Genomic DNA, 143,532 nt, shown 5'->3' with positions numbered 1-143,532 from the left:
ACCTAGAGCTTAATAACGCCAGACTGAGCAATTTTCTAACCATCGGAGGGTGAAAGCCACCCCTCCCCTGGCGGATCGTTTATAGAAACCGAAAGTAAAGTTTTTTAAAAATGTGTGTTTTTCTTTTTCAGCTCTAAAGCTCACCACACTTCATTGCGTTTTCCAAATGTGGTGAAACTGCAGCCTTTCAGCTACGAGGCAAGCTCTGAACGAACTTTTTTCTGTTGCTTATGAGGCACTTGTGTGATTGATCTGAAAGTGAGATGTGTTTACCTGCAGGATGTGCAGTTTTGGAGATGCTTTGAATGAAGCTGAAGCAGAAAGAGGGTGGCATGGAGGGCAGAGGAGGAGCTTTGTCTCTATACAGGAGAGTATAAAGCTCAAACCAAGCAATAACAAAAGACTGGCTACAAATTGTATGGTAGAATGAGAAATGATCACATTTCAAGGGGTAGTGTAACATAGCAACCTATAGTTTTTACACGTAATTGGTCACATTTAATCTCATGTCAGTGGGACAATGTGAACATATCATTAATACAGTACAAAGTCATATTATTGTGGAATCTAAGCTCTTTGATCACTTCCTATGAGCGCGTGCCTGTTGTGCCAGCTAGTGATGTCAACAGTATTTTTACCATCTAACCACCAACGGTGCCATGCCATTGGTCCAACTTATTATTCGGATTTCATTCTAAAATCCGAATAATAAGAAAAATGTCCTATTGGACCCATCAGCCTGACAGCCGGTGAAGTTGTTGGAGTTGTTAGTGTCTGCCGGTGTCATGCCAAGTTTTGCATCCCTTCTGAGAAAAGCATCCACCACTGTTTGTCCTAACCTTAACCTGAGGAAACCCCTGCCGAAACTTAACCAAATTAATGGAGTGGACCTTTTTTTGGACAATTGGGGTTTAAGAATAACGAACGTTTGTTTGCGGGATAACAGACCATTGGACTAATGGGCTTTGGTCCAATCGCACAGCAGGCACATGCTCACAGGACGTAATCAAATAAGAGCCTAGATGCCACAATAATATTATTTCAGTGTAATGTATTAATAACATGTTCACGAGTTGTCAGACTGAAATGAGATTATAAATTTGACCAGTTACATGTTAAAGCTATGTTAAGCCATGCAACATTTTTTAATATTCATTTATTTTATTTAAAAAAAAATGATCTTGGTGCAATTTGGCATGAAGAAAAAGACAGTGACAGATGAGGGGAAAACCTCATGTATGATCACAGCCTTAAGATGTGAGGAGTGTTTGTCGTGCTGTGAACAAGGAACGGTCATATCTTTACTGATCAACATTTGCCAGCTGTATCTCTATCACCTTCACATCGTCTACAGACTGAAATATCCACTACAAGATACAATCAAGGGCATTTTATCATTAAGCAGAGTGCATACCTGTGTATATGTGTGTCCCCAGTACCATCAGAAACGTTGATTATTATGTTACATTCAAAATACCGTTCGGAAATGCCATCCATTACTGCCATTTCCTGTTGGTGCCAGGCCCCATGCCAAGTCCTGCCTTGGCACACCGGCACGCTGGCAGCGTAGCGTGTTGACAAGACGCCTCGCTGAGTCACTCTTTCCCAATCACTGGCCACCAATCTACCTCAGAGCAACAGTGTTTCCTCAGTCATTACAGCGAAGGGTTTGGCCGTCCCGCCCCTGTTGGTCTGGATGTCAATATTGGTAAATGTTTCAATAGAGAGCTTTAATTCATGGCCTCAATGGTGTTCCTGATGATTCCCTGCAACTGGTTTCAGTGGAGAGTTTTAGTTTCACATGCTCAAAAATACAGCCTCAAAAACTCTCTGCTGTTGGTTTCAATGGAGAATTTTAGTGCTACATGAATGCTGTTTCAAGGATTTCTCTATCATTGGTTTCAGTGGATCTTGTTTTTCCATCACATGCTGTAAATACTTTTTTTCAGAGAATATACATGCATGCATACATATTCTCTATGTTGTTTCTTCTGTGGCTTTCAGTAAAGTGTTTTGTAGACCTTTTCACCTTTTGCAAAAGGAAGAAAATCAGGGAGATACACTGGCCACACATTTATCTGGCTGTTTACTCATATTTATATTACAAAGGGAATATGAGAAGTATTAATATGAGAGAAAAATCCCCTCTTTCTTTTTCTGTTATTCTGTTTTTCTGTTCTTAGCACTCTGCTCTTGCGTCATTCTATGGTCACGGAAATATTTAAAGATCTCTAAGGCCCTGATGTTTGCACTTCTGATTTTTGGTTGCGTCTATTTTTGGTGGTTTGGGAAGTGAAGATTTTCCTAGTGTTGCAGGCGTGGTGATAGTTTAGTGTCAGCAAAATGCCTGGAATATAAAAACTCTCAATGTAAAATCACCACTTAATGGAGTTCATAAAGCATGAATTTCAGACCCCAGTCGATCTCAGATGTAAAAAGTCATCTCTCTCACCTTGAAATGACATGTACTTTCTTTGTAGACAAAAAAAAAACTCGCCTCTGGTGAGTATAATTACACAAGAGAAAGTGCATGATATCAGCACAATAATTACAGTTCTGCTGCTATTCAGAATAACATCACAAACTCGAGTGTGATGTTGCTTTCATACAACAGTTTTACAAACAACGCCATTTATACAGGTAACAGGAATGTTGATTCATTTATTTAATCATTTATTCAGCTTTGCCAACATCCGTCAGAATGCAGGCAACTGAACTAAATATACCCAGTTTCCTATTATAACGACTTTCCTGGAGGTTTGCACTGCAGTAACAAAGCTTCCTTCATCGCCCTCGTCCTCTTCTGACCGCCATTCATAATTTAACTCCGATGTTATTTTGGAAATGTGTCCGTCTTGGTGCTTTCCAGTGCAAAGTTTGTTACACAATACTTACAGAAGGCACGGTTACACAACATTTGAGGAAGATGTGCTGTTGTGTTGTGTATCAGCACTCATGTAATGCCTCGTGTCCAATCAAATCACTTCTCTAGAACAAACTGTTGGATAAAATGTTTTTGAGATTCTGATGAAATGTTTGTTATTTATTTATTTATTTATTTATTTATTTATTTTTTGGATGTAATCCCAGCTTGTAAGCAGTGTGCTTTTGAGCTGCCTGCCTTTTTTTTCCTTTCCTTTCCTTTCACTGCCGTCATCCTCATCCCTTCAGATGGGTTTGCAGTCCTGACAGGAGCGTTCCCTTCCTCTTCCCCTCCCTCCTCTTCCCACTCCTCTCTTCTCTGTACTCGATCTGTTCAAGGTTGAACGGGACGACAACCCACTGGCGCTGTCAGCCTGAAGGTCTTTTCCTTGTGTAAGGGTTGTTTACCACAGCGAGCTCTCAGTAAGTATCGAGTTAGCACAATAACAACACAACCTTCATGATTTATGTTCCTCCACTTGTTCCTTGTTTTGCGCAGCTAAACCTCTAATCAGCTGATTCAACGCATTGAGCCACAACACAAAAGCTACGGATGAGCCAATAACAGCCGAGCGACGTGTGTCAAGGTCCATGCTGATAAAAATGATGCTTTATTATGTAGCATTTAGATTCATGCATTTGTAAAGAGGGAAAAAAAAGATGCCATTATTTCACTGTGTAGCTATGTGTATGCTTATTTTTGGACCTATGAGTCCATAGAGGCCCATCATGATGAAAACATACATCAAACAATATTTCAAAATGTCTCAGTTCAAAACATCATTGTAGCAATTTACCACACAAAGTCTTAGATGTAAAGCTGAAAAATGTGAGTTGGTTTTGGACGTTAAAGCATGGAACTCTGTAGTGAATACCGGGGAGGAAATTGATGATTTTGGTGTGTATGACTGTGTTCACTTATTTTTTCCAGTTGATTTCAAGTCATATCCGCATGTGATTTCAAATCCCTTTCAAATCACGTGTCTTGACATGCGGCTTGACATGTGATTGTTATTCTTGCACAGCACTTTGGCAAGCCACAAACTCTTTATCAAAAGTCTCAAGGACCACACAGCCCCGCCAGCGCTTGATCCTCCTCCCTCGGCGACAGTAACGACAAACATAGCAGATGATGCCCTTCTTCCTTCGTCGATATTGAGCTCTGTTACAAATAACTTGACCCGGCATTGCCTGCATATGAAAGTAGCAGAATGATCCACGATGAAACCTCCACGAGAGCATTTCAAACAACACTGTCACTCACTAATCAGCGGGAAAAGTTAAACAGATATGCACTGTGTACGGTGCTTTCTTTCTCCAGCCCCATCCCCTCCTCTTCACCGTCCACCTCCTCTTCCTCTCCCCCTCATTCCATCCACTCCACTTCTCCCCTTTCCCTCCCTTCAGCTCTCCTCCTCCAATCCTCCCCTCTTATGAATCTGTGCATACATGTAAGCGCGCGCGTGTGTGTGTGTGTCGGTGTGTGTTTGTGATCAGCGAGGAGAGAAGAGTAAACAGCGCAGTGTTTGGGCCACTCCTCATTCCTGCAGCCTCGGCCTCGGGGCCTCTTGGGTAAGGAGGCAAATCTCTCGCACCGATCTGTCTGCTCAGGTGGCATGAAATCAAAGTTCCGGTCTCTGACTCACATTCTCCGCATCGTTTCTGTGGAACATGAACATCAACCGGCCGACCGTAAGGACTCTGCCACCAGCTATCTTAGTTATTGTAATTAACAACACAACTGTGCAGAATTTGACATCACTCTTGTGCCAGGGCGGCTTCCACGGTATGTGGGATGTATCCGAGAAACGTGTATCTGCAAAGGGTTGCAACACAGAGGAGTCGAGGATGATTTCAATAAAATAAATACTGACGGGAAAGAGAGAAATGACTGGTTGCTCTTACAGTACCTGTCAAACTTAGATGACAAATGTGCAATACAGGAATTTTAAGGTTATCATTTTTTTTCCCTACTGATTTTTCTTTCTTTCTTTCTTTCTTTCTTTCTTTATCCACTTACTTGGAGGGCCTGGAATGCCTGCCTTTGTGTAAATAGCAAAATGACTTTTAAAAAATGTACTGATTCCAAATGTATGTTTACATTTTTATGTATATCTTAATATACATTGGTGCCCATTGGCATACTGTAACCTATATATGTTAAATGTGCATCTGCAGTCATTGGCATTATCTAAATCTCTGACTTTCAGATTCAAGGTGCTAAATTTCTTATTTCTGGTGTGTGTCCCAATGACAGGAGCGGACTTACCATTAGGCAAAACTAGGCGGTTGCCTAGGGCCCCAAGTTCCTGAGGGCCCCATAAAACTCCTCATACACTTATGGTTAGTACAGTTATTACTTATTTGCGCACATTAATTATGTTTTTGATTAAAATCCTTTCGCTAAAATGCCAGCAGAATGCTTATCATATTATGTGTGTCTCGGGGCCCCTGTTTTGTGTGTTGTCTTCTCATTTCAGAGGGCCCCATGCCTGCCTTTGCCTTGGGCCCCAAATTTCTTAAATCCGCCACTGCCCAATGAATAAGTGAAATCTGATTACTGCATTGAGTCAATTTTCCTTTGAATTGTGGCTACCCCACTCTTGTATGAGTCAATTTTAATAGATTTTATACATAACAAAAGCATAAACATTTTACATTCTTTAAATTAAAAAAAATGACTATCAACAATAAATATATGCCCACAAGCTGGCATCACAGTTACATGGGAAAGAAACTCTCTCCATGTGAAAAGTAGAGGAAGACAGTGGGGAAAAAAGTGGAAAAAACTCAAAAATAATGATGATAGTAATTAAATAACAAAAACTAGCGCTCACAGTGTTGCAGCTTTGATTCTTGGCATTGCTTTGGGTTTGCTCGTATCTTGGATCTGTCTTGTGCCCTGAACTGGATCTTCCCTGCCGTGACGCTCAAGAGATATCTGCACAACGCTGATATGACACAGTTGGTGTTCAGTGTTTGACATACAAGGACAGAGGGGGATGTTGATAGTACACTTAGTATTAACTCTGGGTCATGTTAGATTAGCCCAGCAGCAACACAACACAGATTATCCTGGACAGTCTGTACTCCTCGCTGGAGAGAAAAAAAAAACACAGATTCTGCATGACGTAAAGCTACAGGACTCAAATATTTGACTTCTGTATGTGAAGTAGACGTTAATAGACCTTTTTCACAACAGCCAGGTAAAAGCACAGGTGTGATTAATTAGGGTTCAGCTCCATTTAGGTGTACCAGAGCCATTCCATAAAGCCAGCATCCAGCTCTGTTAAACCTAAAGGGAACTGAACCTTAATTAATGTCATTAATAACCTGCGTTTACCCTACTAGCTTGTGTCAAAACAATTGCTGTGATAGAGGCTTATCCTATGTCTGTACCTTTACAAGACGGCCAAAAAGTAGTAAAATAATCTCTTTTCATGAATACGGAGAGCTGATCTAGATAATTTGTCGCTGAGAAGTTAAAAATTAATCTGAAGTTGCAGCTCTGCATGTAAACCTACATTATTTGATGTGTATTTGAGGGTCTCTGAGTATCATTCCCACCTATCACACACCTGCTTGAGAATATCGACTTTGCATGACGGGCATGTGAGGTCGCACGCTCTGATGGGTTGATGGCAGCGAGAAATTTGTGTTTGGAAATTCAGCAACACACACACACAGCAGTTCAAAGTATCTTGTGGTGCTGTTTTGTTACATGTGTCCCAACAATAAAGTCAAATATGTGTGTGAACGCTGCCGCATTCTTTACAGTCGCACTCTGTAACCCGCTCATGTTACGTTTGACTATAAAATGAGCTCACCTGCTCGCTAAAATGTGCTCACTTTCAGATTTTTCACATCTATACAGCGTTTGTCCAAAAAGCTGCGTTACACCTTTTGCCTTCTTGGAAAAAGTCAATATTGTGATTTTGAGTTCTGAGTTTTTTGATTAATTTTGCCTTTAACGGGACGTCCCAGTGGCTCATCACCATGGCACGCTGGCTTTGATTTCTGCGTGGGCCCCTTTGCTGCACGTCATCCCGTCTCTCCGTGCTGTCTTTCCTGTCTTTTCCTGTCTCTCTCCACCGTATAAAAGCAGAAATTCCCTTGAAAATAAATAAATAAAAGCCCTTAATGTAACTGCCGTGTCCATGCGTTCCTCGCCAGCCCATCCTCGGACAGCGACTCAAACGTCAAATCGAAGTTCGTTTTTCTCCACAGCTATTCATCAGGAAAACACAGCTGATCTCTGGACACTTTCAGCTCGTGAGGAATGTGGTGTGTGTCGCCTCGGCGGGCGTTAACAAAACAGATCTGTAACAGTTGGCGGTGACTGAACGCGCGGCATCATGAGCACATGGCATGATAATCCAGCAGGATGCCACACATGGCCTCTGGGAAGACTGAGAGCAGTTAGGCTTGTATGTAAGTGTACACGGGTTACTATCGAACAAACACATAATACAATATGAACGAATGTGTGTAACTGTGTGCATATGAAGCAAGGCGTTACTGGGAAATAGTCTAAACGACATGGTCACCTTTCTCTGGATAAATAAAAGTAACCGAATAGAATAAAATGATAATGAATGGCTAACAACGTAGTGCTATTTCACCTTCTAAAAATAATAATAATGTCATAGCTTATTGGAATAGAATGAAAAAGGACACACACACACACACACACACACACACACACACACACACACACACACACATCCGTTTGAGCTCTATCTTTGGCCCACGGTCCCATCTGACCACTGCAAGTGTTCAGTCACCATGGCAACATTGTTGTCCACCAGAGACACAAACAAGCAAACAACACTTCTGCATGAACACCTGCTTGACATCCCCAAACACACACACACACACACACACACACACACACACACACATTCATGCACACACAGGGAGAGGGAAACTCATAACATGTGTGTGTGTGTGTGTCTTTTATTTACATCCCTTTGTCAGCTGTTTATTTTCCTTTGTTTTTGTCCCAAAGAGCCACATGAGGAGACAGTTTTATGCAGTTTTCAGTTGTTTAGGCAGGGAGATAATAAATGTTACTGGAACAATCTGTCACTTTCTAACTGGGATGAGCACTGGTGGATTAAATTATAGGAGATTTAGTGTTTGTTATTTTGCCGGGGCCTCCATCCATGAAGGACCCGAGGAGAAATCTGTAACCGTGTCGCTAACAGGCCAAAATTACCATCACTTTTATTTTAATTTAATTAAATTTCATAGTTTTGTTTCACTTAAGAGGCGCATTGCCATCAGAGAAAGACATTTACCTCTAATGTTACAAAATGTGACAATCAAAGTGGCAGGTTTCAGCCCCATTTCCACCTAAATTTTTTTTTTTTTCATAAAACGTATACAAAGGAATGTGTGTGTGTGTGTGTGTGCATCTGTTACTGATTGCCCCTATCTCACTTCTCTGCCTGCTCTAAACGGAGCATCTCTCTCTTTGCTGTATTTTAATTCCCAGGGAGGAAAGTACCTGGCACACACACACACACACACACACACACACACACACACACACACACACACACATGAACATATGGAATCTTCAAAAAATGCCAACTCAACATTTGACCCAGATAAGAGCATTCCAGTGACAAAGCACCTTGAGGAAGGCACACACACACACACACACACACACAAACATGCACTCACATATTAATTTCATCATATTACTGTTTGTTGGCTAAGGAATGTGATTACATGGCTAGAATAGGAATCTGAGTGTGTGTGTGTGTGTGTGTGTGTGTGTGTGTGTGTGTGTGTGTGAAAGATACCATTAGCTGAACAAATCTGGCCTCTGTAGTAATGATAGGGCTGGCAGGTTGCCAGACAGACAGATAATACCACAGGAGTTGATGGTTGGTGATTTCAGCCAGTGGGTGTGACGGTTCTCAACCTGCAGATCGCGGCCCCACAGGCGGCCACAGCGTGAAAATATATATATATTGATGCCTTCAGGTGGTAAAGTGTGACATCCTGTGTCTTTGGATTTTCTGACGTGAAGTTTTAAATCTAACCCCTGAGCCGAAATATGTCTCATGTCTTTTTTTTTGTTGTTGTTGTTTCCAGCTGCGATTCTTTAATAGTTTCATTTTTATGAACTGCATCTTGCATATGGCTGTTTGTGAAGAACACAGGTATTAAATCATGTAATTCTTTAATTTAGTTTCAACAGCTGTCCTGTAAATAAGGGATAATCAACTAGTTGGAAGTGCGTTTACCAACATTTACATTTACCAACAATATAAAGAAAAAACTCCATTGGTGTGTTTTCCTTCCCGCTCGTTAAGTTTATCAAGTCGATTAACAGCTGTGCTTTTCAACGTTGCTACGGTTACAAGTGGGGTACGTGGTGTTAATGCACACCTGCTGGCCAATAAGAAAAGAGTATTTACCCAGACCACAGTATAAAACAATGTTAGCAAAAACACAGTGTTGTAATGTTAGAGCAAAACAGTGTTATTTTCCTGTTATTGTAAACTAGGCTTTTTTTTCCGTGTCTTTGAGAATCAGTTCAGTGAATGGGCCGATAGGTTAGGGCTGTTAAAATGGACCGCCTTTAGTTTCCGTAGGTGGCGCTCTTCTCTTTGTCTGTTCAGCTCCTCTTTGATTTATCCTGAACAAATTGTTGTTGCTGATGCAGGAAATGTAAACTGCAGCGCCTCCTGAGCGGCAGAGGAAAGACCTACCTGGCACACAGCACAGGCACAAAGACTGTGTTTTTAATAGTTTTGTGGCCATGGTGCAACTGCGGCCCAGTTGAAAACAGTGTGGGATTAGAATGGAAAACACTGTCAGTAGGTATGGTGTGGGCCTGGCATCAGCCGTGGCCGGTCAAATCAAGCAATTTCCTTCCTTGCAAAAGCAGTTGAGCTCTGGGGGAGGAAAAAAGTTTGGAGCAAATCTGCCACAAAAAGCTTCTACCGAGAGGAAACGGACGTCCTTGAGCTGGAGGTGCACAATCACCGAGAGCGAACACACAGCACCTTAAAATTAAATTAAATCAGCTCATCAGGAAACACATTTGCCTAAGCTGTTCCTCTGGTCCGAGGACGTCGCCCCGTTTAGGAAGAGGATACTAGTGATATTAGACGAAAAGCCAAACAGAGCCGGAGACAGCGGCAGAGACGCGGTGACGGCCCCCGATAATATAAACAGACATAATGAAGCCTAATGGAAGAAAAAAAAAAAAACGCTCTCCCTCGTCTGTGCCAGATTTTTCCTCAGCAAGCCAGTGAATCTGCAAACACGTCTTATAATTAGTTAATTAATTGAAACTGGGCAGCTGACATTTCTGTTTTAGAGCGAGACGTTATTAAATTAAGTGTTCAGGGTGCCGTAGTCTTTTGCTCTGTTTCAGATTGTTGAATTTGTTTCTGTTTTCCCACTAAACGTCCTCGGAGCGGTGCTGAGAATACCAGTGGGTTCACTTTGGCCTAGTTTGCCACGGAATAACAAAAATACAACATCAAACATGAAAACGGCACGAGAACCGCAGTGCCCTGTGAATGGCCAGTCCGAGGTTTTATACTGTGTTAATATATTTTAGGCTGGTATTTTTCCCTTAAGGAAAGTGGTCAGTTGTATGTTAAGGACTTTGCACGGGGTTCAGAGGGAAAATCTATTTCCTGTGTGGTCGTTTCAGGCAGTGCAGAATAACAAACATCATGAAACTGAAAACAAACTCTGCAATCACGAGGAAGAGAAACAGAGCGGAGGATGAAAAGCAGTTTATAGATTACTGTCCGGGTGGGACTTAACTCACCTGCTGTCCTTTAAAAAGCACTGTGACGGCTCATATATATAACTCATATGAGCTGTTAATCTCTAATCTTAAAAATGTCACTTAGGGTTCAGTTTGGAGCAGAACTTTTTCCAAGAGCAGATTTAGGAGGAGGGGATCCTTCCTAACTAATATAATTATGTTATTTTCAGTTACTTGTGGGTTCAAGAGTAAATTCAGTGCAAATTCTGATGCAGTGTTTAGAGGACGATTAGTAATGGTTACATGGTGCATCCAACCATGTTGCAGGAATGAAAACAGAAAGCAGAGCCAACCCCATTCCCTCCACCCCAAACTGCAGTCACAGATTCTTCCAACAAACAGAAACGAGGGATTTTCTTTGATTTGTCTAAAGAGGTGAAGAGGAATAACTGTGATAATGTACAGTTGTCCCTCGCTATAACGCAGTTCACCTTTCGCGGCCTTGCAATTTCGCTTTTTTTTTTTTTTTTTTTTACAGCGCATTGTGTTCTGCGTCCTGATTGGCTAAGGGACTGTAGACCATTGTCAATCAATCTCCTCAGTGCCGGGAGGTTTTGATCTTGGGTTTCATTCTGTAATACTGGACTTATTTTTCTAGGAAGGTTTGAACTTTGAGAGTTTAAACAAGAGAGAAAAGTGAGAAAATGTTAATGCCTGTCTGAGAAAAGTGTATAAAGTGTGTAGTGAGGGGTTTTACAGCCTTAAAACATCTAGAATAATTGTAAAAAAATAAAGCTGACTACTTCGCGGATTTCGCCTATTGCGGGTTATTTTTAGAACGTAACTCCCGCGATTAACGAGGGACCACTGTAGATGATTTTGATAACAATTCTAAGATTACTGCATGACACACCTGTACTTAGACACCACGTGTTAATATTGGTATGTATTGTATTGCTGTTGTTGTTGTTTGTTGTTAAAAGAACTGATTACACCTCCAGTTCATGTAAGCCATGACTCGACACGCTGCACAGAGCAAAAGAACTTCAGCCTCAATAAAACTGACTTCTGCACTTGAGATGAGTTCATGCACAGCTCTGTAACCACGGCAACAACTGAAGTCTCATTATAATGCATGGGAAACTGACTGCAGTCTACCACACACACACACACACACACACACACACACACACACACACACACACACACTTCTCGAAGTGATTAAACCCAGCGGGATTGCGGGTGTCAAGCCTCCACTTCTCACTTACTGACAGCTGTGTGTGTGTGTGTGTGTGTGTGTGTGTGTGTGGGGTGGTGGTTCAGGGGCGGTGTCGATTTGCTTGGGACACATCACTGTCCTGCAGTTGACCCTCCCACATACACACACACACACACACACCTCCCAGGCGTCAGCATGTCAATACATGACACTAATGCTGTCTGTCCCTGTCGTTTTGTCCACGGTCTCCAGCGTTTTTAAAATCAGTCAATATTACAAAATCATCTATTGTACACCAGTCTTTACAAAATGAGTGATGGAGGGAAAAAAAAACAACAGATGTACTGAAACCCCACCAAACAAACAATGAACATTTACTGTAGAGAGGGTGAGACGAAGAGCACAGAGGAGAAAAGAGAAGTGGGAAAGACGAAGACTCAAACTGATTCCCACTGTGGCCACAGTCAACAGTCTGATGGGACAGATAAGGACAGACAGTGTTTGGTCTACTGTGTGTGTGTGTGTGTGTGTGTGTGTGTGTGTGTGTGTGTGTGTGAGTGTGTGTGTGTGTGTGTGTGTGTGTGTGTGTGTGTGTGTGTGTGTGTGTGTGAGTACCTCTCCTCCTCTCTCTCTCCTGCAGGAGGCGTAGCGAGGTGAGGAGGTGCAGACGGTGGAGGTGATCATAAACTCCGAGCTCCAACAGGTCGCTCTCGGACAGGTGGAGCAAGTCCTGGAGAGAGAGACAGACAGACAGAGACAGAGAGAGAGAGACAGAGAGAGAGAGAGACAGACAGACACAGAGAGACACAGAGAGATCACCTGTTTATTTCGTGTTTTTGTTCTTTGTTGTTATTGCTACTGTCGCTATTGTTGTCACTACTGGTTTGTTGCTGTATATAGTAGCATATATGCACTAAATGGTGAATAAAAAAAGACAGAGAGAGAGACAGACAGACAGATTGGTAGCATCAGAGCAATCCAGGAAATCTGACTAAGATCACATCTACACAAATATGAATGGATATTTGTGTGAAAACACAGCTTTATTTCTCCATTTTTAGAGAAGAAATCTGTCCACTTTGGAGAGTTTTCTAATGTATTCATGCACACAAGAACTCAAAAACACACAAAGAAGGTGAGGAGTGAGAGGAGGTTTGCTGACGTCACTGAGCTACAAATGCAAGAACAAATACAGTAAAAAAAAAAAAAAAAAACCTAATAATGTTCAAAGCTGTGGAAAACAAAGCTGAATGAGTCATTTATATGGACAGATGACGAGGCAGAGCTCAAATTTACAGATGAATACAAATTGTCGAAAACTGAAGAGAACGCCAAAGAGAGCTGTGTGAGGTCAGCGTCCGCGCTGTGAGAGCGTGCAGACAAGCAAAGAGGTGGCGATAACGTCAGCGTTATGAATCACACTGTGTTTACTGTCCACACGGCAAAATGAAAACACCATTTAACAAAAAAAAAAAAAAAACGTTTTCAGTGAGCAAAAACACAATTTTCATGGGAAGAGAAAAATTACATTTTAGGTGGAATCTGGAATTGATCTTGAAAATGGATCATGACTCATTACACTGGGTTTGCAAATTAAAATCATGCTCACTTACAAAATAATAGCAATAAACAATAGAAGGAAGTGCTGTATGACTGTAGTGGCTCTTCAGTGGAGCAGCTGAAAGTCAAAGAGACAAAATACTGGAAGTCTTGCTTGATATTAACCATGACAACCAGGGGAAAAAAAACTGAGGCTTATGAGGCAATATAATTCATGCTTTGAGCGAGGCGCTTAACACACCATCTCGTATAAATATGGCCGTATAAATATACATCACCTAAAGATTCATTTTAAGCAAGCCTTCCAGATATTTTGTCTCTCTTACAAAATAAGAGGTTGTACAGTATTATATCTATATCTATCTAAAATAGATAGATAGATTACTTTATTAATCGCCAAGGGGAAATTTAAAATGTCACAAGCAGCAGCAAAGGGAAGAAATACATGACAATGGACACAGAAGTAAAATACATAAAAACACACAGTGATAATAGATAATAAATATGTTGATAAAAGGTGCATCTAAAAAGGTTAAAAGTGAAAAAAAAAAAAAAAAAGCCGGCTAAAAAGTGTGTTTTTAACGTTAGCTAGCACGTTAGCGTTAGCCTGGTAGTGTTGGCCGTGTTGCTAGGGACGCCTGCTTTCTGTTGACATCACATCGCGACATGAGTAAACCCAGGAGTTTTTTCGGGGCGGCTCAGAGTCCCTACCCCGAGGCAGGGCCGTTTTTTAGCCCCTGTAAAGGTTCCTGAACTCTCTCCTTCGGGGTAGTTCCTGCGGTGGAAACGGGCCCAGAGAATCTCTAATATGGGGAGAAGTGGCACTCTCGTCTAACTTCCGGGTCTCGGAAACTCGTCTCTGTCCATGTGAGGGCGCTCGCGGGCGAGTGCAGAATGAATGGGAGTCTATGGGGCTACACCCCTAAAAATCCACTTTTCTCTGGAAATAATTTTTTGTCAAGTAATTTGAATGCTGTTTTCAAAAGTTGGGGCTAAAAAAATACACTCAGCTGAATATTGGATTTTTTAAGTTCACCTATCTGTTCTAAAAAGCCGTTCAAAAAGTGTGATGACGTCATACATTGAGAGGTGCTGCTTTACGGCGATTTCCAGAGCCCGTCTCCGGAGAGCAGACGGAGACACTCGAGAGAGCCTGTCTGTGCTATATTAGAAATTCTCTGTATGCACAAATATCAACTTTGATGGAAAAGTCCTCCTTAAGAGTGGTGTTTCCCGTTTCTCTTGGTCTTCAGGTGCCATCAAGTGGGATCCCTCGTCGTAAACAGCCGCAAGTCCGTCACTGACCAATCAGCATTCATTAGCAAATGCTAGCGTGTTATGGCCAACAACAGCCCAAACTGTAGGAAACTGAAAGGATATAAGTCCTCGCTAATTTCACCTTTAACCTATAATCCATACTGGACTTTCAGAAACTACAACAGTATTTGCGATTTTTCAAGCATAAACAGGAGTAAGAGACAAATTTAGCCGTTTAGCTCCATAGAGCCCCATTCATTCTGCACTCGCCCGCGATCACCCCCCAGTGGAATTACGGTGGAACTGCAACCAAGTTTGATACAATGGGAGTGGCAAGGCTCGTCGTAGACGGGCTCTGACGGGCCTACTGATGTCCAGCAATTCACTTCCTGTTTGATAGAATATTATTTTTAGATTCTCAGACACAAGACTTCTATTTTCCAAACACCCTCCTTGTGTAGTTTGCCTTCTACGTCACACTCGTGCCGGAAAAATGAACCGAGGAGGTCTGGCCTCGTGACCCGGGTTAAACCGAACTTTGACACCGAGCGGAGCGACGTCTCAGCCCCCAACATGGACCGGCATCACCGACTCGGCAGCACTGATATCTTTCTTCGAGTGCTACAGTCTGGTGTGTGAAACGTGTGTGTGTGTGTGAGACGCGCAGACAGACAGGCAAGCTCGTCTGTCTCCTCGCCCCTGTCCTCTCCTGCGCCTCCTTCACCTCCTGCCCTGCCGTCCTGATCCGAGCCGACAGCTCCGGCCAAAGGTCAAGTATTCCTGTAGCTCTTACGTCATCGTGCATTTTTCAAAAGGTTAGTTAAATTTCAGACCTTTTACGCTCATTTAATGTTGATTTCAATAACATAAAATTCATCTTGTACAGAAAGCATTAATAACTAGCTATTAAATGGATTTTTCCTCATATAAAAAAAAATATCTGAGCAGCATCAGACAATAATCAAGTAAGCTTGTTCACAACAGCTTGGCTAATTTAGGATTTAAATAAAAGAAGCGAGCGAGATTGCTTGGATTTTGAGTTCTTGGATTGGATGATGGCCACGTTGTGACAGGTAATGTGAAAAAATATATATATATATTTGTGTTTTTTCTTTTCCCGTCCACACTGACTCACTCAACAAGACACAAAACTTGGGCATAAATACGCCCCCGACCCACAACCTGCATGACATTTCTGCCTTTTAGAGGAGCGTTTTAAAAAAAGGCCGTGTATTCTTGGATCCCGGCGGTAACTTATACCAAGTTCACGCGACGCGGCCGTCAAAGTCAGATCTCACAGGATCACGCGTCACAGGATCTTTCACCAGGAGGAATCCCCCGACCGTGTGATTCACCTCTGATCTGGGGGCTTTTGTCGGCGCCTGCAGACGGAGAAACGTGAACTAGGCCGCCGCTGAACACAGGAAGCAGCAGCAAGACGCCAAAATCAAGAGACAAAATGGACAAAAACAGTCCGCTCTGACTGTTACAGCTCCGCTGTCGAAGGGACAGATACAGGAAATCATTCCTGCCACAAGACATCACACTGTACAACAAATCACATCTGTCAGACAGAGACTTGCATCTGTCTGCTGTATAGTTCTGTTTTTAGCACTCCACTATTCAGCACCTTAACTGTTTATTTATTATTTATTATCTATATATTACATCCTAGGTTAATATACATTCACACTGTTTTTCAGACTGGAGGGGAAGTGGTGATTCCTTAAGAGGCCGAATCAAGTCGGTTAGGTCCTGAATCCCAGTACCGGGCGTCGGGTTCTGCCACTTGGTTCTTGGTTTCATGGTTTCATGCTTACTCTCCTTATCTATACAATCATGTATATACTTCAGTTCCATCTGTATATTGTCATATTCATTACCATCTGTATATTTCACATCTCATATCTCTTTTCCTTAGGTTAGCCCTTATTGTACATTTTAGTTTTTAGTCTTTATAGTCTTTATTGTATATATTTAGCCTTTATTCTTTTTTATTTAACTTTATTGTATGTTTCTACTGTTGCTGCTGGAACACCAGAATTCCCCTGGTTGGGATCAATAAAGTATATCTATCTATCTATCTATCTATCTTTAGAAAATGAAGGTCAACTTTTAAAAGTCACTAATGAATTTTGTCCTTTTGGATGTTGACGACCACCTGAGTGTTATCATGACTGTCATATATAAGAGTTTCTTCTTCTTCTTCTCCAAATTCCTCCTCCATACTACGATGATAGACCAGCATATTAAAGTTTGGACAAAAGTTTGGAAATATGACAGCGTTTTTGACTTGTTTTTTGGTGTTAGTGTACACCAAGAAACAAACTGTTGTCCCCAAACTTGTTTTCAAATTTAGTGAAGCAAAAGTCTCAGTCAGTGATTCAGTGTCAGGTACAGAAATGCTCTGATTGGCCGAGGCGGCTGGCGGCTCCGGCTCATCCCGAAAACGCCGCTGACTCGACAAAATCCGGATGTGCAGCCCTTCCTCCCTCTTCTTCACCTTGTCTCCTCCCAAAGTGTGCCGTCTCCTCCCCTCGTCCTACCTGCCTGTCATTACAGCATTGTCTTAAACACACACACACACACACACACACACACACACACACACACCCATCCTTTAACCTCCTCACTCTACTATTAGTCCTATTTAGCCCCTCTACTAATAAGCCTGTCTCAAAGTGAAGAAGAGCCAAACTGTCTTTGAACCCGAACTCAAACTTGGTTCGTTTGAGCAAAACTAGGTGCACATGCGAGCGCACACACACACACACACACACACACACACACACACACAAGCAGACGTAAATGACACACTCAGAGCCATCACAGGACTCTCTAAAGGGCGTTCAAACCAAGGCCCTGTTGTTTTGGTTTCTCAACAATATGGCCATTCTCTTAGTCACTCGCAAACACTGCTCTATTTAGACTAGACAAACACGCACACACACACGCACATACACGCACACACACACACAAGACACAACACACAGTCAAGTCAAAAATAGTCACACACTCAGTTACAAAATAGTTACACAAAATGCTCTGTCTCTCTCTCTCACACACACACACACACACACACACACACACCGAGGAATGCATACCAAAGTACCCACTTGCATACATGCATGCACACACTCAGTTACCCACACACACACACACACACACACACACACACACACACAGAGAGACATACAAAGTCAGCAGAGCTGACACTAACAATAGTTGCACACATTCACATGTAAATGCACATAGAGCAAACACACACACAGATCTGTAGACACACACACATACACACACACACACACACACACACACACACACACACCAGTCATTATTGTCAGCGTGTCCAGACAGCCCAGTAATAACATGTTGGTTGGTTAGAGAGAAGACACATTAGTTCTGCTGATGTTAACATGAGTAACACATCCACCTAAGTGTGTGTGTGTGTGTGTGTGTGTGTGTGTGTGTGTGTGTGTGTGTGAAGTGAGGGAGAGTAATGCTTCATAATTAATAAGCTTCACTCTCTTTGGTCATATAATGTGAGTTTGATCTGTCTCTCCTCCCCCTGCCTCTCTCTCTCTCTCTCTCGCCCGGTGAGTCAAATCACAGCTGACATGTTGTTTTTGTTCAGTTCATCCAGATGTGAACAACAACATGATCCTTCATACCAGGCCTGTGGGGAGTTGATACAGCGAGGGCGCCTGTTGGTTTTGTCAGTGTGAAAGTTGTTGGAAGGACGAGGGTTTCGGTGAACAGCGGCGACTTTGGGAGGCAAACACTCCTCGGCTGATAGTCCTTGTTTAGTCTCCATCCTGTTAAACGCTCCGCACCGTTCTTCCCTGAAATCACCTGTCAATCAAACACCTGGCAATGGAGTTTGAGTTTCTGTAGGTGGCGCTCTTTTCTTTATCTATTCAGCCATTATCTATTTTGTTAATTCCAAACAAACCAGAAATGTGGAGAGCGTCACTTCCTGTGCGTCATGAATGAAGAAAATATTAAATCTTTCAGTGACGAGATGGAGGTTGAATCAGTACTACAATGGTGGAAAAAAGTTTTCGGACACCCCATGCATTTGTGAAATATTGCATTAAGAATCCCTCTTAGGTCTTCAAGTGCAATTTCCTTTAGTGCAGTCACAGCCAAAATACTAAACAAATCCCAAAAAAGCCATTAAAAACTTAAAATTGATTGGTTCCATTAAAATACATAAGAAATTTTGAGTATTGAGTCATTTTGGTACCAGTGATGAAGGTCGTTCTTTTTATTAAAAGACACAATTTTTGTTGCCAAGCTTGGTGTCTATATAAAGCCAGCACATTTGAAAGTTCTTCAGACATAAAAATGGCTAAAACAAGGAACCTAACGCAGGAAACACGCCTGAAGATAAAGATTAAACTGTCAAGAATTTAGTTTGGTTCGTTTTTCTTGTAAACAATAAACAAAAAAATATAATTTGTATTTGTTTGTATCTGACCAATGCAGCCACACCTTTTGAAACACAAAAAAGATTTTTCCACAAATATTTCATGATAATATTTGAGATTGTGTAAAATTTTAAGGGTGTCCGAAAAAATTTTTCCACCACTGTATATTACATAACTCAGCCATACAGAGTGGAGGAATGGACATTTATTTATAAGAAAATGTTGCAAAGGGTTACCTAGTTTTGCTGTAACCCGTGGAAATAATAAATCTTACTACTGCTTTTTTAAAATAGTTGTATTTGCTACAGATGGTGCTCCAATATCAAGTCAAGAGTCTTTCCTCACTCAAATGTTAGATGAATATCGTCTGACCTCTGACCTCTCTCTGAATTTGAACTGTTTCTGTTATTGTGCTCATTTCCGAAACAAGATGTTCATTTAAGTCCAAGATGTGTATTTAAAATTCACATGATGTGTATTTAAAATTCACATGATGTGTAAATAAAACAGCTTCAGAGTTTATTTTTTCACTTTGATGGAACGAGGCTAACGACTCCCATAGACTTCAAGTCTTTATGCTAAGCTACCACAAAATGCTACTCAGAGAAACCAGACCACTGGACGTACAGAGGTGAAAACGGTATCAAACATCTCGTCTCGGTCTGGGGAAGTCGTTAAAGGGGTATTTTGCCCAAAACAAGCTTCCTCCTACACATCCTCCATGCATTATCCTCCTTGTAAATAGCAGGAAAAAATGCTCTTTGGGCCTGATTTATGCAGCTCATGTGTTGATATGCAGCCGGGTGAGTTATCTGAGCCACGTTGGTTTTAGCGGTGTGAGTGTTGTGTTAACAAGCAGCTTGGACGGCTAACGGGGCGCTGAGCTGGATACTGTTGTGATAATAACCAGCGAGAGGTTAGCCACACAGCGCTGACCTCTTCACGCACGCAGGAGTTTCACAGAGGAAAAACAGCAAACGTGTTGAGGATATGATACTTAGTTCTTTTGCTCTCATCTAGCCTTTATTATTATTGACATTTCTATTTCTTTAACTCAACTTAACTTCACAATTGGACATTTTGCTGACTTGATCAATCAAATGCTGCTTTTTCTTTGTCCAAGTGTACAATATGTGTACTTTTATAAGTTTATATGTAAAATGTGCATTCAGTGCTCGTTTTTCTTTCTCTCTCTCTCTCATTCATCATGACACCGCTCCAACAAAAGCCTCTTGTCCGCAACAACTGTCTGGTAGCGCCGGCGTCGTAATTCAGCGGCACAGCGGTGAAGTCGTGCGGTTTTTACCTGGAAAACATCTCCACCAGGCCGTCACACTCACTCGCTCGTGTAATATCGGTGTCATATTTCTGCACGGTGCAGTCGAAGCGTGGTTAGTGTGTCAGGTGTCTGAATGTATAATGTGTGGTTCATCTGTTATCTGCTGTAATTAGTGTTTCTGCGTGTTTCTGCAAAGAGAGACAGGACTGAGACACACAAATGGAGACAGACAGTAAACAGCAGCCCAAACATTCAGTGCACAAGCAGGGAGAAAAGCTTAAAATCATGAAGGCGCTGCGTGTTAAATTGTCTTATTAATCTTATGAATCAATCAGATGCTACCAAAACAACACGAGGAGCAACTTTCAACCAAAATGAAGAAATACTTTTGAGCGAAATTTGTTCACAGTTAGCAGGTCGCAGCTCAAGAATGTATCTGACTGTGGTGTTTACAGAAAATCACCATTTAGTAGCACCATTAGCGCACGACTCCATTAAACTTAAATGAGATTTAAACAGCACTCTCTCCTCATGGCTCTCTTTCTACTCTGTCCTCTTCCCTCTGACCCTCAGTTTCTGTTTCATAAGCTCTGCCCCCAAGACTTTTTCTAGTAAAACCAGTGCATTCTGGGTAACCATTAGCAGGAGCTAATGGGTGGAATAACTCAAGTCCAATTGGCTAATCAATCTCATCTCCCGGCCAATAGTTGTGTAAGGTTCATGAAGCTGCTTAATGTTTGGCTCTTCCAGTCAGCCTAATGGGATCATAATAAAGCTTTATTAGCAGCTGTGGGAAACAGCAGCGACTCCTCATATCAGCCGGCTGGTCACGGCCAATACAAAAACCTCTTTTTAAACCAGGCAATATAAAGGTGTTATAGTTTGGTTTTTTTTTAATAGTATTTTTAACACCAACAGGCCATGTCATTCTCACCTTAAATGCATTGTTATCTCTAAATTAAGACCAGATTCCTCATGAACCCTGATACTTTTTGTTACAAAGAGGATGCTATTACTTTCCAAAAAATGCAGAATAAGTGTGGAAAAGAGTTGACCTGATGATGAGAACCATGTAGACTGTAGCTTAAAACTATCGGGTCCTCACTTCAATCAAACCTGAGAAATTTTGCAGAATGCACCTTTAAAAGGACTTTGAAGCGTGTCCTCTCCTCCTTTTCTAACCGCATGGAAAAGATCACAGCTAAAAACACAGTTACTCTTCGGAAAAATGTACTCAGGCACTTTTATTCTGAGCAAATTGTAAACGAGCGACTTTTTACTTTTACTGCAGTAGATTTTTACAGCAGCACGTCGTCTTCTTCCTCTTCCACTAGTGAGATCAGGAGCTCCGAAACCACAAAATGTTATCCAGATTGCTATCAGCAAGGTGTTTAAAGCTGACTCTTCCTCAGGCAGCATCCAGCAGGTAAATGTATACATGTAAATATTAAAAAGGTTTACCTCTTTGATGCTGCTTGAAGAAGAGTTCGAAACCTGTCACTTGTGTGGACTGCATACCAGCCACGTTTTATGTTTCCTGCCTCAAAATGTGCCTATTCTACTGCATGCAAACTTTGAGAGAATTCATCTTATCATATGTTTGCATTCAAGTGGTCTCCCCTCTCTCATTTTTGATTCAGCTCAACCATATATCGTGCCCTACTCAGAGGGAGAAGTGCCTTGCTCAAGAGCATTTTGAAGACAGACGAGGATAAAGGAGAATGTTTCTTCTTGTTCACTCTCCCCATGCAGATTTTCCCAGCCATTCTTGGGAATTTTTGTGTTTCTGTCAGCCCTCTAGGTGAGGTTAGGCTCCTGCTGCCTCAGAGGATCATTTTCTCAGGGACAGGAAAGCCACAGTATTCAGGCACCAGATGTAAAACAGCCTCAGAGCTTGAATTTTTGTGGCGAACTAGTTGAAGAATCTCTCAGCAACACCCAAGAGACCAGAAACACCCCCGAGCTTGAATTCCCTTGAAACACAGGTGTAAAAGTTATGTAAATGTGTGAAATAATATATGTGTATGTTATATGTATGTGTGTGTGTGTGTGTGTGTGTGTGTGTTACCTCAACACCGTCGTATTCCTGTTCAAACACTGTGCAGTACTGCGGCAGTCCCAGCTGGCTCAGCCATCGGGAAATAGACTGGTGCTTCATGGTCACACACACATTCACACACAGACATGTACACGGACACACACACACACACACACACACACAGACACTCACACTAAAACCACATACACACAGTCAGTCAGACGATTCTTCTTCTCTCTTCAGCTGGAACCTGAAAACATGGAGAGAATCAGGGATGAGTGTTAAGTTTGATGACTTTGATTAAATTTAATTTAGACAACAGAGTAAAACCATGAACAAAGACTGAAACACATCAAATATCCTGTTCGATTATGTCCGTCATTCCATCCGTCTGTCCGTCTGTCCACTCAACACTTCACACCAAGCCAACATATGTCTAAATCTTTAGGGTGGCTTACTGTAAAAGTAAATGAGCACCTTCCTGCTCCCCAGAGGATGAACCTTCGTCGTCTGTGGTGACCTCATGACCTTTCCACAAGGTCAAGCACATGACCTTTCCACTGAGCCCACCCTCAAACACTGTGGCTCCATGGTGACTAAATGGTAAACAGACTGCATTTCTGTAGCACCTCCCTAGTCTGCTAACCACTCAAAGCACTTTACAATGTCTGACTCGCATTCGCCCAGTCACACATGTTTTTTTGTTTGAGGTTTATTTGAGATGGGACAATTTATTTTAATCAACATTCAAAAAATGTAAATATACCCAAGTTAGCCAAAAATCTAGTTTCCATCGGCAGTCCCTTTGCCAGATGTTGTTGGGGATCTCTAACCGTGCACACTGACGGCAGAGGCTGCCATGCAAGGTGACAAGCTGCCCATGAGGAGCAGCTAGAGGTTCAGCAGAGATCCAACCAGGAACCCTCTGATTACAAGATGAACACTCTACTTCCTGGGTCACACCACCCCAAAATTTAAACCTATATCATATATATCTGCACACTTACATCAGAGATGAGGAGCATCTCATGTCTACCACAGTGAAAATGTCACCAACACACCAGGTGAGACCAGGTTACTAATGTTGAAATTTCAAAGTAAAGTAGCGAGGGATGATGTAAACATGCTGCTGTGACTCAAAGATTATTTTCCATGTAGCCCCAGCTAATCCCTCTGTATCTCTGTGTACTGTGGATGATTCATTTGGTTTATAGTGTAACGGCTCTGTTTTGAACATACTTTATTGGCACTGTCAACCAGGACAGGTGCAACCTGACAAGCTGATTTATACTTTGACATTTCTCACTAACAGAGTATGGAGAAAGACTGCAGCCACGGCAAATGTGCTATTAGAGTTTAACCACACTGCACCAAACACAGATGTCATGACTCTATATTAACTACTTTAAAAAAAACAGCATATTTTTGCAAATTTAAGTAAAATTCATAACCTAGAAACATCATACTGTGGCTTACACATCCTCCACTCATGGTTTTCTGTGTGTGCCTGTGTGTGTTTGTGTGTCTGCACATGTGCTGAACAGAAGATTTATTATCCGAAGCGAGGCAGCGCCTGTAGCCAAGTCTTGTTCTTCTGTTTATCAGTGTAATGAGCAGTGAGCAGCAACGCTACAGACACTGTAAACACCCCTGGGTGTTGATGTCTCAGACTCATAATGTGAATGAAACAGGGACTGAGAGTCAAACTCATTTAACTCCAGGGACACACACATGAATATTGTGTTCATGATATCTGATTGTTTATGGGAAGGTGTGTGTTTGTCTGCGCCTCAATCCACTGATATATCTTTGCTGCCGTTCAAGATAGTGTGAAAAAACCAAAACTAAAATGCTGATACTGGGAATAAGAAAGGATATCACCCATTCAACCCTGCTCCTGAACACCACAAAATATTTTACAGTTTTTCCCAATTGCTAAAACACATTTCTTGAAACCTCCACCCATTTTCTCAAAACCTTAAACACAAATCCAAAAACTCAAACTACATTCACAAAACCTCAGACTTTTCTATCAAAATCAAACTATCACCTCAAAAACAGTTCTCCTGTGTTCAAAGCCAAACAATGTGTTCAGATGCATTTAGCAAAATAATATCATCAAAGCAATATCTAGACTACATTCAGCACTTTCATAACAAAAATAAATAAATAAATAAAACTAAATGAAAAGCACATTACTGCACAATCAAAGTCACTGAGATTCATTCTCCAACATCATGTCTTTGTTGGGAGGCCGGCCAGAGGATTTGATCCATGTCACAGACAATATTTACTCAAATTGGGTTGGACTCTTTGTCCTGCTTCCCTCCTTGTCATCCCATGAACAAGGACATGGTGAACAATAGTTGCCCAAATTCATCAGTAATGACAGTTCTTGGTCTTCCTCATCCCCTTCCTCCTCGTCCACCACCTCTCATACGTACTCTTCCTCCTCTGCCTCTCTGTGTGTTTCTGTCCATTGTAGATGGATGCACATGTGCCACCTGTGCACTCTGAACTGACTTTTATCCCGCCCAGTTGGTCTGATCACATCATTCGAATGATGTGTGTGCATTTTTGAGTTGTTGTGTGTAAAAGGTGACAGCTGTGTTGGAGTTGTGTTCACATTTAGCTGTCAGTGTTGACAATTTTTTTTTTTTATATATTTTTACAAACACAAGTGTATGACAGTGTGAAATGTGTTTAGTGACTGAGAATGTGTTTAAGGTTTAGCAAAAAGAGCGTTTGATTGGAAAAATGAGTTTAGGCCACTGAGAATTTGGTTCAGAGAATGGAGTTTAGTGTTTCAGCAACTGAGAAAAACTGTAACGAGAACCACTGGGCTTTCATATCAGCAACACACACGCAGGGTGATAAAACGGTAAGTTATGATGAAACTGTATCATGGTATGTCTCTGTAAGCATATATGTGGATGAAATGTGCTGAGTTAAAACTTGGCTCCTGTTAGAAAAGGCCTGTTAGCGTCTTAAGTTGGCAGGGAAAATGACTTTATCTGTAGGTTAAAGACAAGAGGAGAGGAGAGGAGAGAAGAAGAGAAGAGAAGAGAAGAGAAGGGAAGAGAAGAGAAGAGAAGAGAAGAGAAGAGAGGAAAAGCCATTAGAGATATTACTGCAGAGCATACCTGGGGCAGCGCCAGCAAAACAGACCATGGCTGAGCTGGGGAAGCCAAATTTATAAGCCTAGTGGTTCGCTGTGCACAGAATTAAAATACAAAGATCGAGTTATTTCTGGTTTGGGAGGTCAGTAAGTTACCGACTCACAGGCTGGTCTCATTTTTACTGTAACACTGAATATGAAACTAAGTGCCTTGTTAAAGATGGAGATTTGGCTGAGCCCTCCTACTGGGAGCCACTCAGCTGGGCTGATTTATCGCGACCAGGATGGTATAACCTTGATTTAAATATAAATATATAATATAAATAATATAATAATATAAATATATTTAAATATTTAAATATAAATTAGTTTGAATTTTATTTATTTATTTAAGTGACTGTTCCATTTTGAAACCCACAGCTACTTCAAACTTCAGAGGAGTACATTTTTTATGAATGAAAATGAGAAACATATAATTGATGTTTTAATTATTTTACAGAGAAGTTGTCGTCATTTAGTTATAAACTTAGTAAATGAAATCTATATGTTATTGTGAATTATAATGTATACGCACTACATGCTCTTGTAAATGTCATCATGTCACATCTCACAAGCTTGTCATATTTATCGTTTTGTTGAGTTGTGTACTTGTAATTGTGATATTTCCATCAGCACGTGAAGGCAGCATGACAGTGCACAGTGTCAGTGTGACCCTCAAACACAGCAGCAAGGTCACTGCCTCCTCCTTCCCTCTCCACTCCTCTTCTTTTAATTTCTTTTCATTTAACGGGGATGAAACCGAGGCAAGGAGCAGACGCCTTATTTTACACAATACTGCTCCAATAATCCCATAGTGCATCTCATCACATGACACCACAGTTTGCTCTGCGCTGTGAGCAGCCACATGAGGCGAGGCAAGGTGAGATTATTTGTAGAGCGCCTTTCAAGAACATAACTCAAAGTTCTTCACATACAAGAAGATATAAAGACAAGATTTAAAAGACATAATTAAATAGAAAAAAAAAATGAAGTTAGTTAGATAAAATAAGGACCAATGCAACTATAATGCATTACAATTACAGTGCATGATTTAACAAAATGCCGTCCAGAACAGTTCATACCACAGCAGCAGGTCAGAAATGTATTTTGGCCCCTGAACATTACACTAATGTAAGACGTCCATTTCCATGATGTAGACTGCTGTTCAGCATGCAGTTTATTCAATTGTGTTTTTAAACTAAAGCTTGGTGGTTTTGCATTAGTATACAAAGCATGCCTTTAACAGGCTCCATAGCACGACGAGAAAAACAGCAAAAAAAAACTGATTTACGGTACAATAAAATACAATAAAGTTTCCAATAGAATGCAATCTAGGCTTTTTGGCATCCTCGTGTAACATGATCAGTCTCTGAATTTAAAACACGCAAGAATGGAGAAGAGCTGATTTACATGGAAATAATCTTGTTCCAGCAAACAGATCGATAAGAAACCAGTTTCTATTGATGCAAACAGTAATGATCCGCTCTGCTGTATATGTATACACCTGAGAGTCACTGTGTGTTTATGCATGAGTGTGTGTGTGTGTGTGTGAGAGAGAGAGAGAGAGAGAGAGAGAGCAAGAAAGTATGAATGTACAGTATGTGCGCATTGTGCTGTGTGAGCACCTTGTCATTTAGTGTCATTTTGTGTGTGTGTGTGTGTGTGTGTGTGTGCTCAGGCACCCATCTCCTCAGGCAGAGAGGTGGCTACTAAGCGTGTGCACCCCCCGCCACCACCATTCAATCACGTTAAGTGATGTCACCGAGATGAACGTGATGTCACTGGCTGTCACCAAAGGTTGTCCAACCCCTCGTGTGCCGACCACTCACTTCATCTTGCAGTTACAACACACACACTCTCTCACACACACACGTACACATCCCAGCCCCCTCTTTCAGTCTTATCAATCTAATCTGTGGGCATGTCATCATGTAGATGAGGGGAGAAAGGAGGATCTTTCATACAGGATATGGACTCCTGTCAGTGTCCTCCACTGTTCCCAGTTCATCCCAGTGGAGTAATGGAGGTTGTCCAGAGGCCTGTACCATAAAGCTGGATTTCGGCTTAGCGAGCTAACTTCAGGCTTAACCCTGGCTTTTCTGTACCATAAAGGTGGCTTACTTTTTATCGGGCTACGTTGCCATGGTAACGTATGCTGAACACCTAACCTGCTCCGGAGCAGGTTAAGTTCAGGATAAGAGCTCAGCAGGTAGAAAAGCCCCACCTACTGACCAATCAGCTCTCTTGGAAAATGGCCTGCCCATTTTCACTTTCTTCTTCTTTTATAAAATTAAAATTAATACATTTTACTATTCTTCTTGTAGGCTATTTTTTTTTTTTTTTTTACTCATGACTGCACTGTCCAACCAAAAATTGATCTTGTAGACTGATGTAGCCTAATGATTTTTTTTTTTTTTTTTTTTTTTAATGTTTATGAAAATAAATTAGGGGAATTTAATTCAGAGGGTTAAATAAAAGTTTGATAAAATACACGCCAGCCTCTGGGCTCCTTTAGGTTTCCATTAGTTTGCTCATATTTAGTATTTAGGGGGTCTGTCCTGAAAAGTCCACATGGGAGTTGATGCTAAATGTTTTACTGTCTTTAAGTGACAGTGAAATAATATTTTAACCAGCAGAATAATCACGAGGCGTCAGATGCTTTATAAAATGAAATATCAGAATCAGTTGAATCAAAGTGACGATTCTGACGAAACTCAAACTGAGGGCAGAGATCCAGCGAGAGTCGCCCCTCACTGTGAGAGAGGGCCAGTTCCTCTGCAGGAGTGTGGGGTTGAGTGGGAGACACATTCATTTAGTGTAGTCAGATCGACTCTTGCCGTCATGGTGGGGAAGTCAGATTATAATCCCACTAATTTACGCATTGACACAGTCGGCGATTTTTTGCCACCATTCCTTGCGGCTCTTGGCAGCTGCAACTGAGTTGCTTTTTGCCTGGATTATTGATTTATATTCCTCGTATTTATTAATGATTATTGTCTACTCCTCGGTTGTGACGTATGCGGCTCGGGTAGATTTTTCCATGTCTGCGATTGGTCGCATGCAGCAAACTCCGCCCTTTTTATGTGAGCGCGCACAGATCTAGATTGGAAAGCCTGGGTTGAATTAGCGAGTTGATAGTCGGCTTTATGGTACCGAAAATCCTGAGTGCTGATGTCTCGTTAAGTGAAGCCAGATAAGTAAGAGAAAGCCCGACTATGTTAATCCAGCTTTATGGTACAGGCCTCAGGAGAATGAATGACCTCTATTCCCCACCAGTGATAATAAGGTTACATACATTCAGGCACCTGAAGTGGCCCGACTGCGCTCTCTTACACTATCTGGACGTCAGTTCATGACATCACTTTAAATATCAGACATAATGCACATTAAACCTCTAGTGCTGCGTTCATGATAACTCAGAACTCTGAATCTCATACTTGTGAATTTCCAACATCTGACAACGTTGCATTTATGGAGTCAGCTTAGGAAATATGGCCACCAACAAAAAGGAGAAATTCTGTGTTTATCTCTATGCGGGAAAACCAAAAGTGTATGCATCCGTTTTTGCCTAAAAGGCAAAACTGCTGAAGACTGATTTAAGTGAGGACCCTTTAGACTCAACTAACTAAAATATGTTGAGTCTACATGGTTCTCATCATCAGCCAACTGTTTCCAATTTTTTTTTTTTTTTTTTTTTTTTGTCAGTGGAGTTTAAAGATTCTCACCTAAATCAGCCCTCATCAGTTCTGCTCATATTGATTCAGTTACTGGCTTATTGCTTAAATTGTATGTGATTAGTTTATATGTAAGCATTTTTGCTTATGTTTTAATGTGAATCACAGGGAGAGTAGTTGTTGCCATGGTAACAATGTGGGTCCTGATAAAAAACAAACAAACAATCAATTCTTACTGTAAAAAACAAACATATATTTATTTTCTGTCATTTTTGGCTGCTCAGACCTCATTGACTATTCAGCTCACGTTTCTAAATGTCAGAGTTCATTTTTAACAAGTTCCCAGCTTTTTTTTTTTTTTTTTTTTTGTTACTCGTTCTTCTCTTTTGGATGCTGGTCAACGAAATTCCCTCTTGGGATGATAAAACGTTGAAGCTGACTTGACTTGAAATGAGCAGATACTTGAGAAACAGATTTATCAAAGTATGACAACCATCTTGTGCATGCATCATAAAATGCTCTGAACCGTCTAATTTGTAGCTGAAATGTTTTTAAATGCATGCTTCGGCAAGGAAATTCCAGCACACACACACACACACACACACACACACACACTGCATCCCGTTTAAAGAGTTCAGAGCAGGAATGCTGTGCTGGCTAACTTTATACCACATCAACTGTGTGTATGTGTGTGTGTGTGTGTGTGTGTGTGTGTGTGTGTGTGTGTGTGTGTGTGTGTGTTCCGCAGCTGTTCCTCATGTGTGTCACCTCGTAGTAAAAGCAGAGTGCTTCTCATGGCCGATGGTTAATGCACACTAGAGATGCACACACATGTACACACACTAATGTAGATGCATGGAGAGTCATTGGCCACATTGGCTATTTCATTACAGCACGCTGATACACATTATGCTGATACTGCAAACATGAAGAACACTGTCAAAACACCTTCACCTCTTACTGCCCAATACAAACAACCATCTTCCTAAGCAATACTGGCAGACAGTTTTTTTGTTTTGTTTTTTTAAAGAGCGCTACAGTAACCTCGTGATTTTCCCCCAAAACAAATATTAAAAGTTCCAGTGATAATATTACAGTTACTAATCAAAGAAATAAGCCATTGCTTTTGTTTCTATTGTTATCAGTTTCTCTAAACATGAAATATCCAAAACAAATGCTTTTTGTCATAATTAGACACAGCTGATACAGATTAACATTAAACTGCTTACGACGAGACATGGTGGAGAAATTAACTTTTTCAGGAAGGAAGCGTTCCCTCTGATTTATTTCGATGCTCCAAGGAAACACTGCCGTTTGGCTTCTCTGATCAGTCACCAAGAGGTTATTGTGATGTTTCAGCTTAAAGCAGGATGCAGCCACCAGGTTTTGGAGGTGTAACAGAGAAGAAGTCGTCAAAACCTTTACTCAAGTGAAAGTAGCAACGGCACAGAGAAAATGACTCCATTATTGCAAAAGTAAAAGTCATGCATTTATAATTTTACTCAAGTTAAAGTATATAGGCATTAGTGGCCATTGTGAAAAACGAGTTATATTTTTGATGCATTAACCTTAAGTATTTCGTTGTAGCTCTAACTGTTCCATATACCGTTGGTTAGTTAAAAATGTGTTGCATCTGGTGATTTGCAAGTAAAAGCTGCTTCTTCTGCAAACTGCTGTCAGATAAATGTAGCGCAGTAAAAGTAGAAAGTCTCACAAAATGGAAACACCCAAGTGTCTCAAAACTGTGTGTGTGTACTGACTTTACAGCACATTTTTTTCAAAAAACAACAAGACACTGTTCCTTAACAAAGTTTTTAGTTCATGCATTCTGACACAGAGCCATTCATTGAATAAGGTCAAACTGCACTTTGACATGAAGAGTTTGGTGGCTCTTGATTAATTGAGAATAGTCAAAAGGCTCTGCCACTGAACTGCACATTTACAGTAAGAAAAACTAACGTGCAGGCCTCCAGCCAAGCAGAGTGCAGGACTGTCTCCCACTCACATGGTGAGGTAAGTGTCATCCATATGATTACCTCGGAGAGACGCCTGACACCACACAAATCTGCTGTCACGCCTTACAGCCTTGACCATGGAGAGCGACTGAGAGACTTGTGCAGCAAACGGATGCCAGAGAAACCTGCGTGGCCTGCCTGTGGCTCCGTCCCAGTTCATTTGGACTTCGTCACCTTTCACTGCATCTTTCTGCCAGATGACAGATTTAACAACAGAGCGGCACAGAATATTGAGCAGCTGTATGATGTTTCACAGTGGTGAGGTTTCTCCCTGATATTTAGGAAAGCGGTTTAGCCAGTAAACTTGCCAATGGGCCCCATATGGCTGGTTAAAGGCTGTCGAACATCACAAAACAACCTTTACAGATGAATAGAAGAATACTGGCGTCAATGCTGAGGGCTTAGTGCAAGGACAAGACATCACACTGCTGTAACTCCACCTAAACAAGTCTGATACTCTCAGCGGGATGAGATAATCCCACCTGTTTCCAATGCAGTTTCAGCTGTTTCAAGAATTTTCTTGAATCATTTTCTTGATACTAGCAGGCTGATCGGCCTTATTCTGCCTTGTTTCAACATATTTATACATGCATATTTATACTGCAATGGAAACAAGTGGGATTTTTTGCACTTGTTTTAAGAAAATCAATGTATTACATGTATAAAACTGAGTGAGACTAATGATGTTGAACTAAAAATTTAATGAGATTAATACCTCTGCAGTGTAAATCAGTCAGGAGCTTTGCAGAGAGAAAATAAAGCTATATATTCACTGCATGTCCTCTGTGGGGTGGCAGATTTTCTTTTGCTGTTCAGAAAAAAGCACCAGTTTGTCTTTTAACGATTTCTAAAGCAGGGAAAGTTCAGTAGGGCTGCCACCAACTGGCCACAGAGAAAGGCTTCAGCTTGTGTAATTGCTGGGGATCTCGTTTTCACAGTGTTGGCATTTTTTCTCTTTGTTTACGATGGACAGCTCATGCTTGTATACGTTCCCAGTGGTGCTGAACAAGAGCAGGCCTGGGGAGAGCGGAGACGGGGTCACTGAAGACAAGCGTTCCCACTGGAGAACAACAACAAGACCCGAAAACTGAACCCGAGCTCGGTCCCTGGTGGTTTTGTCTTCCTGTCCCGTCCGGTCCAGTCTTGGGCCTCCTCTTTTCTCCTCTTCTCTCCACTTTTTTTCCTCTTCCCTCTCCTCTCCTCTCCCTGTTGGTTTGACCCTGGCTGTTTCCCATGACCACATTTCTCTGGAGCTCCGTCACGGCATCTATCTGATTACAGTATAAAAATAGAGCGATCACAGCATCCCTTTCACCGAATGATCTAAACAGGCCTGGCTGTTTGACAGACATTTACCAAATTCCAAATGTAGCTGTGGCGAACAACAAACGAAAAGTCTGGGGCAACAAAACAAAGTTGGAGGGTAATTTCAGCACTCTGTCTGTAATGCCTCTATTGGCTGCCTTCTACGGTCCAAGGGCATCCATTCATCCAATCAAATTAGGCTGACACAATCCAGCCAATTGAATTAGGCTCGCCACAAAAACATCAGCAACAACACCCAGCCAATCCTAGTTGTTGTTACTGAGCCAGGACACAAAAACTTCAGAAGTTCCCACTGAAGGGCACTGCAGGGAAGATGAGGCATTTTCACTGAGTCGCTTCATCATGTAGCTGCACTGAAACTCTTGCTCTGCTTTCCAGGTTTTCCTCAAAACCGTGACTTTGTAGTGAGAACAAAGATGGAGCACCACCAACGCTGCAGCAACAAAACAGGGAAACTGATACTTGACAGCTTAAATTGCTTAATCAGTGCTTGCATACTCTTAATATTGTACAATTAAATTAAAAAAAAATTAGATGTGGCTAACTACAGCAGCTGCTCACTGGAATAACTGCATAAGCCTCTTGATGCTTTAGTGAGGCGGTGCCAAAGATTAATCTCTCATTGTGTTTCTTCCTCTCCAGGCAAAGTGGCACAAATCCTCCACTGAAGCACTGCCAGCAGACTCTGGCAGCCTGAGAGATTAAAGACATGATGTACAGGTATTATTTTGAGACAATTTAGATGAAAACCTCTTCAAACAATTAGAAGCAGACGTATTTCATCGCCAGTGGTGGTGGAAAGTGCTCAAATCCTTTACTTAAGGAAGGTAGTAATTACATACTAGAAAAATACTACAGTATAAGTCCTGCATTCAAAATGTTACTTAAATAAAAGTATAGCAGAATTAGCAGTAAAATGGGCTTAAGTATGTAGTATTAATTGTAGCTGTAACTGCTCCATATCCTGTTGGATGGTTCACACTCTAACAACGCATCAGATTACATTTTTTGCATGTGAAAACTTATTCTGCAGTCATCAGATGAATGTAGTGCAGTAAAAAGTTTGAAGTTTCACAGAATGGAAATGCTCATGTAAATAGCCGGAACCTCAGAAACTGTACTTTGCACAAGAAAAGACAAAAAATGAGAGCTACAGAAGGTTTTCTGGTCAAAAAAATGGACAGGTGCTCTGTGGTAGTGGGTATCAGACTCAGAAAGAAGCAAGTTTTTTGGGTAACTTGAGGGGGAAAAAACACAGGCTAGTATCCAAAAAACATTTCCCAAGTCATTTTGTCTCCTTCAATAAAAGCGTTCATTTAAAATGGCAAGGATAAAAACATGGCACCCATACTGGAAGAGAAGGTTACCCCAAATCTCATAGGCATAATAAAAAAATGTAAAAACAAGGCACATCCCAAATTTTCAAGTCAAGGGAGACAAAAATACTCACATTTCACCTGTTTCCACTTTCTGAATGGCACCCCCACGTTGTGGCCTACTGGCCTTCATCAGGTTCTTCGATGCAAACTAAATGTTTCCTGTGGTTGGTTACTCAAGGTACAGTACATCCCAAAAAACTCACTTCCTGCTTGTATTTTGTACAGTTCTGGAGTAAATGCACTTTGCTACTTTCCTCCTCTGTTTATCACACTTTACTTCAGTTGGTTTGCAGCGCTAATGCCAAGTCCCATTCCCAATGAAAGTAATACTTATCCAATCTACAGACTGTCAACAATCAATACCTATAGGATTTTGAGGTGATAACGCTCAGTTATTAAAAGATAATAAGTTAGGCATCCGTTTGACAGCTAGGAAATTAGTAAACTCCATTCTGCTAATGAAACGTTGTGGTGGTTTATACTTGTGTGTCCAGGATTTTTTGGAAATGATCCCAAACGCGAATACAGAAAAGAAAATGAAAGGTCATCGCCTGAGTTTAGAGGCTGACTGCTCACCAGCTCGTCCTGAGGTAAGTGTGTTATGTCAGTGTTGGGCCAAAGTGGAATATGAGTTTTAGTGTGTGTGGCTTGTGTGTCTGTGTTGAGAACATGTCTGAAGCTGCCTGCCTGTGTTTACCTGTAGGTTACTGTAACTACAGCGAATCTCGGTGTGTATCAGGTTGCAGAGCAAATAACTAGTGGCTCTTTAACGAGGAGACAGTGAGCTGCTTCAGCCTCGGGACAGCCTTCAAGAAAAATCTCCTGTCTTCTCTTTTTTTTTCCACACCTCTGTCTGCTCTCTTCTCCTCTTTTCCTGTCCTCCTCTCCCATCCTCACCTTTTCAGTCCTCTCTTACTCTGCCCTTTTCTCTCTCTTCTCTTGAGCACCTCCTCCTCTCCCCTGTCCTCTCGTTCTCTCTCCACTACCACCTCCTCCTTTCCCACCTCCTCTCACTCACTCACTCTCTTTCTCTCTCTTTCCTTCTCTCTTCCTCTTCTTTCATTGTATCTGTTTTCATCCTAAAATTCCCTCTCAGAGTTTAATGCAGAACGGGACCCACATGAAAGCTGCAGCATTTGGCACACGTGTGTGTTGATGCAGTGTGTGTGTGTGTGTGTGTGTGTGTGTGTCTGTGTGTGTCTGTGTGTGTCTGTGTGTGTCTGTGTGTCTGTGTGTGTGCGTGTGTATTTCATAGCATCCAGACCACTGCCAGAGGGGGTTTTGGAATTGAGGACTGGATCTGAAGTTACATCTCTCTCTCGTTCTCTGCCTCTCTCTCTCACACACACACACACACACACACACACACACACACACAACCACACACACACTCACAGGTGTAAATTTTGCATGGCTGGGCTTGTAGCTAGCTAGCCACACACAGCAGCAAACACCTTATTTGTGTGAAATGCAAGATGACTTTCACTGTACCTCTGCTTCAGGCACAGCTATTATCACTCCATGCCACGATACCAGTGTTTTTTGTTTTTTTTTAATTAATTTGTTTATCTATTTTCTCCAGGAGATTTCACCAAAATATTTATAATGTTGTTCCAAACTGATTTGAGTCGCTGTTTACATGCATATGTGCACTATTCCTTTTGTAAAACTACCTCAGACATAGGGAATTTATGCAATTGTTTTTCCTTAAAAGATCCAAACTTTGTGTCACTTTCATCACCAATTTACCTAAAAAGTGTGGATAAACTCAATTTTGGCAGGTTTATCATCCCAAATTTGAATGCTGAACCCATGTCTGATGTAAAAGAGCACAGTTTCAGGCAGCAGGTGTGATTTTAACTCAAACAACAGTGTCATTTCTCTCCTGTCTGCTTCATCATCACCAGCAACCTCCATACAACATCAGCCTGCACACACACTTCATGCAACAAAGCAACAAAGACTCCCCATCTCAACAAGTCTTATCATCACCACCATATTTCTCTTAAAACAAGTGAGAGAAACCAGTGAAGCAAAATGATGCCACTTGCTTATTTTTAGCAGCATATGACAAAATATCTTGAAATAAGATGATCTGCAATGGGAATAAGTGGATTCATCTCTTTGTTTGAAGAAAAAATATATTTTTTTAGACAAAATGACCCATCTCAAAGAACTTGATAAGAAATGCAGCATTATATTGGTGTATTGATCTTAGTAATAACAGCTGAAAGACAGGAGATAGGACGGGGCAGGGGGGTGATTTGCATGACTCAGCTCTGAGGTAAGGGCATTCCTGGAGGGAGCCGCGTGCACGAGGCGTCCCTGTACGTGCACGCGCGCCGAGCGGTAATAAATCAGCTCAGCAGCACCCCTATACAGACAAGCAATTCAACAAGCCCTGTAAATCACCGCTAACAGGGACTGCATCTATTTTTCCTCGACGTGAATAAGTTAGGGAGTCCCTGCTCTAACGCACGAGGCGCAGCTGGTTCATAAAAATAAAATCTTTCTCGGCTGCAAAGCCTTTTAAAAACAGACGCACCACCATCCCACCGCCCCAAACTTCTTCTAATTAAACTTAAAATAGCCTGTCAGATAGAGGCGGTGGGCTTCCCGACTGTTTGCATGCATATTCATACACCCCTGTCTGAATATAGACTTTAAGTGAAAGTTCTGGGTGAAAGACGAGTTTACATGCCCACATTTCCATTACCTTAAAGAAAACATTGTAATACACTCTTCCTGCACTGTTTTATTATTCCTCTGCTGCTTAAAACAGTGATGGGGTGTAGGCTACTGTAATATTTCTATAAATCTTGCAGGGAGGTTTGGTTTTCTTGTGGCTGTCCTGCTAAATTGAAGTGGGGTTATTATTTCTTTTTCCATAACAGTTTGTGGAATAAAGTCATATTCGTGTCTATCATCACTGTAACAACATGACTTACCCTGGGAGGACAGCCGCGTGCAGGCAGGAGGTTACGGCGCAGCGCATGCAGCCTGCACACTTGCAGAGATGACCCGAGCAGATTATTACAATAATCTGATATCTGATGCAAACACACCGTAGCCGGTTGAGTTACGGTGCTGAGTGTTTCCGTTGCAGTTTGCAAAGAAAAAGAAAAAGAAGAAGTCCTAAAAGTTGATGCCTCCTTCACTTCAGCTGAGCGGGGAGCCCGTACACCTGTAGAGACCCAGCAGTGTCTGACAGCGTTAGAGAGAGAGAGAGAGAGAGAGAGAGAGAGAGAGAGAGAGAGAGAGAGAGAGAGAGAGAGGCGCTGCCTTCAAGTGTTGCTCATAATTCCTATACTCCTCCTAATGTCACACGTCGCACCTGTCTGTGAGATCCAAGCAACCAATCAAAGCTCGACAAAGAGTGAAAATATGAACAGCTTCACTGATTGTGTGCGGTGAATTGCAGACCACTGACATTTAGGAATAAAATACACGCAATCACTTTTTCCATGCCGCCTCGAACATGACACGCCAAGGCTGTAACCCACTGAAAAAAGAAGAAAAAAAAAACAACCTTCCCCTATGCCAATCGTCTCCTGTACCATTTAGTTACGTCTCTGGTGTGAGCGTTAAAAGTAATGTTGACATTTCCGATGGTACCTGAAGGCAGCGAAAGCCAAAACTGTGCGCGGTATCACGCATTACGTCACGTGACGTCACGCAGTGGTTCAAGTTTAGTCCTGAACGACTGACTGATATTCTTTACTGATACGGATAGCCTACACATTAATAATAGGCTACATGCATTTGTCAAAATAATAAAACACAGTAAAACCTGAGAGCTTGTTTTCCACTGAGCTCCAAATTATAATACATGCATTTATTGGTTGTCTAAATGAAACTAAAAAAAAAAAAAAAAAAAAAAAAAATGCAATTTCAAATGTTTTTTAAATCACGTTTTCTAAATAAGCATAATTAAATAGGCTAAGTAATAAATAATAAAACGTTGTGACAGGTTTCAAAATCTAAACTAAAATTAACCCCAAATTGATTTTCTTTAGATGGTAATCAGCTGACCTGTCTCCTGGACACTGCAGCACGCGCTGTGTCGGACCTGTCTGCATGCTGTAGATCAAAATGTGTTTTGGCAGTGGGCCAACAAAACAGGCTTGCTGCACGTGAATGTCTTAAGGCCTGTTTTTACTGTACAGATACAGTTTGAGTCCGTTTGTGTTCTACATTTTGCAACAAAGCTGTGCTTTTATTCCGCAGAAGCCCGTGAGTGAAAGGCATCTTCGCTGTATCTGCGTTTTTTTTTTCTTCCATGAAATTAGGATAGAAAGATTATGGCACCGATGGTTTCTAATTCAGAATTAACAGAAAGTCCTGCAGGAATGGGATTACACTGCCTTTGTGCTCTCAATCCTTATACATCGACCTTTATCTATATCAAGTAGCTACCAGTAATTTTTAATCAGTTACCATTTTTTAAAACTCACCAGCCACCAGTTCTTCTTTTTGTTCACTCGCGCCCTCGTGTGGCAGTACATGGTAACCACAACAGCTGGGTGTGAGCCTCAGGTGTAGTGAGCCAGCAGGCAGCAGTCCACAGGAATATCTCAGTATAATATCTTTACAGCTTCAATTGGCCGTTGTTTGACAGCTAAAAAACATTCACAAACGTCTTGATGTGCGGCTCTCTTTCTCATGTTGCAAAAAGAAAATAATGATAATAATAATAATAATAATTTAAATAATAATTAAAAAAAATAAACAAAAAAAAAATAAATATGTAGTTGGCATCAGTGCGGCCTGGGGAAATTGTAACTAGAACAGATTGGATCGCATTTGAGTCAGTATCTCTGCCTGAGTGGAGAGAGGCCAGAGGTTAGACGGAGTGAAAACATGTTTTGTGTTTTGTTTTGTTTTGTTTTGATATTAAGATATCTATAATTTGCTTATCTTAGAATTGGCTGCATCGAGGAGAAGCATTAAGTGCACGCGAAAGGATACCGAAAAATATGATATAATATAATAGTAATTTTAAAAAGAGCAAACATAAAGAAAAACGGCTGGGGGCTTCAGTACAAATTATGTTCTTCTGATATTTTATTTTATTTTATGTCACTTGATTTGGTTTGGTTTTACCGCTGAGACGAAAGCTGGAAAATAAATGCTTCCTTTATATGCGAGCCTTGGCCAACATAGCATCAATGTCAGAAACAGTTGCAAGCAGATAACTTTTTATTTATTTATTTATTTATTGTTATCATTGTTTTTATACTTTTTATTGTTTTTATCGTTAATTTAATTTAATTTAATTTAATTTAATTTAATTTTATTTTATTTTATTTTATTTTATTTTATTTTATTCGTCATGAAACACGCCGCGGGTTTCACTTTCACATATCTCCATTTAACTGAAAGGAGTGAGTCTTCTTGCTTCGCCTGACAGCTCGATAGCCAATGGGAACGCCGAACACAATACAAGCAGTAAAATAAACCAATGAGCGTTGAGAGGGGGCGGGCGCTGTGTTGTTGTCGCTGACGCTTCTCTTCCTGCTTTGCGGCGTGAATCAACAAACTGAGGAGAGCGACTCTCCCAACCCAGGAAAACAGAGGAAACTAGAGAGCCGGCAGCCGGTCAGGTAGTTTCAAACTGTTTATAGACGTTTTTTTGCAGTAAAGCCTTATTATCTTAATTCATTTAAGCGAATGGTTATTTAATTTTGAGCTGAATTGGAGCATACCACACCGGCTTACCAGTGATGCTGCTGCTGCTCACAAGACTGCAGCATGTGATATCGATTAGAGTTACACACACACACACACATACACACACACACCACTGTGCTAGTTCCTGGTGGACAGCTAGCTAGAGAGATAAGAGAGGCAGTGAGTTGCAGTTGTGGTTGGAGGTATTTCTTCTTTTTTCTTACACTCAAATTATTGTCTTTTCAGCTGCGTCTTATTTTGAAATATGGAGACTGCTCATGTGTTGGTGGGAAAGTGGACCACACTAAAGCACCTTTCTCTCATGTGTCTTTTCTAGCTTTTTTTTTTCTTGGAGGAAGCCTCTAAGGAGCACCTTGAGCAGAGAGGAGCAGTAACATGGACTTGGGGCTGTGAACCTGAGCAGCAGCAGCAGCAGCAGCAGCAGCAGCAGCAGCAGAGAAGGAGGAAGAGAAGGAAGAGGAAGAGGAGAGGACACCGGCCACCGGCTGGTAAACATTCCCATCCTGGCCCGAATCGGCTCTCCCAGACGAAACATGGTGCATGTGTACAACTGCCACCCATTCGCCTCGCAGCAGATAGTCCAGGTCAGTGATGCAGCCAGACGGGTGCCTTTCTCACACACAGCAGCACAGGGTTGAGTGTGTGCTGTGTTTTAAGGCTGGGACGACATCCTTATCTCCTGATTCGATGCTGTCACGACACTTGAGTGCCAATTCTACATGTATTGCGATTCGATATCACGATTTATTGTGATTTTGGTTTTTTGCGTTATCGTCTGTTGTGGAAATTGCTCGGAAACTGGCCATCATGGACAGTTTACCGAGGAAAACCAGGCACCCTCTGCATGACTCGGGTCTCTAGTTTGTGGTTGTGAAGTTTCATAAGGCTGTCATTATCCTAGATGTCGCTGTAGGTCATTTTATAAAGTGATGTCGAGTTTCATGAAATGGTCTCACTACAATGAAATGGCTGCTTTAGGAGCTAATAACATCATCACACATGAATCAAATGTGGCTCATTGAATCCACAAGAGTCTCAGCTTTACAGTCAAACCCAATTTATGCAACTCCAACACTGTTTTTTAGGCTTTTTCCCTCACCAAAATTTAGCCTACCTTTGAAGCGATATTTAGCCCCTTTGCTGGATTCCTTTCGGTCGGCTAGTTTCATATGATACCAGTGTCTTTACTGTCCATCAAATCAGGAATCAACAAATCAAGTGAAAAAGCAAAATCTCAGCACATATATTTTTGACAGTACTGCTCTATGTTTCCGTCTATCTGTTGAATCTGTTTGTTTCTGGCCTCAGGTGGAGCAGGAGCCCGGCCTGTTCTGCTGTGGCGGTGGAGCTCTGTTCGTGGTAGCAGTTGGAGGATGCAAGGTTACATTCATTCATTTTTTTCTTTTTTAATAATTACAGTAATATCACTTCTGCTGTGTTATTCTAAGCATGATTTGTTCTTTGTATACAAGGATACAAGGATACAAGGATACAAGGAAGTTTATTTGTCATTATACAACAGGTTGAATAATGAAATTAAAGTGTTGTTCCCTCTTGATTGATTAATTGATTGATTGTGTAGAAAATAGAATTATTAAGCCTGGAGGAGTTCAGATGGTGCATTTAGTAGTCTATTATAGTCTAGTTATAATAATAATGATAATAAAGACCAAAAGAGCTTGGTATCAGACCCGCCAGTTTATCTCTGGTCTGAAAAAGCAGACCGGAGGTGCCTGGTTCCTGCAGGGTGCTGACGTTGTGATATTGAACTAAACCCAGGTGGAGGCCTACGACGTGGAGCAGGAGGGCTGCCCGCTGCTCTGCCGCTTCGGCACCATGGGCACCGTGAGGAGCATCAAGTACAGCAACATAGGTAGAGCTCCTCCCCTCTCCTTTGTGTGTGTGTGTGTGTGTGTGTGTGTGTCTGTCTGTCTGTCTGTCAGGTCAGCCTCTGTCTGTGTGTGAATGAATGAAGACACCAAAAACACAATTAATCTGTAAATCACTACAAAACAATCTCCTCCAATAATTGATAGCTGCCAGGTAAACACAGTTTCCACATAAAAAAAGCAAAAGGAAACATTTAAATAACGTTTATAAAACTTAAGCCAAGAAAAACATGTCACGTAAATTTTTTCTTTGATTGTAACTGTGAGTACAGGTGTAGGCGATGATCTACATCCCCAAAGGACTTTATAAATGAGAGCATCAACAAAGTAGCAGCTACAGAAGTTGATTTGAGTGTGTGTGTGTGTGTGTGTGTGTGTGTGTGTGTGTGTGTTTTGTCGAGAAAGAGAAATAGAGATCCTTTAACATCCTGCCTTTTCTCTCTATTACCTGTTTACCCTGCATCTCCCACACACCTCCAGGTGACTACCTGGTGACCATCGAGGAGAAGAACAGCGCCACCTACCTGAGAGCCTACACCAACTGGCGCTACCAGGTAGGAGCTGAGGCTGGAAAAGCTTTTACACAGAAACCATGAATTAATTAAACACCATCATTACCCAAACAGCCACAAATTAAAAATGAGCTCAAAATTACCAAAACATTATCAGAACACTATTAAGAAATACAACTAGCAAAAAGAAAGCTATAAAATGATGTATTTAAATGTTGTATCATGTCATGCTGGATCGACATCAGATTTCTTGTGTTTCTGTGTGTTTAAGGACCATGAGTCAGCACAAAAAATGCCCAGAAGAGTCCAATAGATAATAAATATATATCCAATAGATTCTACCAGGTTGATGTCTGTTCTGTGCAGTCCAGCCTTTACTTTTTTTAATTTCTCTCTCTCTCTCTCTCTCTCTCTCACTCTCTCTCCCTCTCTCTCTCTCTCTCTCTCTCTCCCTCTCTCTCTCTCCATCCAGGCGGAGGAGAAGGCCCGTGTCGGGGTGCGCTTGTTGGGCCACCTGCTCCGTGGGGCGTCACTGCGGGGTGGAGCTCAGATGGAGATCATTGAGATCCCTCTGTCAGAGCGGCCTGTTGCCGTGGCGTGTTGCCCGGTAACGGGGGACCTTCTGGTCGGCTGCGACAAAACTTTGGTGCTGTTCAGCCTGAAGAGACAGAACCAGCAGAACCTGGTGAGAAGAAGAAACTCTCCACACGTGGAGATTTGTTCGAAATAATACACAGGAGTTTGAAGTTTGTGCAGTTTTCCATTAATTTTATCTCTTTACATCTGTGTCTTATATCCATGCTGAGGTAACTTTTCATTATTTAAAGCTTTAGGAAGTGTTAAAATATCAGATTCATTTGTTTTTATTAGGTGACTTTGTTCTACATGTCAGATTTATATAGAACAGGAACAGGGTTAGTAGTGCAATATGTAAAATTATGTTGTTTTTTGTGTTTTTTAATTGTACCTCTTTTAGGACACACCAATTACGGTTAGACATCATGAACAACAATTTGTTTAACATTTTATTTCCTATTGTCATGTATCCCGCTTTGCCCTTGCACATTGCCATATTCATCTGGTTTTCGATTTGTTTGTTTGTAATACAATTAGCCTTAAATTTAATTTCATTTAACGCTAAAGATGTTAGAAATTACTATTAAAATGCACTGTTTACCTTATATAGAGGAAAAGGTGGTTTACAAGGCAGATTTTTTCCTAGGCAGACAGAGAAAACACAAGTGGTACTGCTGTAGTCCTCACTAGTTACTTGTGGTCACCATTTGTGATTTTCACAAATGCCTCCTCTTCTTACTTTACCCTGGCATCTTCAGGATCACACCTGCATCAACCAGAGAAGCAGAGAAATCTGTATGAATCTGCCTCATTTTACTGTCTTTATTCACTATTGGATTTCATGACCTCTGCGTCTTTTTGTATTGTTTTACGTAGAGGTGAAATACTGTATTTAGCACCCGTTTGCTGAGAAACGTAATGAAATATCTCCCTTTAAAAAAAAAAAAAAAAAAAAAAACAGAGTCAGCAGAACCTGCAGAGCCCCTGGCAGAGCACTCAGCAGAGCTCCAGTCAGACTCAAGGTAATATTTATACACACACACACACACATAAAATACAAAGACATTTTATAGCAGAAACTCAGTTTGTGCCAAAACTTGTAGTTCCTCCTTAGAAATAGGATCCCACTTTGGAGTCCCAGCCGTCATTTTAAAAGATCATGTTTCATTAAAATCCACAGCTATTAGCATCAGTCACTCAGAATTCATATAAAGTATTTGAATCTACTTTTTTCAGGAAGCTACAGGGCATGTGCAGCTCTACCAGAGCCACCACAGTTGATCCCATTTTAAACTTACACAGCTGCACATGAGCATACTGAGCCTGTCTGTGATCATAAGCGCCTGGTTTTGTCCAACCAGCCCCCAAAAGAATTCATTAGAAAAAAAAACTTCAGTGTGTCTCTGGACGCACCGCTATGCTGACTTTCCTGGTGGACTGTCAAAAGAGGCTCTGTATTAAATGACGTCTCACATGGGATATGATCTCTATTAAAATGAGGCCAAGTCTGGGGGACAAAATGAGTTAATGGCTTAATGTAAGTCAGCCATTATCTCCAATAGAATAACTTCAGAAAATGACATTAAATTCTCTTTTACTGACCTAAATAATGACCCGTGTGCCTCTGAATGACTCTGAATGTAGGTTACTGTGTGGAAGAGCATACAGTGGGGGGTGAAGGACATGAATTAAGGGGGTATGATGAAATTAGAAAATAAAAGCACAAGGAGGATTCTTTTCCTCTTCTTGTTTTTCTGATTATGTGCAGTCTGACTTCTCCTTTTTTTTCTGCTTGTAGCTCAGAGTTCAAGTCCAAACCAGAACGTCTCTGTCTTGGATTTTGAACGCTCGGTCATCCTGCATGTTCCAGGAATTTCACCAAAGCAGGTACTTTTTCTTTCCTATGTTTTTCTTTGCCTTGCTTTCCTTTGCCTTGTTTTTTTTTTTTTTTTTTTTTACTTTACTTTTGTTTAATTTCGCTTTTATTTCCTGTGCTTTTCTTTACATTGTCTTCTATTCGTGCCATTCAGTGCACACACAATCCTGTCGAATCAAACTGGGAAATGATAATACCTCTTGGCAATTTATTCACATTGGAGCTCGAAACATCTTTACCTGCTAAACCATTTTCAGAAAATGTTTGCTAGAATTGCTCAGTGATCAGTAAGCAGCATCCTAATAATGTTGCTGTGCATAGACCAAAACATGTCGTCGATTTTACACGTCAAGGTGTAAGGTTTATTTCCAAAATACAATGGACTAAAATAGATTCTCCTTGGATTTGGGTTTTCCATCAACACCTCTGTCCTGATCTAGGTGGCGCTGTGTGCGGGATACGTGGCTGTGCAGGCAGAGCTGGAGGTGCTGGTGCTGAAACTGGATGCAACATCAGACCCTAAAGACCAGGAAGAAACTCCGGACACTCATCAAAGTGACTGCCCTCCTTGTTTTCTTGCCACACAAATTATATCCATTGTTTACCGAGGAGTGTCTACTTAGTCAAAGGAAGTAAAAGTTCAAGGCTCACCGATGTCACATTACATGGCTCCTGGGAATCAAAATCTTCAAATTACTGCCAACGTGTGAAATCTAGCTTTGATTGCCTTAAGTTTACATTTGTGAAATAACTGTGTGTGTGTGTGTGTGTGTGTGTGTGTGCGCATGTGTATTTTCTAGCAGATCCTGTTGATGACCCAACTGAGTTTCTGCTGTTGCCGAGACATCAGGAGTTGCTTGGCGACCGAGCCAGAGACTGTGGTCTCACCGTTACCATGGAAAAGACCGGCCTGGAGGACAGGGGACATTACAAAGTGTCCTATGTGCTGTTCAGGTATGTGTGTGTGTGTTTGTGTGTGTGTTCGGATTTTCTTGTACTAACATACATGCTTGAGCAAGTTAGTTTGACTTTTGACCTTTGAACTGAAGGTGTTTTTGCAAAGTGAGTATGTTTTTGACGAGTCCTCACTTCTACAAGAAGATTGTTCAGAATTAGCATTTACAGGATATTTGTGGTGAAGGTTGGGGTAGGGTTAGTTTAGGGTTGGGGTTAAAGTTTTCCCAGTTTTGGAAAAAAAAAAAACCCTGAGTGTATCTGTCAGTACGTCTGTGTGAAATCTGACTGCTGACAAATGATTCTTGCACCATCCAGATTTAAAATTTCTCCTTTTGCAGACGTTTTGCTCCAGATTTCGCACAGGGCTGCAGCGTGGAGGAGACTCGACTCCACTCCCTACAGCTCCACCCACTGTTCACCAGTGAGTACAGCATTTGTTTTTTTAGCCTTTGTTTACCCATGGAAGTACGCTGAGCACGTACGCTCTTTTTCAGCAACGCCCTCACACACATTCACACAGTTCCACTCATTCACACCTGGGACCTGCCCAGTACAACCAGCTGCTTCAATCAGCTGCTTGGAGGTTGTGTCTTGCTCAAGGGCACATCAGCTGTGGGTATTGAGGGAGGGGAAAGCATTATTAACTCACTCCTCCCATGAGGGCTGGGAAATATATATATGTATATATATATATATATATATATATATATATATATATATATATATATATACATATATGTATTTAGACTATGTCATGATACATGATACACATCTCAATATTTGGAAATCTTCTCTAAATCACTTCATCAGTGCTCGATTTAACCCTTTGATGCTCACAAACACACCGGTGTGATGATTCTTGTAGGGCTGGGCGATGTGGACAAAATCAAGTATCATGATATTTTTTACCAAATATATTGATTTTGTGGGGATGACTGTTGGTGCTTTCACAAAATATCTACACAATGACTTTTGTGATAAATTATCATCAGTAATGCTTATATAATAACTAAGTGGGTAAAGGCAAATATTAGAACAGCAAGAACAGTTTGATAAGTTCAAAACATCTATCGCTTTACAGTAATGCAGCCTCTAAAACCAGGAAAAGACAACACTTAGGGCATATCAGGATGTTATGATACAATATTTAGTCTCATATCACAACATTGATATAATAATCAATAGATTGGCCAGCACTAACCCCCACCCACATTTTCCTGTTGTTCTGGGATTGAACCGTCAACCCTTCCAACTACAAGCCTTCTTCTCTAAACTTTAGGCCACAGCTGCCGTAAAACAGCGAAGGAAAACTAACTTGCATCGACTGTCTCTTAAAGTCAGCTATAACTCGCCCTCTCTCTGTCTCTGTCTCTCTCTCTCTCTCTCTCTCTCTCTCTCTCTCTCTCTCTCTCTCTCTCTCTCTCTCTCCCCCTCTCTCTCTCTCCAGATAACCAGTCGGTGTGTGTCGATGAGCCGGCATGTATCTTCTGCTTCTTCTCGCTCCCCACCACTGGCTACCTCTACAGCCTGAGGGGCGGAGTCGAGCTGCTCTCGGCCTATCAGTATCCAGAGAAGGCCCTGGAGGCGGTGCTAACGGACCATCTGCTGCACGTCATCACCAAGTACGCCTGTTGTCATATTATGATGCACAGACATTAGCATGTGTTCATTTTATTTAAAAACAGCTTTGCATTAGATGTCACGCTGCGGAAAAGCTACAGGTATTAATTATGATAATTATAATTATTAGTCTGTCTCTTGAAAGTCTTCTGTTTGGTGTGTGTGTGTGTGTGTGTGTGTGTGTGTGTGTGTTAGGAGTGCTCTGCAGTGCTTCTCGGTTCGCTGTGCAGCAGTAGCAGCCAGAGTTGAAGACCCCTACATCGACACCACCATGAGGGTAGGAGCCTGACCTCCCACTGATAATCCCTGACCTTTAACCCCGACACCAACCCTGTTTTTTTTTTTTTTTTTTATTGGAATCTCCTTACATGCTTGTGCAGAAGTTTGTTTTTGGTAATGTTATGGAAAGCAGACAGCGAACAGGCAGGTCTAATACTTTCTCACTTATACCAAACATTGTTAAAGGGGAGGGAAGACATGAAACTTTGGCCAAAATGAATGAGCAGCACTGCCCTCAGTTGCCCTTGAGTATGAAGCTAATGCTATCTATTCACATTGTGGGTATAATTCTGTTTCTTTATATTAATGTTCTTTTTATCACAATGTTAAATTGTTAATTGCAGTGATGGACAAAGTACACAGTCGACTGCTTAACACTCCTGGTCAAATATTCCTTCACCACAAGTGAAAGTTGAATGTCATATCTTGCTGTGTACAGGATAGATTAAAACATTGATGTGTTCATGGGTGTGTCTGTATGTGTGTGTGTTGGTGTCTTTTTCCAGGCGTGCCCTCCCTGCACCCTGGAGGTGTGCGCTCTCAGGATGCAGCTGTTCATCGGCCTGCGCTCGCTGTGTGTGTACGGCCGCCACGTGGTCCTGCTCTCCACCGCCGACACGGAGACGCCAGAGGAGGCCGAACGCACCGCACAGCGCAGGAGCATGTATGTCTCTCACACACACATGACACACACACACACACACACACACACTGAGACACAAACACCTGCATAAATCACACTCGTGAGTAAAACACTGCACTGATCATTCACACGTTTTGGCTGTAAAAACTTCATCTGAGACATCGTCAGATATCTGTGGGCTTCTGATCTTGTTGAAGAGGACTTTATCAAACACTGGAGGTGTGTGTGTGTGTGTGCATGAGAGTGCAGCTGAATGCATTTATGAATGTGTGTGTGTTATCATCATTATTATTATTATTATTATTATAGTGAGTTGAAAGAACACACCATGCTGACTGGTATTTTCCTGGCGGTGGGAATCGATCCCTCAACCACGCCGGCTCTGGAGAGCCTTCTGTCCCGCCCCTTCCTGTAAGAGACCCCCTCCGCCCCCGCCCCCACCCCCACCCCGTGCCACCCTCAGAGTCTCAGTTGTCACTTTCTGGCCAAGCTGCAACGCCTGAACTGTCGGTATCACTCACCTTAGCAGAAGATTATTAACTGAGTCTGTACATGACGCCTCATTTTAAAAGGGTTTTCTTCACTTTGCACATCACCAACGACAAGAGTTCACCCACTTTGTGTCATGGAGACTGATAACTGTGAGCCAGCAGTGGCAATGAGCCTGAAATGTAATAGCAATGCAGTTTGTTTTTTTTTTTTTTTCAATTTTCAGGTCTTTTAACTTGAAGGTATTTGTTCAGCCTCTGTTGAGACATTCAGCCTAACTTTAACCTCAAAGGCAGTAAAGATATTACACTATGGGACTCTGAAGGCAGAAAACGTTTTTATTAGATGTCAAAATTGAAGTTGAACTATTTCGAACCTAAAACCTCTAATAGAAATTATCAAGTAAATCATGAATTTGAAAATGTGCCACTTTTACAACGATTACATTGTACCATGGCAACAAATAGAAAAAAAAAAAAAACACTATACTATATTTAAAGAAAATTGATTTCAGAAAACAAACTAAAGAAGTCTTTATAGATTTGATTGCAGAAGGGTTTCATTTCTTATTAAAACTTCTCTAGTTAAAGGAAATTCAATAATGTATCCTGGGAATTAGTGTTTGCTGGCAAAACGCTCCTGTATCGGTTCCAGTACCCTGAGTTTTAGACATAAAAGACGGCTGCATCCACTTTTTGGCACAAAGTCCTCAGCAGTGACGGCTCGACCTCAGGAAACCAACAGAGTGTTGTGACTTTGCAGCTTGGTCTAATAGTGAAAACACTTCCTGTTTTTGTCCCAGAGCTCAGCCAATCATAACCCATCTAACTTCCCTGAGTGTGTGTGTGTGTCTCTATGCTGACAGACTAATGATGTTTGGTTTGTTTCTAACACACACATACACACATATACACACACACTCAAACACTAGGGAGCATCGTGTGTGGCTGCTGGAGCCAATAAGCCGGTCAAGGAGCAGCATGTTAACCTGAGCATCAGGTTCACTAACTCTTAGTCTGGTTGTTTACGATGCTATACCTCTGTAATATTGTGCTGTTGAGGTATTAAAGGAATACTCCAACGTTTTGAGTAAAATACCCTTTTTCTGACTTACCCAGACTGAGACTAGATGTTTGATTCCACATTCACCTCTGTACGTCCTGTGGTTCACTTCCTGTGGGTAGCATTTTGTGTTAGCTTAGCATAAAGACTTGAAGGCTATGGGAGTCAGTAGCCTAGTTTTGGACGTACAGAGGCGAAAATGCTATTGAACATCTTGTCTCAGTCTGGGAAAGTCGGAAAAAGGGTATTTTGCCCAAAACATGGGAGTATTTCGTTAATTGCAGCAATACCTCAGGAGGATGCTCTTTACTGTGATTCTGGGTACGACTGAGAAACAGGAAGTACCTACAAATACAGAACAGAGCCACCTCTCTGGTGTTGTAGCTTTTATACAACGGCTAGTGCAAGTGCAAAACAGCAGAGAAGCGAGAAGGCCGGAGACGAGCTGCCGCTTTCTCGTTAGTGACCGGCAACGTGGCCGGATCGCCTCTCAGCCAATCAGATCGTTTGGCCGGGAAAACCCGTTGTATAACGTGCAGTGTGCTGTGTGTGCGATTGTGTTTTTGACCATAATGCATCACCAGAAAGACAGTTTGTCAGTTAAAGGAGAAAATGGTAAGTTAGAGATGAAAGGTTTTTCATGTGACACCCAAAGGAACCCGTTGTGAACTGTCTGTTGTTTTTCTAGATTTATTTACACATTCAGCGACTGGATTTATATTTTTAAATGTAAGAGATTAATGCCAGTAAAAATGAAGCTGTATTTGAGTATTTACGTTGTGTTCATGTGTGTTGTCACTGCGTGCTGTTCAGTAGGAGTTATTCAGCTGAACTGCACTGCCTGGACTCTGGACTCACAGACTCACAGACCTCTCTCAGTCAGTCAGACAGAGGTTTTTTTTCTTAATGTTGAAAATATAGAGAGGAAATTCATAAGAGCTTCATGTAACTAGAGATACTTGTGCAGTCTCATTTTTCCAACCAAGCAGCAGTGCATTCTTTGTCAGCAGCTCAAACTGGTAATAAATGCTCAAAACATCTTTGTATAACTCATATTTGATAATGATGGCCTTGATTACTATTAACACGGTCTGTGAACACTGAAACTTATATCAGTGCATTTTCCTATTGCCTGAGAGTCTATAGATAATATGAATATGAATAACCTTTATTTATGTAGCACTTTTCAAGCACAAGCAGCTTTAAGTGCTTTACATATAATTTATTAATACTGCTGATAATGTTCAAAGATAATAATAATAATAATACCATCACTATCACTAACACTAGGAATTATGGGTAGTTCCCTCTGATCAGTCTGCGCAATTTGCAAACAGCTAAAAGTCATAAGAAGGTCTTGCTGGTTCTGGCAGGGAGGTTAACAGGATGATGTTTGAAAGTCTGTGAGGCCGCGAGACGAGGCTCTGAGGTTCAGCAAACGTCTCCCTGTTTGATTTTTTACTTCCTGTTGCCTCTGCTGCTCTTTGACCTCTGACCCCAGCAACAGGAAGTGGACGGGGTCTCGGCCCAGAGAGTCCAGCGAGGTGGGACACGGGTGGAACCTCTATGTGGTCGACACCGTCACGCCCCTCACACTCTACCATGAGATGGTAACACACACACACACACACGCACTGTGACACAACTCTGTATGTGTGTGTGTGTTTGTGTCTGAAGGTCTATGCTTACATGTTTATGTCCTTTTTATTTTTTATTCACGTAAACAATGGCGTAAATCAAAAAAGGTCAACAAGGACAGAAAACACACTTAAATCTAACACACACACAGAACTCACCATGAAGAAAATAGAAATAAGTAAGTAAGTAAGTAAAATTTTATTTATATAGCGCTCTTCTCAGTACGAATACACAGAGTGCTTTACAATCAAAAACAGATAAAACGAGACAGTCAGGTGACCGTCGACAACAACAACATTTCAATATCGACAACGTCACACATAAGCAACAGAAACAAAACATCATCAATAGTAATGCCATCGCAGTGTGCAGGAGGTAGTGCGACATAGGTGCAGGTGCATTTCACCAACAAGAAAGAGCAGACCATAAAGCTGTACAGATGAAAACTAAAACAAAAAAAGAAATGAAACCAGAATGTGCACATGAAAAACAAAAAAATATTTCTGTAAATGTAGCAGTGGAGTACAAAACAAGGTGGCAGGAATCAATCAATCAATAAGGATGTTTTACCTGTACATTTAACAGTAAAAGAAGTAAGATTTGTTGAATCAATATCAATAACGATCCATTTTACTTTACATTTTCAGTTCAGCATATTCATGAAATCAGATGCCTGCAAACAGTGAAATGGCAGGCAAATTTAATGTTACTTTAGTGTATTAAAGTATCAGTATGACAGAAATAGTCATTAGAGGACACTGAGTCTTTCTGCCTCACATGTCCGCTCTTAGATTCAGTCAGCACACTTTAGTATAATATCAAAAGCACTTTTGTTTTGTTTTGTTTTTTTTTTTGTTTGTTTGTTTGTTTGTTTGTTTGTTTTTTTGATGCAGTGAAAAGGTTTATTATATCACTATGATCCGGGTACAATACACCGAGTCGGTCCATCAAGCAACTGATTCAAACTTGCATTTCACTGCCTTTTATTTCTCTTCCTCAATTCTAGATTCACACCTTCTCCTGTCTTTTTATTTTTTCCACAACCCATACACGAGGAAACATATTTGGTTTATTGTGCACTTTTGTATCAGTTTTTGCATAAATCCAGTTGCCTGTCATGTCTCTAATATTTAGTTTCCTGCTGTCGTTTTTTCTTTGCTGCCCATTAAAACTTTCAGAGCTTGATTTGCTAAATGTTCAGTCAAAATAGAGCTTGTTTTGTTTTGATTGGTGTGAATTCAGTTTGAGGCAGCATCACACAGCCCTAAATGTCTTTTTTTTAAACCTTGTAAATACTTTGTTGTAGATTTACCTACATATGCACACACATGAAAATATATTCATCTGTAGTTGTGTATTTCTCCATGTCGGTGTGTGTTAGTGTGTGAGCTTTAGTCTGTGTGTGTACACTCACCTCTGCTTCATTTGTCTGTGTGTGTGCGTGTGTGTGTGTGTCAGATTGAATACAGCCGTCGCTATGTGGAGAGCAGCCCGCAGACCCAGAGCTGTCGCCACCTCCTCTGTGAGGCTCACCTCCTCCTCCGCGCCTCCTTGCTCCAGCCGTCGTCACGGCAACGCAGCGGCGACGGAAACGCCGGAGTTTCACCGGAGACGAACACAGACGGAGAGACGGACGCCGACAGACAGGAGCTGGAGGAGGCCTTCAGGGCCAACTGTGCCCACCTGGGAGACTCTTTCAGCAGGTGACACTGAGCACACACACACACACTGAGCACACACACACACACACACACACACACACACACACACACACACAAACACAAAACTTTGCAGAAACACACATCATTAACACCCTGTCTCCTTTGTGGCGCTCTGTTCCGCTGTTCTGTTCTAAGTTATTCTTTACTTTTCTATTCTTTGCGATTCTATTCTATTCTATTCTATTCTGTTCTGTTCTGTTCTATTCTGTTCTGTTCTGTTCTATTCTACTATGTTCTGTTCTGTTCGGCCCTCTCAGGGGAAACCAGAGGGACTGCCACCTGGCTCTCCCGTACTACAGGATGTCTGGTCTGTCCGTCACCGACGTCATCGCCAGGAACCGCCCCCTCCCCAACAGCCCGCACTCCTACGGCCCCGGCTTCCTGTTTTACCTGAAGCACTTCCTGTTAGAGGAAACGGACCAGATCCTCACTCAGGTACACACAAGTTTATTATTTTATATATCATTAATGGTGTTAATCATTAATACCTATTAATCTCATCTGGATAATAACAAATAACTCACATATTGTTTACTAATTCAGTAAAAAGTCATTGATATTATTACATTAGCATCTTTTGTGCAACAAACAAACAATTTATTTGCAAATCACTTATTTATTATGAAATAATGTAAAATGTATCATTAATATTAATATTAAGGTTCAGTGTAGGAAATCGGTGACTTTAAGTTTTAACAGTAACTTAAATAAGGATTATCAAACTATGTAGTAATATGGTTATTGTGTGAAGTATTGTAAATTCAGTTATGACTCCTTTCAACACACACACACACACACACACACACACACACACACACACACACACAGCTAAACAAGCCCCCCCTCCCACACACACACACACACTCACAGATGCACACACACAAACTAGAGAGCCCTTCAGAATGCCTTCTCCCTGCAGGAAGCAGCTGATGAGGTAATAGACATTTTTAGCCAATCAGAGCCCTCCGAGCTCGTCAGTGTGTGTGCGAGCCCCGGCATGCTGCACGCCAGCCCCGCCCAGATGATGGTCCGGCTGCAGTACCTGGAGGACACCACGGGTGTGTCGGTTCCCCTGACGATCACCATGGCAACCATGGCCCTGCGCTTGGACGACCTGCTGCAGTACACACAGCTGATGGGCAGACACTCTGAGGTGAGAGAGAGGAGGGAGTGTGTGTGTGTGTGTGTGTGTGTGTGTGTGTGTGAGTGTATGTGTAAGAGTAAGTGAGGTAGGCATAAGACATAGTTAATACATTTTTTTAGAAACACTTTAGTTTACTTTTAATTCATCTTTACTAAATGACTAAATGACTAAATCATTTAAGAATCCTAAGTATATTCAAATCTTTAACTTGGATTATCAATCACTAACAAATTAACTAAGGTAACCAAAATCACAGATGCTCATTAATTTATAGACATAATAATGGATAAAAGATGATATAATGCATTATGTTCTGTTTTGTTTTGTAGAGTAAACAAATTCTGAAATGATTATCATCAGTTAGTGGTGGATTTAGGTTATTGATATTTTATTTATTTTTTTATTTTATTATTATTCACGTTTCTAGTTTTACGGCATGTCGTCTGGCATGTGTGTGTGTGTGTGTGTGTGTGTGTGTGTGTGTGTGTGTGTGTGTGTGTAGATGCTGCTGGTGTACGGCTTCATTGAGGAACCCAGGCTGTTGCTGCACGGTGGAAGTGGAGGCCAGGACACACACACACACCCCACGGCATTTGCTCGCCACCTCACACACTCCCAGCCCGGCCTGCTGGTGGCAGCCATGGTGGCTCTGCACGAGAACAACAGAGTCCAGCTGGAACAGGCTGATCAAGTATTCAAGGTGTGTGTGCGTGTGTGTGTGTGTGTGTGTGTGTACATACAGGGTCTTTGTGAGAACCTGTTTATGGTTTCGACCTGGAGTTGAAAGAGTTTGTGGAGATTTTGGCAGTGAATGAAGTAAACAAAACGTCTGTGTAGCTTCTCAGTCATCCAGGTCAGGGAGGTGAATCGGGGGCAGCTGGACTGTTTGTAGATGTTTCACTTCTCATCCCAGAAGCTTCTTGAAATGTCTTCAAAAATCTATAAACAGTCCAGTTCACCTTGATTCAACTCTATGTGGACAGTAAACGTAAGGCCCTCACAAACATAGGAATAAAAAATGTGTGTCTTTTTTATGCATCTCTTTGGCCTCCTCCTTTGGTATCCAGGATCTTATCAAAACCATTTTTATTTAACTTCTTTTAGACTGAATTTACTCCACTAGTTACCTCCTTCCAGGTTGGCGATTTACCGGCTCCTGTAACATCACCAGTGACACTCCAAAATAAGAGCCTTTTCTTAACTGAACTTCAGCTAAAATTATTTTTTATATTTATTTTCGGTATCTGTAAAATTCTTTATTTCCTTTGCAGGTCTATGCACCTAATCCATGTTGAAAAAAGTAGCTCATAAAATCACTGAGTGTGTGTGTGTGTGTGTGTCTAGGAGCTGGGTTGCGAGGACGGCTTGCTGGTAGATTTCTGGGAGGCGGTGCTAATGGCCTCATCACAGGAGGTTGTCATCCAGGAACTCCTGTTCCGATTGGCTGCGGTCTACATCGACCGGCTGACACACACGCACCCCGACACACACCCCGAACATCCACACACGCCTCCTGCCAGCCGGTCACTGAAGAGCGCTGATGACCTGGTACAGAATGCGATAAAAGTTCACATCTAGAAGATTTTTCCTCAAATTGACAACCGATCAACATGTGTATCTATATTGAACAGTCTAGTTTTTTCCATGAACAAATGCTAAAGATTTCATTAGACTGAAATCAACTGTGTGTGTGTGTGTGTGTGTGTGTGTGTGTGTGTGTGTGTGTTTATTTCAGATCAACTCGTGTTCTCACTATGGCGTGCTGTACCCGTGGCTCAGTATTCTGACTCCAGCTACAAGTACCAAATCCCAACAGCAGGAGGCGCTACACAAACTGCAGGTACTGCCCTCTTACGCTCCCTCTCTGTGTGTTTCCCCTTTTTTTTTTCAGGACGAGAGGATAAAATTGCCTGTGAATTCATTCCACATGTTTCTGTCCACTCAGTAATTTTGGTTTAAGTGATATTACTGAAGAGGAGAGCCATCAAGAAATTGTCTTCTTGAAAAAAGTGAGATTGAATTAGGCAAAAGTGAAACTGGCAGACTGTTTTACTTGCCTCCTATATTCAGACTAGTTGAAATTTTGTGGTGAGCTCAGCATGCAGCCCCTTTACCTTTACCCTTTTACCCTTTGGTCCCATGAGCCACCAAATGATGATATATAACATATAAATCCTCTCTCTCTCTGTCTGTCTGTCTCTCTCTCTCTCTCTCTCTCTGTCTCTCTCTCTCCAGTCTCTCCTTTGTGGGCCGTCCCTCTCTGTGTGCTCTGTCGTGCCTCTGTTGGAGCGTCTGTCAGAGGAAACTCTGTGGGGCTTCAGCCTGCACCTGCTCTGTGCCACCAGAAGGGGGCAGTACGAGAGCAGCATGGAGAAGCTGCTGGACCGGTGTCCCCAGGCCATCATACCCTACGCCAACCACCAGCTACAGGACACACACATGGTCAGTGTGGGCTGATGAATTCCAGTGGTGGAGTGTATAATCTGTTATATCCGTTCTCTGTTTAATTTGCCGTCTTAAATTGTGAAAATTGAGATCTGCTATAAAACTGAGTGGTAGTTAGTTTATAGAAAAGTCAAAATAGGATATGAATTAGAAACAAAATCATCTCCATTCCCTGCTGTTACCAAACAACAGCATAAACACTGGTTCTCTGAAATAGGGCTGGGCAGTAGATCAGTATTGTGATATGACACTAGATATCTTTGGATATCATAATATGGTGATAGTGCATAAGTGTCTCCTTTTCCTGGTTTTAAAGGCTGCATTACAGCAAAATGATGTAATTTTCTGACAGGTCTAGCTGTTCTATTATTCGTCTTCACCCACTTACATATTATATAGGTATTACTGATTAACATGTATCAAAAATCTGATTGTGTACATGTTTTGTGAGAGCACCAGTAGTCATTCCCACAATATCTCACAATGTTGTCACAGTATCGATATTGAGGTATTTTGTCCAAAAATATCATGATATGTGGTTTTGTGCATATCACCCAGGCCTGCTGTGAAAGGCTTGTATTCATCAGCTTTATGACACTGAGTGGTTTCTATTTATTCATCTGTCTGTCTGTCTGTCTGGCGTAATTTTCCTAGCCGCTGTGGTGGCAGAAGCTGCTCCCGGAGCTCTGTAACAGGACAAGAGCCGCTGCAGACGACAGCATCCTGTTGGCTGCCCTCAAAGGTACACTGCTGCCCCCAAAACACAGCCCAAAGTAGAGATCACAAAGAATCTACAATATAAAAGGAAAAAAAAACATCAACTCTGTTAGTGCTTTTGGTTTTATATGATGTGTTTCCATACCGACAGAGACGCTGGTAGTGGTTGCCATGGAGACGAGCCCTGCAGAGTTCCTGGAGTTGTTGCCTGATGACGGCACGGCGTCGTACTTCCTGCCTCACCTGCTGACCTGCAGTCAAAGACACTTGCTGGCCTGACAAACACACAAACACACACACAAACACACAGAGTTGTGTTACTGTGCCTCTTACCCTTGTTAATCCTGCATTACATTTTTAGAGAAATCCTCCTAACAGTAGATATGTAAACGCAGGTGACTTAAATGTGCACAAACACCCTGGAACAAACAAAGTAGAATATGTCAGTCGTTCTTCTATGTTGCAAATTGAGCTGGCACCTAGTACCAGCTGGTCTTGTCTGCAGCGCTGCGCCCTCATTTATCCAGTGAAAGCTGATTGAGTGTGTTTGCTTTTCCCCAGCAACGCCCTGCCTCAGTTTCATTCAGTACCTCACATTCGCACAGCACCAGTCGTCTAAGCTGCAGACTGCAGGTTACGGGCCTGAGTGCAAGAATTCCTTACTGAGGAATCAAGGAAGCTACCGAACATTTACATCTGATGACAACCGTGCATGAGAAACTGATGACAAAACCTTCAGCACCAAGGACAGCACCCAGGATCTTTTTTTATTTTATTTTATTTTGTTTCATTTTGAGCGCTATTTACTTTATTATTGATGAAAAAATGGACACAGCCACTTTATGTTTTTTTGTGCCAGACTCCCGGTCAGGCATTTCTGCTTATTGGCTCAGTTTTCACAGCAGCAGCTCTCTCAACAACGGGTTGATTTTTGGAAGTGCTCTCACAACATCATCAACATCTAAGCTCATCAAGCTAGTTAGCAGGGAAGCGATCAAACTGCAGTGCAGCACAAAGGGCCTCGGCGCCACAGCACTGCCTGCAGCTCCATTCTAGCAACCAGGTGTTTGTGCCTTGCTCGAGGACACCTGGACAGTAGATGTTTCATTTGTTCATTTCAGGATCTCCTTTAGCTGGAAACACAGTAGTCAGCTCATCGTCCTGGTGTCCACAGATAAGACAGTGACAACAATAAAACAGTGAGATGACAATCACTTCAATTACATATAAAAATGTATACATCTCAGTGACAATCTATAGTAATTATAGAGAATAAGCAGAATAAAATTAGAACAATTACAGATCATTGATGAGCACATTACTATATATACATACTATACACATGGTGAAAGAAAAGGAAAAAAAAAAATCAAAGCACACACCGTTGTAGTTATGCCTTACTAAGTCTTATTCATTGAAGTGTAGTTTAGATACCTCTTAAATGAGACCTTGCAATTAAATTTCCAAATGCCTGCAAGAAGTTTATTCCATGACTGTTTGTCACATGAATGATCTTTTCAGTAGATTTATCTTTGGATGGAGGAGCAGTATCTGACCATTATGTCCATTCCTTGTTTCATAAATTTGAATATAGATGATTTACTGTATTTGACCGAATAAATGCAATGCCTAGTGTGCGTGGATAATGTTCCACAAAAAATGATAATGCTGATCTGTATAAGTTGTGCTCTGCTGTTAGTAATGACAGATCTGTTGAGGGAGGAGAATGTGTTACTTATCTAGACCAGGGTTTCAAACCAGCAACCTTCAGGTCACAAGTTGCATCCCTGACCTCCAAGCTGTAGCAATGCCTTTAATTTTTTTTTTTTTTTGATATGTATTGCTTGTATATGACTTGGTAAATACTTAATCAACACACTGAAGTGTCCCTCTGCTTACACTTGATGTCACACACCTTGATGTTGATGCAGCAGCTGCTCTGTTTTACTTCAAGCAGGAGTTCTGTTTGAACCATTTTGGGAGATAAAGTAACGCAAAAGCAAGCCTTTCTTGTGAAATCATCATGTACTGCAAATGCTCTGCAAAAGCCAAAGATGCAAGTCTGTGTTGTGACGAGCAGAACCACAGAAGACGTGGATCAAGTTGTCCTGGAGACTTAACAACAGCATCAGTGTCATTTATATAAAACAGCATTGTAATATTAGGCTGGTCTAACAGTTGCAGAGCAGGACTGTAGAAACTGTGATGTTCAAATGTTTTAAATCAATGGCTCTGATGATGTATGTTTTTTGATTTGTTTTTTTGTTTTTTTTTACTTCTGAAATAAAACCAAAGAATTGAAGAGTACAGCTGAGAACTCAGTAGCAGCAGCTTTCATTTACTTTTCAATATAATTATACCTGTATCTGTTTGATAGGGTTAAATACAGATACACTGATCGCATAATGATTTGCAGGGAAGTATGATGGGGTCAAGCAATAATGTCTAAATGATTTTAATGTAATTAACTAAAGAGAAATAACACATTTCAAGAGAAAAGAAGGAGGAAACACTCAGGATGGCCATATTTGTCTTGATTGCATTTGTGTGTCTGCAAATAGTTGAAGTCTGTAAACCCAGGAGTAAATGCAGCATTACACTTAATCACTAGTTTTGTCTATGTTGATTTTAGACTGAATATATTCAAAGTATTCTTCCGTGGGAGTGTGATAATACACAGGAGAGAAAAGAGAAAATCATGCGACAAATCAGTTCATTTTCTCATCCTGTTTAGTCTTTGTCATTGTAGGAGACTAGAACGTATCCCAGCATGCATCAGGCATCAAGTAGCATCGGCTGTAGAGTTTTTTTTTTCCAATTTTAGGTCACTGTTCCCACTGATTTGTAATTAAAATGGCTGATCAAGAAACAACATACCTTACGTAAAGGCAAAGGTAACTTGTCGTGCTTGAGTTGTTTGACCTGCTGATTCCAGATAGTTGCAAGTGGTTTGTGTGAGGAGGTGTAACATCTGTTTTGTTGACTGTCTAGTCCATACACAGCTTGATTAGATAATGATCGATCACCCCAGTCTGGTATCTGGTATTTGGGTTCTTGCTTCAGTCCGCAAACCTGAGTAATTAGTCAATGGGAAAGTCTTCCTCCTGTTCTGGGTCATTTGGACACAAAGTTCAAGAAATGGTGTCGCACCCCGTCAGCTTACAGTAACACTTAAGTTAACCTAAAATTTGTGGATGGCTATGAATACTAAATGAGCCTCACAGGAAAACTGACCATGCATGCAAAAGTCTCGAAACCACCGTATTATAATTATTCCCTTTCCTAAATACTGTATTTCTGTGCAATGACTGCTATCTTCAATATTTGTACATTGTCTAATATCTGTTATTATCTAGTGTCATGTGTTGGTAATTGTTGGTAATGCAGAAAGAATATGTGCAGATGTTTGATTCTGTTTAAGCACATTAGGATAGGTACAGTATGAAGAGTTCAGGCTGAGTGCCCAATTAATTAAAAATAACGCAATCACCAGGTTAATGATCAGAGGTCACATAGAAAGGCTGGGGGAGGTGGTGGCTGATTAGTGGTGTTAATTGTGAATTATCTGCCTTTTCAGTCTTGTGGATTGGCCCTCTGTCGCCTCGGGCTGTCCCAGACAACACCAGTCACCTGATGTCTGACCCCAGGGATTCATGTTTTTTTTTTTTTTTTTTTTGCAAAAGCACTCTTGCTTCTCTGTTCCCATCACGTTTGTCTCATCGGCCATGAATCTGTAAAGAAATTAAAAGTCTGATTCTGTTTGTTCATGCCTCTCAACCACTGAGAACACACAGCTCAACCAATGGGAGCTTTACAGGCCACCTCTTGAACCAATCAGAGCTTTAGATCATGCACCTAGACCAATCAGAGTTTTAGAGTGTGCCTCTGAACCAATCAGAGACTCAGAACATGTTAGATCGCAGCTTTAAGTAATAAGAGCCCAGCTGTTTGGGTTTTTGTGTTTGGAAGGCCAACATCACCTTGGAAATATTGGAGGTACATTTTGGTGAGATCACAGAGGGAACAGGAAGGGCAAGTAGCCAAAGGAGAGTGGCAAGGAGACAGAAAAGAAGAAAAAAGGCAAAATAAAGGAAAATAGAGAGTGTATTGATCGCAACAGAGGCAAAGCAAAACAAAAGCAAGGACTAAAAAAGACAAGGAGTAAGAAAAAAGAGGGACATCAAGGTAAATAAAGGCAGATTGTTGCAATAAAAGGCAGAACAAAAAAACAAGAAAACAAGAAATAAAACAAGAAGAAGAACAGGTTTGGAGTCGGAGTCCTCAGAGAGGATGAGGTTGTTGGAGAGGAGGCCAGCCGTGCTGGTCATCACAGAAAGCATTGAGATGGAGCTGTTCACCTCAGAGGAGTCCTACACCGTGGTGCCAACGCAGGAGGATGAACACAACTTTTGCCAGGTGTGTGTGAGAATGAGCGTCTGTAATATTTACCTGTAACTACCTGGATTTGTGTAATGTTTCTGAGCTTTCATGCATGAATGTTTACGTTTTGAAAATATCAGTACAAGAAAATGTTAACTTTGGTTTACCTGTGAATATTTGGATGCATTTTCATTTGTTTTAGTAAAGCCTGACCCTCCATTATTTACAAAAATTACAAATATCAGTTTGGGGGGATAAACTCAGTTAAGTCAGTAAAGTTTATTTAATCACAAAAGGCATGTCTCAAAGTTACCATCAAACAGGACTACCTAGATCTCACTAATCAATAGTCATTCATAAAATAAAATGATCGAAGCACATATACTGGATCTAGAGATTGTATTTCCTAAATAGAAGAGCTGGGTTCACATTTAGTCTTATTCTTTAGTCATGATGATAAATGGAGTGGTAAAAATGTGAAAGGACAGATTCTACTTTTCCCAGTATAATCTCAAACTCTTTGAACAGCCATTCAGGTGATAAGAAGGCTGACATAGAAATGTTATCATGCTGTCTTACAAAGCAGTATTGCTGCATTACATAAGTCTCAGATAGTTTATATTACCATACCAATGGTTAATGTAAAGGTAGCACTGTAGTAGTACTGTTGTGGTGATTTGGCTTTTGCCATTACAGTTTGATTTCCATCATCAAAACTGTGGCAAATAAGACCAAATAACAAGCAATCAAACACACTCACTAAGAAAACAAGCTCTTACATGAAGAATAGGTCACCAGTTTGTAAAACTGTAACTGAAAACATCATAACAAACATACTGTCAGATGTACAGGTTATTGTTCCGCAAATGAAAACTGGCACACTAAAAGCATTTCCATCTTGTCCTCATCCTTTAATCAAAACAACTCAGGTTTAAAGGTAATATTAATTATACTGGGTTCTGTAGAACAAACATAAGCAAAAAAATCAATGTCCTCCTTAGTATCACACAGATCACACAGTGTACAGTACAGAGTCTTTATTCCTAAGGAATGGAGCACGTGCAGAATCCATTGTTTCCATGTGGATCACGACCAGGACATAACCCCCCTCTCCCCCTCCTGTTCTCCTGTACCCAGAGGTACCTGGAGCATCCTCTGGTCCCTGAAACCGAGGAGGAGGATTCAGAGCCTCAGGTCCAGGTCCAGGTCCAGCCCAAGCCACAAGCCAAGCCCAGCACAGCACCCGCCCCCAGGGCCGCCGAGGCCGAGGACTACTGCTTTGTCCCAGGCTCAATGGAGGAAATAGAGATCGAAATGGAGGTACGACACAGAGGATCTAATGTGCCAGGATGAATGGAATAAGTAAACAGTGGGGTAAAAAGTGGGGCTGTGACGGAAAGGCAGCTCATTCTCACTAATAGAGGTGCCATAGCTGTATCCTTTATGTGCAAAGATACATTGGGGTACAGAGTCCAATATCACTGTTTACAGTCTCAAATGGCTTTACATGCCCATACGTTTTCAACAAGCAGCATGACAACCCCTGACTTAATGCTCAAAACAGGTAAGAAAAAACTCCCCAAAAAACAGGTGTAGCAAAGAAAAAAAATGGAAGAAGGCAGTGACAAATGTCAAACTTGAGATAAATGAAAATAAAACCAGCTAATGAGAAAATGTACAACTACAAAAAGCTACAGACGTGGTAATCCGTAATGATTTATCCTTATTCTGCCTGGCAGGGTAAGGATAAGGATGCTCTCTTTGTCTTCTTTTGCTATCTTCTGGAGATCAAAGAAATCTTAATGACTCTTTTTTTCCTTCTTTCCTCTTTTCACTCTTTTCTTATTTCCTTGTTCCTCACCTCCTTCCCCTTTTTTCTTTCCTCTGTTCCTTTCTTTCTTCCTCTCCTCTCCCCCCTCCAGGTGTTCCCTCCCATCAGGGTGTCTGAGAGCGAGGTCGTGGAGATAAATTCAGACCATCCCTCCATAATGACTCCAGTAAGTCTCCGTAGGTTTGATTTTCTTGGCGTTTGCTGACCAACCTTGTTCGTCTGACATGGATCTGCTGTGTGTCATACGTATCATTTCTAACCCCTCCCCTTTGCTTCTATTCAGTCTTAAAATGACTAAACATTAATAGTGTTTCATTTCTCTAGATGTGTATAACTGATTATCTATAACGATTTAGCTGGTATCATAATGAAAATATGTCATTTAAACTGCTTTCAAGTGCACGGACCTTCAAAGGATTCTGTTCTCTTTTTTTCCCCATTAAGTTTGTTTTTATAATAATTGGACTGCTCACATATTCAGTCTGTGGGTTTCCACCACTCAACTTTGACTCCACCCCTTTCATCAGCCCGGCTGATTTGGCTTCAAAAAATCAGTAGAAGTACTGCTGTGTGTGTTGTGTGTTGCAGCCATCTCAGGCAGCCTCGCCAAACAGAACCAGGCGTCTGAAGTGGAGGAGGCTCGCCCCGGAGAAGACGGGACTGGTGGTCAAAGATGTAATCTGTCTACCCAGAGGACACTGCCCGGCACTGCTAGATAGGTGTGTGTGTGTGTGTGTGTGTGTGTCATGGGCCAGGCCATGACTGCCCAGGCCATTTGTTGCATGTCATCCTCCCTCTCTCTTTCCTGTCTCTCTCTTTCCTGTCTCTCTCTAAAATAAAGCAGAAATGCCAAAAAAAAAAAAAAAATCCTGTGTTGCTCAAGATTTACCAGAATACCAGATACTCAATATTTTCAATAATTCTCAGTTAAAAAGAAAAAAAAGGGAGGGACACCCCAGTGGCTCACCTGGTAGAGCACGTACCATGTTCCTGTAAGTAAAGTAAAGCATAAATGCCAAAAAACACTTTTGTCAATGGAAAAACTTAATTTGGGTGGAAACAGTAATTTATGTGTATCAATGTCATATTTTCAAATAAACATACATAACTAAACAAAATATTACTCTCTCTCTCGCTCCAGACATATTGTTCCACGAGGCAAAGAACAAGCAGCTCTTGTTGCCATGGGGATGACTGCTCGCATCACTATCGACTATGGCTGGTCAGCCAATCAGATGGAGAGTAGGCTGGCGGTGCTGTTCCGTCGGCAGTTTGTAAGACAGCCGGGACAAAGGTTCTCCTTCACGTATCTTCAGGTGTGTGTTTGTGTACTTTTGTACTTCTTTGAAGTTCATGTTAGGGAAAGAGTGAAAGTTTTGTTTGATTTTGGGGTTTCATGACATCATTGCAAGCCATTATAATATTCCATGTTACAATATAAACAGGTGATGATTGTATGAATACAGAAATTAGGGGGGAAAAAATGAATGTCTTAGCCAGCCAGTTGGTGGTTCAGGCATTTAGTCAGGATGCCTCATGGGCGCCTCCCTGTGGAGGTGTTATGGACACGTCTGATGGGAGGAGACCCAGGGGCAGACCCAGAACACACTGGGGGTGCTGGTACTGGTACCAGCTGCTACTGGAAAGCCTTGGGATCCCCCAGGAAGAGCTGGGGGATGTGGCCGGGGTAAAGAACGACTGAGAGGCCCTCCTCAGTGACCCGGTCCTGGATATGTGATGGAAAATGGATGAACGTATGGATATGTGATGTTATCACAGCTCCAAGAAAGCAGAAATATGCCCTCAAGTTATTTGAGAAACGGTGTTTTCCTTATTTCTTGCAAAGTAAACTTTTAGGAAATGAGGAAATGGAAAAAATGACAAGGGCTCTCTTTTTTGCTATATCATAAAAATGGAGACAATCAGAGTTGGCCACTAATTGAGATATTAGGAGAATATTTTCTCTTCACCTTGTTGAGATTTATGTGTTAAGGCCTTTGATAAATGTCTCAGCAATGAGCAAAAACCTCCATCCTCAAAGTGTACCGATGTGGTCGCCTCAATTAAGTGAAGAGGATCAGATTTGATGGAGTGATGTATATGTGTTTACCTTGTGTTTACATACTTTGTATTTTTTCTGATGGTGCGTGTGGTGTCCAGTGTGTGCAGGGCTCCAGGGTGCTGTTTGTCCCAGACGCCCCTACTGAGGGCTGGACAGGGGAGCAGGTCCTCAGGCTCTGTGGACATGGACTGCTGTACATCCTCAGCCACCACGACTTCCCCCAGGTAAACAGCAGCACCTCGGTTATTTAACAAATGTCAGTGTTAGTTTGAGAGCACAAATGTTATTGGCTTTATCAAGTGGTGTTGTCCATACATGTTCAGATGACTGAATTGGATTTGTAGCACCTTCACTTATAATGCACCATAACATCTCCAGTGATGCTTACACTATATTTTCTCACTTTATTATCAATGTCAACAATGAGCTAATGGGAAAACAGTTAAAGGAATACAGGAATATACATTTTTGGGGGGGTAGACTGTCCCATTGGTCAGTCATGAAAAAAAGACTGTAGCATACGTAATGCTTGATGACAGTAGGTGGCATTATCTTAAAAATGAGCAAATGAGAACTTGTAGCTACTTTAAAGCTAAACCTTATTTGATATGTCCATTTTCTGTATGAAATTTGTAAAATTGTGCAAAATATGATCTAACAGTAATGCAGTGTTTTGAGCTGCCAGGATTACTTCTTGTTTCAGTGGGAAGTGGTGGTGTTTGGTGATTGGAGACTGTTCAGATCAAAACATCAGTGGGTGTACATGTGGTTGCTCACCTGTAATAGTTCCAAATCAAACTACTGAGTTTGTGATTCTGTATTTTTTTCCTTAAAGTCATCGCTTTTATCTTATATTCCTGGTTTGGATAATGTTTCACGCCTTCTGTTATTCAACATGGTGTGTATGCAAAAGTGTCATCTCAGAGCAATGGAGCAAAAGATCTAATACGCCCTCTCCACCTGCCCAGTGATGAAGTATTAGCTTCTTGATTATAGCAGTAAATGATACTTTTTCATTTTATTTATTTGTTTCATTTCTAGAATTTGTGTTTTTTTTTTTTTTTGTAATGAATCAGCAGGAACAATCAAAGCACATTGGTAGCTCACTATTTAGTGTTTCTCCCAGTTGTGGAGTCTTCTCTATGCCCAGGTGTAGCCTTTATTTACCAAAGTTAATGTTGATATGATAAAATATTTGTGACACCTGTAATGTTCACACCTATATCTTCTCTAATCAGGCAGAGTCTGACTGTTCAGCAAGCAAAACATCAGAGGTGAACAAGTAAGAAAGCAGTATATTAATGTTTCTATTGATGGTTTGACTTTTTAACAAGAAAAAAACAATAAAACTCAACAGACTGTGAACTGGATGTCTGGCTAAGAGGCGTACATTTACGTCATGATAAATTTAAGTTTAGAATTATCTTAAAAACAAACTTCCATACAGATTATTTTAAGTGTTAACAAATTGCTTTTAACAGCAGCTTTGACAGTTTTAGTATCATGTAATCTGAATCTTGTTTGGGAAGTTTTCATACCCCACCACTGTATAACTGAATTGTCAGTATAACAACATGTATATGTTATAATTGCTGTAAATACTGTCTGTCTCATTTCAGTAAGGACTTTTGTCTGGAGGCAAGCACAGAGAGCTGCCTTGAGGACGAAAACCAGCTGTGGAGAGAGACCCAGCGTCGTGTTCGCCGAACCACAGAGGAGGTCAGTTTACTTCCCTTTATTTGAGGAGAAGAAGTGAATGCATAGCATCTTCTCCTACCGACGAGACCCACAAGTTGTGATTTATTTGGTTTATTTATATCTACATCCAAAATCTGGGGTGGGAAAGTGGATCCTCTGAAAAAAAGAAGAAAAAAATACATTTAAGGGGTGATGGCGTGAATAAAAACTTTTACCAAAAATTTACAAGATAACACATCTCTATGTCCCTCTCCCTTTCCCTCACTAACACTTCCTGTCTGTAGTTCACCTTAGACCTCGCCACCGTTCTGCGGCTGTTCAGACAAGAGAACATGGATGTTGATGTTCAGACGCACGTCCACGTGAGAAGGAGGGATCTGCTCCACAGCGCTCTGAAGGTGCTGAGGAGACCAGGTTTCTGCTTCAGAACCACACCCGTCATCTCCTTCTCTGGAGAAGAGGCGGACGGCCACGAGGGGCCTCTCAGAGAGTTCTTCAGGTGTGAGATGTTTCCCTGTGTTTTAGGAAACTGAGCAGGAAACTTTATGTCTTTACAGCCCATCGACTATCATCTCATCGATATCCTATCCATCGATTTATTCCTCCTTTCCCCCAGACTGGCTCTGCTCGAGCTGCAGCAGAGCTCTGTCTTCGAGGGTCATCAAGGGCACCTCTTCTTGACCTATGATCTTACATCTCTGGAAGACAGGAAGTACTATGAAGCGGGGGTTCTGATTGGCTGGTCTCTAGCTCAGGGTGGGCCCGGTCCTCGTTGTCTACACCCTGTTCTCTACCAGGTACTGCACATCTGTCTTTATGTGGATGTTAGCTTCTCCTATGTTTGCCAGTACTTGAAACTTTATGTTGCAAGTTTGCTTATGTGTGTTTGGTGTCGCTGGGTGGTTTTCAGTTGGCTAAATTATTTAAAATGGCGATCTGGAGGATTCTTGTGTTGGTGGGCATGTGATTTTCTTTGGATTTACTGTTTAATGGAGTTTGTGTTTGTGTTTCTTTGTCTGTTTGTCCATGGTGGTTATCGCTGCTCATGCTATGCGAGCTCTGTTTTTTCAGCAAAGACTAACGCCAGTAATATAAAATGCATACTTTTTTTTCCAGAAAAAAACTGCCATTTACTTAGGACATTTATGTGACATGAATGAGCTCTTCTAAAGGTTCATGATCTTCTGATGGTCTAGGACAGGGAAATGCCCCCTCTGTTTGAGACTAAATGTAGTATTATGCCGATATATTTGGTGAGAATTTAATATTTATCTGCTACCATATCCAGTAGATTTGAAAAAATGTGGCATTCTTTCCTTGTGTATTTATTCTCGTGTCATGTACTGTAAAAATAGTACATATAAATAATTTATCTTAATCCAGCGTCACTGTGGAGCAGCTGTGATTAATTGTATTTCTACATTCACATGTATTTTTTCTTTTGACTTGGATTTTCAGAGATGGTTATTCCCTTTGCCACTAAAAAAAAAAAAAGAACACCGTGGAGGATGTGTTTGTTATCTGGTCTTTCACATTTTTTTCTCAATATGCTGTGTTCTGTTATCACAGTTAATGTGTGGCCACAATCCCCCTCTGGAAGACTTTGACTGCAGAGACATTGTGGATGCTGAAACACAGATCAGACTGCAGCAGGTAAATCAATCCTTTCTCTCTCTCTCTCTCTCTCTCTCTCTCTCTCTCTCTCTCTCTCCCTACATGATACATCATCTTAAGAGTTTTTGGTGTTGCATGTCACTCTTTTGCATTGATAGCTACTGTTTGCACATCTCACCCACACCAGTTTGCAATGTAGAGCATGCAAACACACACACACACACACACACACAAATAAAATTCTTCCACTGTCCTCACAGCTTAAAAATTGTACCAGTGTTAAGCTACTGCCGGCCAGTGTGTGTGACTGGGTGGCAAGCTGTGGGATCCCTGGAATCTATTCTGCACGTTCTGCTGACCTCTCAGCTATTTATTCTCACCTGGTCAAACACTACATCTACCACAGGTATGACACACACACACACACACACACACACTGTTGCTGCCTTTATGCTATCTCAGTCTGACAATATTTCTGTAGTCAGGCATGCATCACAGAACCACAGAAAGAATAGGACAACATACAAGTCAGTCAGAAAGTCACTCCCTTTGCTCTCCTTCAGGGTGGCCAGCATGATTTCCCAGTTCACCAAGGGGCTGGACAGCTGTGGTGGATTGTGGGAAACGGTGCAGTCCCACTGGGAGGCGTTTGTGCCGGTCATGACGAGCGCAGAGCAGCAACCCCTGAGCCTGGAAGAGTTCACCCAGCTCTTCACTGTCTGCTACAGCGATGAGGGCAGCCAGTTCAGGGAGGCCGAAGAGGCAACCGCTCAACACTGGGAAAGAATCCTTGCCTTGGTTAATGGTGAGAAGGGAGGGATGAAGGAGGAGAAAGAAGCTAATGTAGCTCTCACCAGAGGGAGTAAACAGAAAGGAGGGAGGATATGAACAGGCGGCAGGTGGATGGGTGAACAGAGGGCCAGGATGGATGCCTTCAAGTGCGTCTTTTCTCCGTATTTAGTCAGAAACTGTGCAAAAGCATCAAGAAATCTAAATCAACTTCCACACCTTGCAATCATGACAAAATACCCTCCATGAGTTAATGTATATAACATTAATGCAAAAAAAGAAAAAAAATATGCTCAAGTGCAAAAAGCTGCAAATATTTTAGTCTCTGTCATCAGTAGTGGCGCTGTGACAAAACATATGAGAGAAACTTATGTCTCCTTGTTTCATTCAGATGGCCGGACAGACTTTTCCTTTGAAGATCTCCTCACCTTCATCACAGGAGCTGACCATCTTCCTCCTCTTGGCTTCCCCAGATCCATCTCTCTGCGTTTCTACTGTCAGGTTGGTAGCCACTGCATCAGTCCGTTTCTCTTGCTGCTGTGGAAATGTTCCCGAGCAGGATTCAGTTCATGTGACACTGGACTCTCAGTTGAAATGAGTGCTAATAAAAATCCTTCTGAGGCAGTTTGGCCAGATCCTGCTTTAAGCCACAGGGCGAACAGGACGAAACTCTGAAACTTAATGAAGGATGTTTGGCATTAAGTCCTTTGGTCTCCTCTTTGAGGCCTAAGTGGAATATCATTGTGTTAATTTGCTGCATCGTTTGCCAATGAAAATATGACCTCACCATGGCATCCTTTTAATTGGTACTTGTATGCAGACTAACCAGTCCATCGTGTTTTGTGCATAATATGAAAAACAACACAAACACAATACAGTATCTCCAGGTCATATTCAATTCTATAAACCATGTTTTTACGAGGTAATATCAATCAGATTCACAAAGCATATTTTGTGAAGCATTATATACAACAGTCAGCTTCTTTCAGTAATTTAGTAAGTTTCATTTCAGTAAGTATTTATCACTTAAAAAAAAAAATATATATATATATTCATATGTGCCTCATATGTCATAACGTGGCACTTGTTTAAAATGTGGCAGATTCAGCTGAACAATATGTAAATATTAGGTTCTAGTGAAATTTCCTTTTTTTGGGATAGTAATGCTTTGAGCTGCCTTTCCAGGATGTGAGCATGTCCAGCGTGCGTCTGCCCCACACCTCCACGTGCGCTCTGGAGCTGTTCCTGCCGAGAGGAGCGACCAGCACCCAACATCTGTGTGCACTGCTGAGTAGAGCCGTGCACGAATCCCTGGGCTTCGGACACATCCAGGCCGAGGGAGATGGCGAGGGCATCTGCTTCGAGGTGGTGGTATGAAATGAAAGGGTGTTAAGCAGATGGCCTCCAGAGCATTACACTTCAGTTCCCATGAAAGAGGACTTCATGGGAACTGACACTCCAACATGTGACAGACAAGACAGCAGTTAAACAATGAGCGCTGGTCTGTGAGCAGTTTAAGTCCAAGAGTATTGACGATATTAGTCATATATATGAGCCAAATACGGACCCTGGATCAGTGTTCATGTTATTTGAGGCTGTACATATTCATGCCACACACACAAACACATGTACAGGAGCAGCTGTGCACAGATATTCCTCTGGGTGAAGGGTGTTATGGATATAAAATGATTATAAAAGTGATTTTTAAGAACAATTGTAGAGAATGGAATCTGTGACTGAGATAGTAGTAATGCCAGTGTTTTGTCACTAGAGGTCGCTGTTACAGTTCAGACATCATGAACTGTGGCAACATGTTCAGCTGCTGGCACAAATAAGATGAAGTGACCTCCACTGGTAATCTGAGTAACACAAGTCAGTCATCCAATTTTGTTTTAATCTTATCTTTTAATATGCTGTTTCACTCTAAGGTGTTGTTTTATACACATGCACACACACACACACATACATGCACATACAAACAAATACAGACACATCAGATAACCTCCTCTTACATCTTAAAGAGGTGCTATCTTTTCAAGACTTGGATTTTACATCCTGCAGCTGAGAAAAGTAATTTAAATTCCTTGCTTATTATTCTGTGTTAATTTATTGAAGGAATATTTTACTGTACTTAACATTAATAATTTCACATTATATTTTAATTTGCATTTGTATTTTCACAAAACAAATTTAAAGCGTTGTACATTCTTTAAAAGTGAATAAAGCGTTTTCTAAGTCACTCTAAAACAAAAAATGTGTTTATCACTGTCCAAGAACACACAAGGCATATGTTAAATATACATCAATATAATAAATGGAATACACCCATTCTTGACATAATGAGACAAATTTGATTCACAAACATATATGTGCAAGTTCGACTTTGGTCAGCTGCTGGTTGTTTTTAAACTGTTTTTAAACACATAAAGTGACTTATAAGATCTCAGCAAGGGATGAGCAGTAGAAAGAAGGCATATTCAGCTATACAGTGCATCATCCAAAAAAAAAAAAAAAAGTAACATTAAAAAAGTTAGAAATGTTTGGACATGACTTCATATATGGCTCTTACCAAATAACAAACTAATAATTTGGCAATCATTATATCTCGGGAAGTTTCAAAGACATTTTATTTACAAACTATTGCCAGCAATGCAGCATATCAACCTAAAACTCAGTGAAAAGAAGTTCAGATAGGATAGCTCAACAAAATGTGCAACACTGTTCCTCCTTACTGCGCTCCCCCTCAAAGCTTCTCCTTCATATAACTGATATATACTGTACAAGGCAGTCACTCAGTGTGTGGCTGTTTTTCACAGTTTGCTGCATGGTTCATACTCTAGCCATGTTGGAAAGGGAAACCTAAGTGTGTATTGAATGCAGCGCACCACTGTCCTTTGGAATGTGAGAAAATTCCTCAGGCACATTTAAATTTTACCATTTATAGTTAGGAGTTACAGTGCTGAAACAGCTTCAACCTCAAGTCAAAGAGCTAGTGGCACGCCGTCTGGCATACATGAAGACAATAAGTTAAATACACACCAATATAATGAATGGACTATATCCATTATGTATGTGCAAGTTCCCATAGCCAACCTTATGAGCCATCTTTGACTCTGATTCAGTGTATTAAGGTCATTCACCAGGTATGAAGCACAAAGGTTAGCAGTGAATGAGTATTGTCTAACAGTTTTTTTTTTTTTTGTTTTGTTTTTTTTTTAAATGGAGTACTTACATAATGAGGAAGAGAAAGTCAAGGGAGGTTTACCGTAAGTGTCAGCTGCCAGTTCTGTTGCTCTAACACATGGGTATACTTCTCTAACCGGTCACACTGCTTAGCTGGAATTTCTCATATGATTAAATGAACAGACAAACACACACTGCCGATGATTACAATGTGGTAACCACGGCTGATATCAGAAATGCAGTTTGCTAATCAGAACAGCAAGTGAAAGTTAATCTTAATGTTGTCGACCCATTTCAGAAGCGCTGTGGATCATGGAATTTGAAAAAGATGACGTTGAAGTGAAAGAATGGACTGTCGGCTATAGATTCTGAGCCTCTATGTTTGAACTGGGTTAAAACAGTGGCACCAGCACATATACAATATGACTAACTCTGGCTTGCTGTCCTGATGCTGTCACATTCATGCTGTCAGGATGATTCTGTCCATGTGAAGCCTCTAGGGGTCGACTCTGGATCTTTGAATTCTTCTCACTGTGATTGTAAAAGGTTTTCCATTCAGGAGCTGGTCTCTAAAAAGCTGAGAGGAGAGACAGCACAGGGGAAAAGAAACAAGCGATTGTTAGGTTTTGTTAGGCCTTCCACTGCAGGTTCACATATAGGATCAGTTAGGGATCTATTTGCATAATAGATGGGACTTGTTGTTGTGTTGACAAATTTGACCAAATCGACAAAGACTAAAACTAAATCTATATTTTCTGTATATTTTCATTTTATTTTAGTTTGTTTCATAAGCACACAATAGTGTTTCAGTTAGTTTTTGTTTTTATTTGAGGCAACTAAACTGATTTTTCACACTTAGTTTTAGTTTTTAGTTTAGTCAACTATAATGGATTTGACCTCAGAAAATTCTGGGAGGAGGTAAATAATGTCTTATCCAAGACTAAGTATATTTATTTTACATACAGCCCACAGTCAGGGCTTCAAACTATGGCCGTTTCTTTCAAATGATACAGTCGTGTCTCCCCTCATCTTGTTTGGAAGTGCTGTCAGAGACATTCGGTGTTGTGAATGTCATGTGGGTGTGTGGAGGTGACACAGCCACTAGGAGATTACCCTCATAACACAAATACAGGGAATGACTCTAAAATGAGCCTTCTCTCTTCTAAACTGTCTCTGGCTTAACTAATCCTAGTCCTAATGAGCACAGCATGCATTTTGGAGTTGGCGTCAGACAGTTTTTCATTAAAAATCTTTTCGGGCATTAAATAAAAACCTGTGTTCAAAATTCAAATCAATCAGTTGATGATTCAAAACAATCTTTGAGATTCTGTTCTACATTGACCAGAGTTGTGACGTTACTCCTAAATTACTCATACACGTAGATAGCTCAGACATGTCACCTTTTTTTCCAACAGGTATAGTCAAGGGAATATCTGTTGTTTGGCTTTACAAGAGTGTTATATTCTCTTGCTTACCTGGTCAATAAGGTCAGTGATGGTTCCATTGCTGAGTTCACCATAGGAGGTCATCTTGAATTTTAGATGTGCCATAGTTGTCAGGCCTATATGATTAAAACAATACATAAAGGTAAACAACTTAAAAAACAAATACACAAAAATGACTTGTCATTACGCATCTATTTTTTTTTTGAAAATAAAGACTCACTAGTAGAGACTTCATAACCACTAAATTTTTCACTCTAGTACTTAAGTCATGTATTTGCATAGTTTTGTGAGCAAGTGCTACTACACAGACTTATGTTACAGGGTTTTTGTTTTGTTTTTTTGCAGACATTCCCACTTTACTAATCAAATGCACCTTGGTACAATAACCATGAAGGTTTTTTACACAGAGTACGAATGTGTTATTCTAAAATTATTCTATTTAAAATTATTCTAAAATGGTGTATTTCTGCATACTTGGGCCTAAACAGTCATAAAGTTACATAAATTGGATTTGACTGGAAAGCTGAGACCCTTGTGCTCAGTGTGCCTAATTATATTCATGTGTGATGACGTTAGCCCCTAAAGTAGCCATTTCATTGTAATGACACTGTTTTGTTTTGTTTTGTTTTGTTTTAACTTGGGCATTCAGAGGATATATATGGATTTCCTAGATATATGGACAATAAGGGGGAGTTTCCGAGAAATTTCCAGACAGAGGTGCTGGCAATCGAATCACCTAAAAATGCAAATCTTACAGAAATCCCATAGGCATGTACATACAAAATAGAACTAACTACAAGTGTCCTGCGCTAACTGAAGTTCCTTAATTGTGTGCTATGGTGAGATGCTTAATTGTACAAGCAGAAAAAAAGCAGGCAGGAAGACATTAGAATCCGTACACCATCAGCCATTCAGTCTTTTAGCAAGTCACAGTTAACCATTCCCCTAGACATCTTTGGTTATTGTTTTCACATAATTATTTGCAACCGATAGATAATAAAATAAAATCTAATCACTAATGAGGGGTCATATACCTTGGGTTGAAGTGGTTGTACTGAAAATTGTAGTTGGAGCTGCAGTTGTAGTAGTAAGTGGTGCAGTTGTGTTAGTAGGGACTGTAGTTGTTGTTGTTGGGGCTGCAGGTGTTGTAGTAGGGACTGTAGTTGTGGTTGTTGGGGCTGCAGGTGTTGTAGTAGGGACTGTAGTTGTGGTTGTTGGGGCTGCAGTTGTGGTAGTAGGGGCTGCAATTGTTGTAGTAGGCAATGTAGTTGTTGTAGTTGGAGCTGCAGTTGTAGTTGGAGCTGTAGTTGTGGTAGTGGGGGCTGCAGTTATGGTAGTGGGGGCTGCAGTTGTTGAAGTAGGGACTGTAGTTGTTGTAGTAGGGACTGTAGTTGTTGTAGTAGGGAATGTAGTTGTGGTAGTAGGGAGTGCAGTTGTTGTAGTAGGGAATGCAATTGTAGTTGGAGCTGCACTTGTAGTTGGAGCTGTAGTTGTTGTAGTTGGAGCTGCAGTTGTTGTAGTTGGAGCTGTAGTTGTGGTAGTGGGGGCTGGAGTTGTGGTGGTTGGAGCTGCAGTTGTGGTAGTGGGGGCTGCAGTTGTTGTAGTAGGGACTGCAGTTGTTGTAGTAGGGAATGTAGTTGTGGTAGTAGGGAGTGCAGTTGTTGTAGTAGGGAATGCAGTTGTTGTAGTTGGAGCTGTAGTTGTTGTAGTTGGAGCTGTAGTTGTGGTAGTGGGGGCTGGAGTTGTGGTGGTTGGAGCTGCAGTTGTGGTAGTGGGGGCTGTAGTTGTTGTAGTAGGGACTGTAGTTGTTGTAGTAGGGAATGTAGTTGTGGTAGTAGGGAGTGCAGTTGTTGTAGTAGGGAATGCAATTGTAGTTGGAGCTGCACTTGTAGTTGGAGCTGTAGTTGTGGTAGTGGCAGCTGCAGTTATTGTAGTAGGGACTGTAGTTGTAGTAGGGAATGCACTTGTTGTAGTTGAAGCTGCAGTTGTTGTAGTTGGAGCTGTAGTTGTGGTAGTTGCAGGTGCAGTTGTGGTAGTTGGGGCTGCGGTTGTGGTAGTAGGGAGTGCAGATGTTGTAGTAGGGAATGCAGTTGTTGTAGTTGGGAGTGCAGTTGTTGTAGTAGGGAATGCAATTGTAGTTGGAGCTGCACTTGTAGTTGGAGCTGTAGTTGTGGTAGTGGCAGCTGCAGTTATTGTAGTAGGGACTGTAGTTGTAGTAGGGAATGCACTTGTTGTAGTTGAAGCTGCAGTTGTTGTAGTTGGAGCTGTAGTTGTGGTAGTTGCAGGTGCAGTTGTGGTAGTTGGGGCTGCGGTTGTGGTAGTAGGGAGTGCAGATGTTGTAGTAGGGAATGCAGTTGTTGTAGTTGGGAGTGCAGTTGTTGTAGTAGGGAATGCAATTGTAGTTGGAGCTGCGCTTGTGGTGGTTGGAGCTGTAGTTGTGGTAGTTGGGACTGCAGTTGTGGTGGTTGGAGCTGCAGTTGTGGTAGTGGGAGCTGCAGATGTAGTAGTAGATGGTATGGTTGTAGTAGTAGGGACTGCAGTTGTGGTGGTTGGAGCTGCAGTTGTGGTGGTTGGACCTATAGTTGTGGTGGTTGGGGCTGCAGTTGTGATAGTTGGGGCTGCACTTGTTGTTGCAGCTGAAGTTGTGGTGGTGGGAGCTGCAGTTGTGGTGGTTGAAGCTGCAGTTGTGGTAGTTGGAGCTGCACTTGTTGTTGCAGCTGATGTTGTGGTAGTGGAGGCTGTAGTTGTGGTGGTGGTTGGAGGTGGAGTTGTGGTAGTTGGGGCTGCGGTTGTGGTGGTTGGAGCTGCAGTTGTGGTGGTTGGAGCTGCAGTTGTGGTAGTGGGAGCTGCAGTTGTGGTAGTGGGAGCTGCAGTTGTAGTAGTAGATGGTATGGTTGTAGTAGTAGGGACTGCAGTTGTGGTGGTTGGACCTATAGTTGTGGTGGTTGGGGCTGCAGTTGTGATAGTTGGGGCTGCACTTGTTGTTGCAGCTGAAGTTGTGGTGGTGGGAGCTGCAGTTGTGGTGGTTGAAGCTGCAGTTGTGGTAGTTGGAGCTGCACTTGTTGTTGCAGCTGATGTTGTGGTAGTGGAGGCTGTAGTTGTGGTGGTGGTTGGAGGTGGAGTTGTGGTAGTTGGGGCTGCGGTTGTGGTAGTAGGGAGTGCAGATGTTGTAGTAGGGAATGCAGTTGTTGTAGTTGGAGCTGCAGTTGTGGTAGTAGGTGGTGCAGTTGTGGTGGTTGGAGCTGCAGTTGTGGTAGTGGTGGCTGCAGTTGTGGTACTTGGCGCTGCAGTTGTGGTGGTTGGACCTATAGTTGTGGTAGTGGGAGCTGCGGTTGTGGTGGTTGGAGCTGCAGTTGTGGTAGTGGTGGCTGCAGTTGTGGTACTTGGCGCTGCAGTTGTGGTGGTTGGACCTATAGTTGTGGTAGTGGGAGCTGCGGTTGTGGTGGTTGGAGCTGCAGTTGTGGTAGTGGGAGCTGTGGTTGTGGTGGTTGGAGCTGCAGTTGTGGTAGTGGGAGCTGCAGTTGTGGTAGTGGGAGCTGCAGTTGTAGTAGTAGATGGTACGGTTGTAGTAGTAGGGACTGCAGTTGTGGTGGTTGGAGCTGCAGTTGTGGTGGTTGGACCTATAGTTGTGGTGGTTGGGGCTGCAGTTGTGGTAGTTGGGGCTGCACTTGTTGTTGCAGCTGAAGTTGTGGTGGTGGGAGCTGCAGTTGTGGTGGTTGAAGCTGCAGTTGTGGTAGTTGGAGCTGCACTTGTTGTTGCAGCTGATGTTGTGGTAGTGGAGGCTGTAGTTGTGGTGGTGGTGGCCGGAACTGCAGTTGTAGTTGCAGTTGTAGTTGTGGTGGTGGGAGCTGCAGTTGTTGTGGTTGGAGCTGCAGTTGTAGTTGCAGCTGCAGCTGTAGTTGTGGGAGCTGTGGTAGTTGAGCCTGCAACATAAAAGTAATAATCCTCATCATTCCATTGTCCTTAAGTTGCATTCAAGCACCATTTCAAAGATAAGGCAAAGGCACCTGATTCTTAATGCCTGCAAGCCAAGATTTGTTTGTTTCCTGTTTCTATTGTTCACTTATGCCTTTTAGGGTGGTTGATTATTTTCTGAAGCATTTCAAAATTCAAATCAAAGAGGAATGTAAAAGTGCACTTGGAGAGATACAGCATCCCAAGTACACATTTCCTTGTATATTTAACTCTCATAATGCACAACAGGCTATCCTTTGCGATATTCTTATCTTCTCTGCACTATATTAGTTGAACGTTTTGTCATTTGTTACATATAGATACGTGGCTTGGTATTGGCACATTAATCATCTCTGTAACTCTACCAAACAATTCCTGCTGCAATATAAAAATAATACTTCTCATCATTCCATTGCCCTTAAGTTTATTTATTCCTGTTTCTTTTTTTCTAGTTCACATATGCCCTTTAGGGTGGTTGATAATTTTCTGAAGCATTTCAAAATTTAAATCAAACAGGGATGTAAAAGCACCCTTGGAGGGATAACGCATTCCAGTGAATGAATGTATCAGTAGATGTGCTGTCAGATGTTGTAGCTGTGCAGGCTGCGAGGCAGAGATGCAGATCTTTTGTAAATATTAGTCAATTACAGGATAAACTGAAATGTGTATAGCACCACTTGAAAATACAGTACATAGTACCATTTGAAGAAATAAAATGCCACCATCATTTTGTTTCTCAGTTTATGGTGGCTTTCAAAACTGTATTTTATGATACAGTCATCTGCATGTTTTAAGAGTAGCAATCAGTAGAAGGTGATAGCAGGTAACCAATCCAATATCACTCCAATCCTGCCTCCTCTGCACTGGCTTCCTGTCAAGTTCATAATTGAGCTCTACACAACCTGGCCCCATCCTTTATCAGAGAGCTTCTGATCCCCTACCAGCCCACCACGTCGCTGAGGTCCTTAAACATGGCTCTCCTAGCTGTCCCTCACATGAGACTGAGGACTCAAGGCATCATTGCATTCTGCACCCTGGCACCTAAATTATGGAACAGTTTCCCCTTTAACCCTTAGATGCATCAGTGATTGGACCTTACACCAGTGGCGGATACAGAACATGGCTAATGGGTGGGCCTAAAAAATTCTGGATGGGCCTGTTATTTCATTTTGTTTATTTTTTTAGATAGACATGTATAAAATGATATAATGAAAGAAAAAAAAAAACCTCTCGGACCCGTAATAAATTTTGGTATGCAATTTCCTAGTAGGCTACTCATTTCATAAAATAAACGTTGGAAAAAGGACATTAAAACATTTATTTATTTAGTTAGTTATTTTTTGGTCTTGAATCTGATAGCGTGGGCAAGCTGTCAATCTGGGTGGGCCTACACCCATCCAGGCCCACCCGTAGATCCGCCTCAGCCTTACACTGCTCCATAAGTGGGCCAAAAATGACCTACTTTGGATTAACTGTATTTTTCAATAATTTAAGCTGATTATTTTCATCCTTTTTGCTTAACTATATCAAGTAAACATATTTGGTGAGCACAACAATGACTTATAATTTAAAATATGATTATTTGTGTAACATTTTAAAGTGTATTCAACCAGTGGATAACAGGTATATGTACCATCAAATCAAACTAGCAGCCCACCTTCTATATGGGCTTCCAAACTAATTATTTACCTAGGTTGCAGGTTAGTGGCCATGCAAAAATCAAATGTCCCAGGTGAGTAGCCCTACATCTACCTCTCTCTTGTTGCTCTGTTCTGTCTACAAAACACCCCACCTAACCTATAATAATGTTAGCAAGCTGTTTTGAATAAAACCATACAAGTAAAGCTGCTGCTGTTACTGTTACTGTTACCATTACTGACTAGATAACATGCTACATGGTGGTAGCTGGCTATCTAGAAAGACAGATTTAATTATTTAAAAAAAAATGCCTCTACAATCTGTGATGATAAATGTGAAATGTATTGGTTATCAATTTAGAATCACAAAAGAGTTCATGCAGTAAAAATATCTATATAATATTGATAATATTGACATTAAATAATATATTTTATTTCAAAAATAATGTGTAAAATAGTCTTGATAAGTGGTTACACTACTGACATTTGATGTGTGCTCAACAATAAATAGGCTTTATACTTCATAAGGATCAAATTTTCTCCCAAGATTCCACAGGAAATGCACATGGATCATTTTTGACTCATTTAGCAAAACTTGCACCAAAAAATTTTGAGGAATACCTGTTGAGTGGTTTAAGTCATATCTTAAGACCTTTTTCTACTCCAAAGCTTTTAAGTGATGTGTTTATTTTGCTTGTGTTTATCCCTTGTCTCACTTGTTTTTATTATTTCTGTTTTTTAATCTCTTTTAAATACCATTTGCTGTTTCGCTTGATCTTTTTTTATGGCAGTGTTTTATTGTAAAGCATTTTGTTAATCTGGTTTTGATAAGTGCTGTATAAATACAGTATGACGTACTCATCAGGGTATTTTGTGAAATGTCAAAGTGTGGCAGTGTAAAATGAAAAATAGTAATCAAACACATTTGTTTATGCTTAATTGCTCATTTTGCAATGCCTATTGGCTTTGGATCTACTTCTGGCATCTTGGCATCAATGGCAACTTCTGGCATTTTAGTTATACTGCATAATTGTAGCCATAAATAACATCAGTCATAATTAAGCTTATAGCAGTTACCTGTCTGTCCAGCGGATGCAAGAAGATACCCCATCAAAAATACAAAGGCAATGCTTTTTCTCCCCATGCTGACAGTCGCTGGAGAGATTTGTCTGTGTGCGCTTGGTTTGAGTCAAATCTTTTGTCACCTGTGTGGAAAGACAAAGAACTGGTGACAGGAGCTAGCTTCACAGAACCTGAAAAACTAGGTACATCACAGCAGAATACAGCTCAACTGTTTACAAAATATAGGACACTTGGACATGCTAACAGCAAGTTGTTACTGGAATTCCATCAGTCCTTGTCAAACTGGTTTCCGATTGATTCCGCATTGCACTACCAGCATAATCATACCATTGTCACTACACAGTACGCTGCATCACACTGCATGTCACCCAGAAACGATGATTCCCTTGAGAGAAAACATCATATATTCTACAGTTTGCCATTTACAGTTCATTTGTGGTTGTAGTTTGGGATTGTGCTGTGCATGTATGGGGTTACATTTCAACACTGAGACTAATGACAACTTGATATAAAATGTGCCAGCATAGAAATCGAATGGGTTTGTCTGTTCTATTTGTATGGGTGCCAAGAACACGTTATATTTAAAGACTACACAATCTGTGGTCTCAAGCTGATGAAACAGGTCCACATCCCATCTAAATGTAGACATGAGCGCATTAAAAAAATCCTATCGTAACATCTGTGGTGTACAGTATAATTTTTTGGTTTGCTTTCCATGTTGATGCACAGGCGACTGATATTGCTTAATAAAGTCACCATGTGAACTAGCTGGTTCCTGCATGTGTGTGTGTGTGTGTGTTTGTGCGCGCATGCGAGTGAGGGATTCTCAAATTTCAAATTAAATTCTAGTTTTAACTCTGCTCTCAGAACTGCATGTAAAACACTGAGAGCATCAAACAACGACGTAAAGTCATGGTTTCAAATAACATTTCAAATTTCACCTCTTCATTCACGTGCATCATGTTCACCACACAATTCACAAAATCATGGTTCTAACTAAAATATGAACAGAATTCAATTTACAAACATTCAGATAAGGAGGCAATGGCCATTTTATTTTTTTAACTAACTGCCAAATTTTGATAATATGAGAAAGTAAAGCCAACTCACTGGGTCTGTTTTCTGGTCGTCTGGATCATCCTAACATCAGCAGTCTTGCCAGTGAAAGGTGATGCCTCTCTGTTCTTTCTGGCGTCTGTGTTATATCTATGGTTACACCAACAAAACAATGTGATGTAACTGCATCATCTGAGAAATTCGTTGCAAATAAATAATTACATAGCTTATTGTCTCACCGTTGCCACGTGTCTTTAACTACACTTCCAACGGAGTCTGGGATTCAGAAAGTATGATATGTGAAGCACTACATGCCACAATCCTTCCTTTTTTTTATTTTTAGGAATGGCATTGATCGGCAAATGATTGGCAAATGAACTACAAATGAACTCATGCATGACAGAATGTAGCACTTAAAAAAAGAAAAAAGAAAAAAGCAATCTGTAGGAAATTAATGTGTTCCTTCAGTTCACACACAATGCAGTGTATGGGAGTGCATAGATGTTTGTAAAATGCATGTACAACGTATAGGTATAGTGAATGGTAAGTTGCTAGAATATAAACTGGACTTTTTTTACACAGAACTTAAGTAATTAAGCAAGTGCATGGATTTTTGTGGATTTCTCACTACAGATGCTGAAGTGAATCATCTGGTTTCTTGTGTGCATGTAAAACTATATGTGAGTGAGTGAAAAGTGGGTTTAGATTAATCTATAGCAGGTTTTTTTTTCCAACTGGCAAAGTGTAGAACGTCATTATAAAGAAAATATGAAGCTGAGTGACATGTTTAGAGTTTTGTGTCATCAGAAATGTTGAATTTCATGCAGCTGAGCTTGGCTAATTAAACAGCTTGTGGAAATGAAGACCTCATGAATTCAAATTTAAGACATTTTAAGACCTTTTTAAGGACCTGCACCTTGATAAGACAGTGAGACAACTCATATTTAATAAAAAAAAATGCATGTGTAGGCTCCATTCTGTTAATATTTGACAGGTCCTTCTCAGTTCTGATTCAGAGTGTCACGGTCATTCACTACAAGCATGAGGAAGAGGAAATCAAGGGGGACGATTTACCCACTTCTCGGTTATCAGCAGTCAGTTCTGTTGCAATAAAGCATGAAGACAGACGGCGTTGTTTCAACACCTCTTCATGGTCACACTATGTAGCAGGAATTTCCCATGTACTGTATATTTTAACACACAAGTGGCCAATACCAGTAAGTTGAAAATAATTTAACACCAGCTAACACTATTATATTTGAAATACTGGCTTGCTTGTTGGTAACAAAGGTGAAAATTACACAAAAGAGCACACTGTCAGATGTGGATTCTGGACGTTCATTTTCATGTTTAGAGTGTGTGATAATCATGGCAATTGCAGTCCCAGCACTTTGACTTTGCCTGCATGCAGGGGCGCCATATATGGGGGAAAAGTTAGGACAATTCCAAGGGCCCTTGCCTGACAGGGGCCCCAAAAAATAGGTAAAAACTAATATAAAATTATTAAACCATCATCGAGTAAATTTTTTTTTTTTTTCATGGGGCTCAAAATTCCTGGTGGCACCACTGCCTGCATGGCTCTACTCTTGCCTTTTGAAGCTAGTCTCTAAAAAGCTGAGAGAAGAGACAGCACACACGGAAAGCATCAGGATGAACTTTATTGACCTTTTTAGAGAAAGTTCACCAGAAAATGTCTTGGACAGGCATGTTAAATTATTTACGTTTCATCCCTCTGTCCCGTTGCTTTTATTACTGACTGCTGAGCATAATGCTTTTTTTTTTTTTTTTAACTTTGTAATAATAATAATAATAATAATAATAATAATAATAATAATAATAATAATAACAATTATTATTATTATTATTATTATTATTGTTATTATTTTATGTATTTATTTTTTATTTTGGGATCCAATAATATTTAATTAACTGTTTTTGATTTTGCTGTTAATTACAGACTAAAGTATTTGATAGGATCAGTAAGGACCTTATTTACACAACAGGGGGGATCAGACCTCTGTTAGAAAAGTCTGGGAGGGGGTAAATAATTTCTTAGACGATGCATACTTATTTTACATAGACCCCACAGATCATGCTTTGAACGATGGTGCCTTCTTTCAAACTGCACTGCATCAGAAACACCTGACAGACAGGATGCACTGCTGTAAAGCACGCTATGCAATTTGGAGCTGTTGTTACGTTCATCAAAAATATTTTTGGGGGTGTTTTATGACACTGCTGTTCAAGAAGTTAAAATAAGAGAGTTGATGATTCAGATTGTGGTTCCAGTTCATATTCTAGACTGACCAGAGTTTGAGAGGTCAAAATCCAATGGTTTAACAACTTCTAAATGTTGTAATAATTTGTCTAACACAAACTATAGATAGCTGATTTATATATGTTTGGAAGTAAAAAATACTGCTTTGACAAGAATAATTAAAGGCAGGCTTATTCCCATTTATTAGTCTTGTGTTTTACAAGGTTCTGGGGGTAAATTTGGAGGTAAGTTTCAAAGACTGTGAATCTGTAACAGTTTTAATAAAGCTTTTTTGTCTTTAAAAAGTAAAAAGAAAGTCTCTCTCTCTCTCTCTCTCTCTCTCTCTCTCTCTCTCTCTGGCTCTATATCAACTCACACATTTTATTTTGGTAACACACACGGGCTCTTGAATTGTCTATAGGCAATTAGTCTTTGTTATATCATCAACACAAATATCTGACACCACTGCTTCTGCATCATCCACTGTTAGGAGGAAGCCTCCACTGCCAGTCACTTCTCAACAATGTGTCATTTAGAAGCAGTTTGTATGGGACAGTTTTAATTTGTCATAAATGAAAGATGTTTTTCTTTAAGATTATTGAACTGAAACTAAAGATAGCCAGTGTGTTTTTTTCTGTTTTTAAATTTGACCATTTCCATGCTATAACTAAAAATAAACAAAACTCCATTTATATAACCCAGTCAGCTGACACTCATCCGTTTCTGGTGGGAACTCAGGAAGCCTTTTGGAACTTGTTTCTCACCGTGCAGTTTAAAGTGTAACACTGCATGTCGTACAGCAGGGCATGTAGCCGTTGTGTTTTCTGCTGTTATCGTTGTCTTTGTGGAATTAAAACTCTTTATTTTATGTAGAAGAAATGGAGCAAGCGGGTGAATTTACGCTGGCAAAGTGCTGTGAGTTTCTCCGACAGGCGACGAGCGGCTAAAACGAGTTAGCTGTTAGCTCTGCAGCGTTAGCATGTTAGCTTCAGTTCGGCTAACAACGACTAACGTTATGCGACTTAAACACTATTTCCATAACCTTTTCTCTGATATGTGCCATATTTAGTCACCTATTCACCTTTCCTACTAGTTACAGTCAGCTGAATCTGTCCGTGAATGTACAGATATAATGTACAGTCTAATACGAGCTAACGTTAATTTTGTAATATCAATTTAAAGGCAGTTATCGCTAAGTTACCCAATGTTGAGGTTACATTTTTTTTTTTCATTGTCCAGGAGCTATTTCAGTCAGCCCAGTCGTCCTAGGTGTGTGAACTAAATCCCTAAGTGATGACCTCCTTTTTAACTCCTGCAGGATGATGTGAGAGCAGTCATTAGAGAGCAGAGGATGGACAGAGACTTGTTGAGGCAGTGTCTGGCCTATCACGGAGAGTCACTGTTCAACACCCTGAAATGTGAGCAGACAGAGAACCCAGACTTCCAAGCGGTGGTCTCTGACCTGTCCAAGGCCTCGTATGAGAGGTAAGAAATCACAAAAATCAGAAATACCTCCAGGGGAAACTGGAGTCATTGGTAGTTGCTCAGATTCTCAAGAGAGGAATCAGTTCTTCTAAATTTGCACATTGACCTACCTCTGCACATTTTATACACCCATGCACACGTTTTTTTCTGTTTTTTTTTTTTTGTTGCACATTGCTTTTTGCACACTGGGTTGTACTTAGATCTTATTCTGTTGTACTTAGATCTTATTATTTATTTTTATTTATTTATTTATTTATTTTTTTTTTTAATCTTTTTTTTTTTATTGATTTATTTAATCTGTAATCTGTGGATACTGCTGAAAAACTGTGAATTTCCTGCGGGATGAATAAAGTATCTATCTATCTATCTATCAAATTATAGGCAAAAGAAAAATAAGAAATCTAAAAATATGTGCCTTAGTTAGAAATTTGTCTAAAAAAAAGTGTGTGCCTTATTTATCAATATGTGCATTAATCCGACTTTTGCATCTATCACAGTTGTAAAAACATATGTGCATTATGTCTAAATATATGCATTTAATCCAAAATATTACAACAGTAAATACAGAAATAAGAAATTGAGCTTATGTATGAAAGTAAACCTTACACAGGGATATTGCACTGTTGAATTGTCAGGCCTACAGGTATAAAATATTGCACAGTTAAATAATCATGGTTAAATAAGCTCTCTCTTTCATATGACAAAGTCTCGTGGTCCTAATTCGTAGTCCTGGATATACTGAATAACGAATACTAGATGAGTTTCTGAAAGTGCCAGAGAGGTTTGTGTTAAAAAGGAGCCACTGCTGATCGTGTGTGCGTGTGCGTGTGCGTGTGCGTGTGCGTGTGCGTGCGTGTGTGTGTGTGTGTGTGTGTGTGTGTGTGTGTGGTTTCTGTGCAGGGGGAATGGAGGACAGGGTAATCAGTTAGTGGAGCAGTTCATTGCCAGGAAAGCTGACATCCTATTCAGTCCGGCATGGAAGACGGCCACTCCGCGACAGGAGCAGCAGGAGGAAGAGGAGGCTGCAGGTGTGTGTGAGAGAGAGTGTGAGTGTGTGTGTAGTTTTCTGGGATCCTTTACATGTGCTTTATGGAGAGTACCAACTTTTTCCCTCAAACAGGCAGCTCACAGCTCCACAATGCAAATGCAATAAACTAAGGAATTCTTTTATCCTCTTCCCTGATCAGTTAAACTTCTCAACCAAGACACCAAGCCAGTCATGACAGCATGATCAGGGAAGGCCTTGATGGAAAATTTGTTATTTAAACTTGTTATTTTTTTTTATTTCTTTATTTATTTTTCACTGCCCCTCTCGCTCCCTTTTTGTCCTTTTTGACATTACTGTCTATTGGCTTTTGGTTCCTCATGATATACCAATTAGATTGACAGTCTATTTTATTTTTACATTATTATTTATCCTTTTTCCCTTCTCCCCTTTGTGACATGATACTAGAATTTATTTATTTATTTATTTGTTTATGTTTCCCAAATGCCAAACCAGTGTCAGAGAAATTTGACAATAAAATTGTATCATTTTGTTTCATGTTATGACCTCATACATAACTTCTTATGTTATTGTACGATTTGGAAGATTCTCTTGGTCATTGGTGCTGCCTGGTAATCATCAGCACCTCTATGCCTGGACTGTGCATGATTAACTCTCCATGGGTTCCCTCCTAGAGCCGTATGCCATCATGCCACCGGTGGAGCTGTTCATGGAGGTGTCTTACGAGGAGAGGAGAGCCATGCTCTACCGCGACCTGGAGAGAGGAGACATTGTTGTCGGCAAGATCAACAACATCAGAGAGTACGGCTTCTTCCTCACTCTGCTCTGCATGGCAGGGGGCCTGGAGCGAGACATAGAAGACCTAGAGCTTTCGGTGGGTAAACCAGTTATAAATCAGCCAAAGTGATGCTCTTTAAACAAATGTGATTTTTCTGAATGTTATAAAGATATAACTTGACTCATGTCTGTGAGTCCCATACTGTTTATGTATTATCTTTATTCTCATCTTTAGCTTCCTTTTTTATTTACTGTTGTTTCTATTCATTGTGCTCTTTTATTGTTAAGACGCAGGGTTTCATTCTCAGTAGAGACCTGTCTAAGACAAACACAACAGTACAACACTGATTTTCAAGCAAACAGACCACTCAATACAGAGCCCAAAACATCAAAGTGAATTTGCGTAAGTGCCAAGTGATATACAGAGAATGATCAGTGTATGAATGAGCAGAAAATGCGACCTTGTTTGTTTTTTTTTTCATTGAACACTGGTGTTTCAGTTTTATTTTACATTGGTTATTTTCTGTCTCAGGGTTTTCCTGGTAGCTCTGTTGGCCGTGGTGCTTGATGCTAGCTGATAAAGAACACTGGTGACATTTTTTGACATTTCAAGTGCAGAAACAGGTTTTACAGTGTCAGATGTTTTATTTTGATCTCATGCAGGAAAAAAACAGTTCAACATAACCTTTTAGGTGTTTGTTTACCATTTCCAGTGTGCACCTCCACGGGTGCTGCCATTTGTGTGTGCCATCAGAGAATCTAGAGCTGAGCTTCCTGATTACTCATCTGATCCCAACTATATAATGTAGCCTGCTCATTTGAATGTGGCTGTCAAGTCAAGTCAAGTATAACTTTATTATCCATAGTAGGAAATCTAGTTCTGCTATAGATAATGTATTTTACTTGACTTGACTCAGTTGTCATTCCCCTTTCTCTGCCCTCAATCATTTTAGTCTCTCTACTGTGACTGTAAAAAAAGGGAAAATGGCCCACCGATAATAACATTTTTTCTGTCTCCTCTCCCTCCAGGCACTCTGTCACATCAGAGAAATTCCCTCCACTGGCAACCACGATGACCCTCTGTCCTACTACCAGATTGGAGACCTCATCAGAGGTCAGTGACTAGTTACTTTGTTGGGTTTGTCATAAACAGCCAGCCTTCCGCAGCGAGAGCATAGTCAGACCTCAGCTCCATAATATCAAAATACATTTGGCTGATTCTCTTTAAAATGACTATGCAGAGTTTATCCTAAACAACTGGAGCTCTTGACTTACACAGTACATTTTTGAGAGCTGGATTTTTTATTGTCATTAAGCACTTTTAACACAGAGCTACCACCACATTACAGAGTCAGTGTTTGTAGAAAGGATATTGATTCTTGCTGTTAACACAGATGTCTGAAAAATTTCCATGTGCACTCATTCACACAGGCCATTAAGAGGAGCAAAGATGTGGTAAATGTGAAAAGAATGCAGTGAAATGGTATGAAACCGTCGCTGACTGGGCACATATTGAGTATGGCTCTGACTTCTGAATCTGATAAATTTCCAGATCTTTTCATCTTCAGGCGTCCAAAGTCCTTAGGAAGAGCATGTGAAACAGCAGATCTGTGTGCACCTTCTAATCCAATAAATTGCACTCACACTGCTGCCCCGCCCAAAGATTCCTGTGAATTTTATTAAGGTCTAAAGGAGTATGGCCAGAGCAGGATTCTCCGAAATAACAATACTGGGTCTCTCCCTGTTGATCATAATTCATCCAGAGGAAATTCCAATAAACTCACTCCTTAACCTTGTGACTCTTTATCATGTTGCAGATCCGGTATTGTTCAAAGGATAATTATGGTGTTTACATCAGGCCTAATATTGTGAAGGGTGACAGTTTGTTTTTCATACATCAGCAGCTGTCACTTAAAAATCTGGCATCTTTCTATTGTACCAGTATGCCAAGTCACTTATGATAAACCCAATCCTAGATGGAATGTGGAGAGCTGGACCAGGTTACTCATCCAAGCTACAAATTTGGTTCACATGCCCTCGATTAGCCCTGATTTTCTCGTAGTTGACCGGCTGAGGTTACAAAGCTTCAGACAGATCAGACACCCATTTTTTAATTTTCTTTATGTATTTTTGCATATTTCTGCTGGTACCTGAAGGCTTAGACAAGTGCAAGTTCATAGAGTTAGAGAATTTTAATTTAGGGAACCACATTGTGAGGAAAAAGCTTGCGTGTAAATAATTAAAAAAAGTCTATGTGTAAATAATTTTCAGATGCCCAGCAGTCCCCTATTTGAAATCCAGTCATCAGCTAGAACTGTACTTGATTGTCATCTGCAGCACAAATAACTTATTTCCTTTGGTTGTTTAGTTGTTGTTTCTTCTTTTGTTGATCCCAATCCCAAACCAAATCTTTAACTGAGTGTCTGTGCTTTCTGGCAGCTGGCGTGAAGGACATTGATCGCTACCAGGAGAAAATCACAGTGTCCCTCCAACCGTCCTCTCTCACCCCCAGCTCAGAGCACATCAAACTGGGAGTCATTTCCCGGGAGGAGCTTCCAGTACACTACAGGTAACACACATGGTGTTGAGCGTGGATATATAAATGTGAGTGGTGTACATACAAGCACTTTTTCCTGATGCAAAGTCAAGAGCTGTGGCCAGTAGAGATTTAACACCAGCTGAATTCCAGATGTGTGTAAAATTTGACTAAGGGAGATAAATCTATAAAAGCTACCAGTAACACCATAAAATCATATAGTTTAATGCCTTGCATAGCTACTTTTTCTCTTTGCTTGTTCTTTCCCACGTGAGGACCATACACCCGCGCTGACAGTGAGATGGTCAAATAAAAGCAGAACTATCACTCTAACAGCTGCTTGCACACTGTACAACATAATGTTGCAACTTAACTTCTGTCAACTTTTCCTCCTGTTTCTCTGCTTCCTCGATTGCCCAGTTAATTACAGTTAATTACAGTTAATTACAGTCAATCACAGTTAGGGGAAAAAAACAACAACAATCACTACAGTGTTTCCCATAGATTCCCCACTATAGGGCTTGGGGGAGTAATATTCGAATAAATACATTAGCCTATATCTAGCCTATTTCTTATTTCACAATTATAATTTTAGTAATCATTCACCTTAATTTAGTGTTTTAACTCTATTTTGCCCTGCTCACCTTGCTTGTGTGTTGGATTTTTCACCCACGATTCTATTTTCACAATTCTATTTTTCAGCTGCTTTTGTTGTTAATAACATACCAAACAGATGAAAGTAACGTGGTACTGAATGACACTTCCTTTGTCCAATAATTTGTACTAGTGAGTCATTTAAGGTAAACGAAGGTAACGAAACTTGATACTCAGCTCTACTAATTACATGTTTTAAGACTGGGTGTGTCTGTGCAAACTAAAGTTCTGGTTACATGGTGACAATGACCACAAATTGGGGGTGGGAGTGATGCGAAACTAATGGTGCTAATGGGAAACCTTGAATGGGCTGAACTATAAAATGGGCAATATGGAAAACACTGAACCAATTCGTTGTGAGAGGCTGATGCTGCTCTGTGTGACAGTGTTTTTTGTTTTTTTGCATACAAATTTATACTGGTATTATTGGGAACGATATCATATGGCACAGTCCTACTGCTAAACCTTTCCTCTGCTCCCCTCACATTCATCGACAAGTTTCTGCCACTCACTTTCTCGCTCTCGCCCAACCACACACTCGTTACACACATTCAGTATGCATTGCCTTATTCCTTAATGGAGCTACGCTACTCTTTGTAACACTACCTCTCGCATAGCTGTTTTTTGAAGAATGAAGAGAGGAAGGATGCTAGGATTTGATGCACTTGTAGATGACTCAAAACAATTGTGTGAGTTAAAATCATCAGGAGCCCATTGATATTAATGAATGTGGGATTTTTTAGCAGTGGTGCTCATAATTCTGCAGCAGTGCACCACTAGATATAGGGGAAACACCACGTAGTCAAGATAAAATATTCTAGGTGACACCTTTCCAAAAAAACCTGCTATATCAGACACAACTATTACTGTAGGAGCTGGGCGCCTGCTGACATTTAGTCTCCTCTTCTTCTCTCCTATCCTCTCCTTTCATCTTGTCCAGTCGGAGCATTCAAGCAGCCAGTGACACCAGTGAAACGTATGGGCGTCTGCTGAGAGGTTGCCATGGTTACCACAACCCCTCTGTGGTGGAGTACCTGTTGGGGATGGTGGGAGTTAGCGACACGCAGCCACCGTCAATGATGAGAGGACTACAGAGGTAAACATGTTGACTGGCTTCATATTTACTGACAGTTTATTAAAACAAAGTTAAAAAAAAATCACTTCACAATGATTTTCATGATGATTTTCACTATCTCACTGTCAGGTTTTTTAAAGTTGTCCCTATTAATTCAAAACAGTATAATATCTTAGCTTGTAATTCTTGTCATTTTCTTACCCAAATCTGGCAGATATAACTGCACTTCATTTAAAGCTACTACAAGTTATTATTTTCTTACTTTTGAGATAAAGCTGGATGCCTAATATCACTGAGGATAGGTTTTCATTTTGGGCTCTTGGCTAACTTCACCTCTGTTTCCTCTTTGATCAAGCATGATAAAAAAAGTGTCAATACTTTAAAGAATTGTTTTTAGACCCGCGGAGAGCAAACCTCATTTTCTTTATGTTCAAGGTAGGACAGTACATCGAGGCAGCTTTCAGGAGAAGGAAGCCAACAAGATTGTGAACGATATCACACTGAATCATACACTCAGTGGCCATTTTATTAGGTCCACCATACAATCTAATACAGTTCAGTGCAACAGCTCTGCCATAAATTTTACCTTCCAGGAAAGTTTATAATGTTCAGTTTTTGTGGACTTTTTAGAGAATGTGGAAATTTAATTCTATGTTTATTACTGAGGTTGTAGTTTGCAGAGGTCATGTACTGGACTACATTATATTAGGTGCTTCTATTTTCTATTTTGTCCTCCCTGTTTATATACATGAGGGGGGACAGAATATTGGAAACAACTGTCAATAAAATGCAGTCCAGTATAACAGCACTAGGGATGCACATGGTTAACCGTTTAACCGTTAACCGATAACAGTAACTCTAACCGATTAATACTAACGGTCAATTTTGTCTTTAAGCTACGTAATTCAATCAACTCATGGGGGCGTGTCGACAGGTGCAACACATGCCATCACGTGCTTTCCATCACAGCCCACTTTACAGCGAAGATGAAGAGAGCAAAAAGGTGTACGCAGTGCTGTTTGAGATGAGAAAAATCCTGATATTTTGTTGTTTTTGTTCATTTGGTTGATGTTTATTTGGCTGTTTTTGCACATTTAAAAATAAATAAATAAAGTCCATGAGAATTTTTTTGTCACGGCACTTTTGAATGGGTCACAGTACTCAAAAAAATAAAAATAAAATAATAGGGGAGGCAACCGCCATTCCGACATCCCTCCAATCTATTATTAAAAACTCCTGAAACGGGAAATATAATATGTCTAGTACACGTATTAATGTAACTCGGGCTAGTGTGAAACATGTTAGATTCATGTCTGAATCTCAGGGATCACTGACTGTAAGCAGAAACACAGTGTCAGTGACCTGTCACAGCAGCCAGCTGGAGCGCAGCTCTCCATTGAGCCTGTGTGTCTCCATGCACGCTGGCATCATATGCAACATTAATATTACAGATATCAATGACGGCTCTGCAGATGACACCTGAAGTCACTGACTAATTCCAGTCTCCTTCGTGTTGTACAGTAGGGGAGGGTGTGTATCCTTGTATGCAATTACGCACAAAACACACATTACATTGAATATATATATATATATATATATATTTTTTTTATCTCCAGACACGTCGCGGGTCGTCCAGGTTTACAGTAAAATTATTCGGAATGAAGCCGCATCATCCAGATAAACATTGAGCTCCATCAGAACTGTTTAAAAATCAGATTTCAGAAGCTCAAACTTTATTTTGGAAATGAAGCAGAATTAAAGAAATCACCAGCGCGCTCGCTCTCGACATAATTTAAAAAGCAATAGCAGACGATTGAAGCCTACAGTACTGTTAATTAGCCTATATCTAAAGCTTGTAGCTTTTTTTTTTTTTTACATTTTAGATGAGTAATCTAACTATTTGCCGTCATTGTAAATCTGCAGTTCAGCACCGGACAGCGCCGAGTCAGTGACTCTCTGGGCCCTATCTTGTGCCACCCGCTATCCGCTGCCACTACCCGCTACCCGCAAATTGCGGATTTAGGAACTTCCACTATCCCTAGACGGTATCTTGCGCCACCCGCTACCCGCTGTCCGTTATGCCGACTCGTCATTTGCGCCTGGAGGTGTGTCCGTGGGTGTGTTTCATGCGCTATCCCTAAACTTGCTATCTTGCGCACACACTTTAGGGATAGCGGATAGCGGATAGCGGGTGGTCCTGACCACCCGCTATCCGCTTTCCCTAAAGTTTGGGCTGTTACGAGAGCGCGCCCAGGCGGCTTCAATGCGCGCCCCGACGGAGCCTCGCCACGCACACGGTCGGATACCGGGACGCCGCCGGAATGGACTGAGTATATTACTCATATAGACTGTTTAGAGGAAAGACTGTTTTAATTGGACACTATCGCCAGCACGTTTTATTGTTTTATCATAAGCCAGCAGCTGTGCTATAGCCTATTTTTATTTTTAATATTTTATTTGCCCAATCTACCTTGTCAATAAATTAGTTTACACATAGTTCCCCCTCTGCCTCTTGTGTGTGTGTGGTGTGTCCCGGGGATTTTACTCAATCAGTACAACCTTGTGACACGTCCACTTGGACACATGCGGCTCCACCTCCCGAATTAACTCGCCTATAATATAATATATAATATGTATATAAAGCCAACTTGCTTTAGCCTCAGTAGAAGCCCTGAGGAAATCTACCTCCCTCTCTCCATCGCGGGTTTAGGATTTAGGATTTAGGATAGCGCATCCTGCCCTTAAAGGCAATGGCACCTGGCACACTGATTGGTTTAACTGGCGTAATGCCCAAAACACGCCTATGCATAATATAGCGGGTAGCGCAGGTGTTTTGCGGATAGCGGGAGGTGCACAAGATAGCAACTTTTACGGGGGAACGCCTCTTCATAAATCCTAAATCCGCAAATAGCGGGTTTAGGGAGTCTGGCGCAAGATAGGGCCCTCTGATTCCAACCTTTCCTTACATGGAAAGCCTTGTCGGAATGGTGGGACGTTTGTGTGTCGGAATAGCGGTATTTCGGGATGGTGATATGTCTAAATGGTGGTATGTCGGAATGGCAGCATGTCGGAATGACGGAATGTCGGAATGGCAGCATGGAAGGGCATTTAAATCTTATCGGTTAACGGTTATTAATCATTAAAGGGCGTCGGTTAACGGTCATAAAAAAAATCCAAAATGTGCATCCCTAAACAGCACCACTAACTATGAGCTCAGTGCCAAACATAGAATTGAATGAACACCTCTATTACTGTGACCTGAGCATTACAGGCATCATAAAAGTAATTTTATGGCAGAACAGTTCCTCTGAGTTTATATTCCATACCTCTGTGCCTCCTGTGTCCACAGTAAACATTTTGAGGAGGAAGACTTTGCTTCTGCGATCAGGAAGAAGCAGTCGGCATCTTGGGCTTTGAAGTGGTAAGTGTCACCTTTTAACTTGAACTGTGTCTCTTTAAGATGGTCATTGTCCTATTGATGTAACTGTGGTAATCCTTAAAGTATGTTACTTACATCATAGCGGACCCTGAAGTGATCAGACTACAGTTCAACGTAACGTTATTGCAGCAAACAACAAAATAAGTTGTTTAATCTGTGTCTTGATAATTCTGTTTTCTTTTCTTACTGTGCCTCAACTGTAGGAAATCTGTCATTTCAGACATTGACTGATTTTGTCAACATTAAGTTGATCTTATTTTCTGTGTCTGTCTGTCATGTCAGTGTTCGCGCTGGGGTCGACCACTTTAAGCACGGTCGTCATGTGGAAGCCATGAATGAGTACAACAAAGCCTTGGAGATCGACACTAATAACGTGGAGGCTCTGGTGGCACGGGGAGCTCTGTGAGTTTATTTGTATATAAGCTCATACAATCCACTTTTGGTACTTAAGTGATACTGTGATTGTACACAGAGAGGCAGACCTAATGGTGTGACAGAGAGAGAGGGAATATCAAGCAACATCGGTCAGGAGCTGGACTCAAACTCACTGTATACACGTAACTCACTCGCTGTATAAACATGACTGAGCTTAATGGTCCTTGTCACTCTCCATCCCTTTTTCAACGTACCAAGTGGGTTCCTTTAAGTCAGTCTCAATCGGCAAACCTGGAAAAACCTGAACTTTCATTTGAGAGGAAGTTGTGGACAACAAAACTGGAAGTTGTTGATTCAAAAGAGAAATTTCACACTGGTTTGAATAGTCCATTTGCCATTAAAAATGGCTACACAATATATACACACATAAGCCCAGCAACAGTGATTATTGTCACCATGGAAGAGTTTGAAAATGATGTACTGACCTTTAATCACAAAGTTCTTCTTTCTGCCCTCGTTTTTTTCCTGTGATGTGTTGAAGACTGTGAGTGTGTGTGTGTGTGTGTGTGTTGTGCATGTACTGCTTGGGTCATTTTTGTCCATGAGCATTACATATTTTATTGCAATAGGAACTTGAATTTTTTACGGCTTTACCTTATTTTTCATAAGGGTTCAGTAGTCATAGGTTCCTTGGTGTTAGTAAAAATATAAGTTTTGGTTTTGGGATGGTTAAACTGTGGGTATTTGTAAGAAAATCCATCTAGCATTGAAGGCTTTAGAAGTAAACTAAACATTTTGCCAATTTTCTAGTTGCGTTTTTTTTTTTTTTTTTTCCAGGGCTTGTTAACTCCTTGTTTGTTTAATGGTCTCCAATTAATTACATAGACCAGTGACTAATCAACACCAGCGCTTTTAAAATTGTCAGCATAGGAATGAAGACAGACTTTTACTCAGTTGATGATGGTGTCATAGCTCTCTTTTTCTGTCACAGACCTCACAGTGCCAGTCTATTACCAGTCCCAATATCCCGAACAGCTCTATCAAAATAAGGACAGCAACCACATTAAAAATAATAACCATTTAAACATAAACCTTCTGATGTCTATGATACTCAATTCAGTACTTGTCATCTTTGTAATTGTTTGCATGAATAAATGACATTCGCTTTAAAGAGGAGGTTCCCATCTCCGTATTTTTCTACACTACAATTCTAAAATGAAAGCGAGTGAAAAACAGCGATAATGGATTCTTAAAGTGGCCAGTGCCACGTAATCAGTCATTCATTTGTCAGACTGCATGCATTCTTATGGGTAACACCCTCTTGACATTCATAGTTTAGTTGTCAGTACGGTATGCAGAAATAATGCATATCGTTGGCTTGGTGGCCAGCCTAATGCAGTAATAACTGGAAAAATGCACTCAGTAGAGAGCAGGTCTCTGCCAGGCATATCTCCTAGACTTCTTTTCCAGGCTATAGGCTACCCTAAATTAATGAGCAAAACTTGGGAGAGACTCAAAAGTATTGTCAAATGCTTTTCAAATTACAAATTAAATTACTGTATGACCACGCATTCTTTGGAAAGGGTCATACATATTTGGCATATTTTTGGTTCTGGAGATATGGTACTGCAGGACCCTCCATTTTAAGTGAATGGGAGATGTGTGAAATTTGTCAAGAGTCAAGCAAAAATCTTTGGTCAATACTCAGCCTAACTTAGGGACTTATTTAGGAGCGTGTGTCAGGTCACGCTGAGTGTATTGAGATCCAGCAAGTTCTTAGATTAGCCACAGACATTGCAAACACTTAAAAAAGAATGTACACGCAAAGCATTACCAAAATACTCTCTAAGTGCTTTCCCTTTTAAGCCTAATGTAGCAGATTTGAACATGAACATTGTAGTTGCAAATGAGAATAACACAGGAGTAGCAGTCAGCCTTTTGACAGAAATTTCAAGTGCCACCCACCGCTTCCCACCATTTAACTAAAAGGGAAATCCCTTGAAGGACCCAGTTATTAGCCAGTTGGGATAGTAGCTGCTAATACAGATGATTAGTTTCTGTTGTTTTGGATTGCTTTTTCTTTACTCCAGTGTTTCCTTCACTGTTCATTCTTAGGTACGCCAACAAAGGGAGCATCATGAAGGCAATAACAGACTTTGAGCTTGGCCTGGAGAGCTGTCCTGATCATCGTAACGCCAAGAAGTACCTCTGCCAGACTCTGGTGGAAAGAGGAAAACAGTGAGCAGTGCTACACTTTCCTTTATGTGTGTCGGGTTCAGTGATGTATTAATATTATATATACCATGTGACTAGATACTCTATGGGATTTTGCACATCATAATATCATAATATGGCATAAGTGTTGGCTTTTCCTGGTTTTAAAGGCTGCATTACAGTACAGAGATGCAGTTTGCTGGACTTAGTAGACTTTTACAACTTTTCTGTCATTTGCCTCTACCTGCTTGGTCATCAAACCCATATTACTAATTACTATTAGTCAAAAATCTATTTTATGAAGGCACCAGTTGTGATCCTTATAATTGAATTGCAGTATATGTGTGGAGGTGTTTAGTCTATTGGTCTATTGGTATTTGTGGTATTTGATTTGGTCAAAGATGAACGTGTGTGTGTGTATGTGTGTGTGTGTGTGTGTGTGTGTTTGTTTGTTTGTTTTAGGCTTGAAGAACAGGAGAAACTAGTCACAGCGGAGGGCTTGTACAGGAGAGCGCTATCCCTAGATGACTCATACCCTGAGGCGCAGGAAGCCCTGCGCAAGATTACAGACACTATGCAGGTGAGCTGGCCACAACACACACCACACAAATACCTACACATACACACACATACACAGATGCCCACTCTCTTGGGTGTGCTTATACAGGGACAGACATTGCGATATTGTGGCTAAAAAAATGTTAAAATGATTATGATGTGATTTTACTGGGATCTGCACCAAACAAAGGTATAGAAAATCCAATTCGTAGGCCAGGACATCTCTGTAGCACAGTGCTTGATATAATGGTATTTTGTCATGAATTTGCCCCTCATCAGAAAATTGCAGCTCCTACGATTTGTGTATCACACTTAGCCATTTTGTGATTTTGATATTTTGGTTAATTGTTCAGTTCTAATACACACACAGGACATGAACACAGAAATGGAAGAACATATCTGTTGATTACTGTACATGCACACACACACACACACACACACACACACACACACACACACACACACACACACACACACACACACACACACACACACAGTTTGATGCACATCTATACCTACTACCTAAAAAGCTATACCTGAAAGAGTGTACCAATAATTTACAAAGACTCATAGTGAAGACACAGGTATCACACAGGCAGCATAAATGTAATACTGATGTGTGTCTAGAATTATTGATTCAAAAAGATGCAGTCAATTTGTCTTTTGTTGATGAATGACAAAGGGTCACCCATCACAATGGCCGCTAATTCTGAATTACAGTATTTGGTTTTAAATTAGTTACATCAAACCAAAACAAATCAAAAGAAAACGTTCTGTGTCAGAGGTGTGTCGGGGTTCATTTGTAGACATTTATTGTTTCCAACTATTATGTGGCTGAATCATATGTATGTCAAGTGTAGTGCAGCTGCTCCAGGCAGGCATTGCAGGCACTGGTACTTGCAGCAATCCAAGTTCATACAGAGTGTGTATTAACCAATGCACACATACACAACATGATGGTTTGTAATACTGATGAAGTGTTTTGGTGTGTGTGTGTGTCTCTGTGACCTCGGGACTCTGCCCTTTGACCCTCTGACTGCCACGGCCCTGTCACCTGCCATTCGGGGAAAACAAACAAACTACAAAATGACACCGGCTCTCCCACTGGTCTCTGGTTTGTACTGTGCGCCTGGTCCGAATACGGTAACTGAAACCCTCTCCCGTTGCCATGGGGAACAAACCCTGTATGTTTGAATCTGTATTTCTGCCTATATCTCACTCCCTCTGCCTTTACGCCAACAACTTCACTCTCAAATCACGCCACTTTCCACATGGTAAACCTGTTTGCCATAAACCCTCTATACATCTCTCTATGCTTCTGTTGTACTTTGTGTGTCTGTACACCTTCCTTGTGTTTGGGTTATGGCTTTCTGACCTTCTGTTCACTTCTCGCTCTGTCCCCTCACTCCTTTTCCTCATCCTTTTCCTTTTCATACTCTTCTCTTCTGATCCAAATGAATGGCCGAATGCTGTCACGGGGTCTCCGTTGCATGTCTGGTGTCACGGTGTGTATGTATTTGAATATATTTACTCTTTGGGCATCGGGCTGCCCTTGTCCTGCCTTGCCTATGCTCTGCTCGGCTGCCTTAAAGAAATCAATTCGCCTGCGAGAAGAGGCGCTGGCGAAGGAGCAGGAGAAAGCTAAAAGCAGCCAGACCAGCGCTGAGAAATTGCGTAAGATCTTAAAAGAGGAGAAGAGGTGAGTTGATTGATTGATAAAGGTATGGAAGGTGTCTGCTGTTAAACACATGAAGGGTATCTGGCACATACTGATAAATGCATGTCATGTGCAGTGTGTCCATTTACAGGTGTAATGAAAATGCACACAGTAAAATAACTTGGATCAGATAGCGTAAATACCCAAACAGACTTAAGCACACAACACATGCACATAGTATTCATTTAACTAGTTAGACATTTCATAGAAATAATCAAAATTTTCCTGATTTCAATAATTGTATCTTTAAATCTGTAGAAGCAAGGCAACTTTACAGCACTGTCTCAGAATTAGATTGTCAGTGGATATTCTCTCTTTTTCTTCAGGATGAAACGAAAACAGAGAAGATCCACCGCTTCCTCATCATCATCCTCCTCCTCCTCCAGGCGCTCATCCTCTTCCTCCTCCTCCTCATCCTCCTCATCTCGCAGGAGGTCCAAAAAGAGGAAAAAAAAGCGTAGGAGGTCTGACCGGGGGCGGGGAAGTAAGCGCCGTCGCAGGGTGTCCTCTAGGGAGAACAGGAGGAGTGAGGAGGGCAACAAAAGGGAGAAAGAGAGGAAGGGGAAAGAGGAGGATGAGGAGGAGTGGTACCCTGCACCTCCAAACACCTCTGCAACCTTTCTCAACCAGAAGGGGGGTTTTGGGTTGGAAGAGGAAGAGGAGAGGAGAGAGGAGAGGGATTCAGAAGACAAAAGGATCAGTCAGTTGTACTCGTTGTCAGCAGCATCAGAGGATGAAGCCTCTGACTCCTCCTTACATAGAAGTAGGAGGAAAAAGGAGAGAGAGGGGAGCAGCAGCAGGAGGAAGAGCAGCCTGAGTAGAAGCCCAGACAGAGAGGAGGGGAAGAGGAGGAGGAAGAGCAGCCTGAGTAGAAGCCCGGACAGAGAGGAAGGGAGGAGGAGGAGGAAGAGCAGCCTGAGTAGAAGCCCAGACAGAGAGGAGGGGAGGAGGAGGAGGAGGAAGAGCAGCCTCAGTCGAAGCCCAGAAAGAGAGGAGGGGAAGAGCAGGAGGAAGAGCAGCCTGAGTAGAAGCCCAGACAGAGAGGAAGGGAGGAGGAGGAGGAGTGGAGAAGGGAGGGATAGGAGCGGGGAAAGGGGGAAGGAGGTTAATGGGAGGGACAGCGAAGCCACCAGGAGGAGTAGCTTAGATGAGGGGAGGAAACAAAAGGTGACATCATTATCAGCAGTGTCCGAGTATTCCCGGAAACCTAATTTTCCATCTGAATATTCACACAAATCTCAGACCTGGGAGTCAACTTCCGTGAAACATGGTTTTGATAGGAATTCGAGTTCTGCAAGAAACGACCACCCCTCATCTAGGAGGAGCTCCTTAGATGGTGGTAGGTATGAGACTAGAGGGCAGCAGGAGGCGAGGGAGGCAGAGGAGGTGACCAGAGATAAGGAGGGTAGGAGGGAGAGAGCCCAGGAAGAGAGCCGAGGTAGCAGCAGGTCAGAGGGAGGGCAGAGCACAACATTGACAGGCTCTGGAAACCGTAATGGACGGAGTGGTGAGACCTCAGTGCCAGGGGGAGTGCCTAAAAAAGACCTCCCTGCCAACCTTATGGATATCTTCAACCAGATCGCCCAGTTTGAGAAGGAGAGAGGAGCTAAGTCAAAAAAATAAACCCAAACCCTATGTTAAATGTGATGTCACTGGAGTCAGAATGCCTTTATTTGCAAAATCCAAGATATGCACAATACAAGGACTCTGACTCACAGACCTTGGTCTTAAATGAAATGGAACCTGAAATATAAGTGAGATACAGTTTTGCGAAAAAGAGACTGCCAACAGCTTTTGATGCCATGAATTTACTGTCTGGGCTATGCATGAAGAGCGTACTGTATAGCTGAAGCAGTGGGAGAATGTGCTGCTGATTATTACCCTCAGTGTTGGAGATAATCCTCAAGTCTTTTTACTTTGTTAATGTCTTATTTTCACTGGTACATGTAAGGCCTTTAAGCAATAATGTAGTAACTGCTGGATGAAATAATAGCCGATTGGAATGTAATCAAATGTCTGTCTAAATGGGTTGTAAGTGTTGTCCAGCCAGTGTATGTGGTACAGACAAAATTGTGTAGTCATGTTAGCAGGCATCATATTGCTTTAACTGTTCATGATTATTGTTTCATGAGGGCATAACATTTTGAACCGATGACACAGTAATATTGATACGTCTTTATGAGAATAACTGGAATTAATACATTTAGTCAATGTCACTGCATCTCCAGTTATAAATATGTTAAACCCTTATGAAATAATAATCACTGTTTTATCTAATAACCAAATAATCACCCATTTAGAGGGACATTTTCATATATTTTACAGTTATTACCTTATCAAGCAGTTGTTATTTTCAGTTTTAACAGGCCTTAATGTCTATTCTGTTAAAGTGGAAATTCTGTAGATATGGCCTGTTCTGTTCAGTTTTTATTCTTGTTCTGAAGATACTGCCTTATGTCTCCCTGCCATTTACTGCTTTGCTTCTCTGGCTTGTTAAACTGAAAAAACCTCCAAAACAAGCTGACTGTTAGTGTTCTCTTTTCAGCTCTACACAATAAAATTATTTAAAAAATGAACTCGAATATCAAATCAATAAAGCATCACAAAAAAAAAAAAAAAAAAATGTCACAACTATGTGCCATGTCTTTTCTAGTAATTGTGGTTTGAAAGATGGAATTGAGACAGCCCCTATCACAGTGCCATGTTTTGTTTTAATAGAGTTGCTTATTAGCACTAATTATATGTTCCTTGCTGTGATACTGGTTTTAGTTGGGGCAGAAAGCTGAGCAAATTCATTTATAAACAAAGCTTGGTGTATTTCTTTGTGCAGCAGGCTTATGGGACAGACTTATATTCTTGTTGTATGGATATCTCAACATTCAAGTGGAATAGTTTTGTTAAAGGGGCAGTTTGTAGCATTTTTAACTTTAATAAAGCAATATTAACATGTTCATTTGGGGGATACTTACACTGAACAAATAAGATGATTGGTAGCCTCACATCACTGGTGCCATCGGTGTAACTGTTCCTCAAAATCGAGACATTTCCCATGAACTCATTTGTTTCTTGTCACTTCTCTCCTCTCTGTGGGCTGTAAAGCAGTTAAACAACTGTCAAGCCAACTCGGCACAGTAATAGTGCAATCTGTGCCTCTGATGTCTCAAAGATATGTTTCAGAGATGTGATGTCTGAGGAGCAAGCTTGTTTTCATATTTGGTTTGGACAATGCTCTTTTGCTCTCAGCATGATTTTTTAAGATTATTTTTGGCATTTCTGCTTTATTTCACAGTCACAGTAGAGAGAGGCAGGAAAGGCAGGGGAGAGAGAGAGGAAATGGCATGCAGCAAATGGCCTGAGGTTGGATTTGAACCCAGGATGCTGCGATCAGGACTTGGCCTTAACAAGTGGTGTGGGCTCTTATCAGGTGAGCTGCTAGGGTGCCCCTTGCTCTTACTGTGTCATTGCTCTTTTCTGTTATGTTTTGAAGTGTCTCGTAAGCCAGTGCGGGCTGGGCACCATTTGGTGCATGACACTTGGAAAAGTAAATTACCTACTTCCCAATTCAAATTGACATGCACTCTGACACTCTGACTTGATTATCTGCGTCAGGCCATGATTGGAGTAAGCATAACCGAGTTAACACACCTAGATCTCTGCTTAATCTCTCAATATATTAGGACCAGTAAGTGCCGAAGTTGTATTTCTTTCAGGTTAGTCCACTTATGTATGTCTATCTTGTGCCAAGCTGCGCCCCTTCATGGTGGTAGTGTTGTTAATTAGGCAATTAGGGTATTGGCAGGTTAGTGCAGTGATCAGCTGAAACTATCAATCCTTTGGGCTGCAGTGATAAACTACTTTCCGTAGGCAGCAAGAGTTTGAATTAGCAGAGATGTATATTACATTGTTTTCATTAGGAATCATTAGCAATTCAAAATGCAAAACAATTTACATTTCCATATTTTTTCATTGCATAAACCCCTTATGTTAGCCAGTGCATGTCATCTACCTTCCAAACCAGCAAAGTCTTTCCCTCAAAATGTTCGCTCTGAGTGATAGCTTTTACACATCTGGTTGTCTCTCAGCCTTCAACTCAGGAAATTAAACCCCAGAGTGGCCTCATGGCTTATTGGTGCTTTAAGCTTCTTGGTGTCACATATTTGATTTAATAACTGGACACACACACACACACCAGTGGCTGCGCAACCAGCCATGCATCGGCCCGTGCCAAAGTAGCTTACTTCAGGCTTAGCTGCCAACCTCTCTCTTTCCTCCATCATTACTGGGCCCATCATCAGTGATGCAGCAGAGAGAAGCAACACATCCCACTCTATCTTGTTAGGGCAGATTAACTACTAATATACAGGCAGCACAGAGCCTCTTCATCCATCTAATACTGTATACACACAGACTCCTGATCCTGTGCTTTCTGTCTCAATGGCCTGACAGCTTAATCTTCATGAATACTGACTACGGGAGATCCTGTAGCCATTCATGTAGTCCCAGTGTTCAGTAGGTGCTTACTCAGTGGGTCATTATTAGTCCACTAAAAATGCACTAGCAGAAGTTTTGGGCCCCTTACAACAATGACTCCCTCTAGGTATTTTCAGACTTTTCAATGCACCAGACCCCAAGCTAAAGTCAAACTACAGACCCCTATCGAAGTGCTTTTGCCATAGAGGCCCTGATTCAAAAATGTACGTTGGTTTGTAAATGCTAAATTGCTTAAATGTCATATTGAACATTGACAAATAGATTCAAATTGGTGAAATTCAAACATGATATTACAACAATCACTCAAGGACCCCAGAGGTTCCGTGCACTGCACTTCAGAAACCATTAATGTAAACTTTAACCATTATTTCTGAAATGGATGGGTTGATGTATGGATTATTTTATGTTTTTGCTCTGTGCTTGGTTTTCATTTTGGTACTGTTGTAGTTCTGGTTGTTAAACAGTGGATACAAGACCTAAAAAATGTTTAAAGATGAACGTTAAAGTCAAGTCATCTTGAGCTCATTAAATGTAATAAAACCAGAGGAATGTCTTGTTAATCCTGGTTTATTGGGGTCCACCCTATCTAAACCCCTGAATCTCAGATACCTTTACCTCCAGTTTGCACCTCTGGTCTACTGTGATATAATTTGAATTAAAGACCAGATTGGACCTTTGAATGGGTATTTATAGAGGGAAAGCTAAGCAACTGCTAATTGCGGAAGACAACAATCTTTTTCTAACCGTCTGGGGGACAAGGGCATAAAGGTAGGAATAAGAGAGGAACTCAGCCCAAACACATCACTCTGTATCCAGAGCTCTGGAAATTTAATCTAACAATGCTTTTTATATGCCATCCTCGAACCAACTATATTTCTTTTAAACATACAAAAAAGTTAGTTAATGCCAGAGAATTTAATGTGATTGAAAAATATATATAAAGGAAAAAATGCACTCCACATGTACTTAATGTGTTGAGAAAGGCCTTTTAGACTATTTGAGAAAACTAAATGCAGCCAATATCAGCTGCTGCACCTTGTAACCTTAACCTTGGCATTGCTCTTTGCCAACCAGCATACCCTGACCTACTGTGCGATCGTGTACAGCTTTCTAATGTTACAGAAAAGATTTCAAAGGAGGCGTTACTCATTATTGTATGCAGGGGAATGAATTGGGTCTGCAGTAGTGCCGTTCTCCACTGGAGGGCAGTGCAGCACCATCCCTCTGGACTCATGAGCCTCTTTAAGTGTAGGGTAGTGGCTGTTGGGAAAGAACCCAGAGAAAAGCATTGTAGTCTGCTCGTGATGCTCCCCATCCCTCCTGTTAGAGCTATCTGCCTTTGTTTGAATCAGGAATTTTGCATTTCATATGGAATTAACATTAGTTTAAGTGAATAGCTGTCTGTAATTGAGCCTAAAAACACAACAGTCACATACAGGTTGTAAGCAAGGGTTTCATTTTACTTACAGAAGGGTGGCCTTCCTTCTTGCTTTCTATAGAATTGTTTTAGAAACTTTTCGGTGCAACACGCAACTGCAAAATGACAGAAAAACCTATTATATAGCACCCAAACCCTTTCCGGATTATGACACCAAAACAAAACAAAACAAAAAAAAACTATTGTAATCCTATGGTACATTTTAAATGTATACTTAACAAACATCCAGAAAATTGCATTAACAAAGTTAAAATATCATTCAGCTACTGTGGCTCTAAAATATAAAAAAGAAAAATTTACAATAAACTAACAAAATAAAGCGGTGCTAAAACTACTCACCATAAACTCACTACTAAGTCCAGATGCATACGTTCTTGTAGAATTATTACAGGAATATTCATTTTAATTTTCTGTAAGGAGAGCCATATTAGCCATATTTTTGGAAAGCATCCAACAAGGCTATAGGGTAGACCCACATAAATTCAATTTACCCACCTTCCTCAGCAGAAATAAATGATATAAGCTAGAAATGTTTACCACATCATGCATTATATGTATATATCCCCATAGAAAATTGCCTATGCACACTGTTTTCCATTCAGAGACACAAGTAAACACATGCTCATGGTGATTTCAGACTCAGACACATTGCCAACTGTCCTCGTCGACGGACCTGAAGGACTTTATTTCTTAGGGAGGTTAAATCCTGGCCCTGTGCTTTTGCAGTGACGGAAGGAGAAGGAAAGAACGAGGGAGCGAGGAAAAAAAATACGGAGACCTTTAGTCCTTGAAGGTCTGAGTCTTGGTTGGTTTAGGGGGTCAGCAGCAGCCGCAGCTGTCCTGCTTGACCGACTCTGATGAAGCTGCAGATTCCAGCCTTCATGAATCATCTCCCTCCATTCTCCTCCTCCTCCTCTCCCACCTGGACTCCTTTTCACAAAGAGGGGGGATTCCTCCTCTTAGGACTCTTTCTTCAGCGCCGAGGCAATCAGACTGTTGAACACATGGAGGGAGATGAGACATTTTAAATTAGTGTTAGGAGAGAGAGGGAAGAGAGAGAGAAGGGGGAAAAATGACATTTTTCATTTTCTACAATAAAAGGTACTACATTGAATTCTCGGAGCATGACAATACAGAGGAGTAGGTAATGGAATAGGAGCGGACGTGGTGTCTGTGTGTTAGTGGATAATGAGGAATTTAAAGATGTAAGGTCCTCTACTGCCATTCAATCAAACTCGCACACTGTTGCTGTCACTGGCCCTCTCCTCAGCACTGTCACAATGTGCAGCCCAGGTTTGCAAAGTTTTTATACAGAGAGCCACATTTTCCAAATTATTCTTGTAGTTACCCAAAACGGATTTTGCAGACATTTGAATTTAGGCTAATCAAGCAAAAATGCCCCGTGCTACCAGCCCGCTAACTCTAGTACAGCAGCATCCTCTGAATTTCACAGCATAGCAACTGCATCAAGGCTTAGAATAATACCTCTGTTTGGCACAAAGTAAATTTTAGACATTTCGCACAACAGTGTCAACCAAAGTGCTTTGTAAACATAGTAAAATCAACTCAGGGTCACGATGAAGAAAGGAATTACACAAACAAGATAATCAACATCAAAGAGGGACATAAGGCCTGGAGAGAGGACGTTTAAAATATGAGAAATGTAAAGGTAAAAAAATAAAAGCCCAAATATAACATTAGCATATGTCTCGTTGCTGTATGTATCATATTTTTGAATAACACCTGATAATACACCCAGATTTTAAAAGCTTTATAAAACCATTTTACAGCCTATTATAATCCGTATTGTTTTTTTTAAATAAATACAGTGTTAAATTACACTATACACTTTGTGATGTGCATTAGTGTTCACTGTGAATAGTGTCAACAGAATGATATGTTTCCAGGGGTTTTCAGTCCTTTCTCGGCTGTAGTAATAACAGTTATCTAAATCTCTCTCCTTGTTCACTGAAAACCACTATAGTATATCATTTAGAAACATTACACAGTGACATCATCATAATGCGCCATAGTAATTTCAACTTCAGCCCTCAGGCATAAAGAAAACCTGTCAAGCAAAGGATGGCCCATTGTCACAGGACAGAAATATTCTTTACTGTAACAACTCTAAACACTGTTTTGACATAATTGGTGCCTTGAGTGTGTGTGAAGTGGAAAGTGAACCTCATTTATTAGAGACTTAACGTCCCCCAGGGGCCATTTTCCTCACAGCGAGCAGTCATTAGAAAACACACACACAGCAGGAAACACAAGACCCAACGCAAACAAGTCTGCACATCACTGAGGGAGTGACATTGTTCTGAAATATGCCCCATAATGGCATAATGCTTGACTTTATGTATGGCCGTAAAGCTTTCTTCTCCTTTCACCAGAGCTGTTCTGTGGTTTAAACAGCCTTTATTTCGGGTGCACTGTTGTGGACTGTTTTTTTTTTTTTTTTTTTTCTTTTTTCTTTTTCCAATTTAAAATGCACAAGACATTGTTTTAGCCATACAGTTTGACAGCTCTATTGTCAGTGGGCGAACCCTCTCCTCTGTCTCCCCTAACAGCCAGGCAATTTCTAATTCCCACAATGTCAGAATGTCACCTTCGAGTGTTCAATTCAGTTCAAATTTACATCTTTTTTTTATTATTATTATTGTTATTATTATTATTTTTTCAGCTAATGAGTTTCAGCTTGGATTTTTTTTTCAATCATTATTGAATCAGATGTTGAAGAGGCTGGAGTTCAGGATGGAGAGAGGCTGCACAGCCAGCCATCAGAACATCCTTCAGCTTCTCTGGATATAAAGGATGAATGTTCTGGAAGTGCTCAAGGCCAGCGAGAGGAATCTGTTGATTTGCTAATGGAGCAGAGGTGGCAGAGATTATACAGCACCCTGCATACAAAAACACTCTTACACTGACCTCTTTTTTCTTTCAGCACCTGGTCTACGCTCCCTCCTTCCTTCCCAATTTTGTTATTTTGCTCCCTCTTTGTCCGTGCATAGATAAATATTCTAGTCACTACTTATGATTGATATTTTCCAAGCCTTCAGTATTCAGTTGTTACATCCTCAGCTACTCTGAAGATGCAGGGACAAGCACATTGTACACCCAAAGGAAATTTCCACTCAACAACAAAATTACACTCTGATACAAAACAAGCACGCACGCTCACATACAAGCGCACAGTAGCGCGCCCACACATCCATTCATACGCAACTGCTCATTAGCATACACATGCACGCAAGGCACTCTTTCTCTCTCTCTCTCTTCCTCTCTCTCTCTCTCTCCCCCTCTCCTTCTCTTTCCCTCTCTGTCACACACACACACACACACACACACACACAAACACACACATAAAGCTTGCAAATTCCATTACACTAGAAAACTCCAAAAAGATTTGGGTTAATTTAGTAAACATAGGGTCAGAGCTGCCAAAACAGCAAGAGCTGTAGACTGGAGGTGTATATGTGTGTGTGTGTGTGTGTGTGTGTGCGTGTGCGTGCATTCATGTGCATATGTGTGTGTATGTGTGTGTATCACAATGTGCACATGCATGCTGTGTGTGGTGCCCAGACTTAAGTATGAGCACTTCAGTGTAAGTGTGTGTTTGCATATGTGCACGTGTGAATGTACTGTATGTGTGGATATGTGTGTTGGTGTGTGTGTGTGTGTGTGTGAGAAACGCTGACTGTGTGAAGCAGAGAGTCCTGGCAGCAGCAGTCTAAACCCAGCCACTCTCTCCAGAGATAGCGCTTCTTTCTCATTTGCTCTGGCCCTATTTTAATAATAGCTGTGCATAAGTAATTTCTAAAAGGCCAGGCAGGCACATGGGCGCGGGTGGGGGAAATTAAACTCATTTTATCTGTGAGCAGGTGGATTCCTATTTATCATTAACATGCATAGAATTTGCACAATGTTATTTCTTGCTGCTGCTACTGATGGAACGTCATCCAAATAATGTCGGAGGAGGGTCTGCCTTTTTTTTTTTTTTTTTTTTTTTTTTTTTTTTTTTTGCTTATGCTGGAGTGAAATTCATAGATAAAAGTACTAGGGTTTTTTTCTCGCAATTTTCTGCAAACGGAAACTAATTCTGGGAAGCTTCTTATTACAGTGCAGGCTCATTTGGTTTGCATTAAAAGGGGACAGGAGCGACATTAGGATTTCTGCCAGATTTCCAGCAGATGCTCCAACATTTGCTCTTATATCATTAGTAACGCCCCTCCCCCCTACTTACAGAGGCCCTTTTCCTCTTTTAACTGGCATTAAACAATCTCTACTCATTATTGGCCCAATAATAAAACTGGAATATATTTGACTTCCTGATTTAGATCATATCAAAATATTGCAATATGAATGTTTAATTTTTAATGCATGATATTGAGGTTAATAATTGCTGGATATACGGTGTGTTATTTTAGTGTAATTCAGTGGCAGGATTATTTGTCATTTTTTAATTAGGATTGCACATTTTAATTTGTTTCGCATCGTCAATTTCTTTTTTTATTTTACCTTCGTTGATTTTGGCCTGTTTGGCAAATTTTTGGCCCTATTGTCTAAATGCCACTAAAAATAAAATCCGACTGTCATGTCAGTCGAATTTCAAGTGGCGCTAAAATCAAAAACCAAGTGCCACTAAAATCAAAACCTAAATGACCCTACAACCAAAACACGAGTGGCCCTGAAATGAAAATCTGGCACCGCTAAAATCAAAACATAACGCCATCAAAGTGAAACCTCAAACAACAGTAAACTCTTTGCCAATGAAGCTACACCTCCGTGCTGCTCTGCCGTTTTTCCTGTCACCTCTTCGTCTATATCATCGTTGTGATGTTGTGGAACAGCATCAGAGGACACAACTTCCGGAGGGGATCATGGGTGATATGGCTGTGATGGTGGGGGAGGTGGTGGTGGTGGTGGGGTGGGGGATTATACTCTGTGTGACCAGTCATTCACACCAGTGTTTACTGCGATGAGGAGCGAGATGATGATGTGTGTCTCTGTCTCCTTTTCTCTCCCCCTGACAAATAACAGCATGGCAGCGGCGGCCCACAGCTTCTGACAGCCAGCCAAGCAGCCAAGCAGGCAGGCAGTCAGCCATTGTTTTGTAATGTGTTTCACTCTGCCAGCGCTGATCCTTGCTAAGGTACTTACCACGCCATTGTTGTCTAAGTATGCTATTTTCTGGCTGGGCACCTCCACTATAGAATGGGAGAATTTTTTTTCTTCCTTTTTCTTTTTTTTTTTTTTTTTTTTTCAAAAGAGAGGTTTGTTACAGTCAATGTCATGCTAATCCTGGTGTGTGATATGTATATGTGTCAACACAGAGAAAGAGAGAGAGAGGGAGAGAGAGGGGAGTCTTAGAGGAGCTAACCTAACGGAGAATGGCGTGAATGGCAGAGAGACAGATAGACAGACAGGTCCTATTCACGCCTTACTGTCCTCCATGACACCAAATTACTGTTTATCAAAATAAGACGAGTGGTATAATAAGGCTACTATAGGAGTGTATCGTCTAATACCTCTCAGATGTGTATAGGCCTTGTGGCATTTCCAACAAAACATGAACCCAACAGTGGGATTAGCAGAACAGGTCAGAGGAGGAACTTTTACTGCTATGGTTGATTGACTCATGTATACAGTCAAAAAGGGGGCAGAAAGGTAAAGTTGGTATTTTTGCGACTGACTTCCCTGCAGTGTAATATGTGTCAGTAGATAACAATGCAACACATAGACATAAGTGTAATTTTTCGATTTTGATTATGTTAAATAATGGTGAAACAGTGACACAAAAACACCAATATTTTCAACTCCAGCAAATCTGTCTGTATGGTGCTTAATATATCAACACACAATCGTCTGTGCTATTTCTTAATTCTAATTAATCATTATACCCAGACCTTGTTTTTTCATATTTCTGGCTAAGTGTGCATATTTCACTCGGTCATTCTGATGGCGGAACAGTTTCTTGTAAATCTGTGGGAGCATTAATAAGCCTAATATAGAAACATATTTGAACCCTGGTCCTCCAGTAAGTAGATTATAAACATTTATTATAGCATGTTATCATAATATCCTGCGCAGCATATTGCAAAACTTCTGTGGGCCAGTTTTTCCCCCAGTGCAGTGGAAGATCATAGTTAATTCAGCAGCGTTATGGTAATGTAGAGGTCCCTATCGGTCCCGGCATCACACATACTAACAAGCTTAGGATAAGCCCAGCCTGGAATGGTATGAGGTTTGAATTTCTGGAACCAGCGCGGTCTCTGCAGCCAAATCTCACTTCAGCAGAAACCGGTGGGGTGATTCCTCTGCTTAAAAAAATTAGTGCTAGTGCATATATATTTTTTGCAAGGAAAGGAGGTTTGGTACCTTGCAAGGAAAAAAATGCACTGTATGTAAAAAAAAAAAAAAAAAAAAATTTAGGGATGGCAAAAATCGTCTTGAGAAGGCTAATCAGCCGGGAACTCTGAAAAGCCCGTAATGTGCATTAAGAGATTTATACGCAGCGCAGAGGTAAAGCCTCGCAACATTGTTGACTCATTTAAAGATGCCAACATCCTCAACTTTGTGCACTGTTAACAAATGCACACATGTTAAGTTGGTGTACTCTGCACTTCTCCTGTCTCTGTAAATCGCAGTGTATCTGCCATAAGCATGTTATGCCTCAGGGCTCATCAGTACCATGTGATCCCAGGCAGGGCTGCCACTGTGAGACAACATGCTAAATCCTGTTTGTGAGTCTCGGCTGCTCTCAGCTCTTAGACTAATCTAACCACCCTCAACCCTGAACACAGAAATGGTGCATCTGTCGATTGGAGAGGAGAGGAGAGCGGAGGAGCCATGTTAGGTCATATACAGTATGTAGTGAATATAGGCCACATCAGCGAAGGGGAGAGCTCCCATTTTACCAATAGCGAACAGACAGGTCATCAATTTCTTCCCAATAGTTTGTGAAAGTTGAGCAGTTTATGTGTAAAGACAGCAAGGAAAGTTCAGTTTCCCGACTGGAGACTTCTTAGTGAGCCTTTGATTAAGTATTAAGTAAATTCAGCATCAACCCAAATGAGCAGTATTATGTTATACCAGGGTAAAAATTCCTATTAAAACTGCCTCTGAAAGTGTTTTGGATTGACATCATAAAGATATCCTGGCTCCAGACTCACAAAATCCTTCAGACAGCCCCACAGATGTTATCTCAACATTGGTTTTGGTGCCTAATATACAAGGGGTTTCAACTCTTCACAATGGTTGCTGGGTTACTAGGAGGTAACCCTGGTGTGGCGAGTAGGGCCGGGTGGTTATGGGGATATCGTGACACATAATTCTGCGGTCTAAACTGATGACAACGAGCACATTTCTATTAAAATACCGACTATAAAGTAGGCATGAAACATCACAAGGAAAATAATTTGTGTTGTGCGACATCACACCTAACAGTATCATTTGGTTTGAATGGGATGAATATTTGATTATTTAATGGTATTTTGCATACATGAGCGGTATTGTGTAAAATCGCCCACTGATAAAAAAGTGAAGAGTGAGGTGCAGTATTTAAACCATTGTAAGCTGTGGGTGGTTTGCATACAGTCTGGTGATGTCTTGACGATGATGATAATGACCAAAGTGTTGTACATGGGGAACGTCCTGATGCCAAGTGGGCGTTTGGGCAGCATCTGTTCTTGCTAGTTTGGGAACTGTTGAAAACACAAAGATAATACCTGGTAGAGCTGGATAAATTGGGTCATTTAGAGTGTTAGAACATGGCCAGTGTGTTTTTAATTAGCTCACTCTCTGCAGCGTCGACCAAGGTAAATTTCCTAAATGTTGTGGTGAGTCAGTGTGATTGGGACTTCTGAAGTACATTTGATTTTTGAGTTCTTGTGCTGTGTTTTGTTGATTTCCGCTTAAACCCCGGAAATGAACTCATACTACCTGGTCGTTTGAAATGCTAGGAGGTGTAGTTGTATTGTGTTCAGGAAGTCCAGGAAAAGGATTGCTGTGTACTGGTCTGCACAAATGCATATTTAGGTGGCATGTCATCGTCGTTGGTTTAATAACGTAAAAAAGACTGTTGCTTAGTTTGACATAATATAACTTGACAGGACTTAACATAAATGACATAATATGACACTAAGGAGAAAAAGAGGAGAAAACAAAATTACATTAAGTATATAGAATTTCTTTATGTACATAATTCCTTTTTTCCCCCTCTCTGTGCCTTTCAGTGACACTGTCTCTCTCCCTCTCCCTCTCTCTCCCCCTTTCTCTCTCACTCACTCTCTCTGCTCCTGTCTGCCTGTCTTTTCTTTCTCTCTAAATGATAATTCAGAGCATCACACATTTGGCACTTGTAGCAGGTCTCTCAGAAAAATTAATTAATGCAAACTCCAAGTGCTATCAAAATTATACATTTGGAGCGCGCACAGATACAGAGAGAGAAAGAGAGATGTGAGGACATTCTGGTCTCATTAAGAGAGCAGGCAGAGTGGAATTAGTCTGAATATAATGACAGGCCACACTATCTCATGTAAAAACAGCCCTGTTTTTCCTCTCTCATTCATTGGCACTAGTAATTAGTTTTGGCCCTAAAACTGTCACCCTTTACTCTAGAAAAGGCAGATGTGATTTGAGGTGCAATTTAATCTTGCTTTAATGAAGAACTAATGGACGCATTGCAAATTACTCCCGCCCCCCAACCCCCTGTGTGATTGAACAGGGGCTTGGGAAAAAAATCTATTTCCTGCTTTTCAAAAGATCAAGAGTATCTTTGATAATGGTGAGAGCGTCGCCGGCAGCTTCATCGCATCGAGCCAACAAGCTCTTTTACCCGACTCACAATTCAGTGGAGAGGAGGCCACAATTAGTGACAAAGCAGGCAAAGCGCTGCGGGGCCTGGGCAGGCAGAAAGCCTCTCGGTGCTCCAGGCTCCTTGTTAGAAACAGGCCCTGGAGGTGTCACACAGGAACAATGAGGCCTGATAAATTACCCCTGGAAAAAAAGATGTACTACTAATTTTCAATTACACCTATAATGCATTCCCGATTGGAGGGAGAAATTGGACATGTGGAGGAGAACAAACAGTCATAGACTCAATACACCTCTCTCTCTCTGTATGTTTGTGAAACTGGAGCTTAGTAAGAGCCTGTGGTATCCAGAGTGTATTAGCAATAAATTACACGGTGTTTAATATAGCAGCTCACTGGTGATTTTTGCTTCACAGGAAGAGGTGGGGTAGGCTGCGTGTGTGTGTGTGTGTGTGTGTGTGTGTGTGTGTGTGTGTGTATGAATGAAGATTGGTGCCAGATAATGTCTTGTCATTACATTTGATTTTTGTCAGAAGATAATCAAGACCAAAAGACAAAATTGCATTCTATCTAATTTACCCTAATTTTAAAAAATTGTGTTGTTGTTTGGAAAAAGAACATTTGTGCGGGCCTTTTTTCTAGTATGTTGTGTGTGTTTGAGAGAGAGAGAGAGTGAGAGAGAGAGTGAGTGAGAGAGAGAGAGGGAGAGGGAGACAGGAGGCTGTGCAGTTTGACGTGTGTGGGAGAAATGCCTGTATGCAGCCCTCTAAACCACTTAGGAGACACTGTGTTTCAAACTGGCATCGCTAACGGATGATGTTGTACAGAATATATCAAGGCCAAATAATAGTCCTTGAATCGGGTGAAAGAGGATGTGAGAACTGAGGAGGGTCAGACATGTGGAACATGTGTATCTGTCTCTCTCTGTGTGTGCATGCATTTGACTAAACTAGGAGCAAGGCTGGGAAGCCTAATGGGAGTGGGCTTAACTCTTGCACACAGCCTCGCTACATATCTGATTACTGGGCCCAGTAATTTTCTTTCCTTAAATAAGGAAGAAATTGGATAGGATGAATGAAATTTGGCTGTCATATTGCAATGATGGCACGGCGGGGAGATTATGTATTTCACATAATCGTTCATCATTTCCCAACCAGTGTTCGGGCTTAGCATAATGGAATTGGTAAACTGGTTTAAATCAAAACGTGAGGACAGACTATCAGGCAGACTGTGAGGGTCTGTGGTAATGTCTTCAGACCAAGCAGAATATTTTCACCACAGAGCTGCACACGCACACTAACACAGATACACAAATACACATACAACATCAACACCACACACACACACACGCACCGACAGTACCAACACTGCACACCCAGGCAGACTCTGTCTTCATCTTTTCCTCATCACAGTGTCAGAATACAACAAAAACATTTGTATTAAGCCTGCCTTTTACCTTTTTACATGCATGGGATTAGTCAAGAATTGCACTTCTTGTTTTCTTCATTTTTCATTGCCTTTAACAATACGTTAACCACAATGCTTAAGTCACAAAGACGGGGATTATTAGCCCTTGCAGTAAACAATCAAGACCAAACATTGCAAAGCCTGAAAATATTTAATATATTGCCATTTCCCATGGAGGGTTAAATCAACATATATTTATTTATTATCTAAATGTACCATATCAGTCCATGAGTGTGCTGTTGGTTTGTGTTTTGATCATATTGTTAGAATATGTATATTGCATTATGTGTATTCTAATGTATAGTTTTCAGTCACTATACTGTAAGTGACAACATGGAAAAGATGAAGAGGTTATCTTAGGGCTATGATACATGCCATGTTTAGATCTTTTTCATATTGGCTTCTATGAAAAGTACAAGATGAAACATTTCCTTTCCACCATCACGTGACCATCATCAGCCCTGTTGAACCTGATCCAACAGCTAAGGGAATTTTTTCATAGAGAATCAGAGAACAGTTCTGCTGTGTGGGAGGCAAACTTCCTCTAGATTCATACGTTTCACACTACAGTCAACATTTATTCATATATAACTCTCATTTAATCACTTTTCCAACCTCAAAGTGACATTTCCAGACCATCACTAACGTCAGTAGTCCTACGTGATTAAAACCCACAAACACTCTCATCAAAAATTGACAGGCCTGGTTTTTGTGACCCCAAAACTGACTAAAACTTAAAATCACTCACATTATTTCCAATGACAAATGGGCAACAAAAGTATATCTTAACAATTTTGGTAAACAGATTTTTGAGTTTGGTCCAAACCTGAGGTATTCAGATTGAGTTGATCCCAGTGGTTCCTGTCAAGCTCTGTTAGATTTCAGCAGGAACATCAAGCTGTGTGTGTCACTGGTGAAGTCCCATGTTGGTGCCAAATCAGAGTAAATGTCTAGTGTAGAGGAGGCGTAGTTCCCAGGAGGTTAACCGTTGGCCACTAGGTGTCACAGTGGCTGTTTGTAAAACACGAACACGGGCTGCCGTCTGACTGACTCCCAATTCCACACAGGCACAAAGCAGCAGCCCCGTCTAAGAGCTTGTAAATAGTCTCTGGCCATACTGTAAGGGAAAGGTGTGGGTGTTCTTGGCTCATTAGTAAATGATTGTTTTCCTAGAAACACACATCCCTGATTCAACCTACATGCTAGTATGAGACATCCAGTTTAATTAATGAATGGATGAGCAAATGAATGAATATCCGCTTAATGCCGCCTGCCCATTGAGGATATAGAGTGTAAAACAAGGACTCCTACTATTTTTAAAAATGAGATGTGAGTTTTGGCATTTAAGATGACTGTGCCTTTTTTTACAGCTTGCACACTGTACCTATTTAACTGCTCTATCTAGGATGAATAAAGATACGTTGAACTGAACTGCATAAATTAGCTGCCTTTGATAAATCTCAAGGTAAAAATCTGTTTTCCGGTGGCTACCATCTATAAACTCACACTACTGTCTTGACTTCAAGGGTAAAAATAGCCCCTGTCACAAAGAACGATAAATCCTGAAAGATATCAAGGATGTAAAAGAGTATCCGGTGCTATAAATGCTCAGTTGAGACCCGGTGTCTGGCATGGGCATCAAATTTGGTTTACATTGTTTTCAGGCTCATCAGTGTCTTCAGTGACCTTGGTGCCCTGTGGATAAAGACTTATCTGATTGTATGATTTTTACCAGCACTGCTCAGTCCATCGCTGTTTTCTGTACCACTTCACCTGCAAAAGTCCATTAGGGTGTGTGATGGACATTTGCAAACAACAGTTCAAGAGTCGCTTGTCTGTATCTCAGAAGAATGCACACAATAAAAGTATTCTCCCACTCGTGGATGATGGCTTCCTCTCCGACTTCTGTGTCAACATAACCTTGACTTCTGCTCCTCATTACACATAAAGTGCTTTTATCACTGAAGCTTTATCATAGTAAACATGCCCCGACATATCAAACAAAATTTGGTAGTCTGGCGTGTAATTTATTCACTTATTGTGCCAAATTTTGTAGTCACTGAAGGCCGAAACCAAAGTTGAGTGACTGTGGATCAAGAAGCTCTTACCCACATTTGTTAGTTGGAGATACATATTAAGAAACACAGTCATTAATGATCACGGTGCTGGTTAGGTTATACTTTGTAAAAAGGAGGTACATTTAAAAAATGCCACATGAGAAATTAAATTTTATTGTATCATTACATCAAAATAAGTGTAATCCCCATCATAAGGCCCTTTTGAGGGTCCAAAGGCCTGCACACATCAGGCAGTGGGTCTCAACTTGGTCCTCTTTCTCCTCTGTTCTGTGAAATACATTTTAATAGGGGTCATCAACATTATTAATATTAGTTAACATCACATCAACCAGTCAGTGAGTGCAACTCAGTAGTTTCAGAAATAAGCAGCTGTTCAGGAGGTTCCTCTCCCAGTGAATTGTGCATTTTAATGCTACAATTTAAACTACTATCTATTACATCCTCAACTGAGGTGTAACAAAAATCTCCCTTCTCTTATAATGCTATGGTGGCAGTCCAGTTATGAAATAAAATTATACATTATGCGTATACATCTGTTTTATCTATACATATTCTATTCAATAGATACTTTGCAGATGTATTTCATTACACATATAGTCCATTCAAAGGTGAAAGGGTTATCAGTATTCTATAGATATATTTTAGTATTGGTTAATTTTTTTTAATTACTCTTGTAGGCAAGTTACATTTATTTCTTTTACTTATTTCACTTATTTTTTGTATTCACTTTATTTATTTTGTTGCATATAGTTAATGTTGTTTTTTTTTTTTTTTTTTTTCTATCTGTTTATCTCTCTGTGAGGCTTGAGCTGTCCAGCTGCAGACACAGAGCCTCACAGTCAGCATTGTGTCTCAAGTCGCAGCTTTTCTGTCCGGTTACTTTTCCTTTTCAAGTTGATGCTTCAAGGAGCACCTGTCATCCCAACATGCTTTGCGTGTCCAATATGGAGGAACTGGCGGTGGAGGTCCGTGGCTCCAACGGAGCTTATTACAAGGTAAATACAGACTTATTACGCACCAACAAGACGCTGTGTTGTCTATAACATGAAATGTATGGAGAGCCTAATGGGCCACGGTAGCACATCCCAGCTGTTAGAGAGAGTTTACCACGGTACCTGCTTGCAAATAGCTCCTACTAGCCGAGCTAGCCAAAGTTAGCTGGGGAAGCTAACTCAGCTAGCATTGCTCACAAGTCCCCCCCAAACTGTCACCTGTAAGTATTAAGGCTCTTTGAGGTCCCAAGTTGAAGAAACACAAGTTTAGCCGCCATAACTGAAACCTATCATCGACAGCGGCTGTTGTTGTTATTTACTCGAGTTGTTGTTGCAGCTGTACTGCGGTTAAAGTTAGCCAGTGTTTCTTGTTGTTCGGCTAGCTAAATGTTATCGCCAAATAGATGATGCCAAACAAAGTTGGCGTTAGCAGCAAATCTGCTCCTGTGTACTCCTGAGACAGACATTTGGATTTGTGTAGCCGACACTGGCCAATCCGGAATACCTTTACCTAACTTTGGGTGGTTTGCTATACTTAATGTATGTTGTATATTCGGTTAACTTAGCAGTGTTGACGTTACTCCTTTAATCGACTAATCAAACTACTAACGTGTCGTCCGTTAAAAGGCCGGATGGCTTTTTGATGAGGGTGCAACGCTGCCTAACATGAGTTCTATCAGTGAGTTTGAAGCACTCATCAAACTTAACATGCCAGACAGTCTATCGCTGGCTATTATTTGATACTGCATCATGCCAAAGCTATTTGGTGTGTGTGTATGTGTGTGTGTGTGTGTGTGTGTGCGTGCGTCAGCCAGCTGTTCCTTGTCAATCCAGACCAGTTGTCCTATCAGGAGAGGGTCACTGATACCTAAAAGCTATTTCTAGACCTGCTGTCTCAATGAATAAGCCCCTCTTCTCCTCCCCACTGCTCTTCTTGGTTCCTCTCCTTGTTTCCTCTTCTCCTCAGCTCCTCTCCTGCAGGTTTTCCTCCTTCCTCTCTCTTTTCTCTTTTCCTTCCTTCTCCATACTGCTCCTGTCATCACCGCTTTTTCCTACCCATTCAAACCTGGATTTATGAGCTGTCCTGTGTGATCCTCTTCCCTGCTTGCCAGTTGCTCATTCTAAAATCCTGAATTGCTATCTACAGCACTGTGTGATTAAATGTCTCTGTTAGGAGCTAGCTAGCTAGATAGATAGATAGATACTTTATTCATCCCGCAGGAAATTCACAGTTTTTCAGCAGTATCCACAGATTACAGATTAAATAAAATAAAAAAGATGAAAAAAAAAAAAAAGAATAAGATCTAAGGACAACAGAATAAGATCTAAGTACAAGCCAGTGTGCAAAAAGCAATGTGCAACAAAAAAAAAAACAGAAAAAAACGTGTGCATGGGTGTATAAAATGCGCATAGAGGTAGGTCAATGTGCAAATTTAGAAGAAATGATGTAGCTCTCAAGCCAGAAGATGGAAATGATGACTTTTAGCTCCCAGGTGGTCTCTTGATGCCTAGACTAGTGTTTTGCAAAATAGCAATAAACTGCTTTCCACCATAGCTTCAGGTCTTACTTGTGCAGTGTAAAAGAAGGTAACAACGATCCAGTGTTTACACACACACAGCACTCTTGGCATTACTTTTGCAGTCATTAGGGATGCTCTGATTTTCACTGCCATCACCTGTTGTGGCACCGAATTATCACTACCAGCACAACCGCTACCAGCTGTTACTTTTTATGAACAGTCTTGGGATCACTGGACAACTGTCATACATTTTTCTGCATTTAAATGATTTTAATTATTATATCAGGTATGATTTCTGACATGATGTTTGATATCAAAGTCTGGTATTGCTCTCAGGCCAACATGTGCTACCAGTGCTGCACACTCACTCTGTATTTAAATTTTGTTTATCATTACATGGAATTGTCTTGAATAGCCTATACAGTTAAGTATTTGCTGTTACCTAATTATCAGATGTTCAGTGTTTGTCGTCCTGTGTCTGTCTGCTGTGTATGATCTGTTGTGCATAGTGGTTGTTATTAGGAACTATATGATGTGCAGTTTTTGGTGCCAGTAGCAATTTCCAATTTAATTTTAAGACAATGAGCTCATTCTGGCTAGAGATTTTCAAAACACCTCTGACAATGAATACAACTGTGTGAGAGTGAGAGCTGAGGCGCTGTATTGTGTCTTCTGGTTAGGTTTAAAGGAAGGTGTGAGGGTAACAAAAACTGATGACAAATCCAACTTGCCTTTAAAACTGTTAAAACTGCCTTTAAAACATTTTTCTAATTTAATCATGTATTTATAATAATGATTTGTTTTTCTTGAGCGTGTGAAGGTAGATCTTAAACATCTTTGAGGAGAATGTAAAAATGAAGCAGCACTTGGCCAGTGGTATGAACTGAAAGCTGTTAGACAAGCTCAGTGGACAGGGACAGGAAAGACAGGGCAAAGAGAGGGGAGGACATGCAGCAAAGGGTTTGGGCAGGATTCAAACCCAACCTGCTGTGGCTTAGCCTCAGTAGTACATCGTACACGGTCTACACAGTGAATCACCAGGGCTCCCACACCCAACTTCTTAAACAGTTGGCCTGAAAGCAGCACCCTGAACAGATGTAACATTGCATCTAAGCTGAAAGGAGCTGACTCTGATTGGTTTATGATGCTGAACAAGCTTTAGTTTGGGGAGAACACTTTGGTGGAGCATTAAAACACTAAAATACTTGTGACTTAATTTCAGTGTTTTATGTAAGACAAAAACAATAGTGTTGCTACAAAATTGTAACTGTTGTGTAAAAGCAATAGAACACTCGAGGCCTGTGTGTAAAAGTATCTTTGATTTTGTAAATAAAATCACACACGAGCCTCTCATTTTCTGTTACTTAAATAATGAACACTAACAAACAAAACTGATTTACAGGCCAGATGTCGGAACATTAGTGTGAATTTCTCTTACGAATCACAAGTTTGTTCTTGTGCCAAAACCTGTTATTCAGCAGTAATTAGTGAAACATGACTCTGCTTCTCTTTATGTTTTTATTTTCACTATAAAGCTGGGAACATCTGCTTGAAGAATCACCACTGTTTCTTTCTGTCCTTTTTGTGAGGTTCACTTGTGAAACTAAAATAGGTGATGTTTTCTTTCAGTAGGCTGTCATAGTATTTCATTAAGCTAAACACTGTCTCTGTCTGTCCTGCAGGGCTTTGTCAAAGATGTCCACGATGACTCTCTCACCATTGCCTTCGAGAACAAGTGAGTTTCTATTGGCTCAGGCACCTGTATTCCACCTGTTTCAAAAAACGCTTAGTCCATACCCTTGTAAGCTAAGTGTCATTTTGTCAACAAGCTGCAAAAGTAATAACAGCCACAAGTTAAATATTGGCAAAATTTGAGAACTGTGACAAAAAAGTGAAAGTAGATGGTAAATGTTTGGAATCCATCAGCTTAAGGACATATGTGTTAGTTTCCTGCCCTGACTGGAAGTGGAGCTGATGGGAAGCTTTGAAAGTGCTGCTGTGCTTCAGAGAATCAGCTGGTGCACAACTTTACCAAATGTTGTTTACAAGTGTGATATCATGGAAGTCACATTCAAACTACTGCATGCTTGAGGTTTAATCAGGTTAAACCTGATTAACCATCAGACATAACTTAAAGGTTGTGAGTGTGCTGTTTACTGTCTGAAATCAAAACTATAGAAACCTGACACTACCACTTGATCCTCAGTTGTCTTAGAGTGATCATCACTTTATGCTTTTTAAACATCATTAGCTTGACCTGTTTTGGGTTATGGCTTGGTGTTGCATCACAACTGACAATCGTTTTTGTAGTGATGAATCTCCAGATTATTTTTACCATTAGCCAACTAACCTGACTAATTTATTGATTTTATATAATTTTTAAATAAATCAACTGCCCTTTAACTCCCTCAAAATAACCATTTTGGGGAGTTCCCACAAAATAACCATTTGACATTTTATTTGTGTATTTATCAAATAAATCCTTATAAAGCCTTGACAAAAATGTACCAAATGACATTAACAGCACCAATGCCTGTGTGTGAGCTTTTGTTAACAGTGCAGTTAGTGCAGTGAGACCCTGAATGTTTTCACTTGAGTTGTTCATGCATAGTGGATGTGCCTGAGTGGTATACCCAGGCTTCATTTAGACACTGCCTTGTTGCTTAAATTGTGGTATGGATCCAAACAAATTGACACAGAGCGCACAAATCAATATTTATTTAAAACAAAGTAGTCTGACATTGGCACTTTGTTGCAGCCAATGTTGTTTTTAAATGTTGTTGTTGTTGTTGTTGTCAGTTGGCAGCCAGAACGCCAGGTGCCCTTCAGTGACGTCAGGATGCCACCTCCTGCTGACGCCAAGAAGGAGATCGGAGAGGGGGAGGAGGTGGAGGTGAGGGAGATACACACACACAGTCTGTATTTCTTTCTTTCTTTGTCCCTCTTTGTTTGTTTACTCTCTTTTGTATCTCTCCTGTCAGATCTTCTCCAGAGCCAATGAGCAGGAGCCCTGTGGTTGGTGGCTGGCTAAAGTCCGCATGATGAAAGGAGATGTGAGTATTCTTGCTTATGAAGATAATGTTCTTAAGACCTGGTATCTGTGTTTACATCCAAACTGATTTGAACAATATTAAAACATGTTAACATTCTATGTTAATGTGGTATATGATTCAGAAGGCAATTTTCTTACTGAAGTTCAACACCTTTAAACATCCAAATGGTTTGCATCTGCATGTTAATGTTTTGTTTCTTATGATAAACTAACTGTTAACTGTTTCTGTGATTTTTCTGTCCAGTTCTATGTGATTGAGTACGCAGCCTGCGATGCTACATACAATGAGATAGTGACCTTTGAGCGCCTGCGTCTCGTCAACCCCAACAAGGCTATCACTAAGAGCTCCTTTTACAAGTGCACTATCCCTGTTCCTCAGGATCTACAAGAGGCGTATGTAGAGCAACCACAGGCTCACAACATAAACTACCGTTGCACTACCTGTCTGTGCTGGAACTACACATGTTAATGACCCCATGAAATAGCATCTTTCATCCTTGATTTTATATATTTCCCGAGCATTCAGAATTGTGAACCAAGTTCACATCAGTGAGGGAGAGACACTTTTTTGTATTGGATAGGTTGTACACACAGGGATTATACAGTTTGTTTGCAACAAGACCTTTGCAATTCAATTAAAATTTGTTCTGTCCTACTGGGTTAAGGATTGAGTCTTTTAAAGTAGTCTATTCTGGTTGTGTTCCAGGTGCCAGAATGAACAGGTTCACAAGGACTTTAAGAAAGCTGTGGGAGCCTGTCGCATCTCCTACTGCCCTGAGACCAGCCAACTTGTCGTCATGGTGAGAGTGTTTTGCTTTGCACTGTTGCTGTATCACTCTAATCCTGTGGTGGCATTTGAACATTTATAACCTAATCTGTAGTAGTGTATAATTTCAGTCTTGTTAGAAGTCTGCAATAGTTAAACAGCTCTGCCCTTCCCACTGTAAATGCGCAGTGGATGACTAATAGCTGTTTCTTCTCTGTCCCATTGTGTGTGTGTGTGTGTGTGTGTGTATGTGTAGTCCACCAATGAGACCACAGTGAAGCGTGTCTCCTTGTTGAGTGACATGCATCTGCGCAGCATCAGGACCAAGCTGCTGTTGATGTCACGCAACCAGGAAGCTACTAAACACCTGGAGGTCAGTTGACAGCCATGGCATCACAGTGGTTAGTTGGTCACCGTGGCAACCTGGAGGTCAAATAGGCAAATAGGCATAGTTTGGTACTCTGCCTCTGCGTTTTTTTTGTGTCACACTGCCACTGTCTTTTTTTTTTTTTTTTTTTTGCACAAGTTAATTGGGAACAGCTGCATTGGAAATAGACACCACACTTTTTGTGCAGAGTGCAATACTTTTTCAAGTTGATAAAAAGTTAAACTTTTCAGCAGAGGGCTCATGATTTCAACCAACCAGTTACAACACAAAAGAGACAGTTCTTCACGCTCTGTAGGCAGCTGGCAGTTTACAACAACAACAACAAGCAGAAAGAAAAATAGAAAGAATTGGTAGAAATGTTGGTTGCGCAGGATGCCCTGATTGGGTAAAATTGGCTGTTGTGAAATTTCTTGTGTCAGAAAATTGTGCAGATGTCTTGTTTTCTGATAATGTTATCTGTGGAAACAAAGTGTGCCTGAGGTGACCTTTTTTCTTTTCAGTTTTTTTTTATCTAGAAAATGCTGTTTGGGTGTCTTTTTTTCTCTGTAAATCTAATGAAATAGTTTGAACATGCCCTTTGAACTTTAACCTTTTACAGCCGGTTCTGATCATCCATCTTGTATTATCGGAACCTGAATTATTATTAATCATAGAATGACCTATAACTTTGTGTGTGTGTGTGTGTGTGTGTGTGTGTGTGCAGTCCTCAAAGCAGCTGGCCTCATCCTTCCAGGAAGAGTTTATGGTGCGACCAGACCTGATGGGGTTGGCCATTGGCAGCCATGGCAGCAACATCCAGCAGGCACGCAAAGTCCCGGGTGTCACCGCCATTGAGCTGGACGAGGAGACTGGCACTTTCAGGATTTATGGAGAGGTAGGGTGATGTATGTGTGGTGTGTGTGTGTGTATGTGCATGGTGGTGAAAATGACAATTAAGGTTTTAGAGACAGTGAGAGCCTGAATCAGCCTCCGCCTGTAAAAGAAACACATCTTGAGAGAAAAAGAGAGCCAATAAGTTGATGTTGTCAGTTTTGCTGTAATTTTTTGTGGAGTTTGCAAATGTGTGAGCATTAGCTGATTTTATTTCTAGTGTAAAACATTCAGATTATATTCATGGTTAATGAGGGACACTCCCTGTCCCTAAATTTGAAAATGCCACCTTGGTGTTCCATTAATGCTACTTACGCATTCTCAACCTGTTTTTCAAAGGCCATCCTCTATGAAATGCCCCAACATGGCATAACTTTCCTATTGTGCATCTGCATGACTGTGTATGCTCGATGATTAGACTACAGCCTAGATCACATGACACTCCCACATCAGCATTTTCAAAGACCTCTTTTTTTCTTTCTGCACACTACAAAACCAGAGCAGTGTCTTCAAATTGAAACATTTTTGGGAGCATTTTTGAAAAGCCGCGAGTACACGGGTGTAAAACAGTGCCATGGCTGAAAGGCCAAAACAGAGCTTAAAAAGATGTTGGACTGGAACGCAGCTAAAGTGTTTCTGTTTTGTCATTCAGACAGCAGAGGCTGTGCAGAAGGCAAGGAGCTACCTGGAATTTCTGGAGGACTCTGTCCAGGTGCCCAGGAACCTCGTTGGTATGTAGATTTACTCATTCTGACTTCCTGTTCATACACACTTTGAGCCTGTAGATCATATGTGCTACATGTAGTTTACTGAACAGCATGACTGTTAAACGACAGATAAATAGTGTTAGAAATTTGAGTGTTATGACACATCAAGCTGTGAGCGTCTTCTACAAAAGGGCAGTTTCAGCCATGCCAATCAGTCTGATTGGTCAAAGATGAGCTCCATGCTGGTAATTCCCACTTAACATGACTGCTGGACTGTGAAAAATGGAATTGGTTGCTATGCTGATTCTTATGGTAGCCAGGGAGTCACTTTGTCATCTTTCTGATTTACTTCTATTTATAGTGCTTACAGGTGCACATGTATTAAGTAACTGTTGTATTGAAGTGTATAATGAATTGTATCATATCCAGCTTTGTCACCATTTTACTCTGTCAAAAATGTAACAAATGCCGAATATGGCCTTGGGGGCAGCTGATTTCTCTATTTGTGTAGGTCCCTGTGGTCACATAACAAAGCTAAACTCGCCTAATAAACTAATGGATGAATGTGTGATTTCCTCATGTATTTCTTGCTCTATGTCTTTTTCTAGGTAAGGTGATTGGTAAGAACGGAAAAGTAATTCAGGAGATTGTGGACAAATCTGGTGTGGTGAGGGTCAGGATAGAGGGAGACAATGACAACAAGCAGCCCCGACAGGAAGTAAGCCCTAAACTAATGCTTCTTCATTACTGCATTTTTACCACTGTTGTTCGTGATGGTTACACGGCTGTTTGTAGAATATTGAGGATGCCTCCAGCTCCAACATGTGACCAGTTTTTGATGATGATGATGTACACACACTTTCTCCACACTAGGGTTTATTTAATGGCTGGCCCGCATTGATTTTGGGTGTTGTGTTTGTGTCTGCTGGTCACACAGGGAATGGTGCCATTCACCTTTGTAGGCACTAAGGAGAGCATTGGCAATGTTCAGGTCTTGCTGGAGTACCATATCTCCTACCTCAACGTAAGAACAATTGCATGTGTGTATGTGTGAGTGTGAGTGTGTGTATGCTGAATCAGGAAGAAGAGTTTGTTTTTGGCATGCATGTTATGATAGGTTGCCAGTCTTTTGCTTTCACTAGATGCCACAGCTTCCATTTCCAGACGTTCTTTGGCAGCCTTTGCATGTCCCTACTAGTAACCAGAGAGTTTCACTCATTTGGCAGTGTAAAATGCCATGATGGACGCCAGTCATGAAAAGCTGTTATACAAGAGCAGTTAACTGACATTTCTTTGGCCACTGGCTTTTCAAACCTTTTTGTGAAAGGCCTACACTGTACCTCAAAGTATGGTGAAATATGTAAACTTGATCAGTATTAAAACATTAGAAGCCCTCATGCAAGATCCAAGTTTTAAGTTTATTTATAGCCTTACTCTTTACAGTCTTAAATTGTTTTACAGGCCCACAGTTTATAGAAAACCAAACAAAATTCTCAAAAGATATTTATCTTTGCATGCAGTAGATACATTGTCTGGTTCACAGTAGTCATTACTAACTCCATTGGCTTTTAATAGTCAGCATGCCTATCACTTTACTGTGCTGTGGGTTAGATTTTGCTGTGTATACATTTTGTGCTGTTTTATGTGTGTCCTGTGCTGTTTGCATGTGTTGTGCTGTGTGTGTTTGGTGTATGTGTGTTTTCCATGGTGTGTGCAGGACATGCAGCAGCTTCTTTCAGAGGGCCAGCAGCTAGAGGAACAGCTGAGACAGATTGGGGAATATACACAGGGAAACAGCCTAGCAAGATTCAGAATATACCACCCAAGACACAGTGGATGCGTTGTAGATGTGTGTATGATGAGTATACATGTGCATCCACTGATGACCCTGGTGATTGTCTTGGCTTGCGGAAAGAATTAAAGAATCGCAACCACACTGGATTTCTTTATTTCTTGCCTGCTCTCTTTTTTTCTTGATCTTTTTCTTTTCTGCACTCTCTCTAACTTTCTCTCCCTCTCCCATTTTAGGAGGTTGAACAGCTTCGTCTGGAGCGGTTGCAGATTGATGAACAGTTGCGTCAGTTAACCCAGGGCCATCGACCCTCCGACAGGGAGAGAGGGGAGAGAGGAGGAGGAGGAGGAGGAGGATACAATACAGATGGTAGTGCCACCGCCTCCTCTTCCTCCCTGCATGCCAGTCGCTCCTACTCAGGCCGAGGCCGTGGGCGCAGAGGCCATAACTACACCTCTGGATATGGTAGGCAATTCACTACATTTCAAAACCAGATAAACGCAACATCCATTTTTTTTGCTGCTAGAGACTGTACAGTGTTTGTCTTTTTTATATTGTTTGTTAAGAAGCGACAGCACTGTTGAACATCAGTGTGATGTGTTTAGTCTACTGAAGTTCTGTTACATGGTATCTGTACATTGAGTTTCACATTCTTTCAGCTAACGTTATGCCATTTGACGCTGTCAACATGTGATGATACGTAGTGTAGTCTTAAAGGAATACATCACCAAAAAGCTATATATTTTGTATCATTTACTCACCCCTTAAATGCCTGCCATACCACACAGTAACTGCATCCATTTCTCCTGGAATCGAGGCAGTGTCAGCAAACAGTAGCAAAACGAATATAAAAATGTTTGTGTTTGTGTGCAATTGGCCTGCACAGTCACTAAATTGACATCATTCCTCCATTGTTGTCACTGAAAAGCAGTTGCTGAAACTTTAGTCAGTACTCTGACAGCTTCAGTCACTTCACTGACTGAAATGTCTGTGTTTCAGTCACCTGAGTTACAGACTTTGTATGTTTAGGTTTTATAAAGGTAATATATTTTTTAGAAAGGATCTCTTAAGTAATCAGATCTCTGAGGAAGAATCATTAAAGGTTTGTCATAATGAAGCTCTCATCAGTTCCCAACCTGATTGTTTATCACATCAGTATTTTGGCAGGCCTGGTACCAGCAGCAGACATGCACACAGTGCACATGCACACACTGTCCTCTCTGCTGACGTCTACTTGTGTCTGCCTCTCTGTCCTTTCGCATGTTTGCGTGTTTCCACCAGGCACCAACTCGGAGCAGTCCAATGCCTCTGAGACAGATTCAGAGCGCAGAGACGAGCTGAGCGACTGGTCCCTGGCTGGAGAGGACCAGGACAGGTGGGCGGAGGGTTGGAGTCAGCCCAGGAATTTAAAAAAGAGATCGCTGTTTCAACTTTCACTGGTGGCCATGTTATCCCCACAGTACTACTCACCAGTAACTGGTGATTTGGCGCCACCACTTCTGTTACTTCATCTTTTGAATAAATGAATATGGTGTATTTTTCTTTCTCGGTATTTTTCAAAATTTTACATTTCTTGCAAAGTAATTTTTGCTCCTCATTCAGTTTTCCATTTAGTTTTAATGTCAAGCTTTGAATTTGCTTGTGTGAGAGATTTTGTCTGATTGATGAATTGGCTGACTGATTGACAGGGAGAGGGAGAGGGGCCCACGGCCACAAAGAGACAGTCGTCGGAGGCCAGGGGCTGGCAGGGGCCGAGGAGGGCCTGGAGGAAGAGGAAGAGGAGGAAGAGGTGGATACAGCAACAGCTCTGGTAGGATACACTGGTACACGACACAGGGGGACAGAGAGATACACATGCACACACCCTCCCGCCTGTCAACTCTTGTTGTGTGGTAGCTTTTGTTCAAACACATGTATCCTTCTAATTTACGGTTATGTCTGTCTCTGACTGAAACTCTACAGCCGGGTCTCGGGACCATGAAGGTAACCGTGGTTACGGGGCCTTGGAGACAAACACAGAGACAGACCAGACAGCAGACACGGATGCTAGTGAGTCCACCATGCCTGCCAACCGCCGCCGTAGGTCCCGACGACGCAGAACGGACGAAGATGCCACGCTGATTGATGGCATGAGCGAATCAGATAACGCCTCAATGAGTGAGAATGGAATAGGTGAGCGTCACATGATTTGAGAAGAAACAAAACTTGGGGAAAAATCCTTAGAGTATGCACAAAGATGGTAATCAGAAAAAAAAGAATTCTCCCTAAAATATATTCTAAGGCACTCTCTTTACAAAAGATAAAAGCTTTTAATTGTACATAGCTAAGAATATTAATATAATATAACATGGGAGATACTATGTTTTTAGTAGTTTTGTTCCCTGCTGAATTGACACCCACTTACAAAGAGCATGCATCCTTTCCATACTGAGGAGCCATCACAGTGCTCCTTACCTGGGCACACACAGTCCCAAAAAACTGCATACAAGTAATATATTTCTACTATGCAGTAGCTACAAAACCACAACAAGTCATCACAACATCTCAGTAAGGCAGTAGGTCATTAGCGGTGTCTTTTTTTGGTCCAAGGGTTTACTAAATAGCTCTCATCGCTAGTGTTGCTGAACAGATGCTTGAGGGAAGCACTTGTTCTCAGCTGTCAGCGCTGTCCAGAATGAAGCAGTGGTTCATTTCCATCGTAAGCGAGTATATAAAAAAAGCCAGCACTCCAGAGACAGGGCTCTGGTTTAAACCACACCTTAAGCCCCCAATCCATCTGTTTCTGATGACCCAACACCCTTAGATGACCCAGAAGCTAAACCTCAGCGCCGTAATCGTAGTCGCCGTCGCCGCATCCGCCTGCCTGAGGAGAGGCAGCCAGGTAACTACGGCAACCACCAGTAAGCCTCCTGATGGCTTGGCTAGATGGTGTGTGCATCAGGCCTGGTGTTTGGTTGTTTGTGTGCCACCAACACACTGAATGTCTTAACTTATTTACCAAAAAAACATGTTAAAACCTATTAAACTTTGCTTGTCCTGCTGGCTTGTGCTAAATTATGTAGTGTTACATACACACACACACACACACACACACACACACACACACACACACACACATTTTTTTTTTTTTAATATTTAAAAATCCTTTATAGTAATATGAATTCAGTCAGTCAATTTAAAATAATAATAATAAGAATAATATTTCATGCCATCAGAGAATGTTACAAAACATCAAGAAACATTGCAAAGCATCACAGTGTCTCTCCTAAAGCACAAAGGTTACCTCAAAAAAAAAAAAAAAATCACACAATAGATCCAGAATCCTCAACAGTTGTACAGCAAACACATGTACAAAACTTTAATAAAATTATACTGTCAGATCGGCCAAATAAACCACAGTATTGACAATAACATTTTTGTGAGCTCATGAGAAGTAACCTAATTTCATAATGTTGGTTTAGCCCTCTGGAGACTTTAGATGTAGTAACTTTATGCCCAGACGTTCCCATACAGGTTTAGTGGTCACCATGTGGTCTCCACACACCTACAGCATGGTTGTTGTTAAATAACAGGTAACTGCATGCTGACTCTTGTCAGTCCTCTGCATAGCAGTGTTTGGAATGGTACTAATTTATTTATTTTTTAACCAGCACCTCATAGTACTTGAGATGTAACAAAAATGTGGTGCTTCATGGTAACATCTGGCAGAACTATATTAATGGCTTTGGATGGTCTTTATATTTTATGTTGCCTGTCTGAAGTGAAATTTAATAATTCCTGTTTTCTCCAGTAATGTTGTGGTCTTCGCACCCATCGCAGTGCAGGTCCTGCACGATTGGCATGTACTTTCACTCTGCATTCCACTGTAATGAAAAAATCCTTTGGTGAACCAACACCACTATTAGAACAAACTAGTTCCCCTCTTGACCAGTTTTTTGTTTTGTCTCTCCCTGTTGTGTTGCCTGTTTAGTGACTGTGGCTGACTACATATCCAGGGCTGAGTCTGAGAGTCGACAGAAGAACGCCAAGGAAACCAAGAAAAACAAGAAGGACGCGGTTAGTTCACAGATAATTGCTGCATGTCATTTTTTGATAAATGGTGGCCAGACGTAGTCTGTAGTTACCACAAGTTGTCTTTTCCAGAGGAGGAGGTGACAACTTCACTGATTGTGGCTACAGACACCATTGATTAAATCAAGCTGGCTTTTCCCCACATGTAACTGTGGAGGTTACTCTCTGAAAAGTTATAAGTTTTTGTTTTTGTTTGTTTAATCTGGGCCCTCAAACTGCTCAAATATATAAATATGTATGTACATATTTTTTGCATAATTTTTATTGCATTTTTTGTTTGCTTCACAAAGTTGTGTCCTGGGAATGTAATGAAATTTACAGAGAAAAATTTTAAATGCACCAAAATTGGACTTTTTCTAAGTTTCAAGTGACTATATTGGCAGTGTGCTAATTCCAGCCTTTCTGCTCTGCTGTGTTTACCCCGCCTGTCTGTTCAGGGTCAGGTGAATGCCATTGCTGAGCACAGCCCACAGTCTGCTCCTGCAACCGCCAACGGCCCAAGCAACAAGGCATCCACCGGCGACAGCAACAGCGCCACCAGAGCTTCCAGGTCTTCCGAGAGGCCTGCCAAAGTCTCCTACCAGGGGGACTCAAACCCAGAACCTGTCGTCAACGGACTCTCCTAATCAGACCCGAGCAAAACAGACGGTTTCAAATATTTGAACGTCCTTGGGTGCGCTTGATTTAAACTCCTTATCACTTGAGCAGCCTCAAACGTGAAACTTTACATTAAAATACAACAAGCACTGTTCTTTTTTATTTTTCAAATATTTGAAACCTGTTAAACTGAGTATTTTGCCGAGGTCTACACCTATCCCCCTCCACCCTCGACAGGCTCTGTCCAACTCCATTCATTTTACTACAGTTTTTACAATAGTTCTTCTTGTATGAGCTTGCCAAAGATAGTTAAACACACCCACACACAGACTTGCAGATATCTCTACTTACTGCACTTTTCAGTCCCCTCTCTGTGGAGAGCTCAGGAGGGGTCGGGCTGAATGCAGGATTTAAAAACTGCAGACAGGGATTCCATTCAAACCCATACTGTGGTATTAATGCAGTAGTTCTTTTTTCATAAATTTAAAGAATATAATGGCCAGGGTTTTAGAGCTGAAAAAATGTCTACCTTTAACCAGGTGGCCTCACATAATGATGCTTCCAGAAACTTTTTCCAGGATGTTTTTTGTGCATCAAAAGTTGTTTGTAAATTCAACATTCTGCATGAGCAGTACCACAGTGTCGGTAGGTTTGGTGGAAACCCAAGTATGTTTAACATACATGTGATCAGCTGTTGTGCCTTGAGAGTAGATTCAACATGTCGTTGCCTGGCTCCGCACACCATCTGAAATCCCTTCACTTATTTCTGTGTTACTCAGTTGCCCTTGCCTGCCACAATTGAACCAGATAAATCGTCTTCAAGTGCTATCTTTTCCTTTCTGGCACTGCAAGCAGGCAAACACTGAGAAAACCCTGACAGGATTTCAGTGGCATATCTTTTCAAAATCAGGTGTGTCTGTTCTTATTGTTTGTGAAAAAAGATGAGTCCAGTTATCCTTTATATATCTGTTGAGGAGTTTGACGTTAGCTGCTTTCTGTTGACTTGTTTTTCAATATGCAACCACTTCTATTATAGGAGGAAATGTTGTTATTACAGTGTGTCTGGAAAAGAAACAAACAGTAGAGGAGTTGTTTTTCTTTGCACTGAATTGTAACCTTTTTCTGTTAGAATAATTGTAGTTAAGTCTGGAAACTGGTCTGTTACTGTTTTGCGCTGGACAGAGATGTAGCCGTCAGGGCTGGGTTTCCCGAAGATATCTCTGTGCTTAACATCAGGCAGTGTATTCAGATTTAACAAGGTTTATGAGGAGTTGGAATACTGTTTCTCAACCCCACCCCCCAACCCACCCTCAAAAAAAAACAAAACAAAACAAAAAAACAACAACAAAAAAAACAACAACAAAAAAACAAATCAGGTTTACTATGGCGTATGCGCGGCATGTTTTCTGTTAATAAGGGCGATGATATGTTCATTTCATCCCGTTCTACATGCCCGCTAATGCAAAGATCCCTTTTCTATCAAAAGCCAACAGGCAAAGACAGCCCTGATGTTGAGATGCTTCTGGAAAACCAACCCCAGGTGACGATGATGTCATTTTCATGGTTCTTCCACAGACTGGCTGGCTGACGACTGGTCATGACTGTTTCAGTATGGAAGGAGATTTATTTGGTTTATTTATTAAAAAAATGTACAGTATTTAAAAAAAAAAATAAACAAAAGAAGCTGTCTTTTTCTTGACACTAAAAACTGGCGTTAATAAGACATTTTTTTGAGGCAGGTGACAATTTGGACTACTGAGAGTTTGACTTCCCAAGTGTTTTTGTTGGGTCGACTACAGTATGGTTATTTTTTTTTTCTCCTTTTTTTTTAAGGATCGTTCTGGTTGGTTGATGTGCAATATGTTTTGTATGCAGGTAGTTCTTAAATAAACTTGATCTTCCATCTAGATCTTAAACCCAATGGTCTCTGGCTCACAATGACATACTGGTTGCAGAAATATACAGGGGTTAGACAAGATGACGGAAAATCTGAAATCTTGATTTTAGCTTGACACGGTAGATATCTCAGTTCATCTTACTAGTTTTGAGATTTCATAATGCTGCAGTATGTAGAACTAATAAGATGAGCCGAAGTGCAGAGAGTTGTCAAGCTAAAATCAAGAGCACTACAACGGTTTGCACGTCATGTACCACCCAACTTAAGGTAAATTGTACATATACACTACTCACAAAAAGTTAGGGATATTCGGCTTTTGGGTGAAATTTCAGAATGAACCTAAAATGCATTCTAACCTTTACAGGTGAACTTAATGTGACCTTCTGTAAACTTTAGAATGCACGTCCAGCTGTTCAGTGTTTCAGTACTTTTTGCACAAGTTGCTGTTCTCTAACAAGGAGTTTAACGGCAAAATTCACAACAGGTGTTTGATGCTCCAGCTCAATCGAGGTCGTATCATTTGGGAATGGCTGCTGGAGACTGGGGTACCTCAAATGGAGTGGCCTGCACTTTCTCCAGACCTGAATCCCATAGAAAACCTATGGGATCAGCTGAGTCGCCGTGTAGAGGCTCAGAGCTCTGTACCCCAGAACCTCAATGTCCTGAGGGCCGCCCTTCAAGAAGAGTGGGATGCCATGCCTCAGCAGACAATAAGTCGACTTGTGAACAGCATGAGACGTCGTTGTCAAGCTGTAATTGATGCTCAAGGGCACATGACAAGTTATTGACACTGACATTTTTTGTTGTGGTATATCCACCACTGTTGTTGGCTTTTGTTTCAAGAAATTGTTTGAGATGAGGAAATCACCAGTGTATGCTTCTACTTAAATGCCCTACTTTCATGATATATCACTGTAGCGTGAACTTTTTACATTTTCCATAAATTTCACCCAAAAGCCAAATATCCCTAACTTTTTGTGAGTAGTGTATGGCCACACCCGTGCACAGCTTTTACACCCAGATGAAGGCCTGCCTGGCTGAAACATCAGTCTGACAAAATATTTCAGTGGGAGCTCATGTTCACTGTGCAGATTGTAGATTTCTCTCTACCTTCTGATATTTCTCTGTCCTGCAACTGATTGAAAACTTTTCGGAACTGTGCGCTTTATTTGCCTTTATCTTTTGTGTTTATCCCTGACCCATAACAGTGAAGGATGCAAGCACATGATTAGTGAATTAAACGCCGGGGATTTTCCTGTCATCCATGTATTTCTGCTATTTTATTGTTTGGCTGCATTATTGGTGTTTTGCCTTAGTGACAGGCTCGGAGATTTTCATCAATTATCAACAGCAATAAATGTAATGGAAAAGTAGTGGAGAACGAAGAGATGGAACTATTTCTGATATCTTTATGGCAGACATGAAATGCTGAAGAGTTGCATACTTGTCTGTAGGGGTGTAAAACCGAACCAGGAAAAAAAAAAAAAAAGTTCAATATACAGTATACTCTACAAAGTGCAGTGTTTCAAACTGTATAAAAGCCATCTCATCACATACTGAGCTGATGAATTAATATACTGAAAGTATTTTTGTTTGTTTAAAATAGTATAATTGCACTTTTTGCCTTTGAAAGAATATTTGTTGATTTCATATCCTTATACCAAATCTCTGAATGAATAAAAAGTTATTTTTCAAACAAGACAAAATACAGTGAACATTAGAAATGGTAGTTTTTTTTCTCCCTAATGTACCAACAAACCTTCTTGTCTACTATATGCTGATTTGCCCTCGTTTCTCATTTTGATGATTGACTCCTGAAGCTCTATTAAAAACCCTGTTAAACTGTTAGCGTTGTCCACACTGAGTCAGCAATATTTTGTCAATTTAGCATTCAGGGTATCTAAGCTCCACAAAAAGCAGCTTCCTGGACCAATCTTTACAGCCCATCCCATACATGCCTGTCTGTTGGAAAATGTTATCCAAAACGTGGGAAGCCCAAGTGGGGATCAAACTCCTAACCTTGGCTCGGCTGCAGAGGATCATGCAGGAGGCTGTCATCGTCAGAGGCTGACATTTAATATTCTTGTTGAGAGAAAAATCCTCTTACAGCAATGATTCCTATTAAATATGTGTCAAAGAAGTTCAACATTCAGAAAAAAAATAATAGCTAATGAGAGACAGTGGAATAAACTGGACAATACATGATTTATTTGGGCACATTCAGAGTAAGAAAAAAGTCCACTGCTCTGTCAGTCAGTGCAACAACGTGAAGAGGATCAGCAGTTTATTTCTTAGCCTGGCCATCCATCAGGTCCTTGGCTTCATTTATCTTTGCAGCAAGGTATGGAGAGCCACCTGGGAAACACACACACACACGTGTCCATAGTTTAAGTTCTTTAGGTTTTAACGACAAATTTCAGTCATTGCAAAGATATTGGGAATGCAGAAAAGATTCAAACCTCAACACTCCAACAAGTAACAAGTATTTACTGTTAACCATTTAAGTTGTTGATATGTCTGTAACAATGTCACTAACACAGTCTTGTCCATTTACTGCACTTGGCAATGGAAGTCATTTTGTTTTGGACAACATGCCCTATCTAACAAAGACAGTATAATTATGTATAAGAAAATGGGGCAGTGTCCTATAGATATAATGTCATTGTAGGTGTAAACTGTACATTGTAAGGTGATTGTATTGGATATAGTGACACCAATTTGAAGAAGTAACTTCAGTTTTCTACTTTATGGAGCAACAATCTGCTGCAAACCCAAATGAGGCCAAATCTTTTGAGTCAAACTGTATTTTCTGCCTGTCTACATCAAAACTTCACTGTAGACTATAGCTTCTCGTATAAAGCATAAAGCACTAGGAACGGGCGGGACTTGATTTCTACGCTGAAGATTTGGTGGACCAAGTGTTTTCATTACCTCTGTCTGGGTGGTTTAGGATCATCAGTTTTCTGTGGGCTTCTCTGATCTTATTCTTGTTGGCTGTGGGGCTGGAGAAAAATGGAATTAAAGTAAGCTACTGTTATTAATAGCAGTGCAAGTGGTAGCAGCATTAGTGGAAGTAGAGATAGTAGTAGTAGTAATAGCCTTATTCTCTGCTGTAGTGGAGAGTATAAAGAAGGTGAACAGTTTGTGTGGTGCAAGTCTTACTTCAATGCACATAAATCAAATTAGAGGTAATCAATAGATCAATCCAACAATCAAACTATCTATTTGTAACTGATGGACTGAACAAAAAGAGAAGATAGTAGGAGGGTGTGGAGATGGGTGGAGTATCTGTATACCTGACGCCTAAAACCAGAGCAGCCTCTCTCTTTGTCATCTTTGGTTCAAATCCACCTTTATAGTATCCTCCTGCAAAAGCCTGCAACGACACACACAGTCACACAACTCGGAGTCGACCAGTGTATTTGGAAGGTACCCAGCCCTTTTTTGGGAGGTCTTCAGGTGTTGTAAAAATCAGTTTGCTTGGTAAAAAAAAAAAAAAAAAAAAAAAAAAAAGAAAAGAAAACGAAAACTTCTTGCAATTTACAGAATCCACCAGACTTTATAGTCTGTACTGCCCTCACTGTCAAAAGTGCTTATCAAGAGTAGGGGTGTATAACTCACTGTTGCTAGGGGGAACCACAGACACAAATAGACATTTAGCCAAATAGTGAGTGTATCTGTGTGTACGTGCACTTGTTTTCCAACTCACCGACTTGGGGAAGCTCTGAAGGGCCTGTTTCACCTGAGGCTCCATGTGTTTCATGGCCTGCATGGCATAGCGACCTGGGAGACAGCGGAGAGGCAGAGGTTAAACCCACCTCAACTCTGTTTATCTACCTATTTAATTGTGAAACCATCTTTACCCACATATTCTGCTTAACACGGTATGCTCATTAGTATTCACATTGATGCAAGACTGCTCCAGAAATAAAGCAAACCTCGTTGTAAATACAGATTATTCCAACAGATTGCTGGTGGTTGTTGGAGCATGAAGTGGTGGACAAGACAGACAGAGATGAGGAGTTCATGTTGCAGTAACTACTCAGAGCTGCACAACACTACAGATGTCTGACATGTCTGTCAGCATGCTACCTGTGAACAGTGTGGCTGTGTTATGGAAGCTACTCACCTGCAAATCCTGCTGCTGCCAGTGCCAGTCCCACAGCCACCATGGAACTGGCCTGCACACCAAACAGAGGCACACGGAGAAATAATCAAATTTGTGGGTAAAAAAAAAAAAAAAAAAAAATCACCTGCCTGCCCCACTGTCACAATATAAACAAACAGCACGCGAATGGTTTAGCTAGCGTTAGCATGATGGCTGCCTGCAATCACACTCAGCTAAGCTACAACATGCTGCCCTTCTTTTTAAACGCTATCATGGACATTTTTAACCATGCAGACTGTCTGGATAACTCACGAACTCAACTCTGAAGAGTGAAGTGACCCTGTGGTCTCCACAAGGGGACCAAGCACATTTGCACAAAGCTAGTAAGTCATTAGCCAGCTAAAGCTAAAGTTAGCGAGGTCCGTTAGCCAGTAAACCCTTAAGCATACATACAACAACGCTGACATTAGCCTTCTTGCAAGTGAATAACCAGTGCCAACTCACCATGTTTATGTGCTATGTGCCGTCTCTGCTACAGAACAGGATCATAACTTTTGACCTCTCATGTGTTGATAGAACAGGAGGCGGTTCATTGCTCCTGTCAAGACGCTTCTGCCGGAAATAGGACACGGCTGTCGTAAAGGTTTGACACCGTAGAAATTGAAGCTGGGGCGGCAGCCAAGTCAGAGCAGAGGTGCTGAAACTGTTGATGTGCCAGCTTAAGAACAGCCAAGGTACTTTGATAATGCTTAAAGATGAGATAGGAAATAATACAAAGATGCGCTGGTTTGTTTTTATTCACTTCAACCTAGGTTGGCGCCAAAATTAGAAGATAATTATCCTATATCCCTTAGTCTTTATACAGAGAGAGCAAAAAGAGGAACTCCATTCATTAATCTGTTCAATATTTTTTTTTTTTTGTTTTTCATTCTGTAAAGTCACGCACACCACATTAAGCACATCTTCATGTCTTCCACGGTCTGTAAAAACCCACTCTTCAATTCGGCACACAATAATTGTTGTATTCGTTCGCCCTTTTCTCAGATTTTCTGAAAGTCTTTCACTAACATAACGGTAGCTAGCTCAGTTTCAACGTTAGGTGACACCGCGGTGGGTGACGTTACCTGCAGTTATTACAATTTTGTATTTTTCCTTTTTTTTAAAAAAAAATTCTATTTCATTTTTATTTTTTGTTTTCAATTCAGTTAAATGTCCGTTAGTTTCCAGAATGGGTTTGCTTTTTTCGGTCCAGCATATTTGACCAAACTGACAACGACATTTTCTATTTTTTTTTTTTTTTTTTTTTTTTCAGTTAGTTTTCCAAGAACACTGTAATGTTTCAGTTAGTTTTATTTTTTTTTTTCTAAAGTGTGGTTTTAATTTTTATTTTAAACATTTTTTTATAGCTAGTTTTTTTTTTTTTTTTTTTTTTAGTTTGGTTTTAGCTGACTGTTATAACCTGGGTTACCTGGTGCTGGCTAGTTCGAACCTGTTCTAACCAGTCTCCTAATTTCGGTTGGTAAAATGTTTTCAAAAACATCTTTTAACTGCTCTGTGCTTCGGCCTGGCAATAAAGCAGCGTTCAACTGTCAGAATTTTTAAGTAAGTTTCACTATTGCCTATTTATATATGATGACATTATGTTACAGAGTTTTATATTACTATTATTTAACAGTAGTCTTAGGTTATAGTGGTATTAGCTTGCGTTTGGTTATTTGTTTCACTTTAACAAGAGTGTCACTGGACAAGTAGGCTATTTATGACCTGTTTTCACTCAGTTTTCCCAGAGGGATGTAGGTTTGGCTAATAGTTGATATGTGTTCCCATGGATCATACAGGGGAGAAATCCATTCTAGAAGGTGCTGGGAAACAAGTGTCTTCGCCTACAGCAGCTTCACTAAATCATAATGCAGTGCTGTATTGAGTTGGGTAAGCAATTATTACTTTTTCACCACAAGCAAAACACTCACTCTCTCTTTTTATTACTATGCTATCTTTATTTATGATCACTGTCATGGTTTATATCCTTATTTGAAAACCGGAGCTGAATGCAACAAATTCAGACCCTTTCTCTCAGGATTAAGGTGCAAAATGTAATAATTTGTGTGTTCAAATGTGGCAAAAGACAAAACACTGGTGCTCACAAGTGCTTGTTGATTCAATTGACCCATGATTTTATGTGTTACATCTTCAAGTAGTGCAGTGTTAGATTGTGCTTTTGTTTCTATGATGTATCTTGTATTCACTGTCATGTGACATTGGCATCATGAGAAAATGAATTTTCTCATGATGCCTTAGGTTGCTGCAGTTACTGGAGCAGTAGTGCTTTTTCCAAATAGTACTGTCCAAGGGTCCCTGAATGCAACACATCCTAAACTTTCCAAATGTCAAAATGTCTGTTCTTCTTTGTCTCTCAATAGTAATTGAAGTTCTCGATCATGCCTAATTCAAGCAACAGTAACACCTTAGAATGATCACTACCATTACAATTTCTTGTTTCCAGGTCATGGTTGAATTTCGTCCCACAACCGGGAGAGGGGGAATTGTGCACGTGCTCAGTGCACACTCTCTCGGAGTCTGGGTTTTAGGGTGGTTTTCTTGACTTCCGGCAGGCGTTGCAAACCCAAATTACAGGGAAAAAAATAGTAGCCTAGCCAGTCTAGTAACAGAGAACTTTTCATGTTTTTTATTTGCCATTTATACCCTTTTTACAAGTCTCATATCTGCTTGTAATGTGGTGAGAGGAGATAAGGAGAAACACCTTTCACTAAATGCCAAGATGCCAACCATATAGAAAGGAGAGAAAGTAGAATGTGAAAACAGCTTCCAGCAAAAATTCCTGTTTTACCAAGATTTAAAAAAGACAAATTACATAATGCTTGATATGTCTGCAGAGACATGTCTGCTTTTAAAACCCCTCGTCAGATCTCGACAAATATATTGAAGTACTTGGCACATTGGCTAAGGCAATTACTGTTAGGCTACACTTGTCAGGTTTGTTTTTCATTTGATTTGTCCATTCTGGGACAAAGAGGGCAATGGAAAAAGAGGAGCAGAGAGGAGAGAAAGACAGAGATTCATGATAGAAAATAGGCCTGTATCATATATAATGTCATATAATATGTGAATCTCAATTCTGGGCTAAAGATATTTATTTTTGTGGATGTGGCTGCTTCCCAATTTATTATAAAATGTTAAATGTATGTACTATAACTGTTTTTGTAAACACACAAGAGTACTGAAATACAAAGTAACTTGTAGCCTTGTAGTTGAAGAATGTACAGCTCTTACCTGCCTTCTTACCTGCCTGAACTAAAATGTTTCATGTGTTCAGCGACAGCAATAAAACTTTTTTGTCAGTGTAAAACAGTCTTCTTGACCAGTCAGGGGTTATATTGTTGGTTTGCACTCATATGAAGTTTTTGCACACCATAAAGTCCATAGTAATTCAGGATCTTAGTCTTGTTTGGGTGTATGTCTGTGTATTCTACCGTGGCACTTCTGCTTACCAACCATCCAGGCCAGCCTTCTACCTAAATCCTGCAGAACAAATAGGTAGCTCTTTCAGGTAAAACAGACAGTGAAGGCTACATGGATGACAGGCCTCTGGATAAAACAGTGCAGCTCCTACATTTAAACCACAGTCTGTTGGCTACAGTGAAGTAAGTGCATGTGGAGGTAGGCACCCTGGCTGTGGCTGATGGCTAGTTATAGGACTGAAGTTGCTGTGAACATCTGCAGGCTGTCTGTAAGGAGCAATTTAAAACTGATCGTGCCCTGCTGCGTCTCTGTTTCTACCATTGGAACGGAACGCGGCAGCAGCTAACACAATGGGACGGCAAAGGGCCTAATTATTGCCCCTATCATTTGCATAATTACAATGTTTTTTTTCTGAAGCAGGGGCAGTATAGAAATTGTAAATTGTAGTGGACCTGCTGTCTTTCTTTCGTGGGAGTCAGGTTTAAATGGAGAGAGACTGTTCTGCTAGCCAAGCAGCCAGGCTCAGGCAAGAGGTCCCAATCAGCCAGCCTCACAGACTGCTCATTCAATAGGATTTAAAAAGCCAACTGTGTGGAGAAATGAGAGTTTTGCCCCCCAAATCATATGGAATTACAGTGCTGGTTGCATGTGGGGGGAGCCAGTGGCGGGCACAAAAGCCCACAGGAAGCAGCTATTTCTGTGTGTTTTATTAACCCAACCAAGCAATTTAATTCTTTTGTTCGGGGGAGTTCTACTTCATTGATTAACAAAAGCGGGGATATAATTTTTTCAGCCCCTTTTGAAAAGCCTGAAATGTCAAGCCTTTTAAAGGAGATTATTCTGCCTGTGTGCGATGAATAGAGCCCAGAGTAACCTTTTGTCTACAATTAAATATTCCAGCATAAATATAAAAGAAAATCAGAG

The 143,532-nt window shown here is 40.9% G+C and overlaps 5 protein-coding genes and 2 long non-coding RNA genes across 15 annotated transcripts; 5 read left to right on the top strand and 2 right to left on the bottom strand.

Moving 5' to 3' along the window:
- The first annotated feature begins 39,502 nt into the window (after positions 1 to 39,502).
- Positions 39,503 to 59,570, top strand: hps3 (HPS3 biogenesis of lysosomal organelles complex 2 subunit 1). 2 transcript variants are annotated; one of them, XM_030048773.1, is made up of 24 exons: positions 39,503 to 39,600; positions 40,005 to 40,272; positions 40,997 to 41,068; positions 41,468 to 41,561; positions 42,058 to 42,131; positions 42,562 to 42,774; positions 43,627 to 43,687; positions 44,464 to 44,552; positions 44,982 to 45,096; positions 45,345 to 45,495; positions 45,837 to 45,919; positions 46,946 to 47,120; positions 47,314 to 47,395; positions 47,904 to 48,061; positions 51,093 to 51,201; positions 52,688 to 52,932; positions 53,208 to 53,385; positions 53,870 to 54,103; positions 54,597 to 54,794; positions 55,439 to 55,642; positions 55,830 to 55,934; positions 56,330 to 56,536; positions 57,194 to 57,281; positions 57,408 to 59,570. In XM_030048773.1, exons 2-24 carry the CDS (start codon positions 40,222 to 40,224, stop codon positions 57,533 to 57,535), a joined length of 3,114 nt encoding a protein of 1,037 aa, XP_029904633.1. In that variant the 5' UTR covers positions 39,503 to 39,600; positions 40,005 to 40,221; the 3' UTR covers positions 57,536 to 59,570. The 2 variants fall into 2 exon arrangements, with proteins under 2 accessions (XP_029904633.1, XP_029904631.1); XM_030048771.1 differs by having other exon boundaries at positions 45,342 to 45,495.
- Positions 48,781 to 49,845, top strand: LOC115357379 (uncharacterized). The gene is made up of 2 exons (XR_003928107.1): positions 48,781 to 49,611; positions 49,761 to 49,845. It is a non-coding gene; the product is annotated as an uncharacterized LOC115357379 (long non-coding RNA).
- Positions 59,571 to 61,219: 1,649 nt separating the features above from the next.
- On the top strand, positions 61,220 to 72,857 carry LOC115357376 (G2/M phase-specific E3 ubiquitin-protein ligase-like). Its single transcript, XM_030048774.1, has 15 exons — positions 61,220 to 61,672; positions 62,774 to 62,956; positions 63,559 to 63,633; positions 64,056 to 64,186; positions 64,609 to 64,783; positions 65,628 to 65,753; positions 66,768 to 66,811; positions 67,149 to 67,248; positions 67,512 to 67,726; positions 67,844 to 68,024; positions 68,797 to 68,880; positions 69,102 to 69,247; positions 69,405 to 69,646; positions 70,022 to 70,131; positions 70,816 to 72,857. Exons 1-15 carry the CDS (start codon positions 61,547 to 61,549, stop codon positions 71,005 to 71,007), a joined length of 2,130 nt encoding a protein of 709 aa, XP_029904634.1. The 5' UTR covers positions 61,220 to 61,546; the 3' UTR covers positions 71,008 to 72,857.
- A 37-nt stretch (positions 72,858 to 72,894) lies between these two features.
- On the bottom strand, positions 72,895 to 75,392 carry LOC115357378 (uncharacterized). The gene is made up of 3 exons (XR_003928106.1): positions 75,293 to 75,392; positions 74,289 to 74,374; positions 72,895 to 73,390 (listed from the first exon to the last, which is right to left on the bottom strand). It is a non-coding gene; the product is annotated as an uncharacterized LOC115357378 (long non-coding RNA).
- A 9,587-nt stretch (positions 75,393 to 84,979) lies between these two features.
- Positions 84,980 to 100,550, top strand: ttc14 (tetratricopeptide repeat domain 14). 2 transcript variants are annotated; one of them, XM_030048776.1, is made up of 12 exons: positions 84,981 to 85,160; positions 85,564 to 85,730; positions 86,631 to 86,758; positions 87,411 to 87,610; positions 88,543 to 88,627; positions 89,953 to 90,082; positions 91,644 to 91,799; positions 95,128 to 95,199; positions 95,500 to 95,619; positions 97,708 to 97,830; positions 98,269 to 98,386; positions 99,957 to 100,550. In XM_030048776.1, the coding sequence occupies exons 2-12, from the start codon at positions 85,597 to 85,599 to the stop codon at positions 100,065 to 100,067; spliced, it is 1,377 nt and encodes a 458-aa protein (XP_029904636.1). In that variant the 5' UTR covers positions 84,981 to 85,160; positions 85,564 to 85,596; the 3' UTR covers positions 100,068 to 100,550. The 2 variants fall into 2 exon arrangements, with proteins under 2 accessions (XP_029904635.1, XP_029904636.1); XM_030048775.1 differs by lacking the exon at positions 99,957 to 100,550 and having other exon boundaries at positions 84,980 to 85,160; positions 98,269 to 98,762.
- Positions 100,551 to 119,248: 18,698 nt separating this feature from the next.
- Positions 119,249 to 135,030, top strand: fxr1 (FMR1 autosomal homolog 1). 7 transcript variants are annotated; one of them, XM_030049555.1, is made up of 18 exons: positions 119,249 to 119,363; positions 122,563 to 122,615; positions 123,680 to 123,773; positions 123,862 to 123,933; positions 124,177 to 124,325; positions 124,639 to 124,732; positions 124,955 to 125,071; positions 125,790 to 125,960; positions 126,609 to 126,687; positions 127,272 to 127,381; positions 127,601 to 127,687; positions 128,692 to 128,920; positions 129,737 to 129,830; positions 130,144 to 130,265; positions 130,418 to 130,627; positions 131,259 to 131,336; positions 132,426 to 132,511; positions 132,964 to 135,030. In XM_030049555.1, exons 1-18 carry the CDS (start codon positions 119,295 to 119,297, stop codon positions 133,150 to 133,152), a joined length of 2,103 nt encoding a protein of 700 aa, XP_029905415.1. In that variant the 5' UTR covers positions 119,249 to 119,294; the 3' UTR covers positions 133,153 to 135,030. The 7 variants fall into 7 exon arrangements, with proteins under 7 accessions (XP_029905415.1, XP_029905411.1, XP_029905410.1 ...); XM_030049551.1 differs by lacking the exon at positions 131,259 to 131,336 and adding an exon at positions 128,381 to 128,512; XM_030049550.1 differs by lacking the exon at positions 131,259 to 131,336 and adding an exon at positions 128,381 to 128,512 and having other exon boundaries at positions 127,592 to 127,687; positions 130,150 to 130,265.
- A 2,173-nt stretch (positions 135,031 to 137,203) lies between these two features.
- dnajc19 (DnaJ (Hsp40) homolog, subfamily C, member 19) lies at positions 137,204 to 139,788 on the bottom strand. Its single transcript, XM_030048818.1, has 6 exons — positions 139,633 to 139,788; positions 139,150 to 139,201; positions 138,730 to 138,803; positions 138,317 to 138,396; positions 137,952 to 138,022; positions 137,204 to 137,375 (listed from the first exon to the last, which is right to left on the bottom strand). Exons 1-6 carry the CDS (start codon positions 139,633 to 139,635, stop codon positions 137,305 to 137,307), a joined length of 351 nt encoding a protein of 116 aa, XP_029904678.1. The 5' UTR covers positions 139,636 to 139,788; the 3' UTR covers positions 137,204 to 137,304.
- Between the last annotated feature and the right edge of the window lie 3,744 nt (positions 139,789 to 143,532).

The sequence above is a fragment of the Myripristis murdjan genome, chromosome 4 (assembly GCF_902150065.1).
Source record: "Myripristis murdjan chromosome 4, fMyrMur1.1, whole genome shotgun sequence".
Classification (NCBI taxonomy): domain Eukaryota; kingdom Metazoa; phylum Chordata; class Actinopteri; order Holocentriformes; family Holocentridae; genus Myripristis; species Myripristis murdjan.
This window is presented reverse-complemented; position numbering and strand designations above follow the sequence as displayed.

Excerpts from the sequence above, each read along its gene's own strand:
- hps3 (XM_030048771.1), top strand. The coding sequence starts at position 40,222 with ATGGTGCATGTGTACAACTGCCACCCATTCGCCTCGCAGCAGATAGTC. Across the intron at positions 41,562-42,057 it reads CATCAAGTACAGCAACATAG|GTGACTACCTGGTGACCATC; the intron begins GTAGAGCTCCTC and ends ACACACCTCCAG. Across the intron at positions 48,062-51,092 it reads ACCGCACAGCGCAGGAGCAT|CAACAGGAAGTGGACGGGGT; the intron begins GTATGTCTCTCA and ends CTCTGACCCCAG.
- LOC115357376 (XM_030048774.1), top strand. The coding sequence starts at position 61,547 with ATGAGGTTGTTGGAGAGGAGGCCAGCCGTGCTGGTCATCACAGAAAGC. Across the intron at positions 68,881-69,101 it reads CACAGATCAGACTGCAGCAG|CTTAAAAATTGTACCAGTGT; the intron begins GTAAATCAATCC and ends CTGTCCTCACAG. Across the intron at positions 70,132-70,815 it reads CTCTGCGTTTCTACTGTCAG|GATGTGAGCATGTCCAGCGT; the intron begins GTTGGTAGCCAC and ends CTGCCTTTCCAG.
- ttc14 (XM_030048775.1), top strand. The coding sequence starts at position 85,597 with ATGGACAGAGACTTGTTGAGGCAGTGTCTGGCCTATCACGGAGAGTCA. Across the intron at positions 87,611-88,542 it reads TAGAAGACCTAGAGCTTTCG|GCACTCTGTCACATCAGAGA; the intron begins GTGGGTAAACCA and ends CTCTCCCTCCAG. Across the intron at positions 88,628-89,952 it reads GATTGGAGACCTCATCAGAG|CTGGCGTGAAGGACATTGAT; the intron begins GTCAGTGACTAG and ends GCTTTCTGGCAG.
- fxr1 (XM_030049549.1), top strand. The coding sequence starts at position 119,295 with ATGCTTTGCGTGTCCAATATGGAGGAACTGGCGGTGGAGGTCCGTGGC. Across the intron at positions 119,364-122,562 it reads CCAACGGAGCTTATTACAAG|GGCTTTGTCAAAGATGTCCA; the intron begins GTAAATACAGAC and ends TCTGTCCTGCAG. Across the intron at positions 124,326-124,638 it reads CCTCAGGATCTACAAGAGGC|GTGCCAGAATGAACAGGTTC; the intron begins GTATGTAGAGCA and ends GTTGTGTTCCAG.
- dnajc19 (XM_030048818.1), bottom strand. Across the intron at positions 138,804-139,149 it reads GGCAGCAGCAGGATTTGCAG|GTCGCTATGCCATGCAGGCC; the intron begins GTGAGTAGCTTC and ends GCTGTCTCCCAG. Across the intron at positions 138,023-138,316 it reads GCTCTGGTTTTAGGCGTCAG|CCCCACAGCCAACAAGAATA; the intron begins GTATACAGATAC and ends ATTTTTCTCCAG.